The sequence below is a fragment of the Centropristis striata genome, chromosome 6 (genome assembly GCF_030273125.1).
Source record: "Centropristis striata isolate RG_2023a ecotype Rhode Island chromosome 6, C.striata_1.0, whole genome shotgun sequence".
Taxonomy (NCBI): Eukaryota; Metazoa; Chordata; class Actinopteri; order Perciformes; family Serranidae; genus Centropristis; species Centropristis striata.
In genome coordinates this window covers 3,559,324-3,703,502 of record NC_081522.1, presented here as the reverse complement: position 1 = coordinate 3,703,502, position 144,179 = coordinate 3,559,324, and the positions used below count along the sequence as shown (strand labels likewise).

At 37.0% G+C, this 144,179-nt stretch overlaps 4 protein-coding genes across 5 annotated transcripts in view; 2 read left to right on the top strand and 2 right to left on the bottom strand.

Moving 5' to 3' along the window:
* Positions 1-12,113: 12,113 nt before the first annotated feature.
* si:dkey-234i14.3 (fibulin-7-like) lies at positions 12,114-27,988 on the bottom strand. The gene is made up of 7 exons (XM_059334910.1): positions 27,771-27,988; positions 22,953-23,106; positions 21,289-21,459; positions 20,331-20,612; positions 17,202-17,339; positions 16,960-17,095; positions 12,114-12,590 (listed from the first exon to the last, which is right to left on the bottom strand). The coding sequence occupies exons 1-7, from the start codon at positions 27,852-27,854 to the stop codon at positions 12,230-12,232; spliced, it is 1,326 nt and encodes a 441-aa protein (XP_059190893.1). The 5' UTR covers positions 27,855-27,988; the 3' UTR covers positions 12,114-12,229.
* Positions 27,989-36,790: 8,802 nt separating this feature from the next.
* On the top strand, positions 36,791-116,587 carry LOC131972982 (RNA-binding Raly-like protein). The gene is made up of 8 exons (XM_059334815.1): positions 36,791-36,959; positions 49,019-49,091; positions 81,347-81,397; positions 105,240-105,418; positions 107,912-108,025; positions 109,362-109,510; positions 112,418-112,469; positions 115,652-116,587. Exons 1-7 carry the CDS (start codon positions 36,791-36,793, stop codon positions 112,454-112,456), a joined length of 774 nt encoding a protein of 257 aa, XP_059190798.1. The 3' UTR covers positions 112,457-112,469; positions 115,652-116,587.
* A 5,014-nt stretch (positions 116,588-121,601) lies between these two features.
* On the top strand, positions 121,602-130,513 carry LOC131973074 (5-hydroxyisourate hydrolase-like). Of its 2 annotated transcripts, none has more exons than XM_059334924.1 (4): positions 121,602-121,692; positions 125,665-125,804; positions 127,447-127,582; positions 129,304-130,513. In XM_059334924.1, exons 2-4 carry the CDS (start codon positions 125,671-125,673, stop codon positions 129,391-129,393), a joined length of 360 nt encoding a protein of 119 aa, XP_059190907.1. In that variant the 5' UTR covers positions 121,602-121,692; positions 125,665-125,670; the 3' UTR covers positions 129,394-130,513. The 2 variants fall into 2 exon arrangements, with proteins under 2 accessions (XP_059190907.1, XP_059190906.1); XM_059334923.1 differs by having other exon boundaries at positions 121,669-121,692; positions 125,668-125,804.
* Positions 130,514-142,126: 11,613 nt separating this feature from the next.
* Positions 142,127-144,179, bottom strand: part of map1lc3b (microtubule-associated protein 1 light chain 3 beta) — a 12,139-nt gene continuing 10,086 nt past the window's right edge. Inside the window, exons 3-4 of the mRNA XM_059334922.1 lie at positions 143,923-144,029; positions 142,127-143,179 (exon numbers count right to left, since the gene is read on the bottom strand). Of these exons, the coding sequence (XP_059190905.1) occupies positions 143,002-143,179; positions 143,923-144,029 (285 nt within the window). The 3' untranslated portion in view covers positions 142,127-143,001. The remainder of the gene's footprint in view (positions 143,180-143,922; positions 144,030-144,179) is intronic.

The window sequence follows — 144,179 nt, the reverse complement described above, 5'->3', positions numbered from 1 at the left end:
GTAAACTGCAAAAAAGCCAACTTGTATTTTTTGGCCTAAAACAGTGATTTAAGTTGGTAAAACTTTGAAATATAAATTATTGACATTTAGGGCAATAATGTAAGTTAGCACAACAAAGGAAGCCAGTTGTCTGCTCAAAAACAAGTTGGTGAGTTGTTGTTACTTATATCTTTAAGTTGGGGTTCACAACAAGGGACAATAGTTCTGATAACTCTTATTTCTTTGTTGGGAAATGCAGGAAAGAGGTGAAATTCGGTCATTAGCGAAAGCTAGCAGCTAACTGATGCTAGCGGCTAACTGACGCTAGCGGCACTGCTTGTTACAGCTACAAGAGTAGCCATTAGCGTATCAATGCTAACTCAAAATTGTGGTCACAACATTAGCTGACATTCATAGCAGCGTTACAATTGTCACATTGCAGAAGTAAGGATTAAAAGTTATTACAATGTAATTAACTTAACTAAACTTAATTAAAATTATAAGTTAGTACAACTTACAGTTGAGTTGACAAAAATCTGAATTCAGAGTTGAGCAAACTCAAAAACAAAACTTAAAATGTTTAGTTTAATTGTCCAACTTAAAATTTTATCGAAGTTTGTTGCCTTGAAATTTTGAGTTCACCCAACTTTTCTTTTTTTGCAGTGTGGGTGCAGTCACCGCTGCAGAACAGGGGACACTAGTTACACTTGCCTGCAGTGAATGCCTCGGGGAAGTCCATCCCACCAATGTTCATCTTCCTCCGAAAAAAAATCCATTCTTCCTTTCCCAGCAATGGCCCTCCTGGCTGTATTGGTACAACAAATGGGTCTGGATGGATGCAAGGGGAGGACTATTTGGTCTTCCTCAAACATTTCCAGACTCACACCAAGTCCTCACTGGAGTCAAGAGTGCTGCTAATTCTCTACAACCCTACCTCTCACCTTTCTGTGGAGGGGATTGATTTTTGCAGGGGCCATGGCCTCGTCCTCCTCTCAGTACCCCCACACTGTTCCCATAAGCTGCAGCCCTTGGATAGCAGTGTATCTGGGCCACTAAAAAGAGGCTTGTATACAACTGCTGTGACAGCTGGATTAAAGCTCATCCAGGAGCCAAGGTTATAATAGTTTTGGATTTTTCATTAGTTTTAGTTTTAATTTCGTTGTCAATTTTTGTTTTCAAATTCAGTTAGTTGTAGTTAGTTTTCAGAGTGAGTTTACTAGTTTTAATTAGTTTTTATTTTTTGGAAAATGTTTAGTTTTAGTTGAGTTTTTATTAGTTTTAGTGTTAGTTTTAGTTTTTTTGTTATGGGGTATTTGTTGGGTGCCAGATTCAATAAGGTCACAATAAATGTTTCCTTTGTTTCCTTTGTCTGATCCATCTCAGCTCCAATAAGTTTATTAAGTCATAAAACCAAATGGATTAAATAGATTTAATATCAACCAAAAGAATTATGTATGAAAAAAGTTGACAAAGACGAAAACTAAGGACATTTTCACTATAATTTCAGTTAGCTTTAGTTAGTTTTGTAACCACAAAATACAGTTTCAGTTAGTTATCGTTTTAAAAAAAAACTCTCGTTTTTATTTTTATTTCAGTTAACGAAAATGTTTTTTCAATTCTAGTTTTTGTTATTTCGTTAGTTTTCATTAACTATAATAACCTTGCCAGAAGCCACAATGACCATTTATGATCTGCCAGGCGTTGTGAAGAGTGCCCTTCCCCGTGCTGCATTTCCGGCAAATATTCAAGCAGGGTTTGCATGCACTGGAATTTGGCCTTTTAATAGGAATGTTTTCAGTGACAGTGACTTTGCAGCATCCCCAGTCAGAGACCGCCCACTGCTAGCAGAGACACCAGAGGTTCATCTTCCTCTACAACTCCATCACCCAATGTGGCACTGGTGGCATCCTCCATGCCACTTGGAGCATCATCCCCCGTCACACCATGTGTGGTGTCCGAGCCTGAGCCAACACCCGGGTCCATCCGTCCACACCCAAGAGCTGGCCCAAGAAACCAGACGACAAAGGGAAGGAAAAGAAGGGAAACTGCTGTCCTTACAAAGCCTGACTTTTTAATTAATCAAATTGTGTGTAGAAACTCCTTGCACCACTATAGCACTAGAGGGTCCAGTAACGGTCAGCTTGAAGTGCCTCACCCAAGAACAAAGGCCTTATCGCGATCTTTTATCTATAGAGCAATTACTCTGTGGAATAATCTGCCTCACTACCTCTGTTGCACTGAAAGTAAACAGGTGTTTAAAAAGAAAAGTTGTTCTTACCTTTTCTTACCCTTTTTAGGTTTATAGTGATTGACCTTGCCTGTAAATGTTTGATATATTACTAAGGTACCAGCTAATGGGGATCCTTAATAAATAAACAAATAAACAAATACTCCCGTGAAAAAAACAACTGGAGGCTGAGAAAATCAGGTCTGCAGCTAAAAATAAAATCCAAACTCAAGAAGCAAAAAATTCAGGACTCATCTGATGATGAAAATGAATTGTGCATTGTGTGCTTGGAGAGCTGCTCCAGGCCAAGGGAGGTCTGGCTCCAGTGCTGGTCCTGTAAAGCCTGGGCACACAAGGACTGCACAGATGGAAGGGATTTTTACACTTGCCACAACTGTGACTCGGACTAGGCCTACCGAGCCCCCCACCCCCCCTCTCTCTGTTGTTGAGAATGTTTGAGTTCATGTTTAAATGCGTTTTGAGGTGTTCTACCCATTAAATCATTTTCTTGCATTATAATTTGACAGCTTCACCACTTTTTTTGTCATGTAGTATGAAAAAAAAGGTAATCATTACTTAAAAACAGGAAATTAATAGTCACAATAACATGACTGATGAATAATATTTTCTATTTTGACTATATGATTGATTCGTTATATATTTTAGACACGTTACAACCGTCCCTGTACACTAAACAGTGTAACAGTGGAAAGACTGTATTAAAAGCAATTTTGCAACCTGTACATATTTCATAAAACCACTTAAATACATTATTTCAGCAGCTGACAGATTGAAGTTTATAATATAATAAATTGGTTATTCCAGTGTAAATGCTTTTTGATGTTTTGCTAAAAATTGCAAAAAGTGTTACAACTGTCCCTGGTCTCCCCTAGTGTGTGTGTAGGCAAACAAACAAACAACAACCACAACAACCATTATTCATTGCGTTATTACATTTGTGGGAAGTTATTACAAAAGCCTATTGAAAGTTGAAGATTTTCACTTACCCATAAACGTAATAAGTCCCAGCAAACAAACGTAATAGTTTTTACATTTGTGGGAAATCGCGTGTTACGTTTGTAGAAGGCAGCGGCTATTACGTTTGTGGAAAATTTAATATCTTTGTAGGATTATCACATTAAAAGCTGCAGATTTTTATTAGGCTTTTTATTGGATTTGTGGACGTTATTACATTCGCGGGCGTTACTCTTTAGATTTAGTTCAAACCAGAATCTGTCTTTGTGCGATCTGTTTTTACCACATAAAGAATATCATGCCACAGAAATGTGTCATTTCAGATAATGTAGGCCTACTTATACAGTGACTGAACTCCCACTAGTTTGGTTTAGACATAATACAAGCTACACAGCTAGTTCTAGCTAAAAAATCAAACTGAGTGAAACGACCATATGATTTTCTACAAAATGTTTCACTAGGCTATCACTTAATGTAATGTAATGTGATGTATATCCCTCTTTTTTCCCTCTGATGTGTCACATTGCTATATATCTTATTACAACATACCAACTTGCTAATAGATATTATCCAGTGTGCTGGAACTCTATAATATTTGCCTCAAAACTATTCGTACACTGCAAAAAAGCCAACTTGTATTTTTTGGCCTAAAAAAGTGATTTAATTTGGTAAAACTTGTAAATATAAATTACTGACATTTAGGGCAATAATGTAAGTTAGCACAACAAAGGAAGCCAGTTGTCTGCTCAAAAACAAGTTGGTGAGTTGTTGTTACTTATATCTTTAAGTTGGGGTTCACAACAAGGGACAATAGTTCTGCTAACTCTTATTTCTTTGTTGTGAAATTCGGTCATTAGCGAAAGCTAGCGGCTAACTTATGCTAGTGGCTAACTTATGCTAGCTTGTTACAGCTACAAGAGTAGCCATTAGCGTATCAATGCTAACTCAAAATTGTGGTCCCAACATTAGCTGACATTTCATAGCCGCGTTACAATCGTGCCAGAGAAATTCAGAGTTGAGCAAACTCAAAAACAAAACTTAAAATATTTAGTTTAATTGTCCAACTTAAAATTTTATCGAAGTTTGTTGCCTTGAAATTTTGAGTTCACCCAACTTTTCTTTTTTTTGCAGTGTATTGGCAGATTGTACTATCTATCGATCCCAGCTGACATTCAGTGAGAGGCGGGTTACACCCTGGACAGGTCGCCAGACTGTCACAGGGCAGACGCATAAGGGGTGTTTCCATTACAGTCCAATACCCGAAATGAGGCGGGTCTCACTCGCCGAAACGCCCCTAATTTGAATATGAGCCGTCCGGAGCGGTCTTTTGCCCAGACTTTTTTCGTCCCTGTCGAAGAGCAGAGCCGGATGTGATGCCACAACAACACACACCATTTGTAAGAGCTGGCGAAGCAGTGTTGCCAACTAATCGACTTTACCGCTATATTTAGCGACTTTTCAGCCCCCCCTCTAGCGACTGTATTTCAAAAAAGCGACTGGTGACAAATCCGCAATTTTTTATGGTATTATTGGAGACTTTAGGGGCCGGCGGCTCGTTAAGAAGAGTAAAAACAAGTTGAGGCGGCACAGTCCTCCTGCAGCAGTCTCTACCAGCTTCAGTCACAGAGCCGGAGGGGATGTTCACCCCTTAGCGTCCAATCTGCAAATTGCTAATAGGCTAACAGTTAGCTCTGTAGCAGTACAGTGTGTATGTGCTGCTGCTGCAGGAGGTGTTCACTAAGCGATCTCTGTTTGTTTACAACAAGCACCGGACACTCTGTGCACAGTTAGCGATGCCGGTTAATTCACAATCACAATGTTTATGATCAGCGGACATCATAATGCATAATTAGCCATGCTGCTTTGTTTATGATCAGCTGCTGATGTTGTGCACAGTAAGCGACGGCGGCCACAGTTGCGTCTCCCTTGTTTAAGCGTATTTGATCATGGTCGAAACTGTCGCTATCTGATTACACGACGATCGAAAACCATACGTCTCGTAAATCCGTCTGGGGGCTTTTATGTAATGGAGACACGCAGAGTGAGCGGACATTTGAGAGGCAGTGGGTGGCCACTCTTCAGCATAAAGCAGTAGTTCTCAACCTTTTTGAGTTGCGACCCCCAATTTACCATGCATGTTGTCTGCGACCCCCGCTCACTGAACACAATCTCACACGCACAGTTCAGATCACCCAAAAAAGAAACAAAATGACCAAAAAAAGGAAACAAAATGACCAAAAAAAGACACAAATTGACCGCAAAATGATCAAAAAAGACACAAAATTACCCAAAAAACAAACAAAATTACAAAAAAAAGACACAAAATGACAAAAAAAGACTCAAAATGACCGAAAAAATTAAACAAAATGACCAAAAAAGACACAAAATGACCAGAAAAGACACAAAATGACCAAAAAAGACACAAAATGACCAAAAAAGACACAAAATGACCCCAAAAAGAAACAAAATTACCAAAAAAAGACAAAATGACTAAAAAAAAGACACAAAATGACCCAAAAAAGAAACAAAATTACCCAAAAATGACACAAAATGACTAAAAAAAGACACAAAATTACCTAAAAAGACACAAATTGACCACAAAATGATCAAAAAAGACACAAAATTACCCAAAAAACAAACAAAATTACAAAAAAAAGACACAAAATGACAAAAAAAGACTCAAAATGACCGAAAAAATTAAACAAAATGACCAAAAAAGACACAAAATGATCAGAAAAGACACAAAATGACCCCAAAAAGAAACAAAATTACCAAAAAAAGACAAAATGACTGAAAAAAAGACACAAAATGACCCAAAAAAGAAACAAAATTACCCAAAAATGACACAAAATGACTAAAAAAAGACACAAAATTACCTAAAAAGACACAAAATGACCAAAAAAAGCCATTAAATGACCAAAAAGACTAAAACACATTAACACATGAACACTTTAACACAGTGGAGACAGAGCTGACTTCCAAAATGATTTGGCGACTCCCAGAAATCATCTTGCGACCCCAATTGGGGTCCCGACCCCAAGGTTGAGAACAGCTGCCATAAAGGAAACACTGCTACAGAGACAGACTCTCATTCACTCCTACAGGCTACTTAGAGTCACCAATTAAACCTAAGCTGCATGTTTTTGGTCTGTGGGAGGAAGCTGGAGGACCCGCAAACTCCATACAGAAGAGCCTACGACCCTCTTGCTGTGCAAATCACCTAGTTAATTCCAGCTTTTTATAGACATTATTGCCCATTTGACACTGTTTAAATCTACACACATTCTGATGCTAAACTTCCGGTTTGTTTTACCAAGACTGCTGATTTCTTCTATTCTAGTACAAAACAAATCCTTTATGAAAATGATCATTTGGACTTTCAACAACCTAAAAGAATCAAATACCATTCAAACATATAAGTCCTCCCAGACATCTGACTGAATCTCATCAAGCATTTGTGGATTGTGTACATATTTATCTAGTTATCTATAAATCCCCACACGTGTAAATATTTTAAGTGAACAGAGCTGACGTCACAGTCTGATGTACGAGTTTGTGTAGACAGATGTGTGTGTTTGCCTTCATGTAAACATACATCTAGTGTGTTTTCTGTCTTGTACGTGTGTGTGAGAATACGTCTGCAGACATACAGTGTAAACACACGGGCCTGTATGTCTGTGTGTTGTGTGTTTTTTAATGTGTGTGTTCTGTCTGGGCTGTGGAGGCTTCAGGCCGTCTGACGAATCTCTGTGAAATTCTTCAGTCAAAACACGTCGACCTCGCAGCTTCCATCGAACAAAACTACAGTTTTACGCTTCGAATGTCTCAAAACATCTAAAAATACCTTTCTTGAGGATTTACAGCTTATAACAGAGCACAAAATAAACCTGCGCATGACACAGTATCGGGTAAAACATGTTTATTATGTGTTTAACGGAGATATTTCTGCTTTATTATCAGAATATAGACAGTACAGTAGCAGAAATATCTTTTTACTTAACTTTTTATTTTCAGCACAGACGTTGACTCATACAGCCCCAGTGTGTGCCACTCATGCATTACTGTTATCATAAAATTACAACTCACAGGACTAAGCACCCGTTTGTAAAAGAAAAACATTTTACAAATCCTCAAAGACCCCAAGACATGTTCTATCTGCTGCAGAATTAAAAAAAAAATCCAAACAAACATGGCTCCTGAAAGTGATCTTCTGTTCGATTTAACGAGACGATTAACAAATTCAAAAGTTCAAGTTCAAAGAATTTTATTCGTCATTGTTACGGGAACAATGACACAACAGAGCATATCTAGAAAATTAGCTATAAAACCATTGATTAGCCATGTGATTGGTCATGATAACGCATCAGAAGGACAATAAGTTGTAAAAGAAGTGTTCAGATCCTTTACTGAAGAAAAAGTTAACAATTCAAAACCTAACTCAAGTAAAGTATGAGTATTGTCAGTAAAATGTACTAAAAAGTATGAAAAATAAAAGTACTAATTGAACAGTAAAATGTTCTCTATCACTACTGCATTACTGTGTTGGGTTGGGTTGGGTGTTGCATTTTACTGCTGTAGATTTTTAAGGTTGTTCTCATTTAACCCCTTTATATCCTGTTGGCTAGATTAATCTACAGCAGAGGTGTCAAACTCTGGCCCGTGGGCCAAATTTGGCCTGCAGTATAATTATATTTGGCCCGCAAGGAAATACCAAATGACAACCAGAGCTGGCCCGCCGGTATTATACAGCGCAAATAATACTGCACTGCAAAAAAGCCAACTTGTATTTTTTGGCCAAAAACAGTGATTTAAGTTGGTAAAACTTGGAAATATAAATTATTGACATTTAGGGCAATAATGTAAGTTAGCACAACAAAGGAAGCCAGTTGTCTGCTCAAAAACAAGTTGGTGAGTTGTTGTTACTTATATCTTTAAGTTGGGGTTCAAAACAAGGGACAATAGTTCTGATAACTCTTATTTCTTTGTTGTGAAATGCGGGAAAGCGGTGAAATTCGGTCATTAGCGAAAGCTAGCAGCTAACTGATGCTAGTGGCTAACTGATGCTAGCGGCTAACTGATGCTAGCGGCGCTGCTTGTTACAGCTACAAGAGTAGCCATTAGCATATCAATGCTAACTCAAAATTGTGGTCGCAACATTAGCTGACATTTCATAGCGGCGTTACAATCGTGTTGAATTGACAAAAATCTGAATTCAGAGTTGAGCAAACTCAAAAACAAAACTTAAAATATTTAGCTTAATTGTTCAACTTGAAATTTTATCGACGTTTGTTGCCTTGAAATTTTGAGTTCACCCAACTTTTCTTTTTTTTTGCAGTGTACAAATCCCAGAATGCTCTGTTCGTGTTTTGGCTTGAACACAGTAGATCAGTGTGGAGCAAACTGAGCAACAATTAAAGTTGTCTTCATGCACTTTTTCTTGCTAGTCCAAGGCTTGAATGGCTGCACATTCATTGAAGGATATTACTATTAGTCATTTGGTTTATTATTGTTATTTTATTCTTACATTTATTTTTAACCTGTGGAAAAAGTTTACCGTTAAATTTAAATTTAAAGAAGGCCGCATATAAAATAAAGGGACATACGATTTTTATTTAAATTTTATTTAAGAAATGAATGCCATTGATGTGTTTGTTTGTTTTATTTGATATTCGATTTTGCATGTTTGCAATATTAAGTTATATCAAGCTTTGCTTGTTCCATTTCGTTTGAACTTGTTTAGGTCAATTTTTTCAATAAATATCAATGTTGGCCCGCGACTTTGTCCAAGTTTTAAATTTTGGCCCACTGTGTATTTGAGTTTGACACCCCTGATCTACAGCAATGCATGATATTCTGTAAAATCATGATATGTTTGTAGCTTCACTGTCCTGTGAGAACTACACGTATCTCTTAAAAGTAAAAAAAAAAGCTGATCCAAGACGGTTTTAAAGAGTTTATTTCGCTTAAGAAATCGGAGAATTTTCTCAGCACATAAAGGAAAATTTCATCCATATCAACACATCTGGAGATACGTTGTTTTCACTGGACAGGAACGGGAAAACTAATCTAACAAGTAACTTAAGCTGTCAGATGCCAAATGTTAAATGCAGTGCAGTTAAAAGTAAGTAAATATTTCCCTATGAGATGAAGTGGAGTAGAAATACTCAAGCAAAGTACGAGTATCTAAAAACTTAAGTGCAGTACTTGAGTGAATATACTTTATATATAAATGTATACAGTGCTTAACCAATTTATTAGACCAGCGGTTTATGCCCCAGTTCCCTAAATTAACAGCATTAGTAATAACTAAAATTATTTTTTATGTTTCTGTAATACTTAATCCACCAGTATGTAGAAGCTCTTTAACCCGAATTATATTTTTTTATGCTAAAATATAATAATCATTGTTATCCATGAATTTTCAAGTTTACTGTTTTACAAAAAAAAACCTTATAATAGAAAAAACATTATTAATTCATGCTTAAGATATCACGTTATGGTTATTTTCTTTCTGAACAGAAAAAAAAGAGTGGTCGAATGTTCTGATTAATTTGTGACTTCTCCAGCTCTAATCTGGCTATAAAAAAGTGAATTCAGTTTGTTATTTGACGAATACATAACAAATACATTTTAGTTTTAAACAAGCTTTTGAAAGATTTCTAAAATATTTGTTTTCTCATTTTTATGACAGGTGTGTGTGTGTGTGTGTGTGTGTGTGTGTGTGTGTGTTTCTGTGTGTGTGTTCTTGTACTTCCTACATAGTGAGGACCAGGACACGTTTTTAACCAACAGAGTGAGGACATTTTTGCAAAGTGAGGACATTTCGGCCGGCCCTCACTTCTTTAAAGGCTTTTTTGAGATTTCACACTTTGTTTTAAGGGTTAAAGGTTACAGTTAGGTTCATATTTCAAAAATTATCATAAACTTAAACTGTTTAGTGGTTAGAAACTAACTAAAATTATAGTGAAAATGTCCTTTGTTTTCGTCTTTTTTCCTACATAATGATGATGGATAAGACAAAGGAAATAAAGGCAAAATTTACTGTGACCTCTTTTAATCTCCCACCCAACAAATACCCCATTACAAAAAACTAACACTAATAAAAATTAATCTAATACTAAAGCATTTTTAAAAAAAAAAGAATACTAAACTATCAAAGTCACTCTAAAAACAGATTAAAACTAACTGAATTTGAAAACAAAAATTCACAACAAAATTAAAATTGAAATGAATGAAAAATCCAATTTAACTATTCCAATGAGGGTCCTCACAAAGATAGAAATACAAGAGAGTGTGTGTGTGTGTGTGTGTGTGTGTGTGTGTGTGTGTGTGTGTGTGTGTGTGTGTGTGTGTGTATTCCACCACCTGGAATAATAAAATAATAGTAAAAGAACTGTCTGTGACACTGAAAACCTTCTGTTGGCTTTAATATTAATAACTCCCTGAACTCTGAAGGTAAATACGGTTTATTCGAACATGGCTACATTATGTACAGAATTTATAGTTTTGCAGAAGAAGCCGAACAGATACAATAAGCCTATAAAAAGTCCAAAAACGCTCAGTGGTTTGACACCCCTCCCACCCTCCCCTCTTTTTAGAGACTAGTCAGTGTTTTATCAATAATGTTCTGCTTCCTGCATTCATTACATAACCTACTTTAACTTTTTAGAGAATTCAACTTCAGAGTGAAATTGTACAAAAACAAAAAAAAAGTATCTTTTCAATCCACAGCTGACGCTAGTTTTAAAGTCCAACTGAAACTTGATTGCTTGTTTTCATACTGCTATGCAGATCGACTCTCTTTTGAGAAAATAAATTATCTTTTACTCATTTATATAAATGTCGTTAATGCCAAAATGCCAGTTTGGGTGCACACATACAGCACTTATTTATCTTATCCTACAGTTTGTCACATCCTTGTGTTTGCAGGTTCTCCAGCATCTCCTTAAGTTAAGACTCCAGCAGGTTCTACACTGCAAAAAAGCCAACTTGTATTTTTTGGCCTAAAACAGTGATTTAATTTAATAAAACTTGGAAATATAAATTATTGACATTTAGGGCAATAATGTAAGTTAGCACAACAAAGGAAGCCAGTTGTCTGCTCAAAAACAAGTTGGTGAGTTGTTGTTACTTATATCTTTAAGTTGGGGTTCACAACAAGGGACAATAGTTCTGATAACTCTTATTTCTTTGTTGTGAAATTTGGTCATTAGCGAAAGCTAGCGGCTAACTGATGCTAGCGGCTAACTGACGCTAGCGGCTAACTGATGCTAGCAGCTAACTGATGCTAGCGGCGCTGCTTGTTACAGCTACAAGAGTAGCCATTAGCGTATCAATGCTAACTCAAAATTGTGGTCGTAACATTAGCTGACATTCATAGCGATAGTTACAATCATGCCAGAGAAATTCAGAGTTGAGCAAACTCAAAAACAAAACTTAAAATATTTAGTTTAATTGTCCAACTTAAAATTTTATCGAAGTTTGTTGCCTTGAAATTTTGAATTCACCCATCTTTTCTTTTTTTGCAGTGTAGCAGATCTAGCTTAGCTGCCGTCTCCAACTGCAGTTGGAGCTCCAGTGGGTCAGAGCTCTGGTGGGAGGTGGAAAACTCCACGCCTCTACCCTGACCAGCAGCTGAACTTCACCCAACTGCACCACTCGATTCCCGGGAGCCAACATGGACTGCACACTGCTGGGGGCCCATGCCGTTTTGCAGGGCCCGCTGCAGGAAAGGAAGTCATGGAAGAACCAGAACCAGGACTGAGAGGCTCAGACCCTGCGACGGTAAAATGAGAGTTTTTCTAACAGCATTCTGGTGCAAATGGAAACACTTGCTTTTGTCCAATGTTGGCTCAAAATGAAAGTTCTTTGTTGCTTCTTTAAAAATTCCCATTGACATTTTTGACTTTTGGAAAAGATGATTTTAAGTGGTTTCAGTTAGACTCTAATAGTTGGTCAGGCTCTTATTTGGGGGCGTGAACTGCTAAATCGTAACGCTGGTAAACCCTGATGACCCTTGAACCCTCCATCCCAAATCAATGGCTCCCCCTAAAACTCATACGGAGAAACGAACAGGGTGACCTTGGTGAGGTAGCGGCCCAGCAGGTTGTTGCGCTCCAACTCGCTCATCTCCACCTCGGCCTCCAGAGTAGCGGGGCCTTTGATGGGCGTCACCAGGAGCAGGGTGCCGGTCTGACGGCCGGATCGTTGCACGCTAAAGTGGCCCCGCCCACGGTCACCTGCCAGCCCAAAACGCAACGTGTCACCCAGGACGCGGGCTGCAGACACCCGGAAGAGGACACGGGGGGCAGACATGTTCGACACCACAGACAGGAAGTGGAAGGAGATGGAGTTTGGCGCCTGAGTGCACGCCTTGTCTCCAAACATGCACGGGTTCCTCTCACAGCGCCTGCGGAAACACAAAGTAAATATTATCATTCTAAGGTCTTTTTCTTTTACAGTCTGGCCAATAGATTCTCCCCTCTCGCCCAAATATGGTCACTTCTGGCTCCAAAAACACAATTATCAACAGCCAAAATATCAAACTTAAAGAAATTTTAAATCTTTTCTTCCTCCATCTCCTGACTTCTTTACAACTAAAGAGAGACTGAGGCTACGTTCACACGAGGACGGTCTGAACAGAAGACGCAAAAGTGGCGTCGCGTCTTCACTTTTTATTCCTCGTTTAGACGAGCATTTTTGGGAGGAAATCTGCTGCATACGGTGACGCAAAAGTGTGTGAAATTCGATTGTATGCAGCCAGGCGGCATCACTTAAAGCCATAAGAGCATCTTTGGGCATGCAGAAGTTTTCACGCCACACATTTTCATCAGCTACTCCTTCCACAAAGTTCTCCACCATCACTAGATCTCCCAGGTCTCGTTCACAGCCGTCTGGCTCGCCTCCGACCAATTGCTGCATCCAGAATGTGATAGAGGTAACTCCAGATCCTTCTCTGTTCACTAATACTATCTGTACATATCCTGTACATTTGGTGGAAAGACTCCTGTAAGTTTATTAGAGCTGCCAGAGCAGCTTGAAGGTCCCACCATGGAAATAATCCCACGTTTGTTTATTTTCCTGTACTGGAGCATGTATGTGACGTAAACACATACGTGACGTGAGCAGATCAGATCAGAGTTTTGTGTCTTGTCAGTGTAGACGACACGCTACGGCGGAGCGGATTTAACTTTTCCACTTTGGAAGGTGGTTTCAGATTTTTGCGTTTTTAAGCCCCAAAAACGCCGTCACCGTCTAAACGAAAGGCACTTCCGATAAAATATTTTGTCGTTTTTACCCGCAAGCGTCCTCGTGTAAACGGGGCCTCACTGTCAGCTCTGAATCCTGTACTTCTCTGGGCTCTCCATGCACAATCTGGAGCGATTTGATCAAATCAAATCCATGAGAAACTTTGACCAAATTGTTGTCTCCTAAAATTATACCCTGCTTACATAATTGTAACGCTGACTTCCCTGCATCACTAAAACATGTGATTATGATTCAGCTGTAGAAATAAATCAAAACTTTATAGCTGGTTTGGTAATCCTCTTGACCGCCATCAGCTGATCAGCTGACTGGAGCCTGTAAACCCTCAGCAGGGCGTCTGAAGCCAAACCTCAGTCTGACTTGCAGCGTCAGAGGAGAGATGTTAACTGTCGGGTGGAGAGAGGAAGTGGCTGACATGGAGGTAGAACTCATTGTTTTCCAATCTCTCTCTGTCGCCCAGTGTTTGTCTGTTGAGGTAAGAAGGTTTGTGGTTTTCTTTGTCTCTGCTTCCCAATTTTAAATACAGCTTTGTCTGCAGTTTCATTAAGTTTTATTACAAGAAGACATTTAGTCTGTAAGCTGCAAGCTCAATATCAAACTCAATATTTTTCATCTGTCCACATCCGTTGCGTCCCAAAAAAACACGTTTATTTTTGTTTAGCTAATGCAGTAGTTCTCAACCTTTTTGAGTCGCGACCCCCAATTTAACATGCATGTTGTCTGCGATCCCCGCTCACTGAACAGAATCTCACACGCACAGTTCAAATCACCCAGAAAAGAAACAAAATGACCAAAAAAAGACACAAAATGACCAAAAAAGACACAAATTGACCCAAAAAAGAAACAAAATGACACAAAATGACTAAAAAAAGACACAAAATGACCAAAAAAGGAAACAAAATGACCAAAAAAGACAAATTTACCACAAAATGATAAAAAAAAAAGACACAAAATGACCAAAAAAAAAGAGACATTAAGTGACCAAAAAGACTAAAACACATTAACACATGAACACTTTAACACAGTGGAGACAGAGCTGACTTCCAAAATGATTTGGCGACCCCCAGAAATCATCTCGCAACCCCAATTGGGGTCCCGAACCCAAGGTTGAGAACCGCTGAGCTAATGGAGAGATGAACTTGGACGTTATCTGACTTAGTTTTGTACACTTGAAGAATAAATGCAAAGCGCTTTGAAAATGCCAAAACTCAGATTTCACATGGCCATTTGGAGTTTTTTAATGTTATTAAATGGAAGGCATTTGTATAACACTTTTCGACATATTAAATTATATTAACATTGGTATAATGACTACAGACCAGTAGCCCTCACTTCTCACATCATGAAGACCTTGGAGCTGCTGATTCTACGCCTACTGAGAGTTGAGGTCAAAGACAAACTCGACCCCCTGCAGTTTGCATACAAACAACACATGAATGAACGATGCTGTCCTCTACATGCTTCACTGTGCCTTTGCTCATCTGGAGGAAACTGGCGCTTATGTGAGAATCATGTTCTTTGATTTTTCAAGCGCATTCAACACCATCCACCCCAACATACTCAAAAACAAGCTGACAGAGATGGGAGTGGATCTTTCCTTCATTTCCTGGATGACATACTGTGGAAGACCACAGTATGTCAGGTTGGGGAACTGTGTTTCTGGGACATTAATGAGCAGCACAGGGGCTCCACAAGGCACTGTTCTGGCTCCACTCCTGTTCACATTGTACACAGCGGACTTCAAATACAACTCTGAGTCCTGCCACATCCAGAAGTACTCGGACAACACTGCTATTGTGGCGTGTATCAGGAATGGACAGGAATCTGAATATAGGGATCTGATAAAAGCCTTCAGTGACTGGAGTCACAAGAACTATCTCCTACTGAACACCTCAAAGACTAAGGAAATGATCATAGACTTCTACAGGGTCAAGCCCCCCTTCAGCCAGTGAATACCTGTGGGGTGGACATGGAGGTGGTGCCAAGTTCTAAGTATCTAGGTGTATACCTGGATAATAAGTTGGACTGGTCCCTAAACACAGACGCTCTCTACAAAAAGGGGCAGAGCCGCCTCTTTTTCTTCTTGAAGCTCAGATCTCTGGACATCTGTAGTGAGATGCTGCAGATGTTTTATCAGTCTGTGGTGGTAGTGTGTTGTTTTATGCTGCAGTCTGCTGGGGAGGCAGCATCACACACAGAGATGATCAGACTGGTCTAAAGAGCTGGTTCTGTGGTTGGAGCCAGGTTGGACACACTGGAGGAGGTGGTGGAGAGATGACCTGTCAACATGTTGAGGCCATCCTGAAATACCAGATCATCTGCTACACAAAACCTTTATGGACCAAAAAAACAGCAGTGGACGGCTCCTCTCTCTCTGTTGCAGGACGGAGAGATACAAAAGATCCTTCTCTCCTACAGCCATCAGGCTGTCTCATTTTAACAGAGATATCAGACTAACTGGATTTTCCCTCGGGGATGAATAAAGTAATTTTGAATTGAATTTGAATTTGAATATTAGTGAGGTCAAAACATCACAAACACCCCCTGGTGGCGTTATATGTTATAAACCCCGCCCCCTCTGTGTTAGTTTTTTTACACGTTTTAGTTGGTCTCCCTCAATGGCACTGAGTTGGTCTTGGTTTGCTAGCCCAGCTAATGTCAGACCGCTATCGATTGCCTGGCTAACATTAGCATGCTAGCTAGCCTGTATTAATCACATTGCAGTTAAACAAGTCAAATAAATGAATGATACACGTTTTGGTTGGTCTCTTTCAACGGCCGGTCTTGTTGGTTTGATAGCCCCGCCCCCAGCCCCTGACATAGCGATTCGCTGATCAAGACCAGCGAAGAGTTGGTACCACAGTGGAACCAGTTTTCCCAGCTGGGGGCCGGCTCTTTGGCATTGGAAAACCAAAGAACCGTTCGCAATTGGGCACCGGCCAAAAAAAAAAGGAACATGTGTGAACAATTCCATTCACAATTCAGACAGTTGGTTAAAAGTAAGTATCTCTAAGTTCATAGTGAGGAAATGTCCAGGTTCTGGGACTGTGATGTCTTTGTAATATGACTTTATTTAAGGACATTTCAGAGAATGGCTGCTTCAAACAGGACAGGACCCACTGATCGAAAGGTAGATGGTTCGATCCCTGACCATGTCGAAGTATCCTTGGGCAAGATACTGAACTCCAAATGGCCCACCGATGCTGCGTTCATCGGTGTGTGAATGAATTCCCAATGGTGGCAGGTGGCACCGTTGTAGGATAACCTCTTCCACCAGTATGAATGTGTGTGTGAATGGGCGCAGTCTGTAGTGTAAATCCCTTTGGATAAAAGCGCTATATAAGTGCAGTCCCATTTACCATTTAAGACGAGATGTGGAGATTTATTGTGCTGCACAATGAAGCAAACGGTCCTTTAACTTCCTTGTTGGCAGAAAAGTTAAAAAAGAATCGAACCGCTCAGAAGGAAAGGTATCAGCAGAAAAGTGTGATTCAGTAGAGTTGCTCTCTTACATGGGAGACGTCTTGATGTACGTGGCGTTTTTCATGTGCGGACACTCCACCATCACACACTGGAAACCTCCGTAGGTGTTCACACACACCTGGTCTGCTGTGCAGTTGTTCATTCGGTTTTCGCACTCGTCAATGTCTGAGTAAAGAGGGACAGAGGTGTTAGAGTTATCACATCGCTCCAGACATCCCCACCTCCAACCCCCCCACCCCCCCGACTGACAGGATGACCTCTGAACTCTGACCTGTGCAGCTGCGTCCGTCTCTGGAGAGTTCGTAGCCGGATGGACAGAAGCAGTGGAAGCTGCCGGGAGTGTTTACACACTGATGGATGCAGAGCCGGCCGGGCTGACCGAGAGGGAACAATCGGCACTCATCGATGTCTAGAACACACAAGGCAAGATGCACTTTATATTCTTAAAACTGGGTACTCCCAATATCATAAAATTACCATTGCTGGTATGTAATAAATGTAATGTGTATTGATTATTGTGCATTTAAAATAGCACTTTATATTTACTGTGCAATTGGGCAATCTGCAATATAAGTACGCACCTAACACTTTAACTCTTCAGCACTTTAATCAACCCTTTGATATAATAAGCGTAGCGTTTACCCTAGTGAAATACGTTTGGTCCCCTGACCCTTAACCCTTGACCCCTGGCCTGTATGTTCCATGATCCACTATACTTTTCATTGTTCTTGCTTCTCTTTTTCTTTTCTGTTCTATTGTGCTCAAGGACACGTTTTCCCTCCTCCTGCTCATTCTGGCCATGAAGGCCAACTGCCAACTTGTTGTTATTGTTGTTTTATTGATTTTATTGCTATGGTTATGGTATTGACATCAACCTGCCAAAGGGTCTAAAGATGGAAATTAGCTGTTGGCTATAATTTTGCATATGTCCCTGTTTTAAATAAATAAACTCAAACTCAAACACACGAGCGGTCGAAGAGGGAGTGATGGTGGTTAACCAATCAAATCAAAACAGACCCCAACTAGTTAACCAATTAACATTTTTGCTTTGATGAGTACAATTAAAAAGAGGCTCACTGATATTACTAGTGAACATTTTTACCCTTACTAGTGACTCTTTTTGAACATCACTAGTTAACAAGTACGGACAAATAGACGTCAGTTACTGTAACTAGTAGACATTTTAGCCATTGTGAGTTAACTTTTTTAACATTCTGAGTATAACTAGTTAACTATTTAGGTCAGAATATACCCCAGCTAGATCATCTAGTGCAGTAGTTCTCAACCTTTTTGAGTCGCGACCCCCGATTTAACATTCATGTTGTCCGCAACCCCACCCCTCACTGAACACAATCTCACATTTCAGATCATACAAACTCAGTTGATACGACGAATTTTGGACAAATAATGGAGCAGACAACAACTAAAACATCTCTCTGTCTGTGCATTTATATATATTTTTTTATATTTTATTGTTACTTTTAATCTAAGTCCTTTGCTATAAGTTTAAAGGTCCATTCTGACCTCTGACCTGAGACTCCTTGTAAAGTAAGCACTTGATACTTTGGGATTTGTCACAAAATTACCCTAAAAAGAATCAAATTGACCACAAAATGACAAAAAAACGACCACAAAAATACACAAATTGACCAAAAAAGACCCAAAATGACCAAAAAAAGACACAAAATTACCAAAAAAGACATCAAATGACCAAAAAGACTTAAACACATTAACACATGGACACTTTATCACAGTGGAGACAGAGCTGACTTCCAAAATGATTTGGCGACCCCCAGAAATCATCTCGCGACCCCAATTGGGGTCGGGGCCCCAAGGTTGAGAATAGCTGATGTAGTGGACATTGTGGCCTTGTGTAGTCTACTAGGGAGCTTTAACATGCGCTCGTCAACTAGTTGTTTCTCCAGCAAACACGTTAACTAGTGCACAACATGGAAATTAAGCAGGCAGGATAATGAAAATTTGAGTCCTGATTGGTTGGTATTTATTATTTAAAATTGTAGAGCCTATAGGGAGAATCAGTGCAACTGCTCATTAGCAGTTTGAGTTACTAGTATGATCAGTCCCCATCTTGACTCTCATTCGTAAGGTCAAAAAAGACTTAACTAGTTAACTAGTGAACATTTTTCAGTTTTCATTAGTTAAACTAGGGGACATTTGATGGTGTACCTCACCAGTAAGGTTAACTAGTTAACTAATGAACATTTCCGTTCAACTAACAAACTTTTTCGACCTCATTAATTGATTATTAATGTCAAAGGACACTAACTAGTGTGACTCGTCAGCACACAGATTCTCACTACTTCAACTAGTTAACATTTTAGGTCTTAAGTCTTAAGTTAGTAAGGTAAAAAAAACAACACTTTGGCAAGTGAATATGTTTGCCTTCAATAGTTAATTAGTTCAAGAATATGTTGATGGAGAAAAATCTGTCTAACTAGTCACCTGGTAAAGTCAAAAGGCACTCTAACTAGTTAAACTAGTGAACATTTTGGATCTCATTAGTTAATTTTGTTCTGTCAAAAGACACTACCTTTTGTGACTTGTGAGCAATTTGGATCTTACTAGTTCAATTGATAAACATTTTGAATCTCACTAGTTAACTAGTAAGGTCAAAAGGCACTAACTAGTTAACTAGTGAGCATTTTAGCTTACCAAGGTAACTATTGGAGGTATCATGTCTGATATCAAGGAGTAAATCTTTTATTGGCTTGCCATATGTGGTGGTGGTGGTACATCGTAAAAAATATCTGTAGATTTTACGGTGAAAAACTGCTAAACCATGACAGTAAAAGACCGTAAAATGATAAATGGGTTAATTCAGTTTCAGTAACAATGAAACACCGTAAATGTATATATCAGCCAAAACAGTATTTTTTTTACAGTTTTGTTTTGGGGAAAATACATTACTCCAGTGTAAAATACACTGTAATATGTAATTAATGTAATATATATACTAGCCGCCACTGTCATTTTTGCATTTATCTTTTGTAAAAAGTACTTTTTCTCACTGTTAGATGTACTAAACACCATAACGCTAACAAAAATATACTGTAATATTTAATGGTAAAATCTTTAATTTATGCATTTTCATTTATAAAGTATTTGCTTGTCAATTATATGGCAAAACAGTGTTTCTTTTGATGGAAAAACCTTTTATTTATACAGTAAAAAATGGAATAAAATGGCAATCTTAAACATGACATCAACAGTGCTAATATCTTTTTACCGTAATATTAAAAAAAGTTCTACCGTATTTATTACGGTAAAGTTCTGGCAACCACAGCTGCCGTTTTTTTACCGTAAAAACAACATTTTTTTTTTTTTTACAGTGTAGTAATAGTCGTAGTACTAGAGGTTAATGGTGTGAAATACTACTCACCTGTGCAGATGTTGTTGTCGCGGCCTGATATGGTGAAACCCACGTCACAGGTGCAGCGTGTAGAGCCCAGGAAGTGAGTGCAGTGAGACGGACGGACAGAGGAGGACGGGGAGGAAGACGTGGGTGAATAAGAGGAGACAGGAGGAGGCGAAGATGCTAAAGAGGAAGCAGAGGAGGTGGATGCTGACAGAGCTGCAGAAACAGGGAAGGAAGAGGAGGAGGAAGAGGAAGGAGCAGCAGCAGGAGAAAAGGAGGCCAGGGAGTTTCTGGTGTTGTTCAAGCCTGAAAAACAAAAGAAAAGATTTCAGGAAACTATTGGTGCCGAACCAGAATCCGTCTTACAGTCTAGTACAGGGGTGGGAAATTAATTTTCCCAAGGGGCCACATGACCAACACTGAACTAAATTCTGCTTAATATTAATTTAATCGCTTTATAAAATACAGTCAGTTATCTGGTTTTGAGCTGCTACTGATAAGAATACATGTTATGATGAGACTGTTAATGTGGAGTAAATCAAATATAGCAGTAAAAAGTAGTAAATACTCCAATCACTATATCACTTTTACATTTATAACTGTAAATTACCTTTAGCAAGGTTCCTATAGGTGTTTTTGTATTATATAGCTTGTTTTTCATGTTTGTACATTTTCTAGGTGTTTTTCAATGTTGTGATGCTTTTATTTTGAAAAGGCGCCGTCCAGTGTGAAACGGTGCTTTTATTTTGAAAGGTAGCGACAGGAAATAACAAGTGGAACGGTAAAATGAAAAACTTGCGGTAAATAATAACGAGTGCGTCGTAATTCATAGAAAGTTGATATAAAGAATCAAAAATGCTTCTATAGTGCCGTTTGTTAAAGTTTATTTTCTTCTGTCATATATATTAGTGGCTATATTTGTTGTCTTAACGATAATTGTATATAGTAAAGTGCTTGTTTCTGGTCTAGTATCTGTACGTACGTGTGCACATTGGCTGCTGGCCGCTCCACCGCAGAGTCTCGAGACACACTCGGGTGCGCGGGCCAATCAGCTCGTAACCAGGTTTGCACAGGAAGTGGACCTCGTGACCGATGCCAAACACCCTTCCCAGTCTGCGGCCGTGAGTTGGGGGTTCTGGTTTGGAGCAAGTTGCTGGGAAAAGATAATTAATTTATCTTCTGAACTTATTCAACAGAGTACCACAACATCAACATCAAGAGTGACTCCCTGTGTCTTGCCCCCACCAAGGTGGTGAGAAACCTAGGGGTGATGATTGATGACCAACTCACCTTTTCCCATCATGTCGCCTCAGTTACCCGGTCATGCCGCTTTGCACTTTACAACATCAGAAAAATCAGACCTTACCTAACTCAACATGCCACTCAACTCCTGACACAGGCTGTTGTCATCTCAAAACTGGACTACTGTAATGCCTCCTGACAGGCCTGCCAGCCTGCACAGTAAAACCGCTTCAGATGATCCAGAACCAAGGTTATAATAGTTTTGGATGTTTCATTAGTTTTAGTTTTAATTTCGTTGTGAATTTTTGTTTTCAAATTCAGTTAGTTTTAGTTAGTTTTTAGAGTGAGTTTTCTAGTTTTAGTTTAGTTTTTATTTTTTTTAAATGCTTAGTTTTAGTTGAGTTTTTATTAGTTTTAGTGTTAGTTTTAGTTTTTTTGTAATGGGCTATGTGTTGGGTGCCAGATTCAAAGTGGTCATAATAAATTTTGCCTTTATTTCCTTTGGTTTATCATCTCAGCCCCAATAAGGTTATTAACTGTTTTGAATTTTGGTTGGAGTGTAGACATCCCAGTCTCAGTAAACATATTCACCATGTGTTGCATGTTCAAATAGAAACACTGAATTATGAATGAAAAAAGTTGACAAAAACGAAAACTAAGGACATTTCCACTATAATTTTAGTTAGTTTTGTAACCACGCAATGCAGTTTCAGTTAGTTATCGTTTTTTAAAAACTCTAGTTTTTATTTTTATTTCAGTTAACAAAAATGTTTTTTCAATTCTAGTTTTTGTTATTTCGTTAGTTTTCGTTAACTATAATAACCTTGTCCAGAACGTGGCGGTGCTCCTGGTCTACAACCAGCCAACAAGGTCACATGTCACTCCGCTGCTCATTGGGCTCCACTGGCTACCTGTTGCTGCCCGCATCAAATTCAAATCTCTAATGCTGACTACAAAGTTGTCTCCGGTACTGCTCCTACCTACCTGAACGCCCTGATTCAGACATATGCTACCTCACCACCGTTGCGCTCTTCCAATGAACGGCGCCTGGCTCTGCCCCCCGTTGGTCCAAGGCAATCCAGACTCTTTGCACTTCTTGTTCCCCGCTGGTGGAACACACTACCAGTTCCTACCAGAGCAGGGGCGTCCCTCTTACCTTTAAAAAACTCCTGAAGACCTTCAGAGAGCATCTTCTCTCCTAGCACCACATGATAATTCTACTCCTCAAAGAATTGTCACCAGCACTTATTGCTGCACTAATAGCTCTTATTGCACTATACCTTGATTGTTTGCTTTTACTCTTCCTGTAAGTCGCTTTGGATAAAAGCGTCTGCTAAATGACTAACTGTAAATGTAAATGAGTAATCTGGGGTGCTCTATATCAGATGAAGTGTTCTGCCTCACCGCCAGTCTTAAAGATGGCCATGGTGCTGTTGTGCAGAATGCTCAGCTTCTTCCTGAGCGAGCGCAGGCCCTGCTGGTACGACGCCTCGTGGACCGCCAACATCTTCTCCACCTGCCGCAGCGAGTTCAGCAGGTCGTGGGTGGATGAACAATCCTGTGGGCGGGGACGGGGAGACGTCAGACGACTCCACAACCAACCTGGTCTCACAGAAATCCGTGAAATAGCCACGGATTTCGCTTAACTCTAAATCCGTGGAATAGCCACGGAATCGCTCAAATTTCCGTGAAACTGACTCGGATTTCACTACAATGCAAGTTAATGACAGTCATATCCCGTGGCTATTGGTTTGTTCCAAGTCACGTGACTTTCAAGGTCCCGGCGGTCAGAACAAAAAACATGGCGGACAGTTCTCTCATTTTTAGTGAAAAATCAATATTTTGACTTAGTTTCTGCATAAAAATGGATTTTGATCACATTTGTAGCGAGAAATATATCTTTTATTTTCTAAATATTCACTCAGTGAATGTACATAATCACTTTGTATGTTGGAATAGACACGGGATATAACTGTCATTAACTTGCATTGTAGCGAAATCCGTGTCAGTTTCACGGAAATTTGAGCGAATCCGTGGCTATTCCACGGATTTTGAGTTAAGCGAAATCCGTGGCTATTTCACGGATTCCTGTGAGACCATGTTGCCACAACAGGTGATTTATAATCTACTTCTTTTCTTTCTTTTATTGGTTGTCAATCAGGAACAAACACTTAAATATACAGAGACAACAATAGTTTCACACTCTTGTTACAAACCCGTCCAACTACCCAAATTGAAAACAAAGACATGAAAGCCATAGCTGACAACAGAAGAAATATCTCATTTAAAGGACAAATAAAGTTGAAATGAACAAAATATAACAACAATACATAATAATAATAATTATTATTATTATTATTATAATTATAATAACAATACAAATACTTACAAAATAATAGAAAATAAACAGATAAATAAATAGGTTAGGGGACAAAGATAAATAAAATACATATCATTAAAATAAAATAAGATAAAATTAAATTATTACTATTATGGAATAATAATGGAAGGGAGAACAATACTCAAAGATTACTGATAGTAGGTTTCTTAAAAAAAAAAATAAAAAAAAATGGGTGCCACACTTAAATTTACCCTGGGTAATATATCTAGATTTTCGGTAGATGTTTCTGGTGCAGAGTCCCTCCACTTCAGTAAGATAGTGCACCGAGTCAGTAAAGAAGTGAAAGCCAACATGTTTAATTTTGCTTTGGGGAAATATAATCAAAATATATCTACTTCTTTTTTACTTGCATGGCTGAACAAAACTCAGAGCTTGTGAAATGAATCCTCATATGCAGATGTTAAACCTTGACGTCTTACAGCTGAAACATTTTACGATGTAAAGATAATAAAATAAGAACCTGTTGACTAAAAGAGTTTGATGACCAGAAAATTAAAAGGAATTAGTCTTGTAGGAACTGCTCATCCTGACTGATCTACATGCCGGATCTTGTTTATTGAACATTATTTTGATTAACTTGTAAGTGAATAACATCTTGATGTTATTGCTGTCAGTCTAGTACAGGGGTGTCAAACTCAAATACACAATGGGCCAAAATTTAAAACTTGAATAAAATCGCGGGCCAACATTGAACAAATAAACCTTTTAATATATACCAAACATGTTTTGCTTAAACATTAAATATGGAACCAGCAACACTTATAAACATACAATATATAACTAAATAGTGCGAACATGCAAAATCAAATTTCAAATAAAAAACACATCAATCTCATTAATTTATTAAATAAAAATCAAATAAAAATCAAATAAAAATCGTATGCCTCTTTTCTATTTGCATCCTTCTGATTTAAATATCAAAATAAAGTTTTTCAACAAATAAAATAACAATAATAAATCTAGTATTAGCGGTAAATGCGCCGTATAATACCGGCGAGTCAGCTTTTATAGTACAATAATAATATAATAATTTGGTATTGCCTCGCGGGCCAAATAAAATTACACTGCGGGCCAAATTTGGCCTGCGGGCCAGAGTTTGACACCCCTGGTCTAGTCAGTCTTTATGTATCTCTGGGCTGGAGATAAAACTGGAGATTTGATGATAAACATGTTTTGAGAATGAAAAAACAAACAAACTTCATAGCTTCTAAAACAACGATTTTCCTTGTTTTACCACAAGGAAACGTGTCAATCTGAGGAAATCATTACCCACACTGTTAAAAATGTCTGTAGATTTTACGGTGAAAAAACTGTTAAACCGTGATAGTAAAAGACCGTAAAATGATAAATGGGTTAATTCAGTTTCAGTAACAATGAAACACCCTAAATGTAAAAATCAGCCAAAACACTATTTTTTCCTTCTTTTTTTTTTTTGAAAAATACATTACTTCACTGTAAAACACACTGGCACAGTGAATATAAAAAATATACTAACATATTTACAAGCCATCACTGTAATTTTTAGCATTTATTTTTTGTAAAAATGCATTTTCTCACTGTTAAATGTACAAAAACACCATATCTCTAACAAAAACATACTGTAATATTTAATGGTAAAATCTTTAATCTATGCAGCATTTATAAAATATTTACTTGTCAATCATATCTGCCATATGACAAACAGCGTTTCTTTTGATGGAAAAACGTTTTATTTTTTACGGTAAAATATGGAATAAAATGGCAATCTTAAATGTGAAATCAACAGTGCTAATATAATTTTACCGTAATATTGGAAAAAGTTGCACCGTATTTATTACGGTAAAATTCTGGCAACCACAGCTGCAGATATTTTACCGTAAAAACATGTTTTTTTTTACAGTGCACACTGTTTACATCTGTCCAGTAATCTTAAAAAAGGAGACAGCGGACTCCTCAGTCTGTCTGCAGTCTGCAGTGAGTTTCAGGTGTGAGGTCTATACATAGAGGTGAGGTTTTCTGAGCAGCTGCAGTAACACCTGAGTGAAAATATGACCCGAGCCACCGCTGACCTTCAGCCGACGACTACAACACTGCTCTCACAATAACACGGCGCAAAGAACTCTCTGGGTTTGTGTGTTTAGAGGCTTTTCTCTGAGGTTTGTTACAGGTAATGACCTGCTGGAGGATACTGAGGAGGGTGAACTTGAGTTCACCAAGTTGGAGTGCACTTTCAGGATGTTATTATAAGAAAAAAAACATGAAAAAAGTGTAAACAGGAAAAATAAAAGAAACCTCAGAGGAAATGAATCAAATAAGCCAGTATTAAATTATGTTGCACTACATTTAATCTAATTTTAGTTAAGACCAACATATTTCATATGAAACCTAGAGAGGAAATTGACTATAAAACTAATTTAACAAATGGAGAAATAAAAAATGTATAATGATATGGATTTTTTAAAATCCTAGTACTACTCCTTTGTAGTTACATCATCCTGAATGTAACCAAGCACTTGTAATTTAGTGAATTTAAGATCAATTTTCTCTATTAAAGATTAAAAAAAAGTACTGTACAGGCTATATATATATATATATATATATATATATATATATATATATAATAGTTTTTAATAAAATCATATTTTTAATAATGTTTTTGAAGTTCTTTGATTCATTAAAAAATTCTGATATATTATTATGAATTAAGTTAAATTTGTATTGCTTTATAAACAAGCAGTATATAAAATCATTAAAATGAGGTCCACTTTTACCAGCTATAACATCACAGTAGTGAACTCATTAATAAATAATTTACTATAATATGATAATTTATTATATATTACTCTGAAATGGGCCATTCTGCTTAAAGAAAACTTTTATGTTTGATACTTTAAATATATTTCATGTTTATATTTTTGTTTCTTTGCTTATGTCAGATCATGACTGCAGGGCTTTTACTTGTAACAGAATGGTTTGTTACTACTTTAACTTAAGTTAATTAATTCAACCAAATGCGACGAAATGTTTCCTTCTCAGATTGTTTCAGTGAAAATATCCAACTTTTTGCAATAAAGGAGCAAGAATTTAAGAAAAGACAAACAAAGAAACAAACAAAGCAACAAAGAAACACTGTTCTAGCCTATTCAATAATCTACACTACCGGTCAAAAGTTTTAGAACACCCCAATTTTTCAATTTTTTATTGAAATTCAAGCAGTTCAAGTCAAATGAACAGCTTGAAAGGGTACAAAGGTAAGTGGTGAACTGCCAGAGGTAAATAAAAAAAGGTAAGGTTAACAAAAACTGAAAAATAATGTACATTTCAGAATTATACAAGAAGGCCTTTTTCAGGGAACAAGAAATGGGTTAACAACTTAACTCTATGGAGTCTTGGGCTATTTTGTCCATTTTTGAATTATTTTCATGTCTTTGTAAGTCATTTTGTGTCTTTTTTTGTAATTTTGTGTCTTTTTTTTGGTCATTTTGTGTCTTTTTTTAGTCCTTTAGTCCAACATAAAATGTGATTTGAATCTTTTTTTTACTTTCAAAACACTATCATGCTCAATAAACAATTTTAAATGTTGCAAATGTGCATTCATTTCAGAGTACACTGAGACATTAAACTGCATCATTTTCAATTAAATTCTGGAAAAGTTGGTGTGTTCTAAAACTTTTGACCAGTAGTGTACATGTCAAGTATTGTGACTTTAAAACACAGCTGTCAGGACTCCGTTTTTCCCAAAAAGCTTTTGGATCCAAAGAAACTTTTGAATACAAGAGACACTGTGAGAGTGAAATAAACATCCGTCTCCAAACAGGTAGTTAGGGGTCACCAGTACTCACCTGTGCAGAAGAAAAAGACATGTGATGAAGAAACAGCATCAACAGAACGACCCCGGCACTCTTCATCCTCAGCAAAACCTCCATCCTCGTCCTAAATAAACCTCTTGTTTCTTCGTCTGCCTCTCTAAAACTAAATCATCTCCCGCTCCTTCCGTTTCTTTTCGAGGACACTTGCCAAATTTCTCTTCCACTCACTCAGGGCCACCCCTCTCCCTCCTCCCTCCTCCCTCCTCCCCACCAGATACTATGGAGGAGGAGGAGGAGGAGAGCGGCCGCCACATCTGGAACAAACTTTCACTTTTTTGATCCATCAGCAGAAACATCCCCAGAAATAGACTCTTAAATTATAAGTCAGCTGCGTCTTTTTAATCATCACCCGCTCAACAAAGCAGCTACGCTTTAGTGACTATTTCCAATTCACTCTCCGCTTCAGGAATGTGACTTGTGCTCCAATTAAAGCAGCTTTTTTTTCTTTTCTTTTTTGAAACCCTAAACCTGCTGTCTTGCCGGATAATGTGGTGGGGCTCCTAAATGACAGAGCAGCCATATCTGCTGATAGACCCGCCTGGATTACCCCGCCCCCCCCACCCAAAAAGAGCTGCAGGGATCCAAGAGGAAATGTAAAAAAAACGTACCTAAAACCAGACTTCATATAAAGCCATATATGAAGTATGATAATGGCAGAGTATAAACACAAACTATAATCTCCTATAGGAATGTCTTCTAACTCTTCAGAGGTTTGTGAATTGAAAGAAGCAAATAAAAAGACACAAGTGGTGATTCTGTATGTGCTGAAAATTATTTTTTATTCTGTCTACCAAACGGGGCCTTGAATTACATTCAAGACTCTTTGAAATGTGAAGTATGCAAAAATATAAAACTGTAATCAAACAGAAGGTTTTTATGAAAACTGTCATCTGTAAAGGTCCTGTGACCGTGGGGAGCAAAGGTTCGTTTCTTACTGGATTTGTCATCTATAAAGGCTAAAAAATGGAAATGAAATGAACTTTTTAATGGTTTTGCCCACAGTTTGCTGAATATTACATGGTTTCTGACACTGTTTGGCTCAAGAAATGTATAAGTGATGCAGATTTATTACAGTGTACTTTTAATTTACCTGTAAATTCAAGATGGCCGCAATTTTGTCTCTTTAAATGTCAATTTTTCAAAATCATCATAGAGCCTTGTAGAACCTGATAATGTAATAAATTCCCGATAATGTAATAACCCCGAGAATGTAAAAAAAATCTGCACTTGAGTCCATTGAAAATGTAATAAAACCTGATAATGTAATAACTTCCTGATAATGTAATAAAGTGCATTTCCCAATAATGTGATACACTTTTTTACCAATAATGTAATAAAGTATAACATTAATGGAAGGTTTTTGATCAAATCAAAGACGGCGTAAAATCCAATATGGCTGAAAAACCCCATTAAGAATGCATTGAGCTTGGATTGGCCCAAGGGTTCCAGTGGTACATCATTTGTGAAAAACGGATGAACGGGTCAAAAGTGAATAAACATTCAACTTTGACCTGTTGGTGGCGCTAGAGCTCTTGAGCTAGAGTTGATACACAGTATCACCACTTGAACCCAAGTAATGTGTGGTCTGCTGTTAAATTATTACAATATTGGGGAATTATTACATTATCAGGACTTGGGAAATGAAGGCTAACCTGATAATGTAATAACCTCCCATTAATGTTATACTTTATTACATCATTGGTAAAAAGTGTATTACATTATTGGGAAATGCACTTTATTACATTATCGGGAAGTTATTACATTATCAGGGTTTATTACATTTTCAATGGACTCAAGTGCAGATTTTTATTACATTATCGGGGTTATTACATTGTCGCGAATTTATTACATTATCAGGTTTTACAAGCCTTAATATAAGGTTCAAATGAAGGCTCTCTTCATACTGAATTAAGATTAATTAATTACACAAAAATTACCGCGTAAAAATTTTTTACACTTATTTTTGCACCGCGGAACGTTTCTCACTGGATGAGTTTCAGGCGGACCGATTATACTGGAGCACCAACTAGCGTTGATGAGTTGAGACAACAACAAACCACAGTGAACATGAAGGAAGAAGCTGATGAGACCTTTGGTTGGCCCCGTGGATGATGGGACATTTAGTTACTAAAAACCAACGGATGGAAGCGTCGATAAGAGCATGGTTGTGTTGCTATGCAACAAGGAATTCACATATCACCGCAGCACATCCAGCCTCAAGTATCACCTCAATGCTAAACATATAGCAGCTAGCGGCTAGTGTGGTAGCTAGCGTGGATTGTGTTTTACTTAAAAAACCAAAGTATTCTAGTTTACAGAAGGTCTACCTACCTATAGGCTACCTGAATTTATGAAATGTATATGCGATTAAAATGCGATTAATTAATTACAAAGCCTCTAATTAATTAGATCATTTTTTTTAATCGAGTCCCGGCCCTAGTAATAATCTTTTTTTTTTAAGATAATTTTTTGGGCTTTATTGATAGGACAGAGTGAAGGGGGAGACAGAGGGGAAGACATGCGGGAAAGTCCCCCGGCTCGTAGCGAGATCACCGGCGTTACAGCAGATCCCTTAGTTAGGTAAAAGTACTAATCCCACCCTGTGGAATTACTCCACTACAAGTAAAAGTCCTAAAAGTACAAAAGTATCAGCATCAAAATGTACTTAAAGTATCAAAAGTAAAAGCAGCCTGTGATGATTGATGTGTCTGACGTCCACCATTTGACGCTTCAGTCTTTCATTTGGTCCTTTGTGTTGCAGAAAATAAGTTTTTGTCTTTTTACAAACATGCAGCAGACGTTTGAAATCCAAAGAATTTCCTTTTACAAACATCTCTTCACATGTGGCTGAGCTGCATTCAGGGAGATTGTTATTTATGTTGGTGAAGTCACTAATTAACCTACAATAGGAAGCTTTGATCCGAGAAAACCCACATTTAGGCGGCGAGTTGATTTAGAAAAGTTTGTCTTTACAGACAGAAACATAAACTCTTCTCTACTGTATATAATATATTAAGATTAAGCAAAAGTACCAGTGCATAAATGTAAAAATGCATACAAATCTTAATGAAGTAAAAGTATATAAGTATAATTGGGAAGATGTAGTTTAAATATAAGTAGAGTACTAAATGCAGAAAACTGGTCTCTTTGACTGTTAGTTTATTGTATTTCATATTACTTGATTATTAATACTGATACATTAATGTGTTAGCAGAATTACTATAGGTGATGGTATAATATTGATACATTTTTATTCATTTTACTAAAATACTCCTTTCTTATTTTATTCTATTTCTATTATTTCCTAATTCTGTTGTTTGACATTGTTATTTTTAATTAATTAATTTTTATTTTTTTTACCGTATTTTCATTCTTCTCAATCAACGGATTTATCTTGACGTACGTTATGTTATGTAAGAAAAAAAACAAACATCACCCTGATCAGATATTTCTATGAATAATGCATCACAATAAAAAATGTTTTAACCACTAATGTGTAAACAGCATGTTGTAGCTACTTTTAACTACTTTATAAGCTTGTTGTTGTTTTTTGTGTGTAAATTCTGAATATGTAAAGTAAGTAAAGCTGTCAGATAAATGCAGTGAAGTAAAAAGTACACATTTCACTCGAGTAGAAGTGTTAAATAACATAAAATGACAATTAAAAATCTAAGTTTCAAATATATTAAGATATATTTTACTATTATGCACTTTTCATCAACGATGTGTGCTTTTAAAAAGGTGTGTGTGTGTGTGTGTGTGTGTGATTTATGTCCTTATAACTGTTATTCTGCACAAAACATTTTTGAGTTGTTCCCACTTCAAGGCATGATTGTTTAAACTTGTTTACAGTTTAATCTTTATACTAAGTACTAAATATTGTACTTATTACTCCACTACATTTAGCTGACAGCTTTACATACTTGTCAGGTTAAGATTTAACAAATATGTTTTTTTTATTCAATTTTAAAAATGTTTTTCTCTCATTTACCTCAAATATAGGAAATCAAAATACATCAAATACTTATTTTAAATTTAATTTGTGTGGCACCATATCATCTAGTACAAATGTTAAATCCTACTATATACAATAGAAAAGAGGCATACGATTTTTATTTAATTTTTATTTAATAAATTAATGACATTGATGTGTTTTTTATTTGAAATTTGATTTTGCATGTCTGCACTATTTAGTTATATATTGTATGTTTATAAGCGTTGCTGGTTCCATATTTAATGTTAAAGCAAAACATGTTTGGTATATATTAAAAGGTTTATTTGTTCAATGTTGGCCCGCGATTTTATTCAAGTTTTAAATTTTGGCCCATTGTGTATTTGAGTTTGACAGCCCTGCCCTAAAGGAATCACAGCTAGGGTTTTTTTAACAGGTATACAGCCTGTGTGTGTGTGTGTGTGTGTGTGTGTGTGTGTGTGTGTGCGTGTGTGTGTGTGTGTGTGTTGCACTGACCCTGATGGATAAACCCTCATTGAAATGCATGCTGGAAGTCTCAGACAGAGGTTAAATAAAGAAGCCTGGGAGATGCCCCGGCTCTTCTCATCATCATATCTTAATTAGATAGGACAGCTTTAATTAAAATGAAATCATTTAATGGATTTTGTAATTAAAACAGAGTTGGATGACAGCTGCTTGGCCAGGTCAATTTATAAACACTGATTAAACTTTTATCAGCCAATCAAAGCTTTTCGAATTCTGGAGGTAAACATAATTTATTTTCTCCGTCGATATCCAGAAAATCTGCTGGGAAGAGTTTGAAGTCTCAAACTGAATTGAAGCAGATCTGAAACTAAAAGATTGCTTATTTAAAGGTAGTTTGGGTTTTAGTGTGTCTGCATGTATATTTCTATACAGATTTTTATATCTATCCATTATATCATTATTGATAATGTTTTGTGATGCAAAAAAAGTTATTTTATTGTTTTTTGCTTTTGCTTCATTTATCAGAATCAGAAATACTAATAAAGTATTTTAATTAAAGATAAATAAAGTGTGTTGTTGTATTTTTAGTACACACTGTATTTATCTTTAACAATATAGAAAGATAGAAATTAATTTGAAGTACACTACTGGTCAAAAGTTTTAGAACATACCAGCTTTTCCAGAATTTAATTGAAAATGATGCAGTTTAATGTCTCAATGTACTCTGAAATTAATGCAAATTTGCAACATTTAAAATTCTTTATTGAGCATGATAGTGTTTTGAAAGTAAAAAAAAGATTCAAAATCACATTTTATGTTGGACTAAAAGAAGACACAAAATGACCAAAAAAGACACAAAATGACCAAAAAAAGACACAAAATGACCAAAAAAGACACAAAATGACCAAAAAAAGACACAAAATGACCAAAAAAGACACCAAAAGACACAAAATGACTTACAAAGACATGAAAAGAATTCAAAAATGGACAAAATAGCCCAAGACTCAATAGAGTTAAGTTGTTAACCCATTTCTTGTTCCCTGAAAAAGGCCTTCTTGTATCATTCTGAAATATACATTATCTTTCAGTTTTGGTTAAGCTTACCTTTTTTTATTTACCTCTGGCAGTTCACCACTTACCTTTGTACCCTTTCAAGCTGTTCATTTGACTTGAACTGCTTGAATTTCAATAAAAAACTGGAAAAACTGGGGTGTTCTAAAACTTTTGACCGGTAGTGTATATAGAGAGATGTTATATTTATCTGCTGTTATTGTCTTGTGCAGCACTTTGTCACTTTTGAGGTTCATTATGATTAATATCTAACAGTTGTACAGCATCTGAAGCTGCAGAGGACCAATCGTCTGCTGCTGGAACATCACTACCTTTGCATTTTGTTCTGCAGTTGGCCGTGCTGATGTGCCGTTCGTTACAGAGCAGCAGGGAAACGTTCTTCAATGGATCAGCAGATGTTGCAGCAGGTCTGGCATCCAATCCCTGGATGATCGTCAAACAGCAGCAGGTTGGGTTGATGCTGAGTTTCACAATTGTTGAACGAGGAATAGGAAACATAAAAATAAATTCATGCAATTTATTCTTTCCGCAACTTTTAATCCTGATCAGCAACAGCTTGGTACATCCCTTGGATCCAGCCAAATCATGAAATGTTTATTAGACAACATTTTTGTTGAACACTGTAGTTTTTATGTGCCAAAAAGTTGTCAATTTAGGAGACAAAACGTTTGCTTGCACACAGATCCCAAAAGGTAGAAGTGTCACCAAGGTTATAATAGTTTTGGATTTTTCATTAGTTTTAGTTTTAATTTCGTTGTGAATTTTTGTCTTCAAATTCAGTTAGTTTTAGTTAGTTTTTAGAGTGAGTTTGCTAGTTTTAGTTTAGTTTTTATTTTTTGAAAATGCTTAGTTTTAGTTTAGTTTTTATTAGTTTTAGTGTTAGTTTTAGTTATTTTGTAATGGGCTATGTGTTGGGTGCCAGATTCAAAGTGGTCATAATAAATTTTGCCTTTATTTCCTTTGGTTTATCATCTCAGCCCCAATAAGGTTATTAACTGTTTTGAATTTTGGTTCTAGTGTAGACATCCCAGTCTCAGTAAACATATTTACCATGTGTTGCATGTTCAAATAGAAACACTGAATTATGAATGAAAAAAGTTGACAAAAACGAAAACTAAGGACATTTTCACTATAATTCTAGTTAGTTTTGTAACCACACAATACAGTTTGTTAGTTATCGTTTTTTTAAAAACTCTAGTTTTTATTTTTATTTTAGTTAACGAAAATGTTTTTTCAATTCTAGTTTTCGTTATTTCGTTAGTTTTCGTTAACTATAATAACCTTGCAGTGTCACAGCTGCAAACTTTTGGTATAAGCCTACCATTTGCCACCTATAGACCAAATAGTATTAGTTTTATTGTTATACAACAATTGACAAAGCGCAAGCATGCCAGTTGCAAAAAAAAATGGGCCATTCTGCATAATGAGTACTTTTACTTTTGATACTTAGTTTGATGCTGATTCTTGTACTTTTACCTCAGTAAGTTTTCTAATGCAGGACTTTTACTTGTAGTGGAGTAATTTCACAGTGTGGTATTAGTACTTTTACTGAAGTAAGAGACCTGAATATTCCTTCTACCAATCTCCACCTCCACCAAGTGGATCTTGTCATTCTTTATGCACCGTATCCTTGCTTCCTCTTTTTCATTCACACTCCAAGGCTCCGCTGACTACAAATGTAAAAAAAAAATTCATAATAAACTTTTGTACTTGTGGAGTCACATTTAACATCCATGTCAATGTAAAGAACACATAAATGTATTTGGGTAGTGACTTACACTTTGTTATATCTTTCTATGTCTGACAAAATCTTACAACTTCAACTTAATTTTTTATAAATCAATATCTCACACGTCTATAGCAGTAGTTCTCAACCTTTTTGAGTCGCGACCCCCAATTTAACATGCATGTTGTCCGCGACCCCCGCTCACTGAACAGAATCTCACACGCACAGTTCAGATCACCCAAAAAAGAAACAAAATGACCAAAAAAGGAAACAAAATGACCACAAAAAGACACAAATTGACCACAAAATTATAAAAAAAGACACAAAATGACTAGAAAAGACACAAAATGACCAAAAAAGACACAAAATGACTAGAAAAGACACAAAATGACCCAAAAAAGAAACAAAATTACCAAAAAGACTGAAAACGACAAAAAAAGACAGAAAATTACCAAAAAAAGGAAACAAAATAACCAAAAAAGACACAAATTGACCACAAAATGATCAAAAAAGACACAAAATGACCAAAAAAAAGACATTAAGTGACCAAAAAGACTAAAACACATTAACACATGAACACTTTAACACAGTGGAGACAGAGCTGACTTCCTAAATGATTTGGTGACCCCAATTGGGGTCCCGACCCCAAGGTTGAGAATAGCTGGTCTATAGTGTGGTATTGTATTTTGTTAAGCACCTTGTAATTGTGGTTGCGAAAGGCAGTATAGAAACAAAGTCCATAATTATTATTTATATTAGTACATATTTTGATTAATTAAAAATATAGATATCAAATGTTTTTGCCTTCTGGTTTCTTTATTTGTCTTACAGGAGAACATAAGACGTGATTTACAGAGCAGATATCAAAAGGAAATTAATTGCAATTCCATTTGTAAACAACCATGTTTTCCTCCACTAGGGGGCATAGCATCTCCACAGGACAAATACTGAGAATCACCTTCCACTTATTTGACCTGAATTCACAGGATTGAGGTGAAAAACTTCCCAACAAAAGCTCTGTCCTGTGTTTCCTTCTGTTTTGTTTTATGTTTTATTCTCAATTCAATTTCAATTCAATTGGCTTTATTGGCATGACGTAACAATGTATATATTGCCAAAGCAAGCATCAGAAAAAAAGATAACAAGATAACGAAAGCAATATTTACAATAAATTATTAAAATTCTGTTATTCATTTTAAAAGAAAAGAAAAACTAATAACAATAAAAGAAAGCAATATTTACAATCATTGAATTACAATCAACATATAATTTATACAATCTAACTGTCCCAGCAAAAAAAAAAAAGAAGAGAAAATAAAATAAAAAATAAAAACAAAACAACCAACAGCTGTGTGTGACAGGCAGAAACATAGACTGCTGCTAATCTAATCTAGAGCTCTGTGACTCTTCCCCGAGGAGCAGCGGCAGTTTTTCCTCATCTGACCATTTTAAAAAACCTTTTTTGACAGATTCAAATTTTTGGAAATATGTTTCTCTAATTAGTTCACATTTTTTACATTTGGTGAGGAGGTGTAGCTTAGCTCAGCTTCTACTGAGTCCACTTTTACCTGTTTTGCACTACCACCCGTACCAGTGTTGTCACATCTCTGTCTCATCTCAGACAACCCTCCTTCTTACCCGATAAATAAACCGGCTTCCTCCTTCTCCTCCTCCTCCTCCTCCTCCTCCTCCTCCTCCTCCTCCTCCTCCTCCTCCTCCTCCCCTCCTCCTCTACCACCCCTCTCAGTGGAGTGCTACATGGTACGACCCACTGCCATACTCAGCGGTCACCTCTCTCTCTCTCTCAGTGAGGGAAGCATCAGTCAGACACTCTCAGTCTTCAGGTTTTATCTCCTCCTCTTCCTCCCTTCTTCTTCTTCTTCTCTCAACATGACCCATTTCAGGAGCGACTGCCACCGAGACAGACGTGAGTGCCACACACACACACACACACACACACACACACACTGCAGCATCAGTGCATTTGAGAAGATGTTGAAACTGATCTTTTGTTGCAGTATAATTGTTCAGAGACTGTGAGGAAAAGTGTAAGTGTGTGTTGTATGCACATGGTTTTGTGTTTTTCTTTCTTTGTGTGTGTGTGTGTGTGTGTGTGTGTGCAGCTGCAGCCACTTCAGCTTCATTGCTAACTTAATATGAAAACAACTAGTTAAATAAGAGCAGCACTGACAACTTCTTGTTGTAAACTGTGCAGAGCTCACATTCATTCATTCATTCATTAATTTATTCATTCATTAACATGAGGGGGTGTTGCCCTGTCAGGGCCAGTTTCAGTTTGACACCTGGGCAGTTGGATGTGACAGAGGTGGTCACCGTTCCTCTTGTCCACATCCTGAAATGTTAACGTTTTTAGTTGGTGGCACCCTCTATTGGCAGCAGTAATTATGAAGAAACCAAGGCAGAACAGTGTAAAAGCAAATGTGGAAGCAAAGATATGGAGTATTGTCGTAGAAAATCTTAAAAGAAAAACACTTGACGACCAGGTAGATTCGAATTACAGTCTTGTGCGGGATTTATTGTACGTATCAAAAACAGATACAGATGCCAAAGGTGACAGACAAATCCAAATATCAGAACAACTCTGAGGAGACAAAGCCCTGTGTTTCTCTTTTTAGTTTGCAGGTTCGTGCGTAATTATTTCTGTGTAACCAAAGTTCAATGTCCTGTAATTTCCTGTTATGTTCCACTTTTGATATAAGAGCACACTTGGGAGGTCAGATTCCTATTCTAATGTTATCGTATCGACCAGAGCATCCGCTTCGGATATGCTAAGCTGACTTGTCTAATGAGTTTTTCCTTTCCCATAAAAACTGAAATCCTACCTTTTGCCAGGTCATGTCATGCATTCATTTCTTATATTACCTGTATATTTTCAACAGATTTACACTACAGTATTAAGAACGATAAAGTCCGTTTAGGCAGGTATGCGAGGGGGTGGATGAGTCTTTCAACCAGGAGATGGGTGTTTGTATCCCATGTGGAAACAAAAGTATGACTTGGTTTTAACATGTGACTTGGGCATTCGGATCACAAGTGGACCGATGAGACACATCGCTGTTTATACCTGTTTGTACTATGCCGGTAACGATGAGTCAGCAAGTTTTCTATTCAGACTGAATCTTCTGCCAAAATCAAAATTAGACATCTGGTTTCACTTGCACCCCAACCACATACATCTGTCCTCTTCTCCATTAACAACCACCACACTAACTGCATTGATGACGTATTTGTGGACAAGGAGGTAACAGGACAATGTGTCCTGTTTGTTACATTATAAGATGCATTTGTTAAAATGCGACCATTTGTGATCTGATCGCCCAAGACACATTTTAAAACCAAGTGTTAACGGGGCCTATGTTATCTGAAGTAACTTCTACGCGCCATGATTTATGTGGCCATCATCACTACCCCTTTTCTGACGGTAACATAGGCCTGTCACAATTTATTTACAAACTATTTTTTGGTAAATGTATTGTCCCAGAAATGACTGCAATCTACGATATTATTGTCACTTAAAAGAAGTTGTAACAGCCCCCAAACGGTGAAGCCAAAACATCTATATTGCCCCTGATGGCTGGCTGCAGAAAAACAAAACAATAAATAGGTTGAATAAATACTCAAGTGTTAATTTTAATTAGTTATTTTAATCTTTAAAACAGGGTTGTGAGATCATGATTGACTCTGGCTCCAAATGATGTCACCAGAGCAAGATGGCAGCGGCAGTATCTTGGATTTTCTGGCTTCATATCTGTAAAGTGAAAAGAAGTGGTGACACTTTAACTCTTTCAAATTTATTGAAATCTTATTGAAAAATGAAAATTTAAAATGTCCAGAATTGTAATTAATAAACTTACTTCCCTGTATCCACTGTATTTGGATTCTCTGAGATTAACCAGCTCTTTTCTTTTATAAAAACTGTGTTAACAGCGATAAAGATCAGCATTTACTTCAGCCTCCACACTCATTACTTGTGAGTCAAGTTCAAGGTTGTGTTTATTCATCCATTAAAATCAGGGAAATGTCAGCGATCACATCCTCACCGCCGTCCACGGTCACGGACGAGAAACACCACTGTTGTTTCTCTTCAGTGCTGGAGTTTCTGAAAGTGGTCTGCTAACATTTCGGCAGAGGCTGTGATCATTAGGGTGTGAAAAAGTGACCCTGAAACTCTAACATGTTATTTTACTGCTGCGAGAATGAGTGGAAGAGGATCTGAATGTAATGTTTTAGAGTTTTTTTTGGTGGGTTTAAGGCCCCGTTCACACGAGGATGGTCTGAACAGAAGACGCAAAAGTGGCGTCGCGTCTTCACTTTTTATTCCTCGTTTAGACGAGCATTTTCGGGAGGAAATCTGCTGCATACGATGACGCAAAAGTGTGTGAAATTCGATTGTATGCAGCCAGGCGGCATCACTTAAAGCGATAAGAGCATCTTTGGGCATGCAGAAGTTTTCACGCCACACATTTTCATCAGCTACTCCTTCTACAAAGTTCTCCACCATCACTAGATCTCCCAGGTCTCGTTCACAGCCGTCTGGCTCGCCTCCGACCAATTGCTGCATCCAGAATGTGATGGAGGTAATTCCAGATCCTTCTCTGTTCACTAATACTATCTGTACATATCCTGTACATTTGGTGGAAAGACTCCTGTAAGTTTATTAGAGCTGCCAGAGCAGCTTGAAGGTCCCACCATGGAAATAATCCCACGTTTGTTTATTTTCCTGTCCTGGAGCATGTATGTGACGTAAACACATACGTGACGTGAGCAGATCAGATCAGAGTTTTGTGTCTTGTCAGTGTAGACGACACGCTACGGAGGAGAGGATTTAACTTTTCCACTTTGGAGGGTGGTTTCAGATTTTTGCGTTTTTAAGCCCCAAAAACGCCGTCACCGTCTAAACGAAAGGCACTTCCGATAAAATATTTTGGCGTTTTTACCCGCAAGTGTCTTTGTGTAAACGGGGCCTAAGTTCATTAGAGAGGTCGCTCACTTTCAGACAGGACTGATCAAAACATACCTAAAACATAAATGTAATGAGTAGGATTTTTGGATACATACTGACTCAAATTAAATTTGTTAGAAAGACAGGATCTACATATAGCAATGTAAAAAACAAAGGTTTCTGAGCTGCTGTTTCAACAACATAGTGACCTTCCAGGACACATAAATCTTAAACATTTCTGATCCATAACTGCACTCCAATGTCACAACGTCAAATACCGACACAGTTTTTAACGACCTGGGAATAAGACTCAACAATCAATGCATCAAAAAAATCTTCTAATCTTCTCAAATCTGGCCTAAAATTGCTTAAATAAAGGAAATATTATGAAATAAGAATATATCTAAAAGTTCAATTGATATATTGCTGCCATATGACAACAATCTGCATGCTTGGAAACATCTCATAAAATCAAAATGCTCCTATTTACCTTGATTTACTCATATTTATCCAGTAATGTTTATGTGTTTCGTCTGTCCGTCTGTCACACCAACTTTTATACCTCAGCCAAGCGCAAAAACTTTAAAATATTTATAGATATATATATTTATTTATTTAATCTTTTTCCTGGTGTTTTTTATTCAGGTTTTATAAATGCACAATAAAAAACTGTTGGCTGCAGCCATAAACAGGCCATCCATCCTCTGAAATGAGCTGTGAGACGCATCATTTCCTCCCGTTTCATGAAACATGATCAGTGAAGTTATTGTGTGTCAGAGTTTCAGGATGAACTGAGACATCATTTGAGTGAACAGACAGAAAATAATGAATCCAGGATGTGGAGGAGACCATAGAGGAGATGAAGAGTGCTCTGCAGCAGGAAGTTAAATGGATCTGTTGTCTCCAGATGGTCCGAGTGAGAAGCAGTGATTTTTAAATATATTTTCCTTCAGAGCTGCTTTTTGGTTTGATTCTGCAGCAGCTGATTTTATTTGTTGCTGTGAAGATATCAGAGCAGGATTTACGGAAAGACCCTGACAGGAAGTCAATTAACCAGGTCATCAACTCACCTGGATGTACACTGCAAAAAAAGAAAAGTTGGGTGAACTCAAAATTTCAAGGCAACAAACTTCGATAAAATTTTAAGTTGGACAATTAAACTAAATATTTTAAGTTTTGTTTTTGAGTTTGCTCAACTCTGTATTCAGATTTTTGAATTTGTAATTTTACATTGTAATAACTTTTAATCCTTACTTCTGCTAACTTCTGCAATGTGCTGAATTAGCACGATTGTAACGATGCTATGAAATGTCAGCTAATGTTGCGACCACAATTTTTAGTTTAGCATTGATACACTAATGGCTACTCTTGTAGCTGTAACAAGCAGCGCCGCTAGGATCAGTTAGCCACTAGCTTTCGCTAATGACCGAATTTTACCGCATTTCACAACAAAGAAATAAGCGTTAGCAGAACTATTGTCCCTTGTTGTGAACCCCAACTTAAAGATATAAGTAACAACAACTCACAAACTTGTTTTTGAGCAGACAACTGGCTTCATTTGTTGTGCAACTTACATTATTGCCCTAAATGTCAGTAATTTATATTTCCAAGTTTTACCAACTTAAATCACTGTTTTAGGCCAAAAAATACAAGTTGGCTTTTTTGCAGTGTAGTTCCAACTGTGGAGTTCAGGCCACATGCAGTTTGATGTTTGGACTTTTACACACACACAATTTCTAGGTTTGGTGAGTTTGTGTATTCATTCAAACAGGTCTCTTGATACCATAAAAGATAGTTAATACACGTTGAAAACATGGAATTATTAACCCCAAATCCTCAATTTTATTTGATACAACCAGTTTAGTTGATGTTTTTCTGCAATAACTTCTGTTGGTTGAGTGGGTGAATATCTGACTTGGTTGGTCTCATGATGGTAATAAGTTACACAGATTTACAGTAAATGTTCCTGGACATTAAATCTGTCTCTGCTTCTCTTCTGGCTCACATTACAGAAGAAAGACTGTGTTGAAGGACGGAGAATGACAAAAATTTGTAGAAACTTGAATTTGCTTTGGTACATCTTTATCGGATCAAAATTTTAATTCCTTAAAACCATACGTTTGACCTCCCCATCATCTCGTCACTTGTGCAGTTTCTTGTTCTTTTGAGCAAGTTGTAAAGCCAGATTCCTGCAAATGATGCACAAATGTCTGCTGTTTTCCATTATCAGTTGCAAATGTAATATTGAGGGAGGGGGGGGGGGGGGGGGGGCATAGTTATGAAAGTGGGGGTGCTGCAAGGCTATATTGAAATAATTTCATTGTTCTGGAATATTAGCAAAATGAGAACAAGGCCTGCAAGGTAAACTTAAATCAGATCATAAATCGACACCAAATTTCACAAATATGAAAACAAATATATGGAAAGGTCTTTCTTTCTTGCCGATTGGCTTCATAAGGACACACCCCAGTGTGTTATGTGGAAGCCACCCAGGGGGTTAAATGGGACAGTTTGAAAGTATTTCTAGTTAGAAAAGGGAAGTAGAAAAAGTTTGGGAACCACTGTATTAGCTGATTAGCCTGGGTATACCCAGGCTGCCTTGCGCGCTCGAATTTAATTTCGAACCTCCATCCAGTCTGGCAACCAGGGGGGATTCTTAGCCCTGTTTTAGGGATCCAATCACAGAGCGGGGAGGGACGGCAAGACGATGACGCGTACTACTCGGCACTTGGAAGCTTGTAGTTTTGTAGTAACATGGCTGCTGCAGACGCAAAACTCTCTTTAGCTGTAGATGGTGTTTTAAATAGTTTAGAGCGAAAGTTGAAAGGCGAAAGGTCTCTCGGCGGCTCCGCTGAGATCACCGGCATTATGGTAGCGGGGCTATTAGCGCCGCTAGCGGCTAATAGCCCCGCTACCGCGGACAGCGGAGCCCCCAGAGACCCGCAGCAGCTTGTTTATTGCCCATAAAATCAGTGGATGTGTGTGGCTGAATGACATGAGGGGGAATAAAGCGTGAAAATAAATAATCTTGCAGAAAGCGAGAACTGGAGGAGCAAAGCAGCAAACAACACTCTCTCACAGACACACACACAACAAACATCCATTTCTGTTGCTCTACTACGTCATCTGGTATAACTGATCTGATTGGCTAAGAGCTACCTACAGACGCTTTTGATAGACATTCTAAGCGCCCAATAAACGGCTCTGGAGGATCGTAAACCACACCTCCTCTACGGAGAAATCCATTGCTCGTTGCCAGACTAGACCTCATTTGAGAATAGTCTGGTGTTAGCCAGGCTATTAGCTGATTGCATCAGTCTTCACATGCAAAATACTTGAACCAGTTGTCATAATCTGTCAACCACATTTTGCTTACATTTCTATTAGACTTTTTTTTTATTTTTTAGTAAATGTGCCTCAAATTCATGAATTGCTGGGAGCCAAAGTTTGCCAAGCCAAGCACTATGAGCACCACCTGATAGCACCTACATCCTAATGGACCTGAACTTAACCCATGGCACTTACTCATGTGTTGTCTTTTGACTCCTTCTCTGCTTGTGTTGTATTAAGTCTCAAATGTATGTTGCTCTGGATAAAAGCATCTGCTAAATGACATTGTACAATTTTGGGAGCCAAAGTTAACTAGAAATCATTTAGAGATGCGTTTATACAACCTAACTTCCATAAAAGTTGGTAACGTAAATGATAAACCAGAATGCTGTGATTTGCTGACCTCTTGTGAGATTTTAAACCGTACAAAGAAAGTATATATAATGTTTGAATTGCTACGTTTTTGTCTATGTAAATATACAATCTGAATTCTGAATTTGACACACTAAACCTTTAGAGATACTGATACACAACCTTTTTTCAGAATCCGGGTTGAATGTGTTAAATTCCAGGAATTTCCAAGTTGGAAACTGTCCTTGGAATTAAGGGGAATTTATGGAAATAAACAGGAACAAACCAGGAATTATTAAATTATTAAACCTGGAGTAATATTTAACTCAACATTCATGTTTTTGTTGTTCAAAGAAAAGGAATATATCCAAAATTCCCAAACTTAACTTGCCATGGAAAGTTTCTAGAAAATTTACCAGAAATGTTCCACCCCCATGCAAGGGTCATGATAGTTGATCATAACATATTGTAAAAGTACATTTTAGGAAGTTAGAACAACCAGGGTAGATATTTTCAGTTTGGATTCCTTTTAGAGAGAAGCTCGGAGAAGTGCTTTTCTGTTCTGAAATAAAGGAAAAGACTTTGATGATCAGGAAAGTATGCCAATTAACTCACAAGATGCAACACCCTAATGCACCTCCAGGTTACTAATTAATGAAAGAAATGGAAATAAACATTGGAATGAGTCGAGACCAATCCTGCCTACTGCTTGCACATTAAGTGGCTTTGGTATTAAGTTCAATGTCGCCACTAAAAGGATCATTGACTTCTGCCACTGTGATCTTTTTGCTGATTCAACAGACTGAAATTTCTCGGAAAATGTTTGTAATTTGACACAATTTGTGTGGAATCAAACGCAGCAACTGAACCAAACTTTTGTGCCGATGCTTGATTTTAAACTCCAAAATGTTCAGCCGCTCTGAACCTCAAACTGACACAGATCTGTTGGAGGAAGATTCATCATAATCATCATCATCATCATCACTATACAGCAAACAGATATTCCCAGACAAACAGTTAAAAACAAACATGGGCAAAAATGATCGTTTTTGCTTCAGCCCAACGCCAGCAGCCGGCCTCTGCTACGCTCTGGATTTCCTGCCAAACTTTGAATAGCCTGTCCCCGAAAACCAATAACCATGAGGGTGTGAAATTGTCCTGTCATAATTCTCTCTTCCTTCTCTCCTCCTCTCTCATTTTCCCCTTCTCTTTCTCCTCCAGAACCCTCCATCTTCACCCCACCTCTCTCCGAAAACTGATGTGTCGTCCAAACAATTTGAAGCAATAAGCAAGCAAATAGCTGTAATCACTCAGTCGATGATGCACAATCACCCGTTCAGCACGCGACGGGCGTAGCGGCGACCTGGCAGCCTTATCGATCTCCAGGGGAGGGAAGAGAGAGGGGGGTGGTGGGCGATTAAAGGCACCCCGGCAGTTAACAGATGGTGAGTGACGGCGCTCATAAACCTCGCACTAAAAGACTAATGTCCTACAAGCTGCAGCCGGCGTGGAAGCTATAAACAACCCTTGCCGCCGACTGTCAGCGCTGCGGGTGGGGAGAGGGGCATGATGGGATGCCAAGGGCCAGCTGCTGCCTACTCGAACATGGCTTGACAGGCGGGGGGTCCTGGGAGCCGTGCACCGAGCTCTGATGGAGGTTGTGGAGAGACAAGCTGCTCTCAGCTTTCAATTACGAAATCCAAATGGTGACTAGGCAGTTCAGTATGACTAAAGACATGGAGGGAGACAGGAAACTTAAAAGGTTCTTTATGCACTCAACAATGACAAGTGTGTTGTCTCAGGTAGTGTTCACACTGAACTCGTTTGGACAAGTGTTTTACGCTCAGGTTCTGTTCATTTGGGCATATGTAAACACAGCAATTGCACCTGGATGCAGTGCAAAGCAAGGATTCAGAGCTCTTATTTAACCCATTGACGCCTAAAACTTCCTGTAAAACCTCTGGGCGATTTTTTTCTGGAAATTCAACAGAAGTGTCAACGCTTCTACTAAATAATAGATTTTTCAGCCTCTGATAGAAGCAGATAGAAATGAAATTCAAAAAGTATTTGAGAGCTTATACAAATACTACAAAACGACGTATCCGCTTTCCAGGCTTCAATGGGTTAAGTAAAAATGGTAATACCACACTGTGAAATTATTCCACTACAAGTCAAAGTCATGCATTCAAAAGTACAAAAGTATCAGCATCAAAATGTACTTAAAGTATCAAAAGTAAAAGTACTTGTTATAAACTCAGGCCTGATTACCACCGGGCGCGGAACGGCTGTGCTGCAGTCACTGTTGCTGATCGCTGCCACGCTAATCAATGAGAGCATTTCCACCGGGTACGCCATGGAATGGTTCAGCAGCATCCCAGCCACGGCTCTCCAGTCCGCTGCACTATCAATCTGTAGCATTTCTATTTTTATCCGCGAGACGTTGCTAAACCGTTGCTAAACCACAGATCAGATCCCATCAGACAGGAAATCTGACACAGAATCAACGTAAATCAACATTATGTTATGACCGAGGCACCAGATCAGCAATCAATCAATCAAAGGATCTCAGAGGGTCGGAGACATGGACGACGAGAGTCTGATTGTTGAAGTGGAACACCATACAATCATTTATGACATAACACATTGTTTTTATAAGGATAGATGGTCAGATCAAAAGATCTTTCGCGTCGGAGAAGCAAAGTAAGCTGTTGGTTGTTGTTGTTTACTTTATACACACGGGATCTCGCGGTCTCCCTTATGTTCAGGATTATCGCGGATTAACACCGTTCCGTGCCTGGTGGAAATCCCCAGTCACTATATTATTGGATTATTATTTTTGATGTACTTTTGTAAGGAGCATGTTAATGTTGTTGAGGTAGGTCTGATTCTATTTCAACCTCCCTGACCACCAGAGGCAGTGCATAAACACTGAATGACTTCGTCTTGCGCATGTAAGTCACCTGTGACCCCCTGATGACCCCTGATAGGCTATATCTTCTAGTGTCATCAGAGGATCTGCTCCTTTGTTCTTCTCGCGTCGCAGGTATACTACAGCTGTAGTGTCAGTATATGCTAAAATATCTAACTGAAGCTGCAATAGCCGAAGCTAAATTGTTAGCGAAATTGTGAGCGCCCTTCCTTCGGAGCATCATACATTCAAATGAAGGTTGGCCTCTCGGCTGGGTGTGTATTCTTGTCTATTTATTACCTTGTTGGTGTGTCCACTCCCTCTCCCAGCATACAGTGTGTCGTGATGTCTTCTTATGGTTAGCAGCAGCGTGTTCGCTCGTGTAAAACTTGTTTATCTCAGAACAGTGCCTCCTTCAGAGGAATACCTAAGGGAGCTGCATGCATGTTGGAGGGACTGGTCTGGGTCGCATGCCGGCTATTGAACCAACAGTGACGGTGCTCATCGTCTCTCCCAATGAAACCCTGAACTTGGATGCTAGGTGTCCGTCTCCCCAATGAGGCGTCACAAACGGCCTTTTGCCTAAGGCCTATGATGCGCCAGCTGGCATGGGTCGGATAGGTAGCTCCATGTCTCACCTTTATGCTTACCCTCTCAGCATCCCTGCAGGAGTCCACGGTTGACTCTTCTACGGTGAATTTTAGTGAGGCGATGGTCTACTCTGGCCTAAACAGACCATGTCGACGTGCAGGTGCTCTGTGCTGTACATCTAGCGCTCAGGCACTTTCTCCCACACTTTCCACCAAATGTACAGGATATGTAGAGATAGTATTAGTGAACAGAGAAGGATCTGGAATTACCTCCATCACATTTTGGATGCAGCAATTGGTCGGAGGCGAGCCAGACGGCTGTGAACGAGACCTGGGAGATCTAGTGATGGTGGAGAACTTTGTGGAAGGAGTAGCTGATGAAAATGTGTGGCGTGAAAACTTCTGCATGCCCAAAGATGCTCTTATCGCTTTAAGTGATGCCGCCTGGCTGCATACAATCGAATTTCACACACTTTTGCGTCACCGTATGCAGCAGATTTCCTCCCGAAAATGCTCGTCTAAACGAGGAATAAAAAGTGAAGACGCGACGCCACTTTTGTGTCTTCTGTTCAGACCGTCCTCGTGTAAACGTAGCCTTGGTAGGAAAGCATGTGCTTGTTCAGTCAAACAAACAAACAACCCCCCCCCGCCTAGCCGGCCTGAGGTCAATGTATCTCCCAGGGAGACAGAATGAGGCTATTATTTTACAGGGGTTTTCTTTTTTTTCTTTTATTTTAACGTGTGCAAATGCCATTTAAAAAAAGATAAATTACCTTTATCACTAATAAAATAAAAGTAGAAATCTGTAAATTAATATAATGGGACATTATTAAAAAAATGTACATTATTATTTTTCAATTGCTTAATTGTCTTGAATGTTAATTACAGTGAATTCTATTTAAAATGAAAAAAAATCCATAATATTGCTGAATATAAAATTAAGGCAGCATTGTTTTTTTTTTTTACACTAAAACTTTCAATTTTACAGTAAAAAATGTGAAAGAAATTGTAAACATATAAACGTTAACTGTTTAGTTATTTCCTCTGCAGCTTTTTGAGCCTTTTTTTTTTTTTTTTAGCTTTGAATGAAGTTTTTTAGACACATTCTAGTTCAGTGACTGTGTTTTTAGCTGGACAATGGAAACGTCCATATGTGCACACTTCAGGGAAAAAGCACGAGTCTGCAAAAGTTCTCAGAGGCCACTAATGAAATATATGACCTCTGCTTGTGCCTTTCAATCATTTGGATCGTGTGTTAACGTGTTTTATGGATCGATCCATCCATCCAACCCGACCTTAGATAATAACAATCATTATTACTATGGCCAGTAGAGGTTTTTTTTGTCAGTTGAACAGATACATACATACAGATGATGTTTTGGGGATTCGCTCCTTTACTTCCCACCACAACATCAGGATTCAACACATGAAGGCAGCACGAAGAGTTTATGGTGTTTTCCAAAATGATCATGCACCTGTCTGTCTCTCTCAGACTGACAGACAGGTGCATGTTTGCTGTTGAAGAGAGAGTAAGCATCATAAATGTGAGAGGAAATTAATTTCAGTCTGACAGATGGAGGCCAATTAGACTCTCAGGCCGCTCGTTAAGGTGGCCGGCTGAGCCCGCTGCGCCTGTGTGTGTGTGTGGTTTTTTTTTTGTTTTTTTGCTCTATTAATTTAGTTTTGTAAGTTGTGTGAGCCACAGAGGGTTTTTTTCTGCTTGCTGTGCAGTGGTGTGTGTGTGTGTTGCCTGTCCAGCTTCATCGCGGTCTCCCCCAGGTCAGGTGGTGAGATGACCAGTGTCCATGTCTAACCTGATCTGACAGCTTGTTTCTGTTTTCCAGACGCTGGAATGAATGGTGAGCTGAGAGCCGGTCGCACCACGACAGCCAAACGAGGAAGCGACGCCCCCAACAGGTGAGTCTGCAACACTACGCCGTCCGTCCGTGGATTAGGAGGAGGAGGAAGAGGAGGAGTGTGGTGGCTATCTGTCCATCTGTCTGCAGCTAATCTCGTTTGTGCATATTTATGTAGGGTGACCAAGCGTCCTCTTTTGCCTGGACATGTCCACTTTTTACGTCCTGTCCGGGGCGTCCGGCCGGGTTTTATAAATTCACGAAAATGTCCGGTGTTCACTGTTTTTCACAGGACCAGTACACGTGCACGTAAATTGACCGGCGCTTTGCACACAATTTTGCGAAACGTAATTACCAAGAGGCTGCCTTGTGGGCGGGTCAGCGCCGCGCACACACAGAGAGAGAGAGAGCAGAGCAGACAGAGGGCAGATCGAACAGCGGAGCAGCATTGCACGGGAAATGCCGAAGCGTAAGTGCAGCTTCACAGATGAACTGCAAAAAAAATTTCCGACGTACCGTCCCGGTCGGGACAGGTGGGAGGCGGAGTGCACCGTGTGCAATGCTGGCACATATGTCTCAGTGTCTAATAAAGGTGCTGGAGATCTCAAAGCTCCTTGTGATCTTTGTGAGACTTCTATTATTTATCTTATTGGAGTTATTAAGAGATATATTGTTGAAGCTAGATTTTCTAACAGAAGAGTTCATATTTAGAACAATATTTCATATTATTTATTCATTTATTTGAAAAGAGTCTACGAGAGCTATTATTTTGTTACAAGTTTGTACAGATTTCATTTTATTTTATTACAGAAGTTAATTTTGCACCATTGAAGCATAATAAAGCATGTTCATCAACCTCCGAGAAGCCTTTCTGAATTTGTGTCTCGAGGCCGTGCCGATTGTCCTCTTTTTTTGGAAATCAAAATATGGTCACCCTAATTTAGGACTCTATGCTGATGGATCTCTCATAGTTGCGGTGATTCGCAATTTCATAGTTTTTAAATAAAACTGTTCAATAGATTGTTTGTATTCTCACTGACTGCTGACTCAGCACTCTTAACTGACCAGTAGGGCCCACAATGCTGCTATTAACATTACTTTCTCAAATAGCCAGTACTGCTGCTTTTGTACTTGTTGTGAAGTTTCAGATATGTTGGGAAACAAAATGCATGTCATGTTTGGATTAATAAAATCATGTCAGAGGTGCTGACAGCTAGTTCAAATTCATCATCTTCCCCTGCACCTGGATGACTGCTGTTACAGCAATAATTCATCAGTAGACTGTTTGAGAGGCCGAAGGTTAGTTAGGTTTCTGCACCTTTTGGCCAGTTTTCTGCGTGGACCGGAGACAACAACAGGAATGGAGTGGCACATATTGTAAGACTGGGAGGGAATAGGACTGGTTCCCTTTGCTCGGTAACTTGCACAGGTAACTTGCTTGTCGTAGCCTCGTCCGTCTTAGCCAAGGACGGCTGCCGCTTCAGCAAACGCCCCTGTTATTATACTGTGATTGTAATTGAACTTCTTGCATCAAGGCTGATTGTGACAAGTGTAGACCGCCCTCTGCCAGAGCTGTGAATGGCTGGAATTTCCAATTGAAGTGCAAAATTGCCCACACCTGGGGGTTGTTGCCAACCCTCAATGGCCACTTAATTGCTCACTTGCCCTCACAGAGATGAATTCTCAGAATTAATAACAGTCACAGGGAACATTATTCAACTTTAATAATGTACTTTCAGCATATTTTCCTGATTATACTTACTTACTCTTACTTAAGAGTACTATATTTTTAATGCAGGACTTTTAAAGTGTAGTATTAGTACTTTTACTGCAGATAAGGATATAAATACTTCTTTCGCTGCTGAAGATGGGGTTTGATTATAAGAGAAATTTAGGGATTATGATTTTGGTGTTGCATCTGTTTAATAATCCACATGTAATACACACATTTGTAGCTTTTCTTTTTTAAAACAATATGTTTATTGATTTTCACAGCACACAGTGAAAAACAAACAAACACAAAGAACAATCAAACAAATAAAATAGAATATATAAATATAAAATAAAATAAAAAGAACCCACACTGGGCTATACTACACTACAACTCGGCTCACAGACACAGAGAAAAAAAACAAAAAACATATCGACAGATGATTCAGAAATGATATAGATACAAAAATAAATGACAGTTAAGCACCCCACATGTTCCAGTCCTATGTAAATCCTCGTGTAAATATGGTTGAAATATTCATACCAATGTATAACATAAAAGGGTCCCATATTCTATGAAAGATGTCATCTTTATCACGCAGCATACATGTCAGATAGTCAAGAGATATATATTCTATTACAACCTTATGCCATTGTGTTCTAGAGGGAGCTTTATCTGTTATCCAGTTTAAGAGAATACATTTTCTAGCACAGAAAGTTAACATTTTGTACAATTTATTCTCATACTTATCAACAATAAAGCCATTTGATATCCCAAGCAACATGCATAATGGGTCACATAGCAGATTCTTAGATAAAATCCTATTAATCTCCCTCCCCACCATGTGCCAGAACTTTTGTATATTCCTGCAGGACCATAAGCAATGGGTTAGACTGCCTATCTTTATTTTACATTTAGGGCATAAAGGAGAAAGGTCACATTTAGATAGATGGATAGATGGATAGATAGATAGATAGATAGATAGATAGAGAGAGAGAGAGAGAGAGAGAGATAGATAGATAGATAGATAGATAGACAGACAGACAGACAGACAGACTTTATTTATCCCAAGCTGGGAAATTACAGCGTATCAGCAGCATTACACACAGAGACAATGACAACACAATTAAGTAAAAGAACAACCTAGACATACTTTTTATATAAAAATACAATAAAAATACAATAAAATATAAAGTGTCTATAGAAGGAGTAGAATAGAATTCCAGTGCAGAATAAATATGAATATACAGTATAAAAATGTTGGTGCTATGAAACAAATAAGGTGCAATGAACAGTGTGCATAAAAAAACACATAAAGTGCATAGACAGTATGTAATGAACCAGGTTATTATTTGTTATTGTACAGTGTGATGGCATGTGGCAGGAAAGATTTTTTGTATCTTGTAACTTTTAAGAGTAGCAGCAGTTTTGTGAGTATTTTTGGTTGCTGGTTGTCTGTCTGTGCTTCTGCTGTTGGCGTTTGTGCGAAGCTAACGTTGAGTGACGGTCCAGCTGTCCTCCTCCTTTAACCTCATTCTCTGTTTACATGGAAACTAAAGCCAAACTGTCCTCCCAAATCCCACCGCCGCCCGCCGCTGGACGGATTAAAGCCAGGACGAAGGCGACTCTGCTCCGGCCAGAGCTGGGATTTACAGCCAGACAGCCACAAAGGCAGCCCCACAGAGACTGTGAGGGTCTGTGCAGAGAACCAGAGGGACGGTTCACTCTGCAGCTACCAACACCGCTTAGACTGTCACATAATTCTGCAGCTCTGTGAGACAGTGGGCTTAGAAAAGGTTATATTCTTAGAACACCATTATTATAAGATGTGACAAACTGACCTGAGAGTTATTTTGCTGATAGAATGAATCCTGTGTAAAGCTGCAACATCAGCTCAACTACAAATTACCCGCCAAGCAGTGGTGGAAAAAGTATTCAGATCCCTTACTTAAAGGAACACTCCACCGTTTTTTCATATTAAAACATGTTATTCGGTCAAGTACGACGAGTTGATACAGACCTCTTGCGTCTCAATGCGTGCACTCAATCGCCCTGGCGCGCGGCGCCACTTGGCTAGCACTTAGCTTAGCCCAGTTCATTCATTCATTAGGATCCAAACAGATGGACAGTTAGAAGCGACCAAACTCCTGAGGGGAGAAGATTTTTCAGGAGTGATGATATTACTGCGCCGAGTCGAAGTGCTCCCAAGTGCTATTCCGCCATACATTATAGTTATCCTTTTTATCCGCTTAGAAAAGCGCCACGTTTTATTTTGTGTTGCCATACTTGGTCGTTTAACTACTCGTGTAGCTGTATTTAAATAGGGAAAACGTGGAGGAGTTTGGTCGCTTCTAACTGTCCATCTGTTTGGATCCTAATGAATGAACTGGGCTAAGCTAAGTGCTAGCCAAGTAGCTCCGCGCGCCAGGGCGATTGAGTGCACGCATTGAGACGCAAGAGGTCTGTATCAACTCGTCTTACTTGACCGAATAACATGTTTTAATATGAAAAAACGGTGGAGTGTTCCTTTAAGTAAAAGCACTGATACCACAATGTGAAATTACTCCACTACAAGTAAAAGTCCTGCATTCAAAACTTACTGAAGTAAAGGTACAGAAGTATCAGCATCAAAATGTACTTAAAAGTGTCAAAAGTAAAAGTACTTTTTATGCAGAATGGACCCACTTGGATTGTTTTATATATTCTAAAAATATATTGTTGGATTATTATTTTTGATGCATTTATGTACGGACCGCTTTAATTTTCCCAAGGTAGGGCTCATTTTAACGACTTAATATACTCTTATGATGTTCAATTTAAAACATGTTAACATGTTAGGAAACATTTCATATTAATTATGTTTTTATGTTAAATATTGAACTGAAAAGTAACTAAAACTGGCAGCTAAATATAGTGGAGTAAAAGTACAATATTTGCCTCAAAATGTAGTGAAGTAGAAGTATAAAGTAACCTAAAATGGAAATACTCAAATAAAGTACAAATATCTCAAAATCGTACTAAGTACAGTACTTGAGTAAATGTACTTAGTTACATTCTACCACTGCCGCCAAGATACAATTGATCAGATTTGAGGTTTTTCCTCCTTTTATTCATTTTTTACTGAGAGCTCTGAGAGCATTTTAGGCACAAATTCAAGAGGCTTATCAAGCTGCTCGTCTCAGACAGAGATCTCAAATCAGATCTGACGAGAGAAACAGATGTTTTGTTTCAGCTGGCTAATTACAAAGTACAAGTGCACTCAAGTACTGCACTTAAGAGTAAATTTGAGGTTTTTGTACTGGAGCTGGACCGATATGGGATTTTTGAGACAGATACTGATTTTAGAGGGGGGAAATTCATCAAAAACCTGTCAATAGAGTAATTTTTTGAGCAGGAATGAATATAAACCTTTTTTTTATGTGGATTGTGCACAGATTTTTCACCACTCTGCAAATGTACCCAGAGAGCTGCTTTCTTAAACATAAAACTTAAATAATATTTAGCATTATCATACATTATACAAACTATGTTTGACATTGTCAGCCAATTCTATAAATGATAACTGAGAAAATATAGAATAAAAGGGATTAAAATAAATAGCTAAATAAACATTATTACTGTTCAGTTTCAACTGTCAATTGCTGAGTATTACAAAAGAAGAATTAAAAAAATAATAGCCAACACCATTTCTAAACCACATCAAGCAACATTTTCTGCATTATATATTGTGTAAAAAAGTTATCGATCAGCATATACACCGACACCGATAGGCCTTTGACAGGCCAATATCAGCCGATAATATCTGGCAACCAATATGTCTGCCAGGCTCTATTTTTTGTACTTTACTTGAGTATTTAAAATTTCTGTTACTTAAATTCTGATCTACTACATCTCAGAGTAAAATATTGTACTTTTTTTTTTTACTCCACTACATTTGTCTAACAGCTTGAGTTACTTTACAGGTTCATACAAAATGCAAATAAATAAAATAAATAATAGATAAACAATAAATAAATAAAGAAGATCCCCAGCAGTATGTGAAGTAATTAAAATGAGCTCCACATTTACCAGCTGCAACATTAAAGTGAAGAACACATTAATTAGTCAATAAAAATATAATATACACTACTGGTCAAAAGTTTTAGAACACACCAACTTTTCCAGAATTTAATTGAAAATGATGCAGTTTAATGTCTCGGTGTACTCTGAAATGAATGCACATTTGCAACATTTAAAATTCTTTATTGAGCATGATAGTGTTTTGAAAGTAAAAAAATGATTCAAAATCACATTTTATGTTGGACTAAAGGACTAAAAAAAGACACAAAATGACCAAAAAAAGACACAAAATGACAAAAAAAGACACCAAAAGACACAAAATGACTTACAAAGACATGAAAAGAATTAAAAAATGGACAAAATAGCCCAAGACTCCATAGAGTTAAGTTGTTCACCCATTTCTTGTTTCCTGAAAAAAGGCCTACTTGTATAATTCTGAAATGTACATTATCTTTCAGTTTTGGTTAACCTTACCTTTTTTTATTTACCTCTGGCAGTTCACCACTTACCTTTGGACCCTTTCAAGCTGTTCATTTGACTTGAACTGCTTGAATTTCAATAAAAAACTAAAAATTGGGGTGTTCTAAAACTTTTGACCGGTAGTGTATATTATTATGAAATAGAACTACTAGAACTTGAAATATTACTACTTTTTTTTGTGTAAAATTTAGTAAAATTGTAAGTTTTTAAGTAGCATTTTGACACTGTATTATCACTACTTTTGTTTCAGTAAACCAGAGCATTAAAGTTAAAGGCCAGACGGATAAACGATGAGTTAACAATCACTATAAAGCTCTGTAAAGCGAAGGGGAGCTGCAGGTTTATTTGAACGTTCTCTACCAGAGACACCTTTCACGTTACATATTAACATTTAATTGATTGTTTAAAAAAAAAGGGCAATCATTGTCACATTAACATCTATAGAAAGTGACTCTTCACAGCACACAATAACACAAAATGTAAAATGTCCATAAGGAACAAGGTCATCTACAGTACAGGCCAAAAGTTTGGACACACACCTTCTCATTCAATGCGTTTTTCTTTATTTTCATGACTATTTACATTGTAGATTCTCACTGAAGGCATCAAAACTATGAATGAACACATATGGAATTATGTACTTAACAAAAAAGTGTGAAATAACTGAAAACATGTCTTGTATTTTAGATTCCTCAAAGTAACCACCCTTTGCTTACTAGAATATAAGACATGTTTTCAGTTATTTCACACTTTTTTGTGAAGTACATAATTCCACGTGTTCATTAATAGTTTTGATGAATCTACAATGTAAATAGTCATGAAAATAAAGGAAACGCATTGAATGAAAGGTGTGTCCAAACTTTTGGCCTGTACTGTATGCCAATAAAAACTCCTAAAAAACAGGCTCTCACTTTGATAAAACTTGGGACGACGTGTAGAAGTTTTTCTCGTTACTTGTATTTTTTTTCCTTCTCCTTGTAACTTGTGAGTACTTTTGTCATTGATGAATGTTGTATCCTCGCTGAGCTCCTGGATGTTTTCTCAGAGCAGGTTTTCTTTAGTCGTTAGTTTTGATTAGGAGACGTAGAAGGAGGCCGAGCCCATCTGGAGTACAAGCTGCTGTGTTCACACGAGGAAACACTGCAGAGAGGTGTGTGTGCTGAAGAAAAAACGAACGTTTCTGCCAATATCACTGGACGGAGGAGTGTGTTACTGAAAACTATTGTCCCTTGAAAAGTTAATGTACACTGTTAACTCTTTGATGCACAACATATGGACAACACTTCTAAAGTATAACATGGGTCAAAAATTACTAATTTATCCAAATTTGTATTAAAATTAAATGACCCAATACTATAATAATAGTAAATTGTTTCAAATAGTTACTTTCCACACACATATATTTAATATATTTAACATGTTTATGTATAATTTTGTCACACATACAGTGTATCTGGAAGGTATTAACAGAGCTTCACTTTTTCCACATTTTTTTTATGTTTCAGCCTGATTACAAAATTGATTAAATTAATTTTTCCTTAAAATTATACACACAATACCCCCATAATGACATTTTTGACCCATGTTGTGCATTAGAAGCGTATTGATACAAAAAGGGTTTTTATTCAAAAAGTAAGAAATGAAAAACAAAAAATTAGGATGTATGGTGATGAAAAACAAATTGATTGAGGAAAACCTGGAATACTGAATGATGAAATTAATTTATTGCGAAGATATAGAAAATTAAAAACTCAGTCGGGTCACTTTAGACCCATGTTGTGCATCAAAGGGTTAAAAATGTCTGTAGATTTTACGGTGAAAAAACTGTTAAACCGTGATAGTAAAAGACCGTAAAATGATAAATGGGTTAATTCAGTTTCAGTAACAATGAAACACCCTAAATGCATATATCAGCCAAAACTAAACACTATTTTTTCCTTTTTTTTGGGGGGGAAAAATGCATTACTTCACTGTAAAACACACTGGCACAGTGAATATAAAAAATATACTAACATATTTACAAGCCATCACTGTAATTTTTAGCATTTATTTTTTGTAAAAATACATTTTCTCACTGTTAAATGTACGAAACACCATATCTCTAACAAAAATATACTGTAATATTTAATGGTAAAATCTTTAATCTATGCAGCATTTATAAAATTGTTTCTTGTCAATCATATCTGCCATATGACAGTGTTTCTTTTGATGGAAAAACGTTTTATTTTTTACGGTAAAATATGGAATAAAATGGCAATCTTAAATGTGAAATCAACAGTGCTAATATCATTTTACCGTAATATTGGAAAAAGTTGCACCGTATTTATTACGGTAAAGTTCTGGCAACCACAGCTGCCGGTATTTTACCGTAAAAACAACAGTTTTTTTTACAGTGTAGCCAAGTAGATTCACTCAAGTATTGTACTAAAGTACACATTTTAGATAGTTTTGATCTTTTCTTTCTTTTAATGCTACTTTATACTTCTACTCTGCAACATTTCAGAGGGATATACTGTAGTTTTAGCTGCATAACATTTATCTGACAGGTTAAGGTAGTTTACAAATTTAGTTTAGCAAACAAATATTATGAATACTTAATAAAGGGGGAACATCCACCAAGGCATGCTCCCTCTCCTAATGTAAAGAATACGACTTGATATTATTTATGAATAATACCAGTCCGAAACTCGTTTTTTCCCTGATTATTCCGACACTACAGGAATACAACATAAATGCCCTTTCTCACAAAGTTAACGCACTGGGAGGATAAAATATAATTTCAAGTTAAGCCTTTTGGCTCATTATTGAGCCCTGTTTGCTGAAAGTGTGTCTCCTGTTTACTGATGGATTATACAATACATTACACTGCCATCTTCTGACCAAAGTACGTTTATGCAGATTTGTTTATTCGCTCTAAACCAGTTGCTGGAAACGTCCCTCATTCATTTTCTTTAATGCAACAATTTCAAATTAGTTTTTTTTTTTTTTTTGTCTTAAAATAGACAAAATAAACGTCATTTGAAGAAATGTTATAATTTTTTTTTTTTTGGGAAGTTTTTGGGGTTTGTTGCTTTAACATAATTTGGACATTATGTATTTATTAAACATGTGTAAAAGATTCAGTAGCTTCAACAGGGTACAATACAAAACATTTTAAATTTAAAAACTTCATAAAAGGACCTTTTTTAACCTGTTTCTTGTCTGAATGTTGCCTGTAGTACCATTGAACCATTGACATGAAATGTCTTGAACAGTCTAAGTTCAGTTGCATTTTAACAAGTTTCCATTATTTAATTAGAAAATAAATTGCATGAAACTATCAAAAGGTTAAGGTTTACTCAACTATAGGAGTATATTTTTTTCCAGATGGAGAAGGGCCAGGAAATGACATTTTGAGAGTTCATTGTGGCGCAAAATAGCAAAGCTGTTTCCTTTGGAAAAGTCTGCAAAATAGGGTTTCAATATGGCCTCCTGGAGGTCATGTGACAAATTAAAGCATTGCTATTGGTTCCCTATACTCTTCCCTCTTTTTTAAAGTATCGCATCACTCAAAAAGATGCATTGTAGAAATTTGACAGGCCAAAATGGGTATGTTGCCTGAGGGCAACTCTGTACTATAGAGGGTTAAATGGAAACATGGCTACTGTTAGCTCTGTAAAACTCTCAGATCTTGATAACTGAATTCAAAGTGCAGTAGGTGATTGACTTCTCCTCCTTGAAAAATGTTTTAATATTTTGCCGTTCTATTTAGATCTTATCATACAATGTACACTGTGAAAAATGTTTGTAGAAATGACAGTAAAACACTGTCAAATTACATCAGAAATAGGGTGTAAAATTGAAAATTGTATATCACCGTAGTAGACACTTTTAATTACCGTAAATCAAAGAATAGCACAAAACTTTTACTTTAACTGTCATTAACTGTAGGAAACACACACTTTTGCTGTAAAAATATAAAATTTTCATGTAAAATTAATGGAGAACTACCATGATGTGTGAATGAATGACACAATTACCCTAAAAATAACGGGAATATTCAGTCTAAATGACAGTTTTTGCTGATATTTACATTTAAATTTATAGTAGAAATTACAGAAAAAATGTCAAATTACCTCAGAAATAGGGCGTAAAATTTAAAATTATATACCACCATAGTCAGACACTTAATTACCGTAAATCAAACAATAGTACAAAACTTTAACTTTTACTGTCATAAACTGTAAGAAACACAAAGTTTTGCCATAAAAATATAACATTTTCATATAAAATTAGTGGAGAAATACAATGATGTCAAAATTACACAATTATCCTAAAAATAACGGGTTTATTCAGTCTAAATTACAGATATTTACATTTAAATTTACAGTAGAAAACCCACTCACTGTCATTTTTACGGTGAAGTTCTGGCAACCACAGCTGCCGGTATTTTACCGTAAATTAAACAGATTCATTTTTACAGTGTAGATTATTTTCCTGTAAGTTATTCTATATAATGCAGAATCACCTGCTTTGTGGCGCTGTTATCTCCTCATGATTAACCGTTAGACTCTCACTCGGTCCCCGATCCTCCACAGCTTCGTCCCTCAGAGAGCCGCTGGTCACTCTGTCCTGCATTTTAAATCGCTTCTGTCCCTGCAGATGTCCTTTCATGTTTTTAAGAGAAGCTTTATAAAGCAGCGCCTGCTTCTCTGAGCTTCAGTCTGACCCTGAGCTTCAGAGACGGGAGACTCTGGGGAAAGTCTGTGAGGTGGAGGGAGCAGAGCTGCGTGGGTGTGTGTTACACTTTATAACTGCACCACTGTTGTGAAGTGCAGCAACACATCTTTCCCTCCAGACTGTCTGGCCTCAGGCTTCACTGTGATGGCTGTTAGAACTTCTCCAGGCTGCTTGATGTTTGTTAATTGATTAGATTGTCTTTAATCAGTATATATCACATACAAAGATACTTTTATTGGACAGTCAGGTGCTTCGTAGCCTGGCTAACACCAGACTAATCTCAAATGAGATCTATGCTGTGTTCCAATACCCATACTTCCATGAGTACACTTAAACGCAGTACACTATCCGCACTTACTAAGTACGCAGATTTCAGCAGGTGAATGTTGTTCCAAATCTAATACTCCGTGGTGCACTTACCGGAAATGACGCTCGCGACGGCCGCCGCGGCTCGTCACCCGCAAAAAAACTTACGGCTTTGAACGGCGAAAAAATTATCCTTTGTGTTGTTTGATCTTTACTTCTACAATCCTGCAATATGGCTCCATTAACGCAGCAAATGTGGAGAATGCGCCGGCGTCGTCGGCCGCCATTACAAACATTTTTTTCGAGCTGAGCGGCGCTGCCTGGCTCCGCCTCTTCCGCTACGTAGACAAGATTGCGGCTGTTGAGTGCGTATAGTGTACATCGCTCCACACTCAACGTTTTGACCGTTATGAGTGCAACATACGGGTCCTTTAGGTACACTTCTTTTCGCCGCGATCGGAATCGGAACACCCTGCATACTCAAACTAAGTATAGTAAGTACGGGAAGTATGGGTATTGGAACACAGCACTAGTCTGGGAACCAGCCGTTCATTTCTCCGTAGAGGAGGCGTGGTTTACGATCCTCCAGAGCCGTTTATTGGGCGCTTAGAATGTCTATCAAAGCGTCTGTAGGTAGCTCTTAGCCAATCAGATCAGTTATACCAGATGACGTAGTAGAGCGACAGAAATGGATGTTTGTTGTGTGTGTGTCTGTGAGAGAGTGTTGCTGCTGCTTTGCTTCTCCAGGCTAATAGCCACGCTACCATAACGCCGGTGATTAGCGCCGCTAGCGGCTAATAGCCCCGCTACTGTAACGCCGGTGATCTGGCTATGAGCCGGGGGACAGCGGAGCCGCTGAGAGACCTTTCGCCTTTCAACTTTCGCTCCAAACTATTTAAAACACCATCTACAGCTAGAGAGAGTTTCGTGTCTGCAGCAGCCATGTTGGATCCGTAAGAAAACTACAAGCTTCCAAGTGCCGAGTAGTACGCGTCATCGTCTTGCCGTCCCTCCCCGCTCTGTGATTGGATCCCTAAAACAGGGCTAAGAAACCTCCCTGGTTGCCAGACTGGATGGAGGTTCGAAATTAAATTTGAGCGTGCAAGGCAGTATGGGTATACCCAGGCTAGGTGCTTCGTATATTTGCATCAAATTTTATCACATTTTGTTTTTTAATCAATACACCACACACACGGTGGTGGAAAATACCACTCTGTGAAATGAATCCACTTCAAGTAAAAGTCCTGCATTCAAAACTTACTGAAGTGAAAGTACAAAAGTATCAGCATCAAAATGTATTTAAAGAATCAAAAGTCAAAATACTTGTTATGCAGATTGGATCCACTCACATTGTTTTATATATTCTAAATATATTATTAGATCATTATTTTCGATGCATTTATGTAAGCAGGATTTTAATGTCAAGGTAGGGCTCATTTAACTTCTTAATATATTGTTATGAGGTTTGATTTATAAATATGCAAATGATTTTATCATTTAAATATCGACCTGAAAAATAATTAAAGCTGTCAGCTAAATGTAGTGCAGGAAAAAGTACAATATTTACCTCTTAAATTTAGTGGAGTACAAGTATGAAGTTACATATCATCACCTTCCAAAAATAATGGCCTAAATCATTTTTATTTATTTTTTTTGACAAAAATTATTGTTATTATTATTTTGCCCAAATCGTCTCCTCATGATGCTGGCTACCTTTTTACCTTTTTTTCTGGCTGGTAAAATCGCCAGAAAATCCTGAAAAAATTACTTGAGCCATCAGTTTAATATTCACGTAAATTACAAGTACCTTAAAATTGTACTTAAGTACAGTACTTGAGTAAATGTATTGTACATAGTAACATTTCACCACTGCACACACCACAAATGTTTGCCAAAATGTTGTTGTTTTCTTCTGATATTTCAACAAATTAGTTTAATATGCAAATGTGCATATGATTAAAATATTAGTAAAATACCACAACAGAGGATGCAGTCACATATAAACTACATTGGCACTACTCCAGTCTCACTAAAACAGATTGAATGGAGAAAATGTGAAGGAAATAAAGACTACAAACGTTATATTGGGACCTTCTGTTGCTTTGGTTTCTCTCTGTGTGTTTGTTTAATTCCAGCTGAGTTTTTTGTCATCATGCTGGATGATCTGTGTCACAGAGTCCAGCAGATGTTAGTTCAACATGACATAATGTCTCCAGTCAGAGCTGCTGCCCTGCTGAGAGGCACACAAAAGAAACCCCACATTTGACTATTTGTTAGGCTCTGACACAAACACAAAAATGATAAATAATAAATAATGAATCAGTTGAAGCACAGCATCTTCTCTCACTACACTGCAAAAAAGCCAACTTGTATTTTTTTGGCCTAAAACAGTGATTTAATTTGGTAAAAATTGGAAATATAAATTACTGACATTTAGGGCAATAATGTAAGTTAGCACAACAAAGGAAGCCAGTTGTCTGCTCAAAAACAAGTTTGTGAGTTGTTGTTACTTATATCTTTAAGTTGGGGTTCAAAACAAGGGACAATAGTTCTGCTAACTCTTATTTCTTTGTTGTGAAATTTGGTCACTAGCGAAAGCTAGCGGCTAACTGATGCTAGCGGCGCTGCTTGTTACAGCTACAAGAGTAGCCATTAGCGTATCAATGCTAACTCAAAATTGTGGTCACAATATTAGCTGACATTTCATAGCGGCGTTACAATCGTGCCAGAGAAATTCAGAGTTGAGCAAAGTCAAAAACAAAACTTAAAATATTTAATTTTACTGTCCAACTTAAAATTTTATCGAAGTTTGTTGCCTTGAAATTTTGAGTTCACCCATCTTTTCTTTTTTTGCAGTGTACAGTGAAAATCAGAATTAAGGTCAAAATCTGATTACTGGCCTGTTGCCCGTACACAGATTTACAGTCACCAGGTCAGCACAGTGCATATAAAGGAGTAGCCTCCACAAATACCCACATAACCCAGTTTCTCTGAGAGTGACAGACTAAATAAATACTTAAGAACAAGAGTTTTATCATCAAACAACTTACAGTACAGAAAGTTAAAGTACTTATTATGCAGAATGGCTAATTTCAGAGTAATATATATTTTATTACTGGTTTAAAATTACTGAAACATCCATTTGTTTATCGCTTTAATGTTGCAGCTGGAAAAGTTTCTTTTTTAATTATTTGTACAAACCTGGTTGATTAAATCGTTTTTTTTATTCTATGTATGCTTTATGTATACTATATTTTATGTAATACCTAATTAGAATTAGAACCGGTCATATAAATGTAGTAGTAAAAGTACAAGTGCTCAAAAGTGTACATAAGTACAGTAATTAGTAAATATATTTAGTTACTTTCCGCCACTGTTTACAGAAAATAATACCTAACCCCTAACCTTTATAGATATAACCTCAATAATCTAACCCTCAAACTGAAAAAAAAAAACAACTAGTAAAAATATTGTCATTTTTTAAAAAGTCCTCATAATGAGTGTTTAATTCACCGGTCCCCACAATGCTAGAAACATGCAAATATACAACACACACACACACAGTTTGGACTGTCTGGTCCCAGCTGCAGCCTGTCTCTCATCAGCCTCTGTGATCTGAGGACGGCCTCCATCCAGACAGCTGCTCAGCATCCAGGTCACACTGATGTCACTGAGCAACCTTTGACCTTTTGTGTCACAGCGAGGCTGCAGCAGACATGGTGACAAGCTTTGGAAATATACTGCTGCTGTTCTTAGCACATAGTACCACTACTGATACTGCAGATAGAGGTATTAGTCTAGACGTAATTGTCCAAAAAGTGAAAGTGAGGAGCATTTATGGGTACAAGTCAGGAACAGGCCTACTTTACTTATTTCAAGAGTGCTGAATAAAAAAAAAATTATTCCCAAGCGAAATTTTGAGTTTTTGACCTTCTCATTTGCATATCAAAATGGCGGCCAAATTGCCCATCTTGCTCAGTTGTTGGACCATTTTCCCCAAGTTTTTTGGTGTGTAGGCAGTCAAAGATGTGAAATTAAGTTTCTAGATCTATAGTCTAGAGTCAGAGCAAGGATATAGTGGAGGCTCAGTGTCTTTTATATATATGCAAAATACCAACTTTTAAGGTGAAATTAAGCATTATTTGTGTCATTTTTTAAGGCCGACATAAATATTCAATCAATCACTTTTAAATGTTCCAGTTGGTATTTTGCATACTAACTATACTATATATATATATATATACATACATAAAAAGTGAAATATGAAATATTTAGTTTAATTGTCCAACTTAAAATTTTATCGAAGTTTGTTGCCTTGAAATTTTGAGTTCACCCAACTTTTCTTTTTTTGCAGTGCGGTTGTTTGAAAAAGAGACTTATTCTGTAAATGTATGGAATTCAAGGGAGAAAACCTTGTGAGTAAGAGTTGGATGATTGCTTCATATTATCAGATCAAGTGGATTGATTTGTGTCTTGTAAGCTTCTGTAACTACCACAACGAATGCAGCTCAATCCTTTCTGTCAAGCTTTTATTTTTGTTTCTTGTTTTCTTTCTGTTGGTGAAGTCTCAGAGACACACGGCATGCTGGGACACCTGCAGGTTGTTTCCCACTGAATCCATGTGAATCAGTGTTTAATTAACTGACAGGGAAGCTTCCCAGACTCCCAGCAGGTTTCAGTTTGTACAGTTTTCACATTGATCTGTGGTTTCTTTAGTGGTGGACGACTGCACAGACTTCACTTTATCACCACCTCCTGATTAACCTCACATCAACTGAGTGAGGAGACAGACATGGAGAAATCAAAGAAGAGACAGAGAATGACACAGAGAGAGAGAGAGAGAGAGAAAGGGATGAGAGAGAAAGAGAGAGAGAGAGCGCACTGTGCAGAACACCGTAATTATGTCTTCTTGTCCCTCGATCGCCCTGCTGAGATGAGCGTTTAGTGGAAAGAGATGAATCAGCGTTTCCTTTGAGGAGAAAAATAACAGCTCGATAAAGAGGCTGCACACACAAAAAGACAAGAAAACAAAAACCATTTAACCCAACACACCCACACACACACCCACACACACACACACACACACACACAGAGGAGATAAACTGAGATAAAACTAAACAGCCTTCCTGTTTAAATTCAAATGTTCCCTTTGATGGTGCTGCGGCGGCTGTTTCACCTCATCTACTGTGGAAGGACAGAACGTGTCAAGAGCATGAACAGAACCGACACAGCATGTTTACACAACATGCTATTTACATATAATTTAGATAGCATAATGTTATTGTGTTGTTCTCATTGGGAGTAAATGCACAATTTCTCATCTTCATATTTTGTGCTACTGTCCTATCTATTCAATTAAATTAAATTAAATTAAATTGGCTTTATTGGCATGACAAAACAATTTATATATTGCCAAAGCAAGCATCAGAAAAAAAGATAACAAGATAAGGAAAGCAATATTTACAATAGATTATTATAATTCTGTTATTCATTTTAAAAGAAAAGAAAAACTAATAACAATAAAAGAAAGCAATATTTACAATCATTGAATTACAATCAACATATAATTTATACAATCTAACTGTCCCAGCAAAAAAAACAAGAAAAAATAAAGTAAAAAAATAAAAACAAGACAACCAACATCTATCTATCTCAATACAAAGAGAGACAGCTTCTCACTTGATTTATGACCTCAGAAAAAAAAATTATTGTGGCAACGTTATGGTCTCAATCACCAGTTTCAAATCTTCTTCAAGACAATATGATGTCAATGTGTAAATAATTCAGAATAAAATAGATGATAAAACGGTATGATTTGCGGTGTGGTTGCTTTTGCTTGACAAGTCGATAACACTACGAGGATAAGATAATTTCTAACGCAGTTGTTCATCTTCTGAAATTATGATTTAGAGTGTTAATGCCCATCCAACCCGTAGCACCTCCAGAAGGTTCAGAGCAGCTTCAGCAACAGACTCATCCAACCTGCTGCTCCAAGGAACGATACAGGAAGTCGTTCCTTCCCTCTGCAATAAGACTCTATAATTCATCTACCTCTGCCAGAATCAACATTACAGAAATGCACTAAATCTACGCACAACACTTTACTATGTTATTAATATTATTATTATTATTATTATTATTATTATTATATATAGTGTTGCTGACATTACTATTATTATTACTATATACTGTAATACACTACTATTATTATTATTATACCGGCCTTATTTATTATTATTATTATTACTATTATTATTATATATTTATATATTATATATCATATAATTTTATTTATAATTTTTTTATTTTATTTTATTTTGTTACTATTTATTTATTATTACATATTATATACTATATACTGTACTATTATTACAATTATATACCGTCTAGTCACAATAGCATTCTGTGTTTTTTTCTATTGTTGTTTTTATTCATGCTACCTCAGTATCTTATTCTATTGTATTTTATTGTATTTTATTGTACTTGAATACCGGACTGCTGTGACAACCGAATTTCCCTTCGGGCATGAATAAAGTAATCAACCAATCAATCAATCAATCAATCAATCAATCAATCAATCAATCAATCAATCAACCAATCAATCAATCAATCAATCAATCAATCAATCAATCAATCAATCAATCAATCTATCTATCTATCTATCTATCTATCTATCTATCTATCTATCAATCTATCAATCTATCTATCTGTCTATCTAATGTCCAAATCCACACAGACTTTGGATGAGCAAGAGGTCAATATTTGTTCTTCTATATTATTCCATCAGATATGTTGCTGCTTGAGTCACAAATACAAGTTAGATGTTGACGTGAACAATATTTACAAGGCAGAAACTGGTCATTGCAGTAATGCAGCAGAACCTCCTCTGTGAACCTCGCGGCGGTCTGAGGTCACCGCCGAGTCGCTTTACCTCCTGACCCGCCCTTCAGTCTGAGGCGAGCCAGCTGAGGCGGCAGGAACACGGCTGAACGGCCCATTAACTGCTGTCCACGCTACAGCACGCCACCGCTGATTTATGACACTGCAGCAGGATGGTGAGGGTGAGCGGTAAATCAGAATAAATGGATGTGGCGTCGGAGTGTGTGAGAAAATGTGTGTGTTTGTCCATGTGTGTATGCATATACTGGTGTTTCCTACATAATGAGGACCAGAGTATGGTTTTAAGTTATAGAGTGAGGACTTTTCTTTTTTTTTTTTTTTCAAACTTTATTTTGCAGCTTTTCATTAACAGACATACAACTTACAAACACAGACCACCCAAGGCTCTTAAACAAAGACAAAAAAAAAAAAAAAAACAAACAAACAAACAAAAACAGAAAAGTACAGGAACAATGCAAAAATAATCAGACAGGAACCTCTCATCATATGTTGAGCAAGGTTATAATAGTTTTGGATTTTTCATTAGTTTTAGTTTTAATTTCGTTGTGAATTTTTGTTTTCAAATTCAGTTAGTTTTAGTTAGTTTTTAGAGTGAGTTTGCTAGTTTTAGTTTAGTTTTTATTAGTTTTAGTGTTAGTTTTAGTTTTTTTGTAATGGGTATGTGCCTTCATTTCCTTTGGTTTATCCATCTTAGCCTCAATAAGGTTATTAACTCTTACAGTTCAGGGTGTTTTGAATTTTGGTTGGAGTGTAAATATCCCAGTCTCAGTAAACATATTCACCATGTGTTGCATGTTCAAATAGAAACACTGAATTATGTATGAAAAAAGTTGACAAAGACGAAAACTAAGGACATTTTCACTCAAATTTTAGTTAGTTTTAGTTAGTTTTGTAACCACACAATACAGTTTCAGTTAGTTATCGTTTTTAAAAAAACTCTTGTTTTTATTTTTATTTCAGTTAATGAAAATGTATTTTCAATTTTAGTTTTCTTTTTTTGTTAGTTTTCGTTAACTATAATAACCTTGATGTTGAGTGAGCTGATGTTTCCAGCGTGACCATATGTTTCTAACCATGGAATACAACTGGTGTTAAGGTACATCATTGGAAAGGGAACCCTTCTACAAATTCTATAAGGGGACTCCAGGTCACTGTGAAATTCTTGCCGGCCTTATATAACTTGCATCTCAGTTTTTCTAAAGGTAGAAAAGATAGTACATCTCTTAGCTACTGCAGAAATGACTGAGGTGAATTTGATTTCCAGTTAAAAGTATAAGTCTGCGTGCAAGCAGGGAACCAAATGCCAAGGCGTTAGCTTGTAATTTTGAAACTTTGCAGCCTAGAGGTGGTACCCCAAAGATGGCTATGTGGTACTCGGGCGTTATAGTCTAGAGTGAGGACATTTCAGCCGGTCCTCACTTCTTCAAAGGCCTGTTTGACGGTTAAGACTTTCAGGTTATGATTAGTTTTAGGTTAGAGTTAAGTTAAGGGCAGTGGCGGTTCTAGACCAGTTTTACTATGGGGGCCAAGGAGGGGCCAGCGTTTAATCAGAGGGTAACATTAAAAAACGGCAAAGATGATATTTAAGCATTTAAAACCTTTATTTTAGCTTTTTTTTTTTTTTTTTTAAATCTCATTGAAGTATATTTGAAAGATACAAATACATTGATTGAAACAATGAGACTTACTAACAATAACAATTTGTGCACAATTGCTTTTTTTATTTTGAAAGTGCAGTAGAATGAGAATGATCTTTTTTAATATAAACTAGCTTTTGTTGCATAATTAAACTATTATACAATGTACACATTCTGGGTTCCTTTTGTGTACAATGAGATATTGTATAAACAAAAAATTGGTAAGAATTGTTTCATCGTTCATCATTATAAATTGATCATTTTATTATTAATTTGACACAGGGGCCACAGCAGGGGCCAAGGGCTTCTTCACAGGGGCAGTGGCCCCTGGAGGCCCCTGTGTAGAACCGCCACTGGTTAAGGGTGAATCATTTAGTGATGGTTAAGGTTAGGTTAGGGGTCTTGGGAAGGCATTGCCAATAAAGGGTCCTCACAAAGACAGAAGTGAGGAGGATGTGTGTGTCTTAAAGAAGAGAAGAGGAAGAACAGGGATGAAAATGAACAGCTCAGCGGGGCCTCACCTGTCGCCAGAAATACATGAATATGTATGAACACACATTTACAAATACTGATTTTGGTCTGTGTGTGTGTGTGTGTGTGTGTGTGTTTTGTAGGGGTGTATTGATGCTGAATGCTGTCATTAGTGTTGGAGGGGGTGAGCGGTAAGTAGTAGCTATATAAATGCAAATTCCTCATGATTTCCTCGCAGTGTCTCCTCTCATTGTGCTGCGTTTAAGTTCAGTTCAGCCATGTTTACTCCCCCGCTCACACACACACACACACACACACACTCACCTCCACTCTCACCTACATTTCCCGTCGCACACCTAGTTATGCTTCGTCTTTCATCAGATTCCCACTGCTGAGTCGACTCTCCTGCTTTTGAATTTTTTTTTTTTTTCATATCACTCGCTGCAGAATAAAAAGAGGATGTTTGAACACATCATTGATTTCTCCCTCTCCACTCTTTTAATGTGTTTGTCCACGGTGTTTATTGACGTTCCTTCCTGCTGTGTAATTATTACCACCAGGAGGACAGCCACTGCGTTCTCTAATAACACCATTAGGTTCTCCAGCAGTCCAGCACAGAGTAAATTAAAAGCCTTATTGACACCCGAAGGGGCACAACACTGATGCAACTTCACTGCTGAAGTAGTCTGGATTTTTACAGCAGCAGAAAGTAACAGGATACTCGAGTAAATCTATTGAATTTAGGTATGATTTTGAGTGACTTCTATATATTACTTTGTATTATATTTTTTATTATTAATTCTTCTTCTTTTCGAACCGAAAAAAAATAAACAACATAAACTAAAACAGCATAGGCTAGATGCATATACATATTCATACACTGCAAAAAAGCCAACTTGTGTTTTTTGGCCTAAAACAGAGATTTAAGTTGGTAAAACTTGGAAATATAAATTACTGACATTTAGGGCAATAATGTAAGTTAGCACAACAAAGGAAGCCAGTTGTCTGCTCAAAAACAAGTTGGTGAGTTGTTGTTACTTATATCTTTAAGTTGGGGTTCACAACAAGGGACAATAGTTCTGCTAACTCTTATTTCTTTGTTGTGAAATTCGGTCATTAGCGAAAGCTAGCGGCTAACTGATGCTAGCGGCTAACTGATGCTAGCGGCTAACTGATGCTAGCGGCTAACTGATGCTAGCGGCGCTGCTTGTTACAGCTACAAGAGTAGCCATTAGCGTATCAATGCTAACTCAAAATTTTGGTCACAACATTAGCTGATAATCATAGCGGCGTTACAATCGTGCCAGAGAAATTCAGAGTTGAGCAAACTCAAAAACAAAACTTAAAATATTTAGTTTAATTGTCCAACTTAAAATGTTATCGAAGTTTGTTGCCTTGAAATTTTGAGTTCACCCAACTTTTCTTTTTTTGCAGTGTATATCCCCCATAATTTTCCTTTAAGGATTACTGGGTCTGGGTTTTTATGGGTTAATTACTCCTGGGTAGATTGTGAATTTAGCTCAGGAGAACAATAAAGTGATTAAAATGTGCTTCACCAGCTGCGACATTACTTACAGTAGTTTTACTGTCTGTACTTTGAGTATGTTTTGATGCTTATACTGTTGTACTTTTACTTTATATCTTCAGTTGTTATAGAGTATTTCTACACGGTGCTATTGCTACTTACATGCATACAAAATCTGAGTGCTTCCTTCATCATTGGTTGCTCCCAAATGCTTAATTTCTGTCACTTTTGATGTAATCTAAATGCAGCTTGTGACCCTTAAAATATCCCCTCAAGACTGAAATCTGGATGTCCTTGTTGCTTGAGGCTAATCTGTGAAAGCTGTCATTAAGTTTGTGGAAAAAAGCCTGCTAAAAAAGATAGACAGACAGCTTAACCTCTATGGTAGAAATGGGAAAGAGATGAGCTAGAACTGCTGATTTTGGGGCTTTCTAACGCTGCAGAGTGATTGGATAGATTTTTATAATTGAATTTGGATGAGGTCCAGCTGTGATGTTTTTCATGGAGTTAAACCCTCTTTGTGTGATAATACCTCAGACTCTCCTGTGGTTTGTAATAACTGCAGAGGTTGTGTAAATATGCCTCAATTTACAATCTGGAAAGTAAACAGGCCTCAGTGATGTTAACCATCTGCTTCATCTGCATGAAACAGGATTAGATTCTTATTTTTTTCTTTATGCAAACACACATGTCTTCCACACTACCCCTCCACACCACAGACACATTTTAAGCAATCAAATCATTTTACAGTGAGATAAAGTTTCAAGGTGAAATGGCTACTGTGGCAACTAACATCACTCATGAATAAATTAGGCTTATTAAATCTCGACTTTCCAGTGATATCTAATATATGCAATCCACAGACTGTTTAGGGACCCCAGTATGCAGAAATATTCACATACAAGAGGCGGAAATAATACATTTGTACGGCATGATAAATACTGGCATGGTTTCTGCCCAAGACTGCATGGTAATAGTATAAAGTGTGCATGTCTTTAAAGAGAAGAATGGTGGGTTGTTAAGTTTCATGAGGCTGTGATTATCCTAGAGGTCACAGCAGCTTGTTTTATACACTGAGGTCAAGTTCAAAACATTTAATTAAATATCTAAACTAAAGTGAAATGGCCACTATTGAGACTTTAGTCAGCACACATGAATAAAATCAGGCTCATTGAATCCATAAGAGTCTCAGCTTTCCAGTGATACCCAATTTATGTAATTTAGGCTACGTTTACACGAGGACGGTCTGAACAGAAGACGCAAAAGTGGCGTCGCGTCTTCACTTTTTATTCCTCGTTTAGACGAGCGTTTTCAGGAGGAAATCTGCTGCATACGGTGACGCAAAAGTGTGTGAAATTCGATTGTATGCAGCCAGGCGGCATCACTTAAAGCGATAAGAGCATCTTTGGGCATGCAGAAGTTTTCACGCCACACATTTTCATCAGCTACTCCTTCCACAAAGTTCTCCACCATCACTAGATCTCCCAGGTCTCCTTCACAGCCGTCTGGCTCGCCTCCGACCAATTGCTGCATCCAGAATGTGATGGAGGTAATTCCAGATCCTTCTCTGTTCACTAATACTATCTGTACATATCCTGGACATTTGGTGGAAAGACTCCTGTAAGTTTATTAGAGCTGCCAGAGCAGCTTGAAGGTCCCACCATGGAAATAATCCCACGTTTGTTTATTTCCTGTACTGGAGCATGTATGTGACGTAAACACATACGTGACGTGAGCAGATCAGATCAGAGTTTTGTGTCTTGTCAGTGTAGACGACACGCTACGGAGGAGAGGATTTAACTTTTCCACTTTGGAGGCTGGTTTCAGATTTTTCGTCTTTAAGCCCCCAAAACGCCGTCACCGTCTAAACGAAAGGCACTTCCGATAAAATATTTTGTCGTTTTTACCCGCGAGCGTCCTCGTGTAAACGGGGCCTGAGTCTGTTTATTGACCCCAGTATGCAGAAATCTTAACAGGCCAAAACAACAAGTTTGGACTGCATGAGAAAAACTGCCATTGTTTCTGTCCCAAACTGCATGTTGTGATTATAAAATGGGCATGTTTGTAAAGTGGAGACTCATTGGTACCCTACCTATTTTCATTCAGAAATCTTGGGGTCTGAGGTCTAGGGACCCCTGGGAAAAAGGTGTGCTGAAATCTGCTTGGCCACCACTTTATCCAAAACTAGGTTTGGCTATCTGAATGGTCAGAGGCAGAACTTTAGGCTAATTTGTTTAATTTTGTAATTAAGGACTTTATGAATTAAGTATGTAGGATTTTTATTACATTTGTATGGTGCCACTGTTGTGCCGACATATTGCTACGATGAGCTATTTTGTTGCCTCTCAGCCAAATGTTCTCTGCTAAGCAGTGATATAATATATTTGGGCTTTTATTGTGAAAGGTAATAGTGGAAGGAGTGTAATGTGCTGACGTTCTCAATGTGGGAGGCTAATTTAATGCAGATAGTGTCGTTATTCTGTAGCCATTACATTGGGCAACCAACAATTAGGATATAATAATGACTTAAAGCCAATAAAAAAAGTATTTTGCCACTTTAAACATTATCAACATTGCGGAGGAATTTATCATTAAGACCTTTGACAGTGTTTTGAATTTTAGATTTACTGAGCTGCACTGTAAAAATGAATCTGTTTAATTTACGGTAAAATACCGGCAGCTGTGGTTGCCAGAACTTCACCGTAAAAATGACAGTGAGTGGGTTTTCTACTGTAAATTTAAATGTAAATATCTGTAATTTAGACTGAATAAACCCATTATTTTTAGGATAATTGTGTAATTTTGACATCATTGTATTTCTCCACTAATTTTATATGAAAATGTTATATTTTTATGGCAAAACTTTGTGTTTCCTACAGTTTATGACAGTAAAAGTTAAAGTTTTGTGCTATTCTTTGATTTACGGTAATTAAAAGTGTCTACGGTGATATACAATTTTCAATTTAAACCCTATTTCTGATGTAATTTGACAGTGTTTTACTGTGTTTTGTACTATTGTTTGATTTACGGTAATTAAGTGTCTGACTATGGTGGTATATAATTTTAAATTTTACGCCCTATTTCTGACGTAATTTGACAGTTTTTCTGTAATTTCTACTATAAATTTAAATGTAAATATCAGCAAAAACTGTCATTTAGACTGAATATTCCCGTTATTTTTAGGGTAATTGTGTCATTCATTCACACATCATGGTAGTTCTCCATTAATTTTACATGAAAATGTTATATTTTTACAGCAAAAGTGTGTGTTTCCTACAGTTAATGACAGTAAAGGTTAAAGTTTTGTGCTATTCTTTGATTTACGGTAATTAAAAGTGTCTACGGTGATATACAATTTTCAATTTTACACCCTATTTCTGATGTAATTTGACAGTGTTTTACTGTAATTTCTACAAACATTTTTCACAGTGTGTTTGGCTAAAAATTGATCCTGGTCCCATTCAGTTGTCTTCATTACAGTACAATCATCTATTTTTTTCCAGAAACAATGTGAACCTTCTGTGAGTCAGGCTTTATTCTCTAACTGCCTGGAGAAAACGCAATAACTTTAAATATATCCCCTCATACGAGATCAGAGGTACACAACATCTTCATTGACTTCCTATAGCAGGAGCCATTTAACTGCTCATGGAGCTGCTGTAATTAGTCCACAAAATTGAAGTCAATTGATGTGGGGGAGAAAGAGAAAAAACGCTCCACACTGCAAAAAAGCCAACTTGTATTTTTTGGCCTAAAACAGTGATTTAAGTTGGTAAAACTAGGAAATTTAAATTATTGACATTAAGGGCAATAATGTAAGTTAGCACAACAAAGGAAGCCAGTTGTCTGCTCAAAAACAAGTTGGTGAGTTGTTGTTACTTATATCTTTAAGTTGGGGTTCACAACAAGGGACAATAGTTCTGCTAACTCTTATTTCTTTGTTGTGAAATTCGGTCATTAGCGAAAGCTAGCGGCTAACTGATGCTAGCGGCTAACTGATTGTAGCGGCGCTGCTTGTTACAGCTACAAGAGTAGCCATTAGCGAATCAATGCTAACTCAAAATTGTGATCACAACATTAGCTGACATTTCATAGCCGTGTTACAATCGTGCCAGAGAAATTCAGAGTTGAGCAAACTCAAAAACAAAACTTAAAATATTTAGTTTAATTGTCCAACTTAAAATTTTATCGAAGTTTGTTGCCTTGAAATTTTGAGTTCACCCAACTTTTCTTTTTTTGCAGTGCAGCAGGGATGAGGAGGAGAATAAAAATAATTTTAAAGTGAGGCTGTGTTCATTTTCCTAAACGTGGCACAGTGGACCTGAGCACAGACTGCTGCACATAAAATCCAAAACAGCCTGAAGGACATTTTTACTGGGATTATGAGGACCTCAGTAGCTGCTTGTATTGGCTGTTATGTGGCCTGTAATCATAGCGAGGAGCGTCCTCTCAGGTGGCTCTGCTGCTGTAATATCGGACCTAATTACACAGATAAACCAGCAGCGTGAGCCATAAAAGAGTCATTTAGTGTGATCCCTGCTCAGAGGAGCCTCGGCGTCCTGCTGATCAATAGTCATGTTTAAAGGTTTGCTCCTACACAGCTCAATAGGAAGCGCACGACTGAGCCGAGGCTCTGAGGCCTCAGAGATCGATACCGCCGTTAAACGCTGATTAACACCGCATCACGGCTGATGAAGATGAACGATTGCGATGATACGGCTGCTTACAAAACAGTGGAAGGATATGAGTTTCATCTGTTTCCCATCAGAGTCATTACATTTTCTATCTGTCTCTACCTTTATATGTCTGCCTGGCTCTGCTCTATCTTCTCCTGGCTTCTCTTTATTAGTCTGAGTCCTCCGTTAGAGGCCTGTCACTGTGTGGATGTGTGTGTGTGGGTGTGTTAGAGAGTTATTGATTCCTTTTACTCAGTGGATAAATAGTGCCACGCTTTAGAGTTCAGTCTCCGTCTCTCTTTCATTATCTGTCTGGCTGAGAAAATGCAGTTTCTTCTACTTCTTTGTCTACCTTTGAGAGTTTTACCCTTTTTAAAAGGTGTATTTGCAAATAAATGACTTGGGTACATGCCCACCAACAGTCCCCATAACAATCATTATGTGATTAGCTGACACTTTGAAGCTAAAGCTACTTACAACCATTGACTGGATAATAATAGAGGAGGAGTCATTGATTATTGGACTGCTGCTTTGAAGCATCGAGTTCAGCACTTTCGCCATCGCCATGTTGTTGTTTTGCAACACGTACATGCAATCGTTCTTCTAAATCAGGGGTGTCAAACTCTGGCCCGCGGGCCAAATTTGGCCCCCAGTGTAATTTTATTTGGCCCGTCAGGCAATACCAAATTATTATATTATTATTGTAAATTAATGACATTGATGTGTTTTTTATTTTAAATTTGATTTTGCATGTCTGCACTATTTAGTTATATATTGTATGTTTATAAGCGTTTCTGGTTCCATATTTTATGTTAAAGCAAATCATGTTTGGTATATATTAAAAGGTCTATTTGTTCAATGTTGGCCTGCGATTTTATTCAAGTTTTAAATTTTGGCCCATTGTGTATTTGAGTTTGACACCCCTGTTCTAAATGAACATCCAGCTCCTCAGAAAGTCATTTACTCTGACCGAACACTTAACAAGACGTTTTTAAGAATGTTTTTTAAAAATTTCCCAGCTAACTTTGATGTGGTAAAAAAAATACAGTGAAAGGGTAAAAGATACACAGTGAACTGAGGTAGTGAACTGACCATTATGCAGTAGCTCTGCCCTAAAAGTACCCCGTTTTATCATCTATTTTACTCTAAATGGGACCATATTTCACAAAACAAACACCATGCTCTACTGAACTTGAAACTTACGATTGGAGCCATAAACTCATTATGAGAATATTTATTGAGGTCATGAATCAAGTTCTTTCTGCAACCATCATTACAATCAATGATACTGGTTAAAGCTGTATTGTTTTTTTTGTATTTTATTTGTTTTCTGATCAAATGCACTATGTGCTGCACTTTTCTAATGTATTTTGGAATGTATTTTTACTGTTAAAGTTGTTGTAGGACTGTTGAGTATTACTTGTTGGAATGTGGACCCCAGGAAGACTAGCGAACTGCCATGGCACAAGCTAATGGGGATCCTTTAATAAAACATAAACCAATGGAGTCTCCCCCTGCTGGCCATTGGTTAGAATGCAGGGTAAAGGCATTTCAGCGCTGGGGGTTGCTGCTAGGTACAAACCCACCAACAGGCCCCCTCCCTTCACGATCTGATCTGACATCAGAGCTACTTACAATAACTGTGTTAAACAATGTGGGTACAAACCAAAAAGTGCAGAAATCAAGTATTCATCAAGTATTCTAAACTGCTTCAAGTGCAACTTTAAGACAGTAGTTCTCAACGTTTTTGAGTTGCGACCCCCAATTTAACATGCATGTTGTCCGCGACCCCCGCTCACTGAACACAATCTCACACGCACAGTTCAGGTCACCCAAAAAAGAAACAAAATGACCAAAAAAGACACAAAATGACCAAAAAAACCACAGAAATTGACCAAAAAAGACACAAAATGACAGAAAAAAACACAAAATGACCCAAAAAAGAAACAAAATTACCAAAAAAAAGACACAAATTGACCAAAAAAGACACAAAATAAACAAAAAAAGACACAAAATAAACAAAAAAAGACACAAAATGACACAAAAAAGAAACAAATGACCAAAAAAAGACACAAATGACCAAAAAAAGACACAAAATGAGCAAAAAAAGACACAAAATGACCAAAAAAGACACAAAATGACCAAAAAAGACATTAAGTGACCAAAAAGACTAAAACACATTAACACATGAACACTTTAACACAGTGGAGACAGAGCTGACTTCCAAAATGATTTGGCGACTCCCAGAAATCATCTCGCGACCCCAATTGGGGTCCCGACCCCAAGGTTGAGAATAGCTGCTTTAAGAGACAATACTGCAAGGTGCTAGGTTGCTTAAACCACCTGTCACTCAAAGTAGCCTCCCCTTAATTTGTCATAACTTTAAGCCTTAACGTGATCTTGGTTCAGGTGAGTTCTATATAAAAATCACCTCTATAAAGTTGTCCAGAAGAGGAGAATTGGCTATCGAGCCAGAAACAGCTTTTTGTACGAGGCTGTAAACCTGTTTATTTTTACTGTAGTTAGATATTTTAACATGGGGGTCTATGGGGATTGCTGCAAGAAAGAGTTTTCTGTTGTTGTCTGACCAGCTGAGTTTTCACTGTGATGAGAGTTTCTGCAGTCCAACAATTAACAGTCATGACTTTGTTGAACAGAGTTAAAGAGTTAAAATCAGCAGAACCATAACGCAGAAGTAATATTCCAAAAACTTGATGTTTTTATATATAGAAACCTGAGAATATATATTAAAAGTCTGAGAATATATATAGAAGCCTGAGAATATATATTGAAACCTGAGAATATATATTAAAAGTCTGAGAATATATATAGAAGCCTGAGAATATATATTGAAACCTGAGAATATATATTAAAAGTCTGAGAATATATATAGAAGTCTGAGAATATATATTGAAACCTGAGAATATATATTAAAAGTCTGAGAATATATATAGAAGCCTGAGAATATATATTGAAACCTGAGAATATATATTAAAAGTCTGAGAATATAGAAGCCTGAGAATATATATTGAAACCTGAGAATATATATTAAAAGTCTGAGAATATATATAGAAGCCTGAGAATATATATTAAAACTTGAGAATATATATTAAAAGTCTGAGAATATATATAGAAGCCTGAGAATATATATTGAAACCTGAGAATATATATTAAAAGTCTGAGAATATATATAGAAGCCTGAGAATATATATTGAAACCTGAGAATATATATTAAAAGTCTGAGAATATATATAGAAGCCTGAGAATATATATTGAAACCTGAGAATATATATTAAAAGTCTGAGAATATAGAAGCCTGAGAATATATATTGAAACCTGAGAATATATATTAAAAGTCTGAGAATATATATAGAAGCCTGAGAATATATATAGAAACCTGAGAATATATATTAAAAGTCTGAGAATATATATAGAAGCCTGAGAATATATATTGAAACCTGAGAATATATATTAAAAGTCTGAGAAAATATATAGAAACCTGAGAATATATATTAAAAGCCTGAGAATATATATAGAAACCTGAGAATATATATTGAAACCTGAGAATATATATTAAAAGCCTGAGAATATATATTGAAACCTGAGAATATATATTAAAAGTCTGAGAATATAGAAGCCTGAGAATATATATTGAAACCTGAGAATATATATTAAAAGTCATTTATATACTTAAATATGGTTTTTAATCTCTTCATCTCTTATCTTACTTTATATGGCTTTTCTTTTACATCTACTTATAAATAACTTAAGTTCTCTGTCTCCAGCTGATCGCACACACTAGCATTAGCTGATTTTAGCCAACTAGCATCAGCCTGAAAGTGTGAACTGCAGCCATCCGTGGTTTTACTGACCCAGTAAAACAGTTTTGGGGTGAGCAGAGTTGCCAGTTTCAGTGTCGACACTCGTGCTGCCTTGCCCAGAGGCTCTTTGGTGCTTGTGATAAATAGGTCTGAATACCATCTGTTCAGCTCAGCTCTGGAGACCACAGCCTGCTGCAGTGTGACAGACAATTTAATTTGATTAAATGCTGCATTACAATAAGGATTATTTATTCAAGTTAGCACATAACAGTCTGTGTATTTTATTGTATTGAAGTCTATTCTGTACTGCACTGTAGTTAAATCTATCTATCTATCTATCTATCTATCTATCTATCTATCTATCTATCTATCTATCTATCTATCTATCTATCTACACTGTAATCAATTGTTGTAAGAAAACAGCCAAATTGTGACAGTAACATACTGTTTTCCAATAAAAAGTTATTATACTGTAGAAAACAATGCATTCTGGGCAATATTTATAGGTAGCTTGCCGGTTCCCATAAAATATATGATATATATATGTGATATTTTCTAAGTCTCTTCTTGTACACATTTTTAATGGCTGTATTTTACTTAAATAACTCATTCAGGATATGGTATATTAAAATTACTGAGGTTACAGTGAAGACAGCGCTTAATTCATAGTGATTGGCTTTCAGACAGTAATATGCTATATTTACAAAAAATGACTGCATTGTATACTGCAACAATATTGCAACTAGCTTCAGCACTATACTGTGTTTTAGTCTACTGAAAAAAATAAATGAAATGCAGGATTTTACTTTAATTCAGTATGTGGTTTTATCACAGTAACATAGTGTAAAGTAGATAACAGTAGATAACTTTAAAATTAACAGTAGAATGCTGGCAACCCTGCTGCCAGTATTTTACTGTTAATTTACAAGACAATTGTTTACAGTCTATCTATCTATCTATCTATCTATCTATCTATCTATCTATCTATCTATCTATCTATCTATCTATCTATCTATCTATCTATCTAGAGCAGTTATTATTGCTGATAAATACTACTGATGACTACTAATCATACTGCACTTTAACAAACACAAAAAATGTCTTTTAAGTCCTTTACAACAATAATCTGTTCTATGTCATAAAACATTTATTTAATTATTGTCTTCATCAGTCTTTTTTTTATTTATTTTTTCATTTATTTTTATAAAACACTGCTTTTCCCCCTTAATTGATCCATGTTTTAAGGTTTTAATGCAAGAGCTGTTGTGGGTTTTTTTCTTTTAAAATGTGGGTCTTGACAATGTCTTAGACTGCTTTGACTATTATGTTTTAATAACGAATTATAATAGAAGCAATTTCATCTTACACTGTAAAAAAAAACCCCTGTTGTTTTTACGGTAAAAAAAACGGCAGCTGTGGTTGCCAGAACTTTACCGTAGTAAAAACGGTTGAACTTTTTAAAATATTACGGTAAAAATATATTAGCACTGTTGATTTCATGTTTAAGATTGCCACTTTATTCCATTTTTTACTGTATAAATAAAAGCTTTTTCCATCAAAAGAAATGCTGTTCTGCCATATAATTGAAAAGAAAATACTTAAATATTTATTAAATTTATTAAATAATAAATGATAATTATTTTTTTTAAAAAGATAAATGTAAAAATTACAGTGATGACTTGTATATATATTACATTAAATACATATTACACTGTATTTTACAGTGAAGTAATGTATTTTTCAAAAAAACAAAACTGTAAAAAATGCTGTTTTGGCTGATATATACATTTATGGTGTTTCATTGTTACTGAAACTGAATTAACTCATTTATCATTTCACGGTCTTTTACTGTTTAGCAATTTTTCTCCGTAAAATCTACAGACATTTTTTACAGTGTATTTTCCCCACTTACTTTGTCAACATACAACATCAACAATCAACCAGTTGATCTTTAATAGTTTAAAACAACAGAACAGCTGCTGATTTGTGCCTCTTCTCTTTCTCTTCTCAGATCTGACTATGAGATGGAGTATGACAGATACCCCGATGACCACTACAACAGGTACTCAACATCTATTAACCTTTCATCCTATTCCTTCATTTGCTCCACTTCCTGTTTTGTCTCTTATGCTGGCAAACCTTTGTCAAAGTTAGCAAGACATTTTAAGAAGTCCACATGACCTGAAATCACCAACTCAGCCCCACCCACACTACCTCTTTGCCCATTTATAGGATTAGCTGACCCATTATTTTTCTGCAGTGTATCAGAGCAGTGTGTACATTATGTGCTGACCGCAGACAGGAAACAACAGAACAACAGAGGAGATGTTTTCTATATTGAAGCTGCCCGGAAACTGCACTGATATTTTGGTCCAAAAGATTTCAGGCAGCAGCTCTGAATAACCTTTCAGTTTTTCAACAGCTTCTAAATATATTTTCCTCTAAGGGGAGGAAATTGGTAGCCTGGGTATACTAGGGTGGCCATATTTTGATTTCCAAAAAAGAGGACAATCGGCACGGCCTCGAGACACAAATTCAGACAGGCTTTTCGGAGGTTGATGAACATGCGTTACTATGCTTCAATGGTGCAAAAATAACTTCTCTAATAAAATAAAATGAAATCTGTAAAAACTTGTAACAAAATAATAGCTCTTGTAGACTCTTTTCAAATAAATGAAAAAAATATATGAAATAATGTTCTAAATATAAACTCTTCTGTTAGAAAATCTAGCTTTAACAATATATCTCTTAATAACTGCAATAAGATAAATAATAGAAGAGTCTCACAAAGATACTAACTTAACAAACAAAAAGGATCTATACTTTTCATCTTTAGTTGTCTTTGAGCTTTGAGATCTCCAGCACCTTTATTAGACACTGAGACATATGTGCCAGCATTGCACACGGTGCACTCCGCCTCCCACCTGTCCCGACCGGGACGGAATGTCGGAAATTTTTTTTGCAGTTCATCTGTGAAGCTGCACTTACGCTTCGGCATTTCACGTGAAATGTTGCTCCGCTGTCCGATCTGCCCTCTGTCTGCTCTGCTCTCTGTCTCTCTCTGTGTGTGTGTGTGTGTGTGCGCGGCGCTGACCCGCCCACAAGGCAGCCTCTTGGTAATTACGTCTCGCAAAATTGTGTGCAAAGCGCCGGTCAATTTACGTGCACGTGTACTGGTCCTATGAAAAACAGTGAACACCGGACATTTTCGTGAATTTATAAAACCCGGCCGGACGCCCCGGACAGGACGTAAAAAGTGGACATGTCCGGGCAAAAGAGGACGCTTGGTCACCCTACATAATCAATGATGAGGTTGTTAATTAAACATGGATAAATTATTCCTGGTTGCTAGCCTGGGTATACCCATACTGCCTTGCGCGCTTGAATTTAATTTCGAACCTCCATCCAGTCTGGCAAACAAGGGAGGTTTCTTAGCCCTGTTTTAGGGATCCAATCACAGAGCGGGGAGGGACGGCAAGACGATGACGCGTACTACTCGGCAGACGGAAGCTTGTAGTTTTCTTACGGATCCAACATGGCTGCAGCAGACGCAAAACTCTCTTTAGCTGTAGATGGTGTTTTAAATAGTTTAGAGCGAAAGTTGAAAGGCGAAAGGTCTCTCGGCGGCTCCGCTGTCCCCCGGCTCGTAGCGAGATCACCGTTAGCGGAGCTATTAGCCCCGCTATTGTAACGCCGGTGATCTGGCTCCGAGCCGGGGGACAGCGGAGCCGCCGAGACCCGCAGCAGCTTGATTATTGCCCATAAAATCAGTGGATGTGTGTGGCTGAATGACATGAGGGGGAATAAAGCGTGAAAATAAATAATCTTGCAGAAAGCGAGAACTGGAGAAGCAAAGCAGCAAGCAACACTCTCTCACAGACACACACACAACAAACATAAATTTCTGTAGCTCTACTACGTCATCTGGTATAACTGATCTGATTGGCTAAGAGCTACCTACAGACGCTTTTGATAGACATTCTAAGCGCCCAATAAACGGCTCCGGAGGATCATAAACCACACCTCCTCTACGGAGAAATGAACGGCTGCACTGTAAAAAGAAATCTGTATAATTTACAGTAAAATACCGGCAGCTGTGGTTGCCAGAACTTCACCGTAAAAAACACTACTGTAAATTTAAAAGTAAATATCAAAAACTGTAATTTAGACTGAGTAGTCCCTTTATTTTGAGGGGTAACTGTGTCCTTGTGAGATTATGGTATTTCTCCTTTAATTGTATATGAAAAAAAACATATATATGTTTACATAAATATGTTTTCTAAAGTTTAAAAGTTTTGTACTATTCCTTGATTTACGGCAATTAAAAGCATGTACTACGGTGATATTACATTTTTCATTTTACGCCCTTTTTCTGATGCAATTTGACAGTGTTTTACTGTAATTTCTATAAACATTTTTACAGTGTGGTTTCCATCTCATTTGAGATTTGTCTGGTGTTAGCCAGGCTAGGAAATTCACCTATGGCTAAGCCCCGCCCCCTCCACTCACTCGGACAAACTGTCAACATTCGGTGACGGGCGCTATGGCAGCTGTGACAGTCAGAGAAATTTCACAGGAGGCAATTAATCACTTTTGGAGACAGAAAAATGAGATATCATCTGGAAGTCACCAAAAGGGCCTTCATTAACAGGTTAGAGGTTTTCACTCGTCTTTTCACCACTGACACCGCTCATTCCGGTGCTTGTTGTAAACAAACAGAGATCGCTAAGTGAACACCTCCTGCAGCAGCAGCACATACACACTGTACTGCTACAGAGCTAACTGTTAGCCTGTTAGCACATACACACTGTACTGATACAGAGCTAACTGTAGCTAACTGTAGCTAACTGCCGCTAACAGGTCGGCCGGCTCGTTAACAAGAGGCTCTTGTTAACGAGCCGGCCGACCTCGTTAGCGCTCGTTAAGACGGAGTCGCTGGATTTGATATTGATAGATATTGATTTCTTACGGCACACTTGTGTGCCGCGGAACAGCGGTTGGGAATCACTGCCATAGGGAACCGGGTTACTGCTCCCATATTATTGGGCTATACCTTGTGTCAGAGTTGCATGTACCCCATTCACACCGTTTGACCATTTTAAACTTAAAATCTCAAGAAAAAACACATAAAAATGATTGAAAACGGACTAACTCCAATGCATTTCAATGGATGTGGAAGCAGAGAATGTCCGAGTGTATTGAGTTAGCTATGCGCACTGCGATTGGCTCATCGCGTTTGGGGGTGTGGCTTAACCATAGGTCAATTGGTAGCCTTCCAGAAGAATATGAACTACCTCAACTCTCCATATGTGTTTGGCTCGCAGCAGCAGCAGCAGGCCGATTTCCTGTTTGATGGCAGCAGCGTATGTTGGACTCTGAGGTTAGGAAACAATCCTCCTCTCTCAGCTCTCAGAGAGCTGTTTACAGTTCCAGATACAGATGAAAGCTGCGAGTGGATCCCAGTTTAACCTTGTTGTGTTCAGCTTTCAGCCAGTTGAAGAGGCATTTTGTGAGGAAGAGTGCTGCTGCTCACCTTCCCTCTGCTCTCCATCCATCCTAAGCTCCAATTATTCTGCACAGCAGTGAAACACAAAATACAGTCGTACAGTACAAAATACATCTAAGAGGACAAAGAGAGAATGACAGACCCGAGCTGGGAAGACTGAAATCTCATCACTGGGATTAGTCACACAAAGGAAAGTAAGAATGAGATGACGATTGAAAGACATATATAAAAAGAGGGTATAAGAGAGGGAGAGACAAAAGGGAAGATAAAGAGAGGTCCAGAAAACAGAAAGAAGAGGCAGAAAGAAAGAATAATGATGAAGAAGAGGTGGAGGATGAAGAGAACACAAAGAGCTGAAAGGTGTGCTAGTAATCACTGATAAAATCTGAAATAAAATATAAAAAAAATAATAGTATAAATAAATAAATAATATAAAGTAAAACAAATGAAATAAAAAATATATAATAATATATATAATACATTGTAAAAAATGTTGGTAGAAATTACAGTAAATCACTGTCAAATTGCATGAGAAATAAGGTGTAAAATTAAAAATTGCATATCACCATAGTAGACACTTTTAATTACCGTAAATCAAAGAATAGTACAGAACTTTTGAAAAACTGTATGTTTTACTGTAAAAATATGACATTTTCATGTAAAATTAAATGAGAAATACCATATTGTCACAAGGACTCATTTACTAAAAAATAAAGGGACTTTTCAGTCTAAATTACAGTTTTTGCTGATATTTACATTAAAAAATTTACAGTAGAACACACTCACTATCATTTTTACGGTGAAGTTCTGGCAACCACAGCTGCCGGTATTTTACCGTAAATTAAACAGACTTTTTTTACAGTGTACATTTAAAATATATTCCCACAATGCTGTGAATCTCGAAACAAAAACATGACCATGGAGCAGAAAACGATAATTGATTTGAAATTAATCAGTTATGACTCCAAAAAGGAACAAGACCTTTCTCAATAAAAAGCTTTGACAAGCTATAAACCTGTAAGACTGTCATGCAACCAAAATCTAATTAAAGCTGGAAAAAAAAGTAAAGTAATAAGGTATTTGGAGACTTCAGACATGTAAAATGCTCTTAAACCTTCTAATAACAAGTATGCTATTTTATTTTTAGGATAATTACATCAAGATATATATTGTATCTAGTATCATTTTTAATTTAAGAGTTTCTTTAACTTGTGAATTGTCTCAAATGTGGACATAGTCTCCATAAACTCAGGGTGAGCTGCCCTCAATAGTGCATAAGTTTAAGCGTTAGTGCAATTTAAACAGGGGACTTCTATACAAATTGTCCCCTGTACAGTTGTCATGAAGGAGGAATTAGCTATAGAGACAGAAACTGTTTACCAGGCTGTAAACGTGTATTTCTGTTGTGAAGTTTGGCATTTTAACCCTCTGGAGTCCATGAAAACACCTGCATATTACTTCTTCATGACGTGAAGACATAAAAATGAAGCAACATTGAGTCTTACCATCAGCTTCCCTCTAAAAAATGTTTTGATGATATTCGGCCAAGTAAAACCAGAGATATTGTCACATATATTTAGTATAAAACATTGAACTAAATATTATCCTCATTTTACCTGTTATATGTTATATTTGCAACCTGTATTCATATTTGCAATATTTAAAATTCCGTGTTTTGAAACATCATTTTCAAGATCAGATTTGATGTTCCCTTAGTTTCTTTTGGGTTCAACATTTTTATCAAGTAAGTCAAAGTTAAAAATTAATTATCAGGTCGTATAGGTGAGGTAATGCGGGGAAACTGAAACTGAAAAATAAAAATAAAATAAATTAATAAAATAAAATAAAACATCCTTCATACAAATTTCAACCAACAATCGTGTATCTTGTGTCCCTTTTTTGTCGGATTTTTCCGCTACTGCAGATAATTTTGTCAAACTGTAATGTATATTAATTTGTGAGTATATTAAAATGTGCTTTCTCAACTTCTAAAATTTTGATTTGAGTGGGCAAGACATTTATTTTAAGGGGGCTCGGCCCCTTCGTGCCCCAGCGTAGAGCCTGCCTTGGGGTTCATGGGAGTTTATTTTCATCTTAGGTTGATATACACTACCGGTCAAAAGTTTTAGAACACCCCGATTTTTCCAGTTTTTTATTGAAAATCAAGCAGTTCAAGTCAAATCAACAGCTTGAAAGGGTACAAAGGTAAGTGGTGAATGGCCAGAGGTAAATAAAAAAAGGTAAAATATAACGTACATTTCAGAATTATACAAGTAGGCCTTTTTTCAGGGAACAAGAAATGGGTTAACAACTTAACTCTATGGAGTCTTGGGCTATTTTGTCCATTTTTGAATTCTTTTCATGTCTTTGTAAGTCATTTTGTGTCTTTTTTTGGTCATTTTGTGTCTTTTTTTAGTCATTTTGTGTCTTTTGGTGTCTTTTTTTGGTCATTTTGTGTCTTTTTTAAGTCATTTTGTGTCTTTTTTAAGTCATTTTGTGTCTTTTTTTGGTCATTTTGTGTCTTTTTTTAGTCATTTTGTGTCTTTTGGTGTCTTTTTTTGTCATTTTGTGTCTTTTTTTGGTCATTTTGTGTCTTTTTTTAGTCCTTTAGTCCAACATAAAATGTGATTTTGAATCTTTTTTTTACTTTCAAAACACTATCATGCTCAATAAAGAATTTTAAATGTTGCAAATGTGCATTAATTTCAGAGTACACTGAGACATTAAACTGCATCATTTTCCATTAAATTCTGGAAAAGTTGGTGTGTTCTAAAACTTTTGACCAGTAGTGTATTATTAAAAATTGTGAGTGTATTGGACCCTGAATCCTGCATAGTATTGTACTGAGGTCACTGTATCAAAACATCCTGACCTCTGTGAGGGAAAAGTCTGGAATGAGAAAAGTTTGAGCTGCACAAGTTTACTTGAGTGCAGAGCAGCATGTGAACAACAAAATGTGTTAAAACAAAGAAGGAAACTCTTTAAACAGAATTCAATTTGCTCTGATGCAGAAAACAAATACACAACTAAGCTTTTTTCCCCAACTAAATTGCATTCAATTAAAAAAACCCTGATGCAGAAAATGGGAAATGAGACGTGTGTGTGTGTACTAACAGATTCAGTCAGCTTTAGCTTCATTTTATTTAATTTCATTTAACTTTTCTATTTTTTCTTATTAATACAACAATCAGATTACAGCGCAGATAGGCTGCTGTGATGCAGTGATTTAAATTAGAAATTAATCTGAGTAAAATAGGAGACAAGAAGGAGAAAAAGGGAAAAACTTTTAGGAAAAATACTTGATAATGACAGAATTATGTGAGGGACAGAAAGAAAGTAAAAATAGATGAAGGGAGAGAAAGATAAAGAGAGGAGGAAAATGAAAGAACAGTGAGAGATGGTATCGGAGGAAAACTCAATATTTTTTCTTAAGTAAAAGTCGTAAAACAACAGTGTAAAAATACTCTGTTACAAGTAAAATCGCTGCATTTATAATCTTACTTGGATACAAGTACAAAGTATTACCATTAAGATATACTTGAAGTACAAAAACTAAGAGTACTTCTTATCTAGAATGGACCATTTCAGAAAATATATAACTTATTTTAGTTGCTAGTTTATCTTATCTTAACTTGTGATGCATTATCATGATTTTTAGGATTATTATATTTTGTATTTTTAATTTGAACCAAGGTTATTATAGTTAACGAAAACTAACGAAATAACGAAAACTAGAATTGAAAAAACATTTTCGTTAAGTGAAATAAAAATAAAAACTAGAGTTTTAAAAAAAACGATAACTAACTGAAACTGTATTTTGTTGTTACAAAACTAACTAAAACTAACTAAAATAATAGCGGAAATGTCCTTAGTTTTTGTTTTTGTCAACTTTTTTCATTCATAGTTCAGTGTTTCTATTTGAACATGCAACACATGGTGAATATGTTGACTGAGACTGGGATGTCTACACTCCAACCAAAATACAAGTTAATTCAGTTAATAACCTTATTGGGGCTGAGATGATAAACCAAAGTAAATAAAGGCAAAATTTATTATGACCACTTTGAATCTGGCACCCAACACATAGCCCATTACAAAAAAACTAAAACTAACACTAAAACTAATAAAAACTAAACTAAAACTAAGCATTTTCAAAAAATAAAAACTAAACTAAAACTAGAAAACTCACTCTAAAAACTAACTAAAACTAACTGAATTTGAAAACAAAAATTCACAACGAAATTAAAACTAAAACTAATGAAAAATCCAAAACTATTATAACCTTGATTTGAACCTGCAAAGAAACTGAAGTTCATTCAAATAATGTAACTGAGTTAAGAGTTTGGAGATGCAGAAATACTCAATGATAGGTGAGGACCTCAATATTGTACTTAAATACAGTAGTAAGTAACTGTATTTAGTTACTTTCCACCATGTATAGAGAGGAGAGCAAAACAAGGTAGAAAAAGTAGACTTTAAAAGGTCAAGCGAGGATAGATCAGTGAAGGAGAGAGAGGCTGTGTGTGTGTGTGTGTGTGTGTGTGTGTGTGTGTGTGTGTCAGTGCAGACAGTATATTTTTATGCTGCTTTACGTGAACCTTGACGTGTCCTTGTGTTTTCTGTAGCAGAACCACTGCAGTGTTTCCTGCTGTGAGCTGATCACACTGGACTCTGTGTGTATACAGTAAGATAGAAAGTATTTACATCAGCGGTGGAGTGCAGTTTCTCATTCTCACTCATTTTATAGGGTGGAGTGAATCCTTCAGAATGTTGTGTGTCTTCTGCATGATAGCCCATAGGTTAAAAATTGTTTATTAACCTAATCTGTAATCTACAACAGTTTGCAAGAGCACTGAGAAACACGACTAGAGGCTGTGAGGCGGACTAGTGAGAGAGTTTCCGTCCGTGTCCAGTGTGATGACGTTTAACATCCCCGACAACCACTGTAGTCTCATTTAGCCACTTGTTAGCAACCACCTTTTTAAACCCCACACTGCAAAAAAAGAAAAGTTGGGTGAACTCAAAATTTCAAGGCAACAAACTTCGATAAAATTTTAAGTTGGACAATTAAACTAAATATTTTAAGTTTTGTTTTTGAGTTTTTGAATTTAAAATATTTAGTTTAACTGTCCAACTTAAAATTTTATCGAAGTTTGTTGCCTTGAAATTTTGAGTTCACCCAACTTTTCTTTTTTTGCAGTGCGGTCGTAGCTGCAGCAGGAAGATTTACTCTCAGTGTTTTTTGTGACAAGAGACATTTTTACGAATACAAAATGTCCAAAATGCGCAGAGCAACCTACACGTCCACAGCCCCAACTAGTGGCAAAGTCACGCTCCAGCACTGCTACAGACCTCTGGCAAACTCACTTTTTCTACACACCATAACTTTTTTGTTTCGTTTTACCTTTTAATCCTGTAGACTTTAACAGATGCTGACTCAAGTGACATCACTTAAGGGCATTTTTTAGACCTGTAAACTTTATACTTGTTTTAAAGTGCATGCAGTAGTACTCATCATCTAGAGGTGGTGGAGTTCCCCTAAGGAGAAATGTTAGTTGATAGTTCAGTATAAACTGCAGAAACAGAGAGCAGATAAGGTTGAAAAGGTCTCAGTGCGGGCAGAAGATTTATTTTTGTCTGTTCAAATGGTTTTTTCATTACAACATTTGTCGGTATTAAATTTAGTCTCAGTTAATTGCATTATTCTCCGTAAAAACACGCTCTGCTTACTAACACAGCAGTGAGCTTATAGTCTGCTGTGCTCAAAAACACATTTTTATCGAGCTGTGCTGCTTATTCGCAGCCGGCAAAACTCCCCGACAGCACTGAAGGTGACATGGCTCTTATTTGTGCACGCTGAGGACTCAGCAAATTCTAGACAACAGGAGAAAAAACAACAACAACAAACACCCCGGTGCCGGTGTTTGTCAGGGAAATGCGCAGCACATTTAGTGTGAAAGAACAGGGTGAACGACAATTCAGCGAAACAGGAGTTGAGTTATAAATCTCTCTATATTTCTTCTCTCTTAAAGCTGTAATTCCTCCTGGCTGGAGATAAAGAGTGAGCTTTCCCTCACAGATAGTTAATGCTTTGATATTAATGCAACAAGAACAAAATCACCCCCCGTTACTGAGTGATGGAGCAGAAGGAAGGTTAAATTATCATCTCTGTGCAATCACATTTGTCTTAAAAATTCCCCAATATTTCAAAATGTGAGTTATATTTCCCTTCAGATGACATTGCCCATAGAGTAATAGTTCTAATCTTTTGAAGAAGGGTTGCATGAGGTACTTATCCATGGTCAGTTGGATAAGAATAGTCTTGACGTGTACTGCTACAGATAAATAAACTTTCACCACCTAAAAACACACTGTAAAAAATAGATAACAATAACTACTCAATAAAATTGAGGCAACAGATTGCAGGCAATATTATTAATTAAATCGGTAACACTTTACTTGAAGGTATCGTCATAATAGTGACGTGATACTGTCATAACTGTGACATGACACAGTCATAAACGTGTAATAAACATTATGTCAATGTCATAAACGTTTATGACTGCTGTCATTAAGTGTCGTTCGGTTTTTGTCATGACAAGTTGACATTCCTTGGGTTGCCTTGATTATGACAACTTGACTTTAATCAAAGTGACATTACCACAAAATGTCTTTGTCATGGCAACTTGACATAAACAAAATATGTTTCTATATTTGTGTTTATGGCAAGTTGGCATAATGATTATTATAATTAGATGTGCAAGGTTACAGACCAATTCTAGCACTTGGTCATACACTGCAAAAAAGCCAACTTGAATTTTTTGGCCTAAAACAGTGATTTAAGTTGGTAAAACTTGAAAATATATATTATTGACATTTAGGGCAATAATGTAAGTTAGCACAACAAAGGAAGCCAGTTGTCTGCCCAAAAACAAGTTGGTGAGTTGTTGTTACTTATATCTTTAAGTTGGGGTTCAAAACAAGGGACGATAGTTCTGCTAACTCTTATTTCTTTGTTGTGAAATGCGGGAAAGCGTTGAAATTCATTAGCGAAAGCTAGCGGCTAACTGATGCTAGCGGCTAACTGATGCTAGCGGCGCTGCTTGTTACAGCTATAAGAGTAGCCATTAGCGTATCAATGCTAACTCAACATTGTGGTCGCAACATTAGCTGACATTTCATAGCGGCGTTACAATCGTGCCAATTCAGCACATTGCAGAAGTTAGCAGAAGTAAAGATTAAAAGTTATTAGGCTACAATGTAAAACTATACGTTAGTACAACTTACAGTTGAGTTGACAAAAATCAGAATTAAGAGTTGAGCAGACTCAAAAACAAAACTTAAAGTATTTAGTTTGACTGTCCAACTTAAAATTTTCTCGAAGTTTGTTGCCTTAAAATTTTGAGTTCACCCAACTTTTCTTTTTTTGCAGTGTAGATGTTTGACAGAATACCGACAAGATACCCAAAACTGACTGTCATGACACCATTATGACGGTGTAATGAAGATATTCTCTGACCTCAAGTAAAGTGGTAGCATTTTGATTTGTCATTAACATATCACAAAGTACAAACTGACATACAATTACATATGACAATATTTTTTTTGTTTTCACTACTATTTACAGTACACTAAATTGGAGGAAGGGTTCAGGAGTAGCAATCCAGTACACAAGTTGTCATAATCAAGACAACCCAAGGAATGTCAACTTGTCATGACAAAAACCGAATGACACTTAATGACAGCAGTCATAAACGTTTATGACATTGACATAATGTTTATGACACGTTTATGACTGTGTCATGTCACAGTTATGACAGTATCATGTCACTATTATGACGATACCTTCAAGTAAAGTGTTACCATTAAGTCTCTCTTCGTTACAAGTTGAGTTAATAACAACTTAACAGGAAGTGCCTGTCAATTAAAAACTGACTAATTCTATTGTGTTGGATTCATTCAAAATTCTCTTGATTTATAATTACATACACATAATTATATTAAATGTGATCAAAATAAGTAGATTCTATCTGAAACATTTTTATATTAAAGTTACTTAAACAACTGCATCAAAATCAAGGACGCATTTATATTTAATATATTTTATCAAATATATTAAGTAAAATGAAATGACTACAGAATAATTTATTACAGTGCAGTCCAATTTATTGTGTGCTTATACTAGTTGGTTCTGTTGCAGCTGTTGGACATCAGCGTTTCACTTTCTGCCTCTGATAAATTCCTCTTATTTTGGGATTAAAACTTGCTTTAAAACAGTGTTTACCTCCTGGCTGCAACCAAAAAGCTGTGGAAAATGTAAAATATTCAGTGAACTTGTTGGAGTTTATAACTATAAGTACCTTTATTTCATAAACCTCCGTCGCTGCATATTTCTGTAAAATGTCTATTTCGCTCCTGTTGTTATTTGTAACGGTGCATTTTGCTTATAAACCACTTTTTTTTAAAAAGAGGAAAAAAATTACTCTTTCTGGCCGTATTGCATCCTTCAGTGTCGTACACTCTCCGTGCGAGCCGTCTGAATCGGGTATGTATTAACCCTCTATGGTGCGATGTTGCCATATGGCAACAAACCCATTTTAAGCCTTCTACATAAAGACAATACATCCCCAGTTATGATGCAATGAATTAAAAGAGAGGTGGGATTCTAATTATACCAATAGCCAACCAATTACTCACGATATGGCACAAAAATTTGAATTAAATTATGAAACATTTATTTTTAAATAGTTTTTACTTTCAAATGAGATGCATCTCATGCATGCATTCAGGCTACTGGGGATTGTTCAGACTATAACATGAGTTTTTAAATAAATGTTAACACAATTTTTAACAAAACTCTCTTGTTTTCATTACTTTCTACTATCGTACGGTGTTGCCGTATGGCAACAAACCCTAAAAACTACTAAAAAGATAATATTTTTTTAAAATATCTCTTGATTATGTTTACTTGGTCTATTTTAAGACAAAAAAACACCCAAAACATTTTTTTTTACCAACTGGACCATAATGCGTACCATAGAGGGTTAAGGCGTGGTTTTTAAATTACGATTGTTTTCGAGCCGCCACATTTACCAACAGCCGATCATTCTCACGTTGTGATTGGAGAGATATGATCGTTTGATGAATCCCACGTGAACCCTGTCGTAAGACGAAATATACGCTCAGATCTGCGCTCGTTCCTACGTTCGTACTTAATAAATGAGGGCCAGTGACTCTGATAAACAGCAGCCTCACTCAGCTGACTTTCACATGAAGGTTAAAAGAAACAAATGTCTAACTAAAATGCAAAAATGTGGAAGCGAGTGGACTGAAGGTGCTCTGACCGCCCCACCACAGGCTGTAAACACAGATCACTGCAGGCCGCCAAGGACAGCTGGAGGAGGCGGAGGATAACTGTATGTTAGAAGAAGAAAGGAAGATGAAAGAGAGGAGGAAGAGGATGGAGAGAACAGCAGATGAATGCAGAGAGAGTAATAAAAAAAAAGAGGCTGACAGCATGAAAAACGAGTGTGTTGGCAGCCGGCAGCCGCTCAGATAAACGCTCCACTCAGTTTCTAACCTCCCTCCCTTGTTCACTCGTCTGCATCACCCTTTCTGTCTCTTCCTCACTTATTTACTCGCACATGCAATCATTTCAGCAGAGGAGCATACGTGATTGTTTTCTACAGTTACTGCACGACTCACCGGAAACATCTTCATGTTTGATAGTTTGAACCACTGACTGTGTAACAATAGTGTTCACCGTGCACTGCAAAAAAAGAAAAGTTGGGTGAACTCAAAATTTCAAGGCAACAAACTTCGATAAAATTTTAAGTTGGATAATTAAACTAAATATTTTAAGTTTTGTTTTTGAGTTTGCTCAACTCTGAATTTCTCTGGCACGATTGTAACGCCGCTATGAATGTCAGCTAATGTTGCGACCACAATTTTGAGTTAGCATTTATACGCTAATGGCTACTCTTGTAGCTGTAACAAGCAGCGCCGCTAGCATCAGTTAGCCGCTAGCTTTCGCTAATGACCAAATTTCACAGCAAAGAAATAAGAGTTAGCAGAACTATTGTCCCTTTTTTTGAACCCCAACTTCAAAGATATAAGTAACAACAACTCACCAACTTGTTTTTGAGCAGACAACTGGCTTCCTTTGTTGTGCTAACTTACATTATTGCCCTAAATGTCACTAATTTATATTTCCAAGTTTTACCAACTTAAATCACTGTTTTAGGCCAAAAAATACAAGTTGGCTTTTTTGCAGTGTGAGGTCACTCATTGATTTGTGTACTGCTGCTTTGAAGCCTTAAGTTCTGCGTTTTTTGCAGTTGCCATCTTGGCTTTTGACCGTCGCCATATTGTTTCTGCGCAACCAGTAAATGTGCAGAACAGATCCAGAGAGAAAGATGCCAGCTAGCTTGATTAGCAAGGGGAATTCCTTTTCTTTTTTTAGTCCAACCAAACACTGACGTTTTCAAGCGACCAAAATGTTCCAGTTAATGCTGTCTGCTGCACAGTCCTGCTCTGCCCTGGTGTCTGTTAGAGATCTGTCAGTCTGGAACGAGCCGGTTCAAAGACCGGCTCTTTTAAGTGAACGATGTGAGCCGCAAGGTTATAATAGTTTTGGATTTTTCATTAGTTTTAGTTTTAATTTTGTTGTGAATTTTTGTTTTCAAATTCAGTTAGTTTTAGTTAGTTTTAAGAGTGAGTTTTCTAGTTTTAGTTTAGTTTTTATTTTTTGAAAATGCTTAGTTTTAGTTTAGTTTTTATTAGTTTTAGTGTTAGTTTTAGTTTTTTGTAATGGGCTATGTGTTGGGTGCGAGATTCAAAGTGGTCATAATAAATCTTGCCTTTATTTCCTTTGGTTTATCATCTCAGCCCCAATAAGGTTATTAACTGTTTTGAATTTTGGTTCTAGTGTAAACATCCCAGTCTCAGTAAACATATTCACCATGTGTTGCATGTTGAAATAGAAACACTGAATTATGAATGAAAAAAGTTGACAAAAACGAAAACTAAGGACATTTCCACTATAATTTAGTTAGTTTTAGTTAGTTTTGTAACCACACAATACAGTTTCAGTTAGTTATTGTTTTTTTAAAAACTCTAGTTTTTATTTTTATTTCAGTTACCAAAAATGTTTTTTCAATTCTAGTTTTCGTTATTTCGTTAGTTTTCGTTAACTATAATAACCTTGGTGAGCCGGCTCATGCCCATCAGCGAGCTGTTTTTTCTTTCTTTCTGGATGTATTTTGACACTTGTGACAACATGAAAGCACAGTGTAGAATTTGTAATGTGTCTCTCCTATCAAGCAGGGTCCACTAATAACTTACACAGGCATTAGGGAACAGTACATCCAACAGTTCAGTTGGAAGAAAAAAGGCAGGCTAGCATGCTGCTTCTGCCACTAGTCCACCTGTTGCTCCTGACATTAAGTGGTTCTTCAAGCAAGTTAGATAGTTAACAAGGGATTTTACAACTGTAAATGCAATTGGCTAAAGCAATTTATTGAAATTTAAGTGATATACACTACCGGTCAAAAGTTTTAGAACACCCCAATTTTTCCAGTTTTTTTTTTAAAATCAAGCAGTTGAACAGCTTGAAAGGGTACAAAGGTGAACAGCCAGAGGTAAATAAAAAAAGTTAAAATATAACGTACATTTCAGAATTATACAAGTAGGCCTTTTTTCAGGGAACAAGAAATGGGTTAACAACTTAACTCTATGGAGTCTTGGGCTATTTTGTCCATTTTTAAATTCTTTTCATGTCTTTGTAAGTCATTTTGTGTCTTTTTTTAGTCATTTTGTGTATTTTGGTGTCTTTTTTTGGTAATTTTGTGGTTTTTTTTTAGTCCTTTAGTCCAACACAAAATGTGATTTTTAATCTTTTTTTTACTTTCAAAACACTATCATGCTCAATAAAGAATTTTACATGTTGCAAATGTGCATTAATTTCAGAGTGCACTGAGACATTAAACTGCATCATTTTCAATTAAATTCTGGAAAAGTTGGTGTGTTCTAAAACTTTTGACCAGTAGTGTTTGTGTTCAAATGCAAATCACAAGTTAAAACAGCGCTAAATTTGGCTGAATTATAAAATGTATAAGTGGTAAAATGAAGAGCCGGCTCTTCTTGGTGAGCTGAGCCAAATGATCTGGATCACTAAAAAGAGACCAAATTCCCATCACTCGTGTCTGTTTTAGCAGAACTCCATTCAGAAAACAAGGAAAAAACCAACTAAACATCAACCAACTGTACTGATAGTTGGATTAGCCATGTTCCTGTATGTATTGAAGCAACTTCTGTAATTCTGCAAATCTTCATCTACCAAAAATATGGGTTTTTAAAATTCTATCCCGGTATTTCCTCTTCTAAATGAATGGCCGACTCCTTAGAGCAGCTATTCTCAACCATGGGGTCGGGACCCCCATTGGGGTCGCAAGATGATTTCTGGGGGTCGCCAAATTATTTTTCATTTTCATTTTTCAACCAAGTCATTTTGTGTCTTTTTTGGTCATTTTGTGTGTCTTTTTTTTTTTTTTTTTTTTACATTTTCTGGTCACTTTGTGTCTTTTTTGGTAATTTTGTTTCCCTTTTTTTGATCATTTTGTGTCTTTTTTTTGTAATTTTGCATCTTTTTATTTGGTCATTTTGTGTCTTTTTTTGGTCATTTTGTGTTTGTTTTTTAAGTCATTTTGTGTCTTTTTTTGGTCATTTTGTGTCTTTTTAAGTTATTTTGTGTCTCTTTTTGGTCACTTTGTTTCTTTTTTGGGTGATCTGAACTGTACGTGTGAGATTGTGTTCAGTGAGCGGGGGTCACGGACAACATGCATGTTAAATTGGGGGTCGCGACTCAAAAAGGTTGAGAACTACTGCCTTAGAGTGTCTTTTAGTCCAACAAAACACTGAACAAAATGTTTTCAAGCGACCAAAATGTTCCAGTTGACTTTGATGAAGTGAAGACAGACTGAAAAAGAAAATAGTTCCAAGACAAAAACTTGCAGTACACTGTAGTAGCTGCCTGTCAATCATACGGTAGCTCCACCCCACAGCTTCCCCTGCTTTATCGTCTATTTTACTCCTAATTTAAAAAATGAACATCATGCTGTATTGAAGAAGACTTGAAACTAACTATTGAGACCAAGATCTCATTATGAGGATGTTTACTGAGGTATTAAATCTAGTGAGAAGTAGAGTCATGTTTCAATAGACTGAGGCCCCGTTTACACGAGGACGCTTGCGGGTAAAAACGACAAAATATTTTATCGGAAGTGCCTTTCGTTTAGACGGTGACGGCGTTTTTGGGGCTTAAAGACGCAAAAATCTGAAACCACCTTCCAAAGTGGAAAAGTTAAATCCGCTCCACCGTAGCGTGTCGTCTACACTGACAAGACACAAAACTCTGATCTGATCTGCTCACGTCACGTATGTGTTTACGTCACATACATGCTCCAGTACAGGAAATAAACAAACGTGGGATTATTTCCATGCGTCGGACCTTCAAGCTGCTCTGGCAGCTCTAATAAACTTACAGGAGTCTTTCCACCAAATGTACAGGATATGTAGAGATAGTATTAGTGAACAGAGAAGGATCTGGAATTACCTCCATCACATTCTGGATGCAGCGATTGGTGGGAGGAGCCAGACGGCTGTGAACGAGACCTGGGAGATCTAGTGATGGTGGAGAACTTTGTGGAAGGAGTAGCTGATGAAAATGTGTGGCGTGAAAACTTCTGCATGCCCAAAGATGCTCTTATCTCTTTAAGTGATGCTGCCTGGCTGCATACAATCGAATTTCACACACTTTTGCGTCACCATATGAACGCAGATTTCCTCCCGAAAACGCTCGTCTAAACGAGGAATAAAAAGTGAAGACGTGACGCCACTTTTGCGTTTTCTGTTCAGACCGTCCTCGTGTGAACGGGGCCTTATTTTGTTGTAAAAATACATGATCGCTGTTTGTCCAGGTGTATTTGACCCGTCCAGCCAGCAGAAGGACAATAACTTATGCACAATGCGTTCTCTGAAAAGCCTCCAGGAATGATCTGGAGTGTTTTAATTTATTTCATTTTTATCTGTTGAATTACACAGCTTCAATATGTGAGTGTTACTCTGCAGCCGGGCCACCTCGCTCTGTGTGGAGTGAGAAAAAGGATGTAAAGCTGTGGAGCCCGGCCGTGTCAACACCGCCGTCCTGTAAATATTTATAGGCGTTTATCTGCCGGGCTGCGGATTATCAGCTTAGCGGGTACAGTAGCCCCCCTCGACCAACACACATCCACTCACCGGTTATGCCGATGTGTTGAGACTGCAGGGACAAACACAGCAGCAGGTCTGAATATGTGCTGATCATACCAACACATGAATCAAAAAAGTTGCTGGTCATATGTTAATCCTCGGCTGTGCTGCTGTAGCTCTCACTGCAGTAAACTGTTTGTGTGACGCTTACAGAGCAGCAGAGCTCACAAAGTGCTCCACAGAAAGACAGAACAATCTGAAGTCAATAAGGAAGAGATAAAAAACAAAGTCAGACCTGCAGGCTGTACACTGCAAAAAACGAAAAGTTGGGTGAACTGAAAATTTCAAGGCAACAAACTTCGATAAAATTTTAAGTTGGACAATTAAACTAAACATTTTAAGTTTTGTTTTTGAGTTTGCTCAACTCTGAATTCAGATTTTTGTCAACTCAACTGTAAGTTGTACTAACTTATAATTTTACAGTGTAATAACTTTTAATCCTTACTTCTGCAATGTGACGATTGTAACGCTGCTATGAAATGTCAGCTAATGTTGAGACCACAATTTGGAGTTAGCATTGATACGCTAATGGCTACTCTTGTAGCTGTAACAAGGAGCGCCGCTAGCATCAGTTAGCCGCTAGTGCCAGTTAGCCGCTAGCATCAGTTAGGCGCTAGCTTTCGCTAATTACCGAATTTCACCGCTTTCCCGCATTTCACAACAAAGAAATAAGAGTTAGCAGAACTATTGTCTCTTGTTGTGAACCCCAACTTAAAGATATACTTACTTATTGTATATACATATATATATATATATATATATATATATATATATATATATATATATACTTATTGTAAGTCGCTTTGGACAAAAGCGTCTGCTAAATGACATGTAATGTAATATAACATGTATATGACATGTAACAACAACTCACCAACTTGTTTTTGAGCAGACAACTGGCTTCCTTTGTTGTGCTAACTTACCTTATTGCCCTAAATGTCAATAGTTTATATTTCCAAGTTTTACCAACTTAAATCACTGTTTTAGGCCAAAAAATACAAGTTGGCTTTCTTGCAGTGTAGCTAAGTTTGTGATTAACGAGAAAAACTTCATGTTCTCTTTAAGTGTTTTTATCTCTTCATCTGGAATCTGTTTTCACATTTCCACTACCTTTATTCAGACTATCTCAACCTGAACACTTTTACATTTAAATAACTTTGTTTCTAAACTAACAAGTGCTTTGCCTTGAGAAGCAACTCTGTCATGTCCCATATCACCCACATGTTTTGGGCTTGCAGCAAGCTTAAAGAGTTTTGGTCTTTGATTTCTTAGGTTATTTCAGAATTTATGGGAATACCTATCAGTCCGTGCCCATTTTTTTGGCGATTTTTGGTACATCTCCAGAACACCTTAATCTGTCAAAAACACAAACGGACTAATGCATTTGTGACCTGTTTTTGCAAGACTTCTGATTTTTTTTTTATATGTCCTTAAACTAGATAAAACACTTGTTAAGGGGCTCTGTTAAAAGGTTTTTTGTGTTGTGGAATCCCTTTATCAATCATGTCAAAGACTGCTTAATTTAACTTCAGCTCTGCAGTGTGAATACTTTTTTTGATTGATTGATTGTCTTTATTTCGAACATGCAAGCAATAAAAAAACAAGTTTAAATATTTATAGATGAATAAATAAAAAACAAAACAAAAAAGCAAAAAAAATTGAAAAAACAGACACTTTCTGCAAGCTCGAAAGGAAGAACCAAAGAAGAACTAAAAAAAATTATCTAGTCCTACCCCTTAACGGGTCAGTATATACATACATACATGAATAATCAACATAGTCACATACAAATATTATAAATAATTGTATGTATACATATACTATAAACAATTTATATTACATTGTGAATACCTATACATGTATATTGTAAATTACTATATATCTATAAATATTATATATCATAAGTACTTGCACCACTACTTGTGATTGCTGCCTGGATATCTCCTGTCTTGTGTTTTTTTGTTTTTTCTTTGTTTTTTTGTGCATTTTTTGTGTTTTTTTTTTTTTTTTTTGTGTGTGCGTGTGGGGGGGGAGGGGGGTCATGCATTTCATACTCATGCCATGCCACAATGTGCTGTGTACATTATTTTGAAAATAACAATAAACAGATTTTTAAAAAAACAAGATAATCTGGTAACCACAGTAAAAATAAATAAAAAATCTTGTTTCCTAAACCTTCAGGAACACGGACGATACATCTGCAGCGACTCATGTTGGCTGTAAATCCCCTGAACATTATTACATGTTTGTGGCACGTATGATATCACTTTCCTCAGGCCTTTGAAGTGTAAATGTTTTCACGACACTGAAGCAGCTTTTCAAATGAATTGTGTGTGTGTGTGTGTGTGTGTTCTTGTACTTCCCACATAGTGAGGACCAGAACACATTTTTAACCAACAGAGTGGGGACATTTTTACAAAGTGAGGACATTTTGGCCGGTCCTCTCAAAAATGACAGTTTGAAAAATTAACTGAAACCGTATTGTGTGGTTACAAAAATAACTAAAACTAACTAAAATTATAGTAAAAATGTCCTTCGTTTTCGTCATTGTCAACTTTTTTCATACATTATGAAGATGGATAAAACAAAGAAATGAAGGCAAAATTTACTGTGACCTCTTTTAATCTCCCACCCAACAAATACCCCATTACAAAAAACTAAAACTAATAAAAACTAAACTAAAACTAAAGCATTTCAAAAACATAAAAACTAAACTAAAACTGGCAAACTGACTCTAAAAACGAATTAAAACGAATTGAATTTGAAAGCAAAAAATCACAATGAAAATAAAACTAAAGCTAATGAAAAATCCAAAACTATTATAACTTTTCAAGGGAATTTACTATTACAATGAGGGTCCTCACAAAGATAGATGTACAAGAATGTGTGTGTGTGTTTGCACGTGCATGCAGGTGTGTGTTTGTACATGTTTACTGATGTGCCAGTGAAAGAGCTGAAGTGTATTCATGTTTCCTCATGCAGTGGATCCTCCTGCAGCTGTAGATGGCTGCTGTGATAGACAGCAGAGGTTGACAGGGAGAGGAAAGGCTGCTCGTCGCCTCCTCTATCGCTCTCCTCTATCGCTCTCTGCATCAAATTGGAGGTGTCAGTCAGATCTCACCTGCAGCACAACACACACTATCAGACCGTGGGAGGAAACACGATGTCAGCGTCAGTTACAAAAGGAGGGAGTGTGGGATTATTTAATAAATCAGCGCTGGTTATCCGTTTTTATAAGATAAATCGTTCTGTCCTTCATAAAGTTCCACCTCACCTCCAGCAGGTAACAGCTGCTGCAGGGTTTAAGACCAAATTCACTTTGTGCTGACTTTCAGTTGCAGCTTCATTATAATGTTAAAGCTTTCATTCTCAATTAATTTCCTTATAGATCATTTTCATAGTTTTATAGGAATTAAGGGGTATTTCTTCTTGGTAGCAGGTTAGTGGAGGAATGTCCTTCAGGCAGAAGCGCTGGGTTTAAACACCTCAGTCCCCCTGCTGAAGGTTCAAAGCTGACACTATTTTATATTTTTCATGTAAGATACCAAAATAATAAAGTGTTCAATAAATGTGGACTTGTATGGCCACATATTACTGGATAATTGGGCAGATATTGGGTCCAATTCTTGCCATCCCAACAATCGTATGTGTGTTCCCAATTCAAAGCTGGTCTGAACTGATTTATTAATTTTAAATATATCCCCCCCCCCCCCCCCCCCCCCCCCCCCACCCCCCCCTTTGTGAGGGGGCATTTTGTGGCGTCTTCTCTTCTTCTTTTTGTTGTTTTTTTTTTTCAACACAAACCACTGCACACACAAAAATTGCATGGTAGGTAAAATTTTTCAAAGGAAATCTAGTTGTAGTCTTGTTAATAGTGACCCTGCAAGATTGTCTTTGTAGAATCTCAGTGTGAGACTAGGCTGGGACTAAAAACTCTAAACTCTTGTCTTTAGATGTGAGCTGATAGTCTTGCAGGAGTTTTTCCAAATCTTTTCAAAGTCGTCTGATGTATAGGGAGCATTATACACTGATACAGAGCCGTTCACAGCAAGGTTATAATAGTTTTGGATTTTTCATTAGTTTTAGTTTTAATTTCGTTGTGAATTTTTGTTTTCAAATTCAGTTAGTTTTAGTTAGTTTTTAGAGTGAGTTTGATAGTTTTGATTAGTTTTATTTTTTGGAAAATGCTTAGTTTTAGTTTAGTTTTAGTTTTTTTGTAATGGGGTATTTTTTGGGTGCCAGATTCAATAAGGTCACAATAAATGTTTCCTTTATTTCCTTTGTCTGATCCATCTCAGCCCCAATAAATTTACTAAGTCATAAAACCGGAGAGATGAAATTGATTTCATATCAACCAAAAAGGTTTATGTATGAAAAAAGTTGACAAAGACGAAAACTAAGGACATTTTCATTATAATTTTAGTTAGTTTTGTAACCACACAATACAGTTTCAGTTAGTTATCGTTTTTTTAAAAAACTCCCTGTGTTTATTTTTATTTCAGTTAACGAAAATGTTTTTTCCATTCTAGTTTTCGTTATTTCGTTAGTTTTCGTTAACTATAATAACATTGCTGCACAGTCCATCTCTGACCTGGTGTCTCTGTTAGCAGAACTCCATTCAAAAATAGCAACGTGGCTCTAAACACCAACCAACCATTTTTTTTGTATCTGTCGGAGCATCTTATGTAATTCAGCAAACTAAAAAAGTACTAAAAAAAGAAATTCTATCCAGGTATTAATCTTCTCACGAGACGACTCTCACTGAGTGTATACTGAGTATACTGAGTGAACTTTCCTAGTCTTTAACAGTTGAATGTTAAATTCCTAAATAAAAAGTAGAGTGAGAAGGTTTCAAAATAAAAGTACCTATAAACAGCTCATTACTAAAGACTGCTGAGTTTAGTTCAGATAGACAAACTGCTGCCTCGTTTTCTTCCAGCTAAAGGTTGAACGTGCTAATCAAACTAATGGAGGAGGAAGTTTAATACGAAAACATGCAACTCTTAGAGCTGCAACATGAATGAGATCCAATTACAGCCGACCCAAAGGCCATAGTTTTGGATTTTTCATTAGTTTTAGTTTTAATTTCGTTGTGAATTTTTGATTTTCAAATTCAGTTAGTTTTAGTTAGTTTTTAGAGTGAGTTTTCTAGTTTTAGTTTAGTTTTTATTTTTTGAAAATGCTTAGTTTTAGTTTAGTTTTTATTAGTTTTAGTGTTAGTTTTAGTTTTTTTGTAATGGGCTATGTGTTGGGTGCCAGATTCAAAGAGTTCACAATGAATTTTGCCATTTTATCCATCTCAGCCCCAATAAGATTATTAACTCTTACAGTTCTGGGTGTTTTGAATTTTTGTTGGAGTGTAGACATCCCAGTCTCAGTAAACATATTCACCATGTGTTCCTGCATGTTCAAATAGAAACACTGAATTATGAATGAAAAAAGTTGACAAAGACGAAAACTAAGGACATTTTCACTATAATTTTATTTAGTTTTAATTAGTTTTGTAACCACGCAATACAGTTTCGGTTAGTTATCGTTTTTTTAAAAACTCTACTATTTTTATTTCAGTTAACGAAAATGTTTTTACAATTCTAGTTTTCGTTATTTCATTAGTTTTTGTTAACTATAATAACCCTGGTTCACAGGCACCTCCTCAGGCTTTACACTGCCATGCTCCAGTTTTCTGCCTCCCAGGTACAGCATGCTACTGTGTTTTTTCATGGAATCACTTGAAAATGGAAAAAAAAAATAAAAATAACAGCAGACTTCTGCCGTAAAATCAGAAAACATCAATTAAAAATAAAGAAAATGTCCATTTTATTCAGCAAGCTGAGTAGCAAAGCTTTTATATTATTTATCTCTTCCTAAACTGTTTTATTGTAAAACTTTTATGCCAGTATATTATAAATCATTCCCCACCAACTGAACCTCTCTCCAGTTTGTTACACACAAAGATTAAATCTGTTCCTGACATTAATTACCCTCCACTTCATTACAGTAATAAACAATCAAGAAAACACGGCAGAGCCTCGGGGCAGCAGTGCATCATGGGACTCTGTCTGCTTTGTGTGTGTGTGTGTGTGTTCTGCAGGGTGTTTGACTACCAGCGTGTCCCCTCCTCGGTCCCGGTGGATCCGACTCCTATCAAACGGCCCCGCCCTTCATCCTCCTCCTCCTCCTCTTCCTCTTCTACAGCAGCTCTGAGGACCAAGAGCAGCAGAGTTTCCAGTTGGAGCAACAACACACACACCTCCACGTCCGACAGCAAATGTAAGAGAAACCATTTCTGTATAAAATCAACCAAGCATAGCAGAAAGTCTTTTGAACGTACACTGTAAAAAAAACAACTTGTTGTTTTTACGGTTAAAAACCGGCAGCTGTGGTTGCCAGAACTTTACCGTAATAAATATGGTAGGACTTTTTTAAATATTACGGTAAAAAGATATTGGCACTGTTGATTTCACGTTTAAGATTGCAATTTTTTTCCAAATTTTTACTGTATAAATAAAAAGTTTTTCCATCAAAAGAATTGCTGTTTTGCCATATAAGTGACAAGAAAATACTTTAGAAATAAAGCATAAATTAAAGATTTTAGTATTAAATATTTATACTTTTTTATACTATATTTATTTATTTCTATTTTTGTTAGAGATATGGTGTTTAGTACATTTAACAGTGAGAAAAATTATTTTTACAAAATAAATGCAAACAATGATGGCTTGTATATATATATATATATATATATATATATATATATATATATATATACAGTATACAGTATATACAGTATATTTTTGCTAAAACACGGTGCCAGTGAATTTTACAGTAGAGTAATGTATTTAAAAAAAAAAAAAACTGTATTAAAAAAATACTGGTTACAATACATGGTTTAGCAGCTTTTCACCGTAAAATGCATGTATGACATTTTTTACAGTGTACCTCAAATTCTTCAGAAATCTGCTGTTAATGCGTGCTACATCAAATAAGTACTCTTTTCACTCCAGTGTTTCTCCTCTCTTTCCTCTTGATGGTAACCTTTGTAACTAAAATGGTAATTTCCAAAGAAAGTGCACCTACTTCTGCTGATCACATCATTAAGTAACACATGGATTTTCTTTGATTCTGTGGGAACACTCCAGTCCAACACCTACTCAGTGATGAGAAATGGACAGAAAATGTGTGAAATAAGATGATAATTTAAATTAAAACCCCATAAAAGTACTTACTTTTGGGAACAAGCCAGAAAATTCAATATCTAAAATACAAGTTACTGTTTTTTTTAACCCTTTTCGACTTCATTGAGGATTCTTTTGGTCCCTTTTTGAAAGGCATCACACACACAAAAGAAAAAGCCATGATTTTGTCGCTTCTTGCCAACTATGAAAATATGTCAAGTCCATTCTTCTTTTCATGACAGCATCTTTGTAACTGCATGTTTCTTCCAGTGTGCAGACTGCCGACTTTCCAAGGACGGTCTTGATTTGATTCAGATTTTTGTTTTTGTTTGTCTGAAGTATTTATGAGTCATGCAGTGTTATCTGTCCACAGAGAGCAACATGATCATTGAACCAAATGAATACGTAAAAAATCATTTTGACCGAGGTTGTGACCGCGTCGGCGCAGACTGTAAAGGATGAAAAGAAATATTATGACTACAGTGTGTGGGTGTGAATGTTAAAGAGCTTTTAACCAAAGAGGGCAGAGACACCAACACCCTGCTGACGGCAGGTCGATACACAGGGTGTACAATGCCTCGACCCTCTCCAATTAAAGGCTTTTAAAATTTCAAACCCACACAAAAGCCTCGACCTCAGTGTTCACATTTGTGTCTTTAGTATTTTTCTTTTCTGAGATTGTTAAATCTGCAGCCAACACGAGCTTTTATGGAAACCTGAAGCACTCAGAGGATCTTTCCTCTCCTAAACCCTGCTCATGATGTCTCCCCTCTGTGTGATGGCTCGTCTCGGTGGTAGGGCCCCAGGGTGCTGCAGAGAAGGCGAGTGGGGGGGCGCCAGATGGTCCCTTCATTAAAAGCTTCTGTACCGCGGGGCTCTCCTTCCTGCTATAACCCAGCCGAGCCTATCAGCGCTCGCAATTAGACTGAGTTAATAGTGCATGGCAAATAAGAATTGTTTATACTAGTTTATTACAAGCCTTAATAGTTTTTACTTCGCCCCATCACAAGGAAATTAGATTGCCTTTGCAAGCTCCCGAGGTCGAAAAGCTTTCAGGAGTGAAGTAGTTTTCAGGGTCGTTTGGTGAGCTGGTGGCTCCATTACAGAGCGCAGTGAGGGCCAAGGCTCCTGCAGTGGAACGAGGTGGGAGTGCAGTTCTGTGATGGTGCAGGACTACAGGCTCGATGGCTGCAGGGCCACGGGGTGAAAAGCTGTAAAAGCAAACTCTTATCCAGACCATAGACTGTATATAAATAATGTACGTAGTCACCGTGACGTCACCCATTGGTTTGTGGCCCGTTGGAAGCATCGAGTTCAGCGTTACACTCGTCGCCATCTTGTTTCCGATACGGGGAGCAGACCATGGGGTTGAGGTCAGGATCTGTGCAGACCAGACAAATTCTTCCACATCAAACCAGTGAAAACATTTCTTTATGGAGCTGCACAAAGCCAACTCCATAAAGTTGTTTTGAAACAGGAAAGAGTCAAACACAAAAAGTTATGATGGAAAGTAAGAGGAATATATGGTTGTCCACATAGTGTAACACTCATTGTATTCATACTCTCCACTTTGTGTGCTTCTCTGCAGTGAAAATGGCAGAGCTACTTGCCATAAAAAGGGAGCTGACAGTGATCAAGGTTCAGATTGACGGCCTGTTGGACTGCGTGGACAAGATGGACAGACAAAGGAAGGAATGCTCAGGTAGAGACACCGAACAGCTGGACAGCTTTCTGTCCCTCACTACTGTTATTCTGTCTGACACTGAAAACAATTCCACAACACAACCACAACCTCCGAAACACCTGAGAATAAGAATGTAAATGTTCATATAATAAACAAAAAGTTTGTGTTTATAACTACCTGTGTACTGTATATAGAAGAAGAAAAATAACGCACAGTTTAAGGCAAATCTCTTGAGGGGAAATTCATTTTTTTTTACTCTTTTCACACAAACGTGAACAGGACCTACATACACTTTACCAGTGGTGGAAAAAGTATTCAGATCCCTTACTTAAGTAAAAGTACTAATACCACACTGTGAAATGACCCCTCTATAAGTAAAATTGTACTTAAGTACATTACTTGATTAAATGTACTTAGTTACATTCCACCACTGCACTTTATTGTTCTGAGGGATGTCAGAGTGAGAGTCAGGAGTTGCTCTCCAGCTACCACTCCACACTTGGGCTGTACATTTTATTAATTTGTCAATGTGGATCAGGTCCAACATATGACAGGTGAATGACACTAACTGCTCCAGATCACAGTTTTTATTAAAAGAACCGTATCAGCCTCACACATCAGTCTGATCCAGGTTTAATCCACCTAGAAAATGCCTGAACTTTGAACTGATGTGTTTTTTTTATTTACAAATAATCTGTGGGGAACTGGTGATGCAGAGAGAGGGGGAGAGTAGGTTTGTTTACCATCAGATGTGATCCGCTATCATACTGCATCTGTGAGTAATGGTTCAATGACAAAACTGCCGCCAGCGGAGCGTGGATTATGACAGGGAGGTAAACAGCGATAAACACCGGCCTCATAACCTTTCATAAGCTCCCCTTCAGCGCTCAGGAGTTATCTTGTTGTCGACTGATTCCGTGTGTGTGTGTGTGTGTGTGTGTGTGTGTGTGTTGGCTGTATTTCTCTACCTTGGAAGAAGAAAATTCACTTGCAAGGATAAAAAGATGAGGAAATTATCCAAAATGACATGTTGACAGGCCTCATTTCTTTTGGAGGATTTAAAAAAAAATGTTGGATATTAACATTTGAAAACTTCTCTTACTCAGCAAGACAGTTTACTGGAAAGTTGAATATATGCATGCAAGCCAAAAACCTGCTACATTAACAGATACATATACACATTAAAGTAGTCTCCAGATTTGTAGGAGGTGGTTTTCCTTGACGAAAACAGAAAAAACACAGTTTTTTCTATTTCAGTCAAAGAATCAATACCACCAGTTATGGTCCTCACAACTCTAGTAATACGGATGTGTGTGTTTGTGTGTGTGTGTGTGTGTGTGTGTGTGTATATCAGAGTGTCCTGACAGGGAGCCCAGTGTGTCGGACTCACCTCACCGAGGTTCAGTCAGCAGTCTGGAGAGAGAAAGTCCTGAACCAGGAGAGGCCAGTGAGGATGAGCCGCTGCACTACCAGCAGTACTACCCCCACAGCTACCCCCATACGGTAAACATATACCACCACTACCCCCATACGGTAAACATATACCACCACTACCCCCATACGGTAAACATATACCACCACTACCCCCATCTGGTAAATATATACCACCACTACCCCCATACGGTAAACATATACCACCACTACCCCCATCTGGTAAACATATACCACCACTACCCCCATACGGTAAACATATACCACCACTACCCCCATCTGGTAAATATATACCACAGCTACCCCCATACAGCTATTATATACCATAGCTACCCCAATACGGTAAATTTATACCACTACTACTGCCGATATTGTAAATATATACCACTGTTACCCCCATAGATGCCCTCACACAGTATATCATTATTACCCCCCTACGTTAAATTTACACCACCACCCCAATATTGTAAATATATGCCACTACTACACTCACATGGTAAATATATACTACCACTTCCCCCACATGGTAAATATATACTACCACTATCCCCACATGGTGAATTTGTACCACTAATACCCCTTTATTTTGAAAATATATACTACCACTAACCCTATATTGTAAATATATACTACCACTACCCCCACAAGGTAAATGTATACTACCACTACCCCCACATGGTAAATATATACTACCAATACCCCCACATGGTAAATATATACTACCACTACCCCTACATAGTAAATATATACTACCACTACCCTCACATGGTAAATTTGTACCACTAATACCCCTATATTGTAAATATATACCACAGCTACCCCACATGGTAAATATACTACCACTGACCCCACATGGTAAATATATACTACCACTACCCTCGCATGGTAAATATATACTACCACTACCCCCACATGGTAAATATATACTACCACTACCCCCACATGGTAAATATATATTACCGATACCCCCACATAGTAAATATATACTACCACCTCCCCCACATGGTAAATATATACTACCAATACCCCCACATGGTAAATATATACTACCACTACCCCCACATGGTAAATATACTACCACTGACCCCACATGGTAAATATACTTAAACATACTTCCGTCCAACCACCCAAATTACACACACACACCCACTGGCCCTCTGCACTGAGCTCCACTATAGAAGATAATGCAATACTGCCATCCTGTGGATAATCTATTAGTAACAACTACTTCTGGCTCAGCAGAAGGCTGCAACTGCTGTGGGTCTGTTATTTGGTCTATAAAGTGTCAAAAATAGTAAAACATTGAAAAGCTTTAAATATTCAAATATATCCAAAACTAAAGATATAATAATGATATAAAACCGTAAATAGCAGAATTGCTGCAACCCCAATTGCAAAAACTGTGGATGATAATTTAAAATGTAAATAAAAACAGAATCCATCAAATTCAGAATTCAGTGTATATTTACAAAAGCAAAAGTTTATCATTTTGGGCATAATGTATTGCTTCGTCCAGGTTTTAGTTGAATCTATGTAATGAAGGATTAGCATATTATCACTTCATCTCTATTATTATTAATGTGATAGACACTGTCCTAACTTTATAGACACAGGGTTTTGGAAAAAATGGCAAAATATATATATTTTTTTCAGTTAAAGTCATGGGTTTAGCCCAAGGAAGAACAGAAACATAAATAAAAAATAGACCTGATTGACTAACTGTTGTTAAAAAACAGAAAGTATATATAGTTTGTATATGTATTATGTTCCTGTATATAAGAATTAGAAATGTGTAAAAGAAAAATAGTCCAAAGGAGTCTTATTGTGGTTTTTAATTTTAATTTTAATCCAAATTTATAGGATGGACTACTGACCTGCCTGTCTGTCCCATCACCTGTCTTTACCTGTCTGTCATCAGTAAAAGTCTAATTTTTTCACACTGCACGGGGTGACCCAAAGATAATTTCCATAATCTGTGGTGTTTACTGTCACCTTGCAGGTCTTTTCATTCAGCACCTTACTAGTGTGAAGCAGATCAGCCGCGGTGCTCTCAGTGTTTCCGTTTCTTTACAGGGAAACATAATGATATGGAATTAGCCTGCAGGCTTACCTGCCTGCCTGACGGAGCGAAGCCGCCTGATTAAGTCAAGCGGAGGCAGAGAACAGACCGGCCTATAATCTGCTGCATTGTTCCTCCGACAGGAAGAAACTAAGTGTGTGTGTGTGTGTGTGTGCGTGCGTGCGTGTGTGTGTGTGTGAAAGAGAAAACTCTGGTTAGTAGTTACCATTTGTGTGTGTGTGTGTGTGTGTGTGTGTGTGTGCGTGCGTGCGTGTGTGAAAGAGAAAACTGTTAGTAATCACCATTTGTGTGTGTGTGTGTGTGTGTGTGTGTATGTGTGTGTGTCTGTGTGTGTGTGTGTGTGTGCGTGTGCGTGTGCGTGCGTGCATGCGTGTGTGTGTGTGTGTGAAAGAGAAAACTTTGGTTAGTAATTTCCATTTGTGTGTGTGTGTGAAAGGGAAAACTGTGTTAGTAATTACTGTTTGTGTGTGTGTGTGTGTGTGTGTGTGTGCGTCTGTGTGTGTGTGTGTGTGTGTGTGTGTGTGTGTGTGTGTCTGTGCGTGTGTGTGAAAGAGAAAACTGTTAGTAATTACCATTTGTGTGTGTGTGTGTGTGTGTGTGTGTGTGTGTGCGTGTGTGTGCGTGTGTGTGTGTGCGTGTTTGTGTGCAACAAATTGTGGGATTAAGAACAGGAAATCGTAGACTGTCGGTATAGATGAATTAAAATATATGTGTGCTCAACAATGTGTGTGTACTACACTCAGTAAAGATAACACTGCAACGAGGAGGATGATGATGATGATGATGATGATGATGATGATGATGATAATTATCAGAGAGAAAGGGGAAGGCTGAGTAAATGAGGGCGAGCTGCAGTGTGTCTCATTAAAGAGCTGCTTCCTCTTGTCGTCCTCCTGCAGATAAAGCAGCATCAGTCTGATCCGGAGGATGATCTGTGATGCTGCAGCTCAGGTCTGAACTTTCACACTGAGACACTCGTTAAATAATAATATCATATATATATAATAATAAAAGACCAGAACCTGGAGCCCGACTGATACTGTATTCTTTTCAATTAGATATTACTCCTTTTTACCGTGTTGATACCATTGCATATTAACCCTTTATTGTCCTTGATTAAAAAATAAAAGTTTTTTTTGTTTTTGCCTTTTTAAAAATTTCCTAGAATTAGCATTTTTATCAGACTCCACAGACTTTTTTTAGTTTTGTTTCTTCATAAAGATCGTAAATGTATTATCTTAGCGTCACTGCAAGGCCAGTTAAATAGTTTGGTGTTTTGAGACAGGAAAAACCCATACTTACTAATTATTCAATTATTTCAGCATATATCATAAATTACCTTAACCCTCTATGGTACGCATTATGATGCCAGTTAGGGAAAAAAAAGGGTACAAAACATAACATTTTAAATTTAAAAACATTATAAAAGGAACTTTTTAAACCGGTTTCTTGTCTGAATGTTGCCTGAAGGAAACATTGAACCATTGAACCTACGACCCATTGAAATGAATGTCTTCAACAGTCTAAGTGTATGAAACTATCAGAAATGAAGGTTTACTCACCTATCAGTAGGAATATATTTTTTACCAGATGGTAAAGGGCCAGAAAATTTTGTTTTGAGTGATTTTTTTTTGTGGCGCAAAATGGCAAAGCTGTTTCCTTTGGAAAAGTCTGCAAAAATAGGGTTTCAATATGGCCTCCTGGAGGTCATGTGACAAATTAAAGCATTGCTATTGGTTCCCTATTCTTTTCCCTCTTTTTTTAAAGTACTGCATCACTCAAAAACATGCATTGTAGAAATTTGACAGGCCAAAAATGGGTATGTTGCCTGAGGGCAACACCGTACCATAGAGGGTTAAATGTAACATATTGACAGTAAATTATCAGGTGTTTATTTTTAGTAACCATTTTAATTACATTGGCTTAGCCTCAATGCCCTGCATTTTCAGAAAATGATTTAATTACTTTCTTCCGATAAGGAAATGAACTGAAAAGACAAAAGCAAAATGTAGTAAATTTTATTTGCAATTTTTTTTAACCACATAACACCTGAGATGGCTTTATCAGATTAAATTAAATTCAACACATTTTTCAATAAAATATAGTGATTCAAAATGTACAAAAAGCCATGCAGAATATTAAAAGGTTAATTTAAGTTTTAAAGATTCGGTGGGCAACCCAGCCTTTGTTTTAGACTGATTCTGTTCTAAGAAGGTCATTCTGTGCAGAAATTGGACATGTTTCAATGGAACCTGGTCTCACAGGAATCCGTGGAATAGCCACGGAATCACTCAAATTTCTGTGAAACTGACACGGATTTCGCTACAATGCAAGTTAATGACAGTCATATCCCGTGGCTATTCCATGGATATTTGTTCCTATTGGTTTGTTCCAAGTCACGTGACTTTCAAGGTTCCGGCGGTCAGAACAAAAAACATGGCGGACAGTTCTCTCATTTTTAGTGAAAAAATCAATATTTTGACTTAGTTTCTGCATAAAAATGGATTTTGATCACATTTCTAGCGAGAAATATATGTTTTATTTTCTAAATATTCACTCAGTGAATGTACATAATCACTTTGTATGTTGGAATAGCCACGGGATATGACTGTCATTAACTTGCATTGTAGCGAAATCCGTGTTAGTTTCACGGAAATTTGAGTGATTCCGTGGCTATTCCACGGATTTTGAGTTTAGCGAATCCGTGGCTATTCCACGGATTCCTGTGAGATCATGTTGCATTTTTCAATGTGTCAAATATTTCCATTTATGAACAAATATCTGCAGAACTCAGCTGCACTTTGTTTTGGACGACATGTTGGCACGCTAACATGTTAAAGAACATAATCGTAAAATAAAATTATTTTATTTAGAGGGCATTAACATACTGATGTTAGCATTTAGCTCCACATTTTGTGCTCTTGTGAGGATTTGGACCAGTAGAAAGTGATGACTTAATATTAATATTATATTAATATTAATATTAATATTATAATATTTAATATTTAACCCTCTATGGTACGGTGTTGCCCTCAGGCAACATACCTATTTTTGGCCTGTCAAATTTCTACAATGCATGTTTTTGAGTGATGCAGTACTTTAAAAAAGAGGGAAGAGTATAGGGAACCAGACCGATTTTGCAGATTTTTCCAAAGGAAACAGCTTTGCCATTTTGCGCCACAAAAAATCACCCAAAACATAATTTCCTGGCCCTTTTCCATTTGAAAAAATATATTTCTTCTGATAGTTGAGTAAAGCTTCAGTTTGGATAGTTTCATACACTTAGACTGTTCATTTCAATGGGTCGTTGGTTCAAGGCCTACAGGAAACATTAAGACAAGAAACCTGTTTTAAAAGTTCCTTTTATAATGTTTTTAAATTTAAAATGTTATGTATTGTACACTGTGAAAAATAATCTGTTTAATTTACGGAAAAATACCAGCAGCTGTGGTTGCCAGAACTTCACCGTAAAACAGTACAGTGAGTGGATTTTCTATTCTAAATTTAAATGTAAATTTAAATCTATTCTAAATTTAAATGTAAATATCAGCAAAAGCTGTAATTTAGACTGAATATATATTTTTGGGGTAATTGTGTAATTCATTCACACATCATGGTATTTCTCCATAAATTTTGCATGAAAATGTTATATTTTACAGCAAAACTGTGTGTTTCTTCCAGTTTATGTCAGAAAAAAGTAAAAGTTTTTAAAAGAGTCTAAAATGGTGATATACAATTTTTCATTTTTACGCCCTATTTCTAATGTATTTGACAGTGTTTTACTGTTATTTCTACAAACATTTTTTACAGTGTACCCTGTTGAAGCTACTGGATCTTTTACACGTGTTTATTAAATAAATTATGTTTAAATTAATTTTAAAAACTCTCTTTTTCACTTGTGCACCGTTACGGTACAATGTTGCCTACGGACAACAAACCCCAAAAACTTTAAATTATAAAATTTCTTCATATTATGTTTATTTAGTCTATTTTAAGACAAAAAAACACTCCAAACATTTTTTTCCTAACTGGCATTATAATGCGTACCATAGAGGGTTAATATCTCTGTTTGTTTGAGATCGATAGATTCTGTAGACATCTTGTTTCAGACTTTTCTCCTGTTGTGTTTCCAGGACAGAAGCAGCCATCGGTAACAGCTTTGGATGGAAGAAACTCCATGCAGGCGTTGGCAACATGAACTCTTCTCCACACATTAATCTGTCTCTTCTGACCGTCACTGTCACTTTAATTTTCTGCTGCACCAGCTCTGGTTTCCAGTCCACAATGATGACAAATTCCCCCATGTGTTCCTGGTAAATCACTGACTCTGGTCCTAAACGTCTGGGGTTTTATTAAGCACCAAACCATAACAGCTTTAAGATGATTTTCTTTATTTAAGGCCGCCATTCAGAACGCTATAAAACATGTGTTTGCAGAGACTTGATCCTTTCTACATACAAATACTACAAAACAGTAGGCTATTTATTTATTTTGTTTTGATTATTTTTATTAGAATTAATACTGCAATAGTGTAGATTTGTAGTTCTTCCTAACCATTTTCTTTAATTCCTACAATATTATAAATAATTCTGTACCCAGATTGAAAAAAACCTAAATTCTCTGTGGTAAAAGATGTGATATTGAGCTCATTTATTGGCCTAACCTTGGTCCACTCTGATCAGTGTTAACCCTTTGATGCACAACATGGGTCTAAAGTGACCCGACTGAGTTTTTATTTTTCTATATCTTTGCAATAAATTAATTTCATCATTTAATATTCCAGGTTTTTCCTAAATCAACTTGTTATTGATCATCAAACATCCTAATTTTCTGTTTTCATTTCTTACTTTTTGAATAAAAACCCTTTCTGTATCACTACGCTTCTCATGCACAATATGGGTCAAAAACTTCATTATGGGGTTATTGTGTGAAAGGAAAAATGAATTTAATCAATTTTAGAATAAGGCTGAAACAAAACAAAATGTCGAAAAAATGAAGCGCTGTGAATACCTTCCTTATGCACTGTATGTGTGACAAAATGATACATAAACATGTTAAATATAGTAAATATATGAGTGTGGAAAGTAAATATTTGAAACAAATTACTATTATTATAGTATTAGTCATTTAATTTTAAATCAACTTTGGATGAACGAGTCATTTTTGACCCATGTTGTGTATTAGAAGGGTTGTCCATATGTTGTGCATCAAAGGGTTAATAAAATCAGTGTGGCAGCAGCTTGCGGTTTATTGTCATCAGGTGTTTTATAAGCATGTGTAACCAGATGTGTTCAGGACAGCGTTATGGTGCCGAGTGAAGGCTCAGGGAGCACGTTTTTATGACTTACACTCAGAAACTCAGTGATAAAGTGATTGATAATTTCCTGAAATGAAGATTTAACGCTGAATAAAAAATCGATGTAGTGATTATAAATGAGAAGACGGGAGAAGTAACACTGCTAAGAGATCAGAGTTGGAAATAAAACTGAGGCCCTGTGATTCAGCCTCATCCTGGTTTACAATATCCAAATATTTGGCACCTTTTCAACATGAAAACCAGTACTGTGTAGCTTTCCTCTGGAGAACCATTCAATGCAAAAGTGTAACTAACCCTACAGAAGAGTGTTTGGGTTAGCATTAACTGGATATTCACTTGTTGTCACTTATTAACACATTCATACAATGGCACACTTTGGTGGAAACAAGGCCATTCAGTTTTCCTCTACACGTCCATCTAACACAGGGGTGTCAGACTCAAATACACAATGGGCCAAAATTTAAAACTTGAATAAAATTGCGGGCCAACATTGAACAAATAAACCTTTTAATATACTCTACTGGTCAAAAGTTTTAGAACACACCAACTTTTCCAGAATTTAATTGAAAATGATGCAGTTTAATGTCTCAGTGTACTATGAAATTAATGCACATTTGCAACATTTAAAATTCTTTATTGAGCATGATAGTGTTTTGAAAGTAAAAAAAAAGATTCAAAATCACATTTTATGTTGGACTAAAGGACTAAAAAAAGACACAAAATGACCAAAAAAAAGACACAAAATTACAAAAAAGACACCTAAAGACACAAAATGACTAAAAAAAGACACAAAATGACCAAAAAAAGACACAAAATGACAAAAAAAAGACACATAAAGACACAAAATGACCAAAAAAAGACACAAAATGACACAAAAAGTCACACAATGACTTATAAAGACATGAAAAGAATTCAAAAATGGACAAAATAGCCCAAGACTCCATAGAGTTAAGTTGTTAACCCATTTCTTGTTCCCTGAAAAAAAGGCCTACTTGTATAATTCTGAAATGTACATTATCTTTCAGTTTTGGTTAAGCTTACCTTTTTTTATTTACCTCTGGCAGTTCACCACTTACCTTTGTACCCTTTCAAGCTGTTCATTTGACTTGAACTGCTTGAATTTCAATAAAAAACTGGAAAAATTGGGGTGTTCTAAACTTTGGACCGGTAGTGTATACCAAACATGTTTTGCTTTAACATTAAATATGGAACCAGCAACGCTTATAAACATACAATATATAACTAAATAGTGCAGACATGCAAAATCAAATTTCAAATAAAAAACACATCAGTGTCATTAATTTATTAAATAAAAATCGTACGCCTCTTTTCTATTTGCATCCTTCTGATTTAAATATCAAAATAAACTTTTTCAACAGGTTAATAAATTCTGCCTTTCTTTTCTCCATTTTTGGGAAGGTGTAGCTCGGAGACAGCTCTAGCTTGAGGTTGCTATGACGACTGTCACAGAGGAGCGTTTCTGGGTCCTGTCCTGATTGACGCGCCAAAACAACAGCAGGGCATTGTGGGATTTGTAGTATTAGCGGTAAATGCGCCGTATAATACCGGCGGGTCAGCTTTTATAGTACAATAATAAGATATTTATTTGGTATTGCCTCGCGGGCCAAATAAAATTACACTGCGGGCCAAATTTGGCCCGTGGGCCAGAGTTTGACACCCCTGATCTAACACATACATTGTTTGTGTTATCTCGACTTTTGGCCATAAATTTGATATGAATATCCCCCAGAGGACACGTGGGCAGTGGTGGAATGTAACTAACATTTACTTAAGTGCAATTTTTAGGTACTTTACTTGAGTATTTCCATTTATATACTTCTACTTCACTATATTTTAGAGGCAAATATTGTACTTTTTACTCAGCTACATTTAGCTGACAGCTCTAGTTACCTTTCAGGTCAATATTTAACATGAAAAAATCAATTCAACTTTTAAAAAAAATAGACATTTTATTTATAGATTAAACCAAATAACAGTGTATTAAATAGTCAAAATGAACCCTTACTTTGACAACAGTAAAATGGGTAGCACTTTACAATAACCAACTATGTGATGTTTATAGATGGTTTATAAACCAATTATTAACCATTTACAAAGTGCTATACATATTTAGTCTTTAAATGTTTTAAAACAATTTCTTGAAGCTATATGAATCATTTCAAAATCATTAACATGCTTAATATGATGTTAAAAATGTTATAATGAGTGCAACTAAAACTATCAATTAACTATTAATTATAATTTAATTGTTTGTTAATGTAAAGTACATATAAACTAACATTAATATACCATCTATTTGCCATTTATCAATGACTTAGATAGTTAAACATTAATAAATTATGTATTTACCATTCTAAATGGCCTATATACAGTTTATAAATGATGATTAAACATTAATAAACTATCTGTTTACCATTTTTAAATGATGGTTATTGCAAAGTGTTACCGTAAAATGTTACTTACATAAATGCTTCAATAATAGTAATAATCAAATAATATATTTAGGATATATAAAACAATCTGAGTGGGTTCATTCTGCATAATGAGTACTTTTACTTTTTATACTTTAAATACAATTTGATGCTGATACTTTTGTACTTTTACTTCAGTAAGTTTTGAATGCAGGACTTTTACTTGTAGTGGAGTAATTTCATAGTGTGGTATTAGTACTTTTACTTAAGTAAAGGATCTGAATACTTCTTCCACCACTGCAAATGTGATTTTTAGTCTTGCCGCCTCAGTCATATTTCACTTTACATTTTAAAACATTATGTTTGTTTCATCAGATTTTCTGTTACTGGTTTTATGAAGAGAAAAACACCAAACTGTTGTTAAGTTAAAGATTTTTACAGAGCTGATGATATGGACTGACTGTAAAAATATTTAAAGCCTTCATGTAAAATACTTGTTGGTTTAAAAAAAAAACAACAGACACTTGAAAATATTTACGTGTACATTAGTGGCTCTTTATACTTAAACATTTCAGACTTTAAAAAAAATGTTACTAAAAATGTTTTAATAAGAAAACCCTGTAACTGCAGGTACAGAGTCATTTTGGAAACGCTTCACTTAGCTTCACTGTAGTTTCTGCTGTTGGTGCTTTGGTGTTTGTCCTTAGTGTTAAATGTAATCTATTTGAGTGTGAGTGTAGTATTTTTCATAAAAAAATGTGTTTGGAGCTTTATGTGTCTGACATGATTTTTTTTTGTTGTGTGGAGTAATTTAACTTAGTATGTTAATACGGTGAAATTTAGTACAGAAAGTTTTTTGTTCTTTTGCTCAATAGATGATAGTGGTTCAGTCTTAATATGTTATATGTATTCTCTTAAGTGCAATATTTGTGACAAAATACCATTCTTAATTTAGTTTTGTGATGCTGCGGAAATGTCCCGGCCTAAATGATATTTTACTTTGTTTGGTGAAGATGACAATGAAAATTTGAAAAATTGGGCAAAATGTATCATTCCTCCAGTTTTGGAAATCATGTTGCAATAGGGCACCACAGGAATGAGTTCTATTATATTATTTATATACAGTCTATGGTTCTATGAAGGAATTATTAGTGCAAAAGATGCTTTGATCTGATTGCCTTTGATCTTTGATGTGATTACAGTTACAGATACACACACACACATGCGCGTAAGCGCTCACACTCCTCACACATGCATACACATGCTTCAAACACACATGCGCGCACACACACACAGGTAACTTCATGCGATTTTAATTACATACACACACACACACACACACACACACACACACACAGGTTTGAGGTTAAAGGGCATAGTTTGAAATCTCTGAAGAGTCTCATCATAGTGTACACACACTGGCAGTAGCCCCCGTGGCCCTTTCAAAATTTCCCCAGAGGAAATTTTCTAGTTAAACAATGTCACTTTAAGACTGATGTCTCTATATGACCAAATGAGACCATCAGCAAGAATATTGGCTATTTTAAGTCATTCCTGCCATGGTGCTAGTTCTGAAATAATCAGATGAAATCATGCAGGTTCTCCAGAACCTCCTTTAGCTCAGATCCAGTCAGGACTCCAGCAATGATGAACTAGCTGCTTCCTTGTGGCTGTTTTAAATCAGGAATAGTTTGATCACACTTTAAGAAAAAAATCACCTTTAGACAGCTCCTTCAGAGACCAAATTTGATTAAACTTGAATATGAATATAACTTCACTGTAAAAATGACAGTGAGTGGGTTTTCTACTGTAATTTTAAATGTAAACATCAGCAAAAACTATAATTTAGACTGAGTGGTCCTTTTATTTTAAGAGTAATTATGTCCTTGTGACATTTTGCTACTTGTCCTTTAATTTAGCAGTTTTTAAAAAACTTTGTTTTCTACAGTTTAAAAGTTTGAACCTTGATTTACGGTAATTTACGGTAGTGTTTTACCGTAATTTCTACAAACATTTTTTTACAGTGAGAATAAAGACAAAAACAGTAAAATTGAAAATAGTTACTATTATGCTACAATCAAAAGTTAAATCATATGAATATGAATCTCTGTACAGGTTAAATGGAGTGTCTAAAGGTTATGATGATAAGATGATACTGCTCTACTGACTTAATCAAAACACTGACAATAAAATATTATATGCACTGTCTGTGTTTTAATTAAATCAGTGGAGCTTCATCATGATCAAACACTGGATAACATGTTGTTGACTGAAGGGAAGCTGCACTCTGTTACTGATTCACACACAGACAACCTTCGACACCAGGTCTGTGTGCACAATGCATGCTGGGTAAGTGGGTGTGAACAGCGATGGTACAACTGGTTGGGAATGAGTTTGGGGAACTGAGCGGCGTGCTGACACAGAGGTAAGCTTCACTGAAATACACACACACACACACACACACACACACACACACACATTCTTCTTGTACTTCTATCTTTGTGAGGGCCCTCATTGGAACAGTGAATTCCCTTGCAAGGTTATAATAGTTTTGAATTTTTCATTAGTTTTAGTTTGAATTTTGTTGTGAGTTTTTAAAGTGAGTTTGCTAGTTTTAGTTTAGTTTTTTTTTTTTTTTTTTAAATGCTTTAGTTTTAGTTTAGTTTTTATTAGTTTTAGTGTTAGTTTTACTTTCTGTAATGGGGTATTTGTTGGGTGGGAGATTAAAAGAGGTCACAGTAAATTTTGCCTTAATTTCCTTTGCCTTATCGATCTTCATTATGTATGAAAAAACGTTGACAAAGACGAAATGAAGGACATTTTCACTATAATTTTAGTTAGTTTTGTAACCACACAATACAGTTTCAGTTAATTATCATTATCATGTAACCTTTAACCCTTAAAACAAAGTCTGAAAGCCTTTAAAGAAGTGAGGACCAGCCGAAATGTCCACACTTTGCAAAAATATCCTCACATTGTTGGTTAAAAACGTGTTCTGGTCCTCACTATGTAGGAAGTACAAGAACACACACACACACACACACACACACACACACACACACACACACACATACGCACACACACACACACACATTCTTGTACTTCTATCTTTGTGAGGGCCCTCATTGTAATAGTAAATTCCCTTGCTAGGTTAAAAGTTTTCATTTTGTTGTGAATTTTTGTTTTCAAATTCAGTTAGTTTGCTGAGTGGGTTTGCTAGTTTTAGTTTAGTATTTATTTTTTTGAAATGATTAGTTTTAGTTTAGTTTTAGTTTTTTGTAATGGGGTATTTGTTGGGTGGGAGATTAAAAAAGGTCACAGTAAATTTTGCCTTTATTTCCTTTGTCTTATGGATCTTCAAAAAGTTGACAAAGATGAAAACGAAGGACATTTTCACTATAATTTTAGTAAGTTTTAGTTAGTTTTGTAACCACACAATACAGTTTCAGTTCATTTTAAACTCTCATTTTTGAGAGGACTGGCCAAAATGTCCTCACTTTGCAAAAATGACCTCACTCTGTTGGTTAAAAACGTCTTCCGGTCCTCACTATGTAGGAAGTACAAGAACACACACACGCACACACACGTCAGTGTTACTACAGTTGTGAGGACCATCTCTGATAGCTTGTATTCTTTCACTGAAAAATAAAGTTTCAGGAGATTTCAGGAGATAATCGGCAGTGTTCTTGTTTTTACCACGAGAGTTAGAGGAGTTAGAGTTAGAACACTGGTCTAAATTTTACTTTAGTTACTTTTTAACTAAAGAAAATGTGCTGCAGAGTAAAAACAATTAAAAACTTTGGACTGACTCTGATTTCACGTTCAAATAGTGTTTTTGTGTATCTTTAGTTCAGCCAGACTTTGCATTTAAGCAACATTTATTTAAAGCTTATAAAGTTTGTCTTCATTCCTTTTTTCTGCACTTTTTATTCTACATGTGTGTTATAGTTGTTTCCCTTCACTAGGAACAGCTCCGAGATAATCATTCCTTATGTTCGGACGCCTCTTGTGGTCTCTAGATTTGCATAAAATATACACTACCGGTCAAAAGTTTTAGAACACCCCAATTTTTCCAGTTTTTTATTGAAATTCAAGCAGTTCAAGTCAAATGAACAGCTTGAAAGGGTACAAAGGTAAGTGGTGAACTGCCAGAGGTAAATAAAAAAGGTAAGCTTAACCAAAACTGAAAAATAATGTACATTTCAGAATTATACAAGTAGGCCTTTTTCAGGGAACAAGAAATGGGTTAACAACTTAACTCTATGGAGTCTTGGGCTATTTTGTCCATTTTTGAATTCTTTTCATGTCTTTGTAAGTCATTTTGTGTCTTTTTTTGGTCTTTTTGTGTCTTTTTTAAGTCATTTTGTGTCTTTTGGTGTCTTTTTTTGTCATTTTGTGTCTTTTTTTGGTCATTTTGTGTCTTTTTTTAGTCCTTTAGTCCAACATAAAATGTGATTTTGAATCTTTTTTTTTACTTTCAAACCACTATCATGCTCAATAAAGAATTCTAAATGTTGCAAATGTGCATTAATTTCAGAGTACACTGAGACATTAAACTGCATCATTTTCAATTAAATTCTGGAAAAGTTGGTGTGTTCTAAAACTTTTGACCAGTAGTGTACGTCATATGTCATATTTGTTTACAAAAAATATATGCCTGTCTCCACATTTTTTAAAGTAAAAATATAACAAAATGTTCAACTCATATTCACATGATATAGCTTGAAAACTTTAAAAGCTGGGGATCACAGAGATTCACAGGCTGAAAGTCCTTGAACTGGTTTGTTGTTGAACTCAGGAGCAAAGAGCTTCGATGTGCTGCTCCACCGCTGGATGCTAAAAAAAAAAATCCTTGAAATAGAAACAGATTCCTTCTACATGATTCAAATATGTGTAACGAAACAATCTCAGGAAGGAGCTGTGTGAAGATTATTCTGGCCTTTTACTCATGACTATTTAATGTTTTAGAGAAATGTTTTATTGAGGATTTTGAGGCTTTAGGGGTCAATAACCACCTATTTATTCTTTATATAGAAAAAAATAAGTTAACTTAGTTTGCTCAAAGTTGTTATAGCAGCCATTAAATCCTTATCACTTGACATGGAGACTGTGATGGCACATATCCCATATTTAAAGCAGTTTTAGTGTGCGTGGCCTTTTTTGGCCACAAGGGCCACCAGAGGGTAAATTTGAGGAGGGCATAAGGGTTAATTTCAGTTAACTGTGACACATTAGAAAGCAGGGCTGATAATTTATCACACCAACCAAAGTAAAAATATTTAGATTAGTAATTAAACCAGTAGATGTATGTTTCTGTGTGTATCTGCAGATTGTGTTGAATATTTAACATTTTAGAGACATTTTTGTTGAGGATTTTGAGGGGCTTTAGGGGTCAATAGCCACCTAATTATTCTTTATATAGAAAAAAATAAGTTAATTTAGTTTGCTCAAAGCTGTTATAGCAGCCATTACATCCTTATCACTTGTCCTGGAGACTGTGATGGCACATATATCCCAAGACATGTATCATCAAGAAAGATTGATTGATTGAAAGTGAAATTACTTGTCAATTTATTAGGGGGGTGTGTATTGCACGGAATGTTCGTGTCACAGTGTGTGACATCATCGCCAGAGTGTAGAGGGAGAGAAAAAATGGTCAAAAAATAAATTTGAAAACTGCGCTCCAGGCCAAAAATTCCACTCTACAGAAATTATTTATACATAGAAATGTAGGAAAATTTGTCTTCTCCCTCACAATCCTCTGGTAAAGCTGTCAGAGTTATAGTTTGGCCATAGGACGCACAGATGATCCACCAACACCACCAACAGCCTCATTGGCTCCCATATTAAAAACACAGGGAGATTTCGGAAAAAGGGAGATGGAACAGTTTTTTTAGATCGCTCTAACAAAGCTATTTTTTAATTAAAAAAAACAAACAAACATATGTAGACGTTCAGGAAGAAGTCAGGACGCTCAAAGTGAAGTCGGATCAATGATAGGTATTATGGTTTTGCCAAAAATGCTTTCTGTTCGAGGCCAGAAATTACAGTCCACCTCTGGCTGTCAGTTAATTCAGTTGATTGCTTTGATCTTTGATGTGATTACAGTTACAGATACACACACACACACACACATGCGCATAAGAGCGCACACTCCTCACACATGCATACACATGCTTCAAACACACACACACACACACACACACACACACATTTTGAGGTTAAAGGGCATAGTTTGAAATCTCTGAAGAATCTCATCATAGTGTACACACACTGGCAGTAGCCCCCGTGGCCCTTTCAGAATTTCCCCAGAGGAAATTTTCTAGTTGTCCCATACTGTGCTGTGATGAAGCCCATTGAGGCTGTGAATGTAACTGAAGTTCCTCCACCTGTGCAGCAGATCATGGCAGCAGCAGAGTCCAGCCCTCTGACCACTCATGTGCTGAACACTGGAGACGGCGTCCCCGCGGCGAGGATGGCCCTCAGCCTGCACCGGCTCGACTCCAACATGATGATCTGGAGCATGCTGAGTGTCGGGTGGGTCCAGTTTTAACCTGCCTAACTTAACCCTTTGATGCACAACATGGGTCTAAAGTGACCCATTTTCTATATTTTTGCAATAAATTAATTCCATCATTCAGTATTCCAGGTTTTCCTCAATCAACTTGTTTTTGATCATCATACATCCTAATTTTTTGTTTTTCATTTCTTACTTTTTGAATAAAAACCCTTTTTGTATCATTACGCTTCAAATGCACAACATGGGTCAAAAAATTTAATTATGGGGGTATTGTGTGTATATTTTTAAGGAAAAATTAATTTAATCAATTTTGGAATAAGGCTGAAACATAAATAAAATGTGGAAAAAGTGAAACGCTGTGAAAACCTTCCAGATACACTGTATGTGTGTGACAAAATGATACATAAACATGTTAAATATATGAAATATATGAGTGTGGAAAGTAACTATTTGAAACAAATTACTATTATTATAGTATTAGGTCATTTAATTTTAAATCAAATTTGGATGAATGAGTCATTTTTGACCCATGTTGTGCATTAGAAGGGTTAAGCAAAGGAAGTGGTTAACATCAGAGTTGCATGGGCAACCTTTTCAGAATTACTGTGAAAACATAAAAGTATAGACTTTTGATTTCTACATGGAATAAAAGGAAGGTTTCCCCATTCACTTCGATGCATTTTTTTAGCAGCTTAAAGACGTCACTGCAGGAATATTTGAAGTAACCACAGGGCCACAGGTCAAGGGAATACCTCTGACACTAAAATGAGAATACTTATGTTAACCCTCTATGGTACGCATTATGATGGAGTTAGGAAAAAAATGTTTGGAGTGTTTTTTGGTCTTAAAATAGACTAAATGAACATAATCTGAAGAAATTTTTGTTGTCCGTAGGCAACGTTGTACCATAACGGTGCACAAGTATAGAAGAGAGTTTTTAAAATTAATTTTAACATAATTTATTTAATTAACATGTGTAAAAGATTCAGTAGCTTCGACAGGGTAAAATACACAACATTTTAAATGTAAAAACATTATAAAATGAACATTTTTAACCGGTTTCTTATCTGAATGTTGCCTGTAGATGAATGTCTTGAACAGTCTAAGTGTATGAAACTATCAAAAATGAAGGTTTATTCATCCATCAGTAGGAATATATTTTTTTCCAGATGGAAAAGGGCCAGGAAATTACGTTTTGAGTGATTTTTTGTGTCGCAAAATAGGATTTCAATATGGCCTCCTGGAGGTCATGTGACAAATTAAAGCATTACAATTGGTCCCCTATACTCTTCCCTCTTTTTTAAAGTATTGCATCACTCAAAAACATGCATTGTAGAAATTTGACAGGCCAAAAATGGGTATGTTGTCTCAGGGCAACACCGTACCATAGAGGGTTAAGTTTTAAGTCATATTAAGTATTATATACACCACAGAGTTCAATTGTGACAAAAAACCTAGAGAACAGATTCAGAATTTTGATATTAAATATGTTTTCAGCCTGCATGGAGATTACATTTTTTGTTTGGGAAAATGAAAAACCCAAAAGGAGGTCAGGAAAGACTTTTACTGGTTAATCAGTAAAAAAAAATTAAAAAGGAGAGAAAACGCTCCTTCTTAGCTTTAATGAACTTTACAAGTGAGCCATTCATTGATTTTCAGGACAACAAATGAAGATGGCCGCTGCCCAGGACTCATCAGCCGAGAAGAGTTCGGCCCCGGCATGTACAAGCTGCGCTTTGAGACGGGTTTATACTGGGAGAGTCTGGGTCACACTCCCTTTTACCCGTATGTAGAGGTGAGCCTCCAGATACTGGACTGATCTGTTTTAGTAGATCACTTAAGATCTGTTAAATACCATAACTGATGTTTCTTGTACTTTTGTTTGGACATGTGAGAAAAAGTTTGCAGTCAAACCAAACCAAAGGATTATATTTGTATTCCTTATAATTACAATTATTATTCAAGAATATTTAGTATACTATATACGTATATAATTAATATAAATAATGTTAATATTATTATTTATATTTATATTATTATTATTATTATTTCAAATAACAATATATTATTATTATTTAAGAATATTTAGTATACTATATATAATTAATATAAATAATGTTAATTATTATTATTTAAATTATTATTATTATTATTATTTCAAATAACAATATATTATTATTATTTAAGAATATTTAGTATACTGAATATATATTTAATATAAATAATGTTAATTATTATTATTTATATTGTTATTATTATTATTATTATTATTATTTCAAATAACAATATATTATTATTATTTAAGAATATTTGTAATACTTTTATTTGTTTTTGCACTACTACTAGTAATGCTAGTAGTTATATACAAGGTCAAATAATGGTCAAATAATGATAAGTGGCAGTTGTATTTTATGCATTATACTCTACTGTTGCTGCCTTTTATTGCTTTCTTTTGGAGCAATTTTTTTATTTTTAATGCGTCAATGGAAAAATAAAGTGCTTGAATAAGTTTTGTTTTTATACCTAGCCTTTAAGTTATATTATATAGTAAGTATATTATTATAAGTTATAAGTTGCAGACAAATCCTATGCTTTTTGGAAAAGGCTAATCATTTTCTCATAAATATGGTCACTGTTGTTTTCAGCAGATGTGAGCCCTTTAATTTATTATCAAGGTGTCTTGCAGGTTTATGAAAACACTTTGGATGTGACCAGCGATCACCACAAGGTGTCGCCAAATCAAAGAAAACAGACAATCCTCAGGATGAACGCTTATGAAAAAGAGAAGTGTGAATAATTCAGTGGCAGTGAGGTTGCAGATTGTAAATAACTACATACCCCTCTGTCCCTTTCCAAGCATGGAGTTGAACCTTCAGGTAACTTAAAATTACCGGGCAACATTTAATTTCTGCCAATACAGCTGTCGTCATTAATTTAGAGCAGTAGTTCTCAACCTTTTTGAGTCGCGACCCCCAATTTAACATGCATGTTGTCCGCGACCCCCACTCACTGAACACAATCTCACACTCACAGTTCAGATCACCCAAAAAGGAAACAAAATGACCAGAAAAAGGAAACAAAATGACCAAAAAAAACCCAGAAAATGACCAGAAACGACAGAAAATGACCAAAAAAGGAAACAAAATGACCAAAAAAGACACAAATTGACCACAAAATGATCAAAAAAAGACAGAAAATGATCAAAAAAAGACACACAATGACCAAAAAAAGACACAAAATGACCAAAAAAGACACAAAATGATCAAAAAAAGACACACAATGACCAAAAAAAGAAACAAAATGACCAAAAAAGACACAAAATGATCAAAAAAAGACACACAATGACCAAAAAAAGACACAAAATGACCAAAAAAGACACAAAATGATCAAAAAAAGACACACAATGACCAAAAAAAGACACAAAATGACCAAAAAAAGACATTAAGTGACCAAAAACACATTCACACATGAACACTTTAAACTAGTAGATCTGTATGTTTCTGTGTGTATCTGCAGATTGTGTTCACCATCAGTGACCCGGAGCAGAGGTTCCACCTCCCTCTGCTGATGAGTCGGTTCTCCTACAGCACCTACAGAGGAAGCTGAGTGGACGAAGAGCTGCAGCTTCAACACTCTGATGGAGACAGAGTAGATTTTATTACTTGGGTTTACCCAGTATATAATTTTTTTGTTTTTGGCACGTTTTTGTTACATTTGCTGAATGTTGTGCTTTATATACTGTGTGATTGTGTTTAAATGTACATTTAAAGTGATAGTTGGGTCATCTATAGCAGTTCCGTGACCGTGGAGAGCGAAGGTTGGTTTCTCACTGGACCTGTCATCTATAAGGGTTAAATAAGAAATTGAGCCGGGGTGCCCCTCTCAAAAATGTGGGGAAAATTTTTGAGTGCCCTTAATCCAAAATGGCTACCGTCAGCCAAGCTGGAAATATCTTTTTAATGGTTTGGACCACAGTACTGCATAATAGATGGTTTCTGAGACTATTTGGGTCAAGAAATTCATAAGTGATGTAAATTTATTGATTTGGGTTGATCATCATCACATGACATCATCACCTGACAACACACATGACATCATCACTACCTGACATCATCACCACCTGACATCAGCATCACATGACATCATCACCTGACATCATCACATGACATCATTATCACATGACATCAAACATGACATCATCACCTGTGACGACCCCTCCCACTCTGCCTATGACTGACTCCTTTCTTATCTACATACACCACTCATTTGTAAATAAGTTAATTAAATTATGTTAAATAAAATGAGTTTTTCATGCTCAATCTGTGTGTGACCTCCCTCCTTGTTACCACCTTAGAGCCAGGTGGGAACAATCCTGACATCATCATCACATGACATCACCACCTGACATCATCACATGACATCATCACCTGACATAATCACCTGATATCATCATCACCTGACATCATCACCTGGCATCACACATGGCATCATCACCTGACAACACACATGACATCATCACCACATGACATCATCACCTGACATCATCACATGACATCATTATCACATGACATCACACATGACATCATCACCTGTGACGACCCCTCCCACTCTGCCTACTTGTTATTTCTGCTTTTGTTGCAGGTACTGGGAGTGGTTAGGAGGGTAGAGTGGGAGGGTTGTGATTGTAACTGCCCATGTGGGATGGGCTCTCCAGACGGCATAAAGGAGGCCTTCTGCAGAGCTCCACTCTCTCTCAGCAGGCTCCAGGCCCAACACTGTGGCTAACTTTGTTTGGTTTGTCGCACCATACAACACAAACCTCACCATATTTTCCACGCATCCACACACTGCTGACATGACTGACTCCTTTCTAATCGACATACACCACTCATTTGTAAATTACTTAATTAAATTATGTTAAATAAAATTAGTTTTTCATGCCCAATCTGTGTTTGACCTCCCTCCTTGTTACCACCTTAGAGCCAGGTGGTAACAATCCTGACATCATCATCACATGACATCACCACCTGACATCATCACCTGACATCATCACATGACATCATCACCTGACATCATAACATCATCATCACAGGACATCATCACATGACATCATCATCACCTGACATCACTACCACATGACATCATCACCTGACATCACCACCTGACATCATCATCCCATGACATCATCATTTGACATCACATGACATCATCATCACATGACATCATCACCTGACATCATGACATCATCATCACCTGACATCACCACCACATGACATTATCACCTGACATCACCACCTGACATCATCATCCCATGACATCATCACTTGACATCATCACATGACATCATCACATGACACCATTATCACATAACACCATTATCACATGACATCACACATGACATCATCACCTGACATCATCACCTGTGACGACCCCTCCCACTCTGCCTTCTTGTTAACTTCTGCTTTTGTTGCAGGTACTGGGAGTGGTTAGGAGGGTAGAGTGGGAGGGTTGTGATTGTACCTGCCCATGTGGGATGGGCTCTCTAGAAGGCATAAAGGAGGGCCTTCTTCAGAGCTTCACTCTCTCTCAGCAGGCTCCAGGCCCAACACTGTGGCTTCCTTTGTTTGGTTTGTCGCACCATACATCACAAACCTCACCATATTTCCCATGCATCCACACACTGCTGAAATCATTGACTCCTTTCTTATCTACACACACCACTCATTTGTAAAAAAGTTAATTAAATTTTGTTAAAGAAAATTAGTTTTTTCATGCTCAATCTGTGTGTGACCTCCCTCCTTGTTGCCACCTTAGAGCCAGTTGTTAACACACCTGACATCATCATCACATGACATCACCACCTGACATCATGACATGCCATCATCACATGGCATCATCATCACATGACATCATCACCTGGCATCTCACATGGCATCATTACCTGACATCATGACATTATCATCACATGACATCATCATCACCTGATATCATCATCACATGGCACCTGACATCATCATCATCACATGACATCATCACCTGTCATCACACATGGCATCATCACCTGAAATCATGATATCATCATCACATGACATCATCATCACCTGACATCATCATATGACATTATCACATGAAATCACCACCTGACATCATCATCACATGACATCATCACCTGACAACACACATGACATCATCACCACCTGACATCAGCATCACATGACATCATCACCTGACATCACCACCAGACATCATCATATGACATCATCACCTGACATCACTCATGACATCATCACCTGACATCATCATCACTTGACATCATCATCACCTGACATCATCATCACATGACATCACCACCACATGACATCATCACCTGACATCACGACCTGACATCATCATCCCATGACATCACCACCTGACATCATCATCCCATGACATCATCACATGACTTCATCATCACATGACATCATCACCTGACATCACACATGACATCATCACCACCTGACATCAGCATCACATGACATCATCACCGGACATCATCACCTGACATCATCATCACATGACATCATCACCTGGCATCACACATGGCATCATCACCTGACATCATGACATCATCATCACATGACATCATCATCACCTGATATCATCATCACATGACATCATCACCTGACATCATCATCATCACATGACATCATCACCTGGCATCATCACCTGACATCATGACATCATCATCACATGACATCATCCCCACCTGACATCAGCATCACATGACATCATCACCTGACATCATCACATGACATCATTATCACATGACATCATCACCTGACATCATGACATCATCACAGGACATCATCACATGACAACATCTTCACCTGACATCACCACCACATGACATCACCACCTGACATAACCACCTGACATCATCATCCCATAACATCATCACTTGACATCACATGACATCATCATCACATGACATCATCATCACATGACATCACCACAACATGACATCATCACCTGACATCATCATCCCATGACATCATCACTTGATATCATTACATGACATCACCACCTGACATCATCATCACATGACATCATCATCTGACAACACACATGACATCATCACCACCTGACAACAGCATCACATGACATCATCAGCTAACATCATAACATGATATCATCATCACATGACATCATCACCTGACATCATGACATCATCATCACATGACATCATCACCTGACATCATCATCACAGGACATCATCACATGACATCATCATCACCTGACATCACCACCACATGACATCATCACCTGACATCACCACCTGACATCATCATCACATGACATCATCACCTGACATCATCATCGCATGACATCATCATCACAAGAAATCACCACCTCATGACATCATCACCTGACATCATCATCCCATGACATCATCACTTGAATCACATGACATCATCATCACATGACATCATCACTTGACATCACATGACATCATCATCACCTGACATCATCATCACATGACATCACCACCACATGACATCATCACCTGACATCACCACCTGACATCATCATCCCATGACATCATCACTTGGCATCATCCCATGACATCATCACTTGACATCACATGACATCATCACATGACATCATCATCACCTGACATCATCATCACCTGACATCACCACCACATGACATCATCATCCCATGACATCATCACTTGACATCACATGACATCATCACCTGACATCACCACCACATGACATCATCACCTGACATCATCACCTGAAATCATCATCACATGACATCATCACCTGTCATCACACATGGCATCATCACCTGAAATCATGATATCATCATCACATGACATCATCATCACCTGACATCATCACATGACATTATCACATGACATCACCACCTGACATCATCATCACATGACATCATCACCTGACAACACACATGACATCATCACCACCTGACATCAGCATCACATGACATCATCACCTGACATCACCACCAGACATCATCACATGACATCATCACCTAACATCACACATGACATCATCACCTGACATCATGACATCATCATCACTTGACATCATCATCACCAGACATCATCATCACATGACATCACCACCACATGACATCATCACCTGACATCACGACCTGACATCATCATCACATGACATCACCACCTGACATCATCATCCCATGACATCATCCCATGACATCATCATCACATGACATCATCACCTGACATCATCACATGACATCATCATCTGACATCATTACCACAGACAATCATCACATGACATCATCATCACCTGACATCACCACCACATGACATCATCACCTGACATCACCACCTGACATCATCATCACATGACATCATCACCTGACATCACACATGACATCATCACCTGACATCATCATCGCATGACATCATCATCACATGAAATCACCACCACATGACATCATCACCTGACATCACCACCTGACATCATCATCCCATGACATCATCACTTGAGATCACCTGACATCATCATCACATGACATCAACATCACCTGACATCATCATCACATGACATCATCACTTGACATCACATGACATCATCATCACATGACATCATCATCACCTGACATCATCATCACATGACATCACCACCACATGACATCATCACCTGACATCACCACCTGACATCATCATCCCATGACATCATCACTTGGCATCATCCCATGACATCATCACTTGACATCACATGACATCATCATCACATGGCATCATCATCACCTGACATCATCATCACCTGACATCATCACATGACATCACCACCACATGACATCATCACCTGACATCATCACCTGAAATCATCATCACATGACATCATCACCTGTCATCACACATGGCATCATCACCTGAAATCATGATATCATCATCACATGACATCATCATCACCTGACATCATCACATGACATTATCACATGACATCACCACCTGACATCATCATCACATGACATCATCACCTGACAACACACATGACATCATCACCACCTGACATCAGCATCACATGACATCATCACCTGACATCACCACCAGACATCATCACATGACATCATCACCTGACATCACACATGACATCATCACCTGACATCATGACATCATCATCACTTGACATCATCATCACCTGACATCATCATCACATGACATCACCACCACATGACATCATCACCTGACATCACGACCTGACATCATCATCACATGACATCACCACCTGACATCATCATCCCATGACATCATCCCATGACATCATCATCACATGACATCATCACCTGACATCATCACATGACATCATCACCTGACATCATCATCACAGGACATCATCACATGACATCATCATCACCTGACATCACCACCACATGACATCATCACCTGACATCACCACCTGACATCATCATCACATGACATCATCACCTGACATCACACATGACATCATCACCTGACATCATCATCGCATGACATCATCATCACATTAAATCACCACCACATGACATCATCACCTGACATCACCACCTGACATCATCATCCCATGACATCATCACTTGAGATCACATGACATCATCATCACATGACATCATCATCACCTGACATCATCATCACATGACATCATCACTTGACATCACATGACATCATCATCACATGACATCATCACCTGACATGACACATGACATCATCACCACCTGACATCAGCATCACATGACATCATCACCTGACATCATCACCTGACATCAGCATCACATGACATCATCACCTGGCATCACACATGGCATCATCACCTGACATCATGACATCATCATCACATGACATAATCATCACCTGATATCATCATCACATGGCACCTGACATCATCATCATCACATGACATCATCACCTGACAACACACATGACATCATCACCACCTGACATCAGCATCACATGACATCATCACCTGACATCATCACATGACATCATTATCACATGACATCACCACCTGACATCATCACATGACATCATCACCTGACAACACACATAACATCATCACCACCTGACAACAGCATCACCTGACATCATCATCCCATGACATCATCACATGACATCATCATCACATGACATCATCACCTGACATCATACATGACATCATCACCTGGCATCATGACATCATCATCACATGACATCATCATCACCTGACATCATCATCACATGACATCACCACCTGACATCACACATGACATCATCACCTGGCATCATGACATCATCATCGCATGACATCATCACCACCTGACATCAGCATCACATTACATCATCACCTGACATCATCACCTGACATCATCATCACAGACATCATCACCTGGCATCACACATGGCATCATCACCTGACAACATGACATCATCATCACCTGATATCATCATCACATGACATCACCACCTGACATCATCATCACATGACATCATCACCTGACAACACACATGACATCATCATCACATGACATCATCACCTGGCATCACACATGGCATCATTACCTGACATCATGACATTATCATCACATGACATCATCATCACCTGATATCATCATCACATGACATCATCACCTGACATCACCATCTGACATCATCATCACATGACATCATCACCTGACAACACACATGACATCATCACCACCTGACATCAGCATCACATGACATCATCACCTGACATCATCATCACCTGGCATCACACATGGCATCATCACCTGACATCATGACATCATCATCACATGACATAATCTTCACCTGATATCATCATCACATGACATCATCACCTGACATCACCACCTGACATCATCATCACATGACATCATCACATGACAACACACATGACATCATCACCACCTGACATCATCACATGACATCATCACCTGACATCATGACATCATCATCATGTGACATTATCACCTGACATCATGACATCATCATCACAGGACATCATCACCTGACATCATCATAACATGACATCATCACCTGACAACACACATGGCATCATCACCACCTGACATCAGCATCACATGACATCATCACCTGACATCATCACATGACATCATCACCTGACATCATCACATGACATCATCACCTAACATCATCACATGACATCATCATCACATGACATCACCTGCCATCACACATGGCATCATTACCTGACATCATGACGTCATCATCACATGACATCATCATCACCTGATATCATCATCACATGACATCATCACCACCTGACATCATCATCACATGACATCATCACCTTACATCATGACATCATCATCACAGGACATCATCACATGACATCATCATCACATGACATCACCACCAAATGACATCACCTGACATCACCACCTGACATCATCACCTGACATCATAACATCATCATCACATGACATCATCATCACCTGACATCATCATCACATGACATCATCTTCTTTGCATTAGTCTTAGGCAGTGTGAACAAATGCCTAGAAGAATTGATGCTGATTTGAAGGCAAAGGGTGATCAAATTCATTCACTTTGCATTTAGTTTTTGATTTAAAAAAATTAATCAATTCTATTTTTAAAAGCATTCTTATTTGACAGCATTTTTTCCACACTAGCCTAAAACCCTTGCGCAGTACTGTATATATAGTACTGTATATACAGTATACAGTATACAGTATATATATATACAGTATAGTACTGTATATATATATATATATATATATATATATATATATATATATATATATATATAACAAGAAGCATATTATGACACCTCTCTCCAATGGACAAGGAAAAACTCCAAAACAGTTTAGTACAATTGAAGTTTTCCTTGGGAAGATAAACACAAGAGAGACCTTCATCCAAGGCTTACAATTGTCTTGACAGTGGAAATTACATACATTTCAAAAACAACAATGACATGAAATAAATTTAAAACACATTATGACTTATCTCCTTCTTTTGTCATTTTGACTTTTTTTTTTTATCATGATTTCAACTTTTTTTTTTATCATGATTTCAACTTTTTGTCATTTTGACCTTTTTTCATGATTTCAACTTTTTTGTCATTTTGACTTTTTTTTCATGATTTCAACTTTTTTGTCATTTCAACTTTTTTTTCATGATTTCAACTTTTTTTGTCATTTTGACTTGAAGGCAAAGGGTTTTGATTTGAAGGCAAAGGGTGATCAAATTCACTCACTTTGCATTTAGTTTTTGATTTTAAAAAATTCATCAATTCTATTTTTAAAAGTATTCTTATTTGACAGCATTTTTTCCACACCTGCCTAAAACCCTTGCGCAGTACTATGTGTATATATATATATATATATATATACTGACTGCCTTGTTAACTATATCACAAAAACAAACTTCCTAATAGTGACTGTCACTTTAGCAAGAAACAAAATCCTCTAATGAGGAATATGAACAGCAGAATGTGGTCTCTGCAGTTCATGGTGAGCAGATAAATAAAGATCCCTCACTATGTTTAACTGTTAGTGAACTTCAGGAGAGGACATACACCATCACCCAACAAATTCAGAGACAGAAACCTTGCACTGCAACACAGTAACCAAAATATGACATGAGGACGTCGATCACTACCTCTTTCAGCGTTATATTCAGGACTCTGCACATGGCTCAGGCAACATGCAGGAAAAAGGCTTCCACTTTCCCCTTGTGTCTCCTTGATCCACAGGTTTCACAAAGTAAATAAAAAACTACATTACATGTAAAAACTCTGAGTAGTATTTCCAATCCAAGCAGATCCACAGTGTGTCTGCCCAGTGGTCTGTCCAGTCTGTGGAGAGCTCACACTCTAACTAGACTCTAATAGACTTCAACTGTGTTTAAACAGACTGTCTGTGTGTTCTGTGTTCTAATTTATGTGCAGACATCAGAACACAGAACACACGGAACCCTGAGACACAAAAACACACACATCATCATTTCAAATCATAACATCATTTTCAAATCATAACATCATAGAGAGATATGTTTTGAAAGATTCATTTTATATGTCAAGGTGGATTTTCATTGTGAAAAATAAAATGTTTATAACAAGAAGCATATTATGACACCTCTCTCCAATGGACAAGAAAAAGTTCCAAAAAAGTTTAGTAAAATTGGATTTTTCCTTAAGATAAACACAAGAGAGACCTTCTTCCAAGGTTTACAAGTGTCTTGACGGTAAAAATGACAAACATTTCGGAAACAACAATGAAATAAAACCATTAAAATTAAATTAGATTAAATTAAATTAAGGCAAAGGGTGGTCACATTAAATAATGATTTTGATTTTTCTTCCGTCCACTCACTTTGCATTTTGTTTTTTGATAAAAATATCAATTCTGATTTGAAAGCATTCTTATTTTACAGCATTTTTTCCCACACTTGCCTAAAACTTTTGCACAATACTGTACATTTCAACAAAAAAACACAAAAATGAAACCAAAAAAAATATAAAACTAAATAAAGATGCCTCTCATGACAAAAACTCAACCCAAAACCCTTTTAGTTTAGAGTTAAAATTGGAGTTTTCCTTTGGAAGAAACACACAGGAGAGACCTTCTATCAGAAACTATAACAGCAAAACTTAATAAAAAGCATATTATGGCATTTCTATCCAGTGGGCAAGAAAAAGCTCCAAAATGTGAGTTAAAGTTGTGAAGAAAAACACACAAGAGACCTTCTTTTCATGCATGCAGGTATTAACAGCAACAATGACACAAATAATCATAACCTTGTTCACAATATCACAGAAACAAACTTCCTAACAGTGACTGTCACTTTAGATTCCTCATTAGTGGACTTGGGGATTTTGTTTCTTGCTAAACAGCACAATGTGGTCTCTGCAGTTAATATAAATAAATAAATAAAGATCCCTCACTATATTAAACTCTTAGTGGGCTTCAGGAGAGGACATACACCATCACCCAATAAATTCAGAGACAGAAGCCTTGCACTGCAACACAGTAACCAAAACATGACATAACTTAGTCTGAGCACGTCGATCACTACCTCTTTCAGCGTTATATTCAGGACTCTGCACAGGGCTCAGGCAACATGCAGGAAAAAGGCTTCCACTTTCCCCTTGTGTCTCCTTGATCCACAGGTTTCACAAAGTAAATAAAAAACTACATAACATGTAAAAACTCTGAGTAGTATTTCCAATCCAAGCAGATCCACAGTGTGTCTGCCCAGTGGTCTGTCCAGTCTGTGGAGAGCTCACACTCTAACTAGACTCTAATAGACTTCAACTGTGTTTAAACAGACTGTCTGTGTGTTCTGTGTTCTAATTTATGTGCAGACATCAGAACACAGAACACACGGAACCCTGAGACACAAAAACACACACATCATCATTTCAAATCATAACATCATTTTCAAATCATAACATTATAGAAAAATATGTTTTGAAAGATATATATATATATATATATATATATATATATATATATATATATATATATATATATTATATTATATATATAATAGCATCTAAACTTAATTATATTATTTACTTAATTCATATATATATATATATATATATATATATATATGAATTAAGTAAGTAATATAATTAAGTTCAGATGCTTACACTGTAAAAAATGTTTGTAGAAATTACAGTAAAACACTGTCAAATTGCATCAGAAATAGGTCATAAAATTAAACATTGTACATCACCGTAGTAGATACTTTTAATTACTGTAAATCAAAGAATAGTATAAAACTTTAAATTCTACTGCCATAAATTGTAGAAAACACACAGTTTTGCTGTAAAAATATAAAATTTTCATGTAAAGTTAATGGAGAAATACCATGATGACACAATTATCCTAGAAGTAATGGGATTATTCAGTATAAATTACAGTTTTTGCTGATATTCACATTTACATACGCTCACTGTATTTTTTACGGTGATGTTCTGGCAACCACAGCTGCCGGTATTTTACCGTAAATTAAACAGATTTTTTTTTACAGTGTACCTTTAAGAAATTGATTGAAAACATTTAAAGATTAAATATGTATAGCACTTTGTAAATGGTTAATTGGTTTATAAACCATCTATAAACTTCACTTTTCAAGTTGGTTATTGTAAAGTGTTACCTGAATATCTAGTGAGCATGTTGACAAATGTGTTCATGGCCAGAAAATCACAGGAACCCCACAATTGATTTTTTTCTTCTCTTTTTATTGTTTACAAAATACCAACATAAATACATAAGAGGAGGCTGTGTGATATTGCTGTGTGTGTGTGTGTGTGTGTGTGTATGTGTGTGTGAAACAGAGGAGCAGGCAGAAAGGACGACTGAAACAAATGCTCCACCCCTCTGTTACAAACACACAGTGGCTTTCACGAGTCGGAAAAAAAGTCATCATACTGTCGACAGCAAAGAGTAAAGACGTGTCGTACAACGGAATAAAAATCACAGGAAATAAAAAGAACCAAAATGATAAAATACTGCAATATAAAAGCAGCTAAATCTCGATCTGTGAAGAAGATGGTGAGGAGGAGGAGAAGCACAGCAGACATATTGTTGGACAGTCAGACATGATGCTCATGTTTGTCACCTTCCTTCAGTCCTTGATCACCTTAATAAATATTCGTGATGACGGAAAGGAAAATGGCGACCCTCTCCCCTCACCAGCATTTACAGAAACACCATTGTCCTCCATTCACACATGCAATCAGACCATGCTCCTCGTAGTGTCCAAAGTCAACTTGGTTACACTCTCATTTGGAACCCCTTTTTATATTCAAAGCTGTAAAAGTCAATATTATCTGTACACCAAGGCATTATTTTTTTTCCCGCAAACTACAATCATCCATTTCAAGAGCAAAAAGCAGTTCCCCAACAAACACTACCGGTCAAAAGTTTTAGAACACCACAATTTTTCATTTTTTTAAATTGGAATTCAAGCAGTTCAAGTCCAATGAACAGCTAGGAAGGGTACAAAGGTAAGCGTTGAACTGCCAGAGGTAAATAAAAAAAGGTAAGCTTAACCAAAACTGAAAAATAATGTACATTTCAGAATTATACAAAAAGGCCTTTTTCAGGGAACAAGAAATGGGTTAACAACTTAAAGCAGTTCTGCAGCAACGGAGGTTGATCAAGCCTTGAAAGTTGCTAAGTTGCTACCAATTCCTACAGGTGTCCCAACTTTTCTTGATCACTTACAACCTACAAGTTGCTCCACATTTAAGGGAACTTCTGCAACAGAGTTGGGAAGAACTTTCTGAAGAATATTCGATTTCCATTGAGTGTGTTCAGCTGTTCTATCTGTTAAGGTGGATACTTCCATGAGTTTAACTTCAATTGTTTATTTGTTATATGCATTAATTTCAGAGTACACTGAGACATGAAACTGCATCATTTTCAATTAAATTCTGGAAAAGTTGGAGTGTTCTAAAACTTTTGACCAGTAGTGTATGTGTGTTACAGTGAAGATGCTTTAGGATACAAGGCAGGGAGGGATAAAAACACCAAAGAAGGACCACTGAGGGAATGTGACGAGACACGCAGCAGAGATTAACGACCACCTTCTCTACTTCATTTAGCATTTCTTTCCAGCAAAAGTACTCAAGTACAAATCTCCAGCTTTCATCTGTTAACTGCAATAAAAAGCTCCATTAAAAGCTACGTGAACCCAGACTTTATCTAGCGCCGTCTCCAAAAATAGTAACATTAAGGCTGGCTTTGTTCATTGGCTAATGTATATAAAGAGAAGTGGTGGAGCCTCACCACTTTTTTTACGTCATATCACTACCTGAAATGTATATATACATTAACATAAATACAGCCGAGGAGACACGTAACCACAACACTGAAAATAACTGCCGTTACAGACTCACCAGAGAGGACAATAAAGAAGCAGACACGCTAAAAGACTCCATTGGCCTGAGTCAAAGTCAGATCTGGGGGTTTCTCTTCTTTAAACTCTGCAGTTGTGGTTACCGCTCGTGTCTTTATGCTACTGAGTGAGTGCGGTGGTACACAAACAGTCTGCTCGCTCATCACAACCTGAACCAAATAGTAGCACGCTGGGTTTAGATTTAGCAGTTTGTGTTTTAGTTCTTACAGTCAAGACTAAAGGTGTGTGGCATTAAACATGGAGGGGGATAAAACTACAATTGTCCAATCGCCTGTCGGGTGGAAGAAGAAGAAGAAGAAGAAGGCCGTTCACTGGGCGGTCAGGTTAGTGCCGAAGGTCTCCTGGGAGGCGTACACCATGTAGAGGAAGCCATCTTGGTCCCGCTCCCGCTCATAGACCTCAGAGATGGCAGCCGACACAGAGACCATGCTGTGGCCGTTAGCCAGCAGGAAGAAAGCCTGGTTAGAGTTCAGCTGGAGGCGCCTCCTGGTGGAGAGACAAGGACATGGCAGAGTGAGGAGAGGAGAGGATAGAGGAGGAGAGGAGAGGAGAGGAGAGGAGAGGAGAGGAGAGGAGAGGAGAGGAGAGGAGAGGAGAAGAAATTAGGGGAGAGGAAAGGAAATGAAATGATAGTGGAGGACAGGACAGGACAGGAAAACACAGCAGGGGACAGAAAAAAGAGGGCATAGGGATAAAAATGAAAATAAATGAAATGAAGTGATAGAAAAGAGGAGGAGAGGAGAGGAAAAGAAAGGTGATGAGAGGAGAGGAAATTAAAGCAGGGAATAAAAGAAGGGAAGGGAAGGAATTAGGGGAGAGGAAAGGAAATGAAATGACAGGAGAGGAGAGGAGAGGAGAGGAGAGGACAGGAAAACAAAGCAGGGGACAGAAAAAAGAGGGCATAGGGAAAAAAATGAAATGAAGTGATAGAAAAGAGGAGGAGAGGAGAGGAAAAGAAAGGTGATGAGAGGAGAGGAGATTAAAGCAGGGAATAAAAGGTAAGGTAAGGTAAGGGAAGGGAAGGGAAGGGAAGGGAAAGAAATTAGGGGAGAGGAAAGGAAATGAAATGGAATGATAGGAGAGGAGAGGAGAGGAGAGGAGAGGACAAGGGACAGAAAAAATAGGGCGTAGGGAAAAAAACAAGAGAGGAAAATAAAGCAGGGAATAAAAGAAAGAAACGGATTGGAAAGGAAAGGAAGGAATAGTAGAGGAGAGGACTTGAGGTCTACCTGATGATCTTGATGAGTTCACTCATGTTGACGTGGTCTGGTACCAGGAACTTGGTCTTGTCCAGGATGGGGAGCTGCTTTTCTCCTTTATACCTCTCAATGATCACCTACAGGAGACAAACACACCATCGGTCAATAACTTCTCCTCTCCAGTTCTGGTGAAATTCTATCAAGGCAGTACTTCCTGTGCTTCTCAGACCGGATCGCCTGACAGCTGAAACTGTTTGAGATTATGATCAATAGTGAGATGTAACCGG

What these genes read in the sequence shown, in the direction of transcription:
- si:dkey-234i14.3 (XM_059334910.1), bottom strand. Translation starts at nt 27,854, where the DNA reads ATGGAGGTTTTGCTGAGGATGAAGAGTGCCGGGGTCGTTCTGTTGATG. An exon ending in GGCCATCTTTAAGACTGGCG is followed by an intron (nt 21,460 to 22,952) that starts GTGAGGCAGAAC and finishes ATCTTTTCCCAG; the next exon opens with CAACTTGCTCCAAACCAGAA. An exon ending in CGACAACAACATCTGCACAG is followed by an intron (nt 17,340 to 20,330) that starts GTGAGTAGTATT and finishes TGTGTGTTCTAG; the next exon opens with ACATCGATGAGTGCCGATTG.
- LOC131972982 (XM_059334815.1), top strand. Translation starts at nt 36,791, where the DNA reads ATGGTACGACCCACTGCCATACTCAGCGGTCACCTCTCTCTCTCTCTC. An exon ending in CCCGATGACCACTACAACAG is followed by an intron (nt 81,398 to 105,239) that starts GTACTCAACATC and finishes TGTGTTCTGCAG; the next exon opens with GGTGTTTGACTACCAGCGTG. An exon ending in CTCCACGTCCGACAGCAAAT is followed by an intron (nt 105,419 to 107,911) that starts GTAAGAGAAACC and finishes GCTTCTCTGCAG; the next exon opens with TGAAAATGGCAGAGCTACTT.
- LOC131973074 (XM_059334924.1), top strand. Translation starts at nt 125,671, where the DNA reads ATGGCAGCAGCAGAGTCCAGCCCTCTGACCACTCATGTGCTGAACACT. An exon ending in TGGAGCATGCTGAGTGTCGG is followed by an intron (nt 125,805 to 127,446) that starts GTGGGTCCAGTT and finishes ATTGATTTTCAG; the next exon opens with GACAACAAATGAAGATGGCC. An exon ending in CCTTTTACCCGTATGTAGAG is followed by an intron (nt 127,583 to 129,303) that starts GTGAGCCTCCAG and finishes GTGTATCTGCAG; the next exon opens with ATTGTGTTCACCATCAGTGA.